Here is a 144,179-nt window from a genome sequence, read left to right on the forward strand (position 1 = left end):
TCTTAATTGTCTATTACTATTCTTAAATATATATACTGTATTACTGTATATATATATATATATATATATATATATATATATATATATATATATATATATATATATATATATATATATATATATATATAGAATTTTCATCTTATGCCTTTGTCAAGATGACGCAGTGGCGAAGTAGGTGGTGCTGTTGCCTCACAGCAAGAAGGTCGCTGGTTCGTGCCTCGGCTGGGTAAGTTGGCGTTTCTGTGTGGAGTTGAATGGAGTGCATGTTCTCGCTGTGTTTGCGTGAGTTTTCTCCAGGTGCTCCGGTTTTCCCCACAGTCCATAGACATGCGGTACAGGTGAATTGGTTAGGCTAAATTGTCCGTAGTGTATGAGTGTGAATGAGTGTGTATGGATGTTTCCCAGGGATGGGTTGCGGCTTGAAAGGCATCTGCTGCATAAAACATATGCTGGATAAGTTGGCGGTTCATTCCGCTGTGGCGACCCCCGGTTAATAAAGGGACTAAGCCTAAAATGAATGAATAAATGAATGTTTTGTCATTTATTCTTCAGTTTTTCCTTTTTATTGTCACTATTGTTGATGTTGTTGACATTATTATTAATATTATTATTTAACAACCTGTATATTGATTATTAATGTATATTTATGCATACTCCTTTATGCTGATCGTCTATCTATGGCATGTTTTTTCTGTGTTCAAATAATGCAAAATAATTTGATGGCAAAAAAATATTAACATTTAAAAAAATGTATTCTAGATTCGCAGACATTGTTTTTGACACATTATTTAAAATACGTGGCTGGGAAATAGCTATTAACTTTTCTCTTTTTTGTGGTGGGACCAGTGAAAATTTTGGCTGGGCCAGTGGAAAAAATCCTTAGCATTGAACCCTGCGGTAACAGCTTATTTTCCTGATGAGTAGCTTGCAGCTTGACAAAAAGTGTTAAACAACTAAATTTGCACTCAAAGGGGCAACACATTGGCTCAGGGGTTAGCCCCTGTCGCCTCACAGCAAGAAGGTCGCTGGTTTGAGTCCCTGCTGGGTCAGTTGGCATTTCTGTGTGGAGTTTGCATGTTCTCTTCATGTTGGCGTGGGTTTCCTTCAGGTGCTCTGGTTTCCCTCACAGTTCAAAGACATGCACTATAGGTGAATTTAATCAACTAAATTGGCTGTAGTGTATGAGTGTGAATGTGTGTGTATGGGTGTTTCCCAGTACTGGGTTGCAGCTAAAAGGGAATCTCCTGTGTAAAGCATATGATAGATAAGTTGGCAGTTCATTCTGCTGTGGCGACCCCTGATGAATAAAGGGACTAAACCCAAGGAAAATTCATTAATGAATACATTTGCACATAAACCTCTAAATTAAATTATAACCATTTATGGTCACAATAGTAACTTTTAGCTCAGAAAAAAATCTGTAAAATAAGAAGAACGACTCTACTATGCACAATAATTTGCCAAACACGCTAAAATTATTATACCAAATAAATAAGAAACATGAAGTGTAATAATCAAATTCCACGAGAAACTCAAACGCAAAAGCACGAACTTCCGCTGCACTACCGAAAGGAGGAGGTGATTGGCTGTTTGGCATTGCGTCATGCGCGCATCCACCGCTGTGGTTGGCTGAAAAGGTTTCATTACAGTTGCATAGCGATCCTCCTGGTGCGGCTTTAGAGACAGCGACAGAAAAAAATGAAGAGTTAGCCGTTCACGAGCAATGTGCAAGCTGCTTTTACAAACAGCTGGGTGACTCCCCGCGGTGTGCTGGAGTTGCTATGAAGGTACAGATATTTGCTGTTATACTTATCTAGCTTTGAACTTGTTTCTGTTTTCCCTTTCTGCAATGCTAGCGTTGATACTCTGCTATCTTTGCTATCAGCTCGATAACTATCAGCTGATTTCCAGTTTAGCATTCCATGCATTGATGACAAATGTATTAGCTTTGACTTTCATTAATTTAGCAGCTGACATCATGTTTGTGTTATGTATCAGTATTCAGTTATTGCATCTGCCCAGTAATGTGTGTGTTTGTTTTTTACTCTTCTCCTGTCATGTTTTCATTTGTTGGGAGGCGAGACCCAGCAACAGGACTGATCGCACACAATGACAATTGGGAGTTGATTATCTAGTTGGTTCCCTATGAAAATAAAATACACACCATGGTTACTCTCTGTTGAGTAAGAGCTCGGGCTGCAGTCAGAAGTCATTTAAAGCACACTAATCCCTTGTTATGGCTTAGCTTTATTCCCATCCTTCTCTAATAAGATTGAGCCCAGTCAATGGAACTATTTCGGGATGGGACATTCTGAATGACCCTGAAAATATGGGATAGTAAAGCTCATAAGCTCAGATTTACTATTGCTATCATGTGCGCGCACTCCCATTGGATGATTTGGGGGGGTGAGTTGGTTTTATATTGGCACATTCAGACATTCATTCATTCATTTTTATTAGGCGTATTCCCTTATTTATCAGGGGTCACCACAGTGAAATGAGCCACCAATTATTCCAGCATTTGTGTTTTACACGACAGACACTCTTGCAACCGCAACCCAGTACTAGGAAACACCCAAACCTTTTAGTTTTTTTTTCGTTTAGTTTAAAACGTAATTAATCCCCTTGGGGCAATTCATTCTGAATCACACACTTAACACAACAAGAATCACACACTTAACACAATAAATAAACACTTGACATCAATTACACTAACAAAAAAAAAAAAAAACTGAGGAAAAAAAATTCAATAGCAGTAATAACTAATAATAATAATAATCCATTAACTAACTACATTTATTACGTTTTGTGCTTCAGGCACTAAAGTAAATTCATAACGATTTGTGGAACATCTTATTGTCCTTAGATGTCGTCCAAGGGGCATCCACTCAAAGCATCTGCTCAAGGGGTGTGTGCTGTCTACTAGTATTTTATGTGGCATCCTCAACACCTGCTGTTCGTAACAGTTTGCAAGACTTTATAGGGGAACTCATACGTTTTTTGAGAACAAATTAACGATGCCTTGAAAATGATTCTTGTATTTTATAGACAGTGAAGAAAACCAGCAAATAAAGGAAAAAGGACAAAATACTTACAATAAATGAATTGTAAAAGGTCTTAAGAATAATTTCTCTACATTAAAAGAGTTGAGTTTCCACAATAAAAAAACAGTCTTTAAGCCTTATTAATAATTGTATGTGTGTTTTGATCAAATTTCAACCTGTTGTCAATAATTGTTCCTAGGTACCTACATTCCTCCACAACCTCGACCTGTGTCATTTATGACCACCCCTTTGAGAGCAGGTGTTTTTTTGCCAAAGTTAATTAGCATTTCCTTGTTTTTTTTTTTTGACACATTCAGGTTCTGACATACATTCTCACATTCACACATGCACTCAAACACTACGGCAAATTTTGTTTCCCAATTCACCTATGGCACATGTCTTTGAACTGTAGGGGAAACCAGAGCACCCGGAGGAAACCCATGCCAACACTGGGAGCACATTCAAACCTCACATAGAAATCCCTACTGGTCAGTACTCGAACCAGTGACCTTCCTGCTGTGAGGTGACAGTGCTAACCACTGAGCCACCGTGCTGCCCACATTCAGACATTCTCCTTGATAATATAATTACAGAAAAGTATTCTGTGCTATTTCTGAATGAAATCAAATTAGCAGCCAGTGACTACCAAATACAACATTGTTCACAGTCCATTATGTTGTTTTGAAGTCATACTTGCATGTGATTTCAGATCGAATATTCAAAGTAGGATAATAAATAATGTAGGGAGTGTGTTACAAGTTGTCACTGTTCAAAAATGAACGGATGTGCAAATATAAACCCAGCTTTACCTCAATAATGGGATGGTCCTCATTGGGTGTGTATCTATATTCACATTTCCTGTTCTGATTTTATTCTAATTCTCATTCTAAACTTTCACATTTTCAATCTTCCCCTAAAAATTGTATTCATTATTATGATTAGCACCACAGATCCAACCTGACGATAATAATCAGCAAAGTTTCACCAGAAAAAAAAAAATTGTAGATTATTACATGTTTATGTATTAATTTGTTTGTGGTTTTAATTGTGTATTTATTATTGTAATGTTTTTGCCAAGATTAGGGCTGCATGTTATTGGAAAAAAATGATGTTGTTTATATATATATATATATATATATATATATATATATATATATATATATCTCATGTTTAAAATTTCACAAGATGACTTAAGTAATCATTTGGAAAGAATTCATCGTTTTATATTGATTGGAATGATTTTGTAGGGAAGTGGATCTGCAAAAAATGTACAACATAAAAGAATCTAATAGAAGAGCAGATGAAAATGATAGATTAAATAATGTAAATGAAATTAACAGTGCTTTATGGTCTAATGCTGGTTATAGAAATTCAGTAATCAAGAAAACAAATTATGAAAATTCCTGAATTTTCTCACAACCCATGCAAATAGCACAGACCACAACAGAAATGTTCCAAGGGGACTCAAAAACACGATGGACCTGGCTATTTGGGTTATGGGTATTTAGGATGACAATATACAAAAGATAAGGGAATCATGTAATCGGGTTGTTAAAATAAACAAAAAAACCCACCTTTCAAAGATCACCTTCACTCAACAATAGTCACTGCACAATAAGCGAATGCCAGGCAGGTCCATCACGTTTTTGGGCCCCCTTGACATAATCAAATGTAAAGTAATACAAATAAATTTATAAGCAACTCAATAGAATTTATTAATTGGTCAAAGTTCAATTTCTTAGACCTGAATGATTTTAAAGTACTCACACAGTCACGGTCCTCAAGAAACATTCGGAAAATTCTTAATTAAAATCCAGACTCAACACATCGTGTATCTGCGATATGACTATTGCGAAAGTTCACATTCCGATTATCAAAACTGAAACCATATATTGTGCAGCCCTACTATTTATTTATCTGTCTATTGTTTAGTGTTATACCAGTACATTTTGAATGACTATAGAGTTTGTCAAATGTTTTGTGTGCAGGCGGGGGCCTCGTCCATGTGGGCATCATGCTGTGGTCTGCTGAATGAGGTGATGGGTACTGGGGCCGTTAGAGGGCAGCAGCCAGGTTTCGGGGCAGGTGCGGGGCCGTTTCGTTTTGCGCCCACTGCCGGATACTCCACATACCCGCCCGCCAACTCCAACAGTACCAGCCTGGTGTGTCAGGCCTGTAGACAAGCGTTCTCTGTCTTCAGGAGGAGGGTATGTAGATCTGCATACATGCTTCTTCTGCCTTTTCATTTTAGTCATGAGTTATTTTAAATACATAAATATTTAAATGTAAAATAGTTATTTTATTTATAGTTATGTAATTATTATATAGTTTAAACGCATTTCTTTCTCATATTGATGTAGTTCTAATTTAAGAAGTTGAGACCTTCGTGATGAACTTGTGCTTGATTAAAATGATGTTATACAGTACTCAGCATAATTGAGTACACCCCATTTTGAAAATTGTATTCATTTCTCAGTGAATTTGGGTCATATTTTAGTGCATTTCAACAAAACAGATTTATTAAACAGATATATTTATCAAAATAATATTTTAGTCACCAATTATATTTAGAAATTGAAACATAATACAATTAAATTTAAGTAAAATATTGCAACAGAAAAATTACAACTTACAAAATTTCAACGTTTTTTTTCAATGAATTTTTCAATGTTTTTGATTTTTTTAAATTTTTAATTATTTGTATTTATTATTTTCCAAAACATATAAATTTGGGTGCACTAATTTTTGGACCGTTATCGTAAGTTATTTTGTTAGATAAGCTCCAGATTTGGCTTCAGTGCTGACTAATCTAATGTATATGCACAAATATAGTATTCTATATCTTCTTATTAAAAATATTAATCTAAAAGATAGATTTGTAAATAGCAATATATAGGTTTTTATACAATCAAAGCCTACATACAATATTAAATCAGTACGGTACATGTCATTTGATTGGATGCGTTTTTTTATATATAAGAATTGTATGTGAGACACTGATGTTTTTAATATATTTAGTTAGATTTAATAAAAATAGTTAGTGAATGTATAGCTTTACTGAAAGGTCATTTGAGTGTATATTTTATATAATTTGATAATTACGCTATGATTTTTGAATGTGGGCTGACAGGAATTTATGGTAAACTAATGTTTAATTTAATTTCCCTTTAAACTTCTATTGGAAGGTATTTAAATATATGTTTGTGGCAATAAAACATTTATCACATATTTGAATAGAATATTATTTTTGATCGATTTTTTTTTTCAGCGAAACTAGAGAATGTTTTTATTCAGCTATTATTTAAGGAAAATGTTTAAAAAGGTGTCTTCTGGAGGAATTTTAGAATATTTATCACTCATCAGGCCGAAACAACTTAAATGACCTTTTATCTGTTATTGTTCTTTGTATAAATATATTTTGTACAATTAATAATTTAAGAAACAATCATGTTTCAAATCTGAAAGTTAAATTAGTTTTATGTGTTTTTGTATGTTAATTTTGAAGATTTGTTTTGAAGTCTTTATTTGAAGACATGAATTTTAGATTTATTTATTTTTTTTACAAAGTGCTGTTTTAAAAGATCTACTTTGTGTGTTAAAAGATTCCCATATATGCTTTTAAGGTTTAACACACACTGCTTGTTCACATTTAATATGATTAAGCAGAAATGCCATTGCATTTTTTAAATTTGTTTGATGCATAAAGGGATCGTTTACCCCAAAAATCATATAATTTACTCACCCTTAAGTGGTTTCAAACATTTATGAGTTTTCTTATTCTGTTGAACACAAAAGAAGATATTTTGAAGAAAGCTGGAAACCCGTAACCAATGTTTTTCCTACTATGGAAGTCAATGGTTACATGTTTTCAGCCTTTTTTGTTCAATAGTATAAGGGAACACACAAAGGTTTGAAACCACTTGAGGGTGAGTAAATGGTAAATGAATTAAAAAATTTTGGGTAAGCTATCTCTTTAAGTACGTCATAATACAGAATCTTTCACTTTCTGTATAGGGATGTTTTGAGATGTCTATTTTTGGTCTCAGCATCCAATTAAATGTACTAAAGTGATGTGAAGTGCAAAGAAATCATCTTAAATGTAAGCGTCTACTTTAATGATTCAAATAACTTTTTTTAAAATACATTTTATTATTAAACATGCATGGAATAATGTTACATAATGCAGTGTTTCTCAACCACTTTCCTGGAGGGCCACCAGCTCTGCACATTTTCCGTGTCGTCTCAACCAAATACACCTGATTCAACTCATCAGCTCATTAGAAGAGACTGAAAAAGCTGTTATGAGTGTGAAGACGAAAGAAAGAAGACATCCAAAACATGCAGTGTTGGTGGTCCTCCGGGAATGTGGTTGAGAAACATTGTCATAATAGATTAGCCTAACAACAGATGAAAAAATGAAATGTGCTACTTATAACCCATATAAAGTATGGAAAGCGTAAGTGATTATACGTATGAAGTATATGTATTCATACAAAATTTTATTTAAAGAAAGGTTATTTTTAACCCTCAGTAATCGTTTAATGGTACAATTGTTTAGTATTTTGAGGCTGTATTGTAAATGTATTGCATAAATAGTATATAAATTCTATATTTTTTTGTTATAATTTATTTTACCATTATTTAACCAGAATATCTCATTGAGATTTAAAATCTCTTTTACAAGAGAGACCTGGCCAAGGTAACAGCCATGCAGTAAAGCAATTTTAATATATATAAACGCCATATAAAAACATTTAATCAGTCTTCTCAAGAAAAGCATGCTTACAAAGTCGCTCTCTTTATAATGCCTTTAAATTCAGCGAAAGGCACGATTTTATTTAGTTTTTAAGTCTTTTTGCAAATCATTCCATGCCCAAGTAGGTGCATAATAAGAAAATGCAGTTTTACCCAGCTCTGTTCAAACTCGAGGTATATAATGTTGCAATATGTATTTGATTAATGATGGTTAGTTCTTTTACCTAAAGCTCAGATTTGATGTTTACTGTATCTTTATTTTTGACACCTTACAGATGTTGATCTACCTTCACCATTGCGAACACTTTGTAACATTTTATTCATCAAGTTTAAGAGTCTCTTTAAAGGGCACCTAGCTTAGCCCTTTTTTCAGATTTAATATAAGTGTTTTGCGTCTCCAGAATGTGTCTGTAAAGTTTCAGTGGTTAAATAAAAAAATCCCAATATTCCTAAATGTATTGATAACGAATGATATGAAACATGATATTGTGATTATTTTATCACAATATCGTGTTTATATCGCATTTTTTGCAATATCGCCCAGCCCTAATCTGAAACTGCCTGTTATAGATTGAGCACGTGTATAATACTTTGTCATGAAATAATTATTGTTCAAATTATCCTTGCTCTTACACTGAACAAGGCATTTTTGCTCAGAAAAAAAAATCATATGGTTAAAAATGAACAGTTCAGATGCAAAAACGATAAATGGTATCTGAAATTTCCTCTCTAAAATTAGCAATTTCTCAGCCTCCTGTTTATGTTCAGTTATTTTACTTTAAAGGCAATGAAAATAGCCTATTCTTTGCCGTAAGAGTAAAATTACTGAATCTACACACAACAGCCTGTGAAAAATGATCATTTTAGATTAAAAACGTCGAGGTTTTTGCATCTAAATTCTTCAAATATAATTAAACCATTTTTTAAACTGAAAACCCCTTTCATTCTTTGACCACTAAAGTAAGCAAACTCGAAATAAGATAAGAAGATATTGAAATCTTCAAATCACATTGTCTCTTCTAATCATGATTCAGCACAAACGCTTTGTCTCTTTTTATTTTCTCTGTAGTACATCTGTTGTGACTGTACGAAGAGTTTCTGTTCGCTCTGCTCGGTACTTCAAGAAAACCTGCGCAGATGCACCACGTGTCACCTACTGAAGGGCACTGCGTTCCAGCGGCCGCAGCTCATGCGTCTGCGTGTTAAAGACCTGCGGCAGTACCTCATGTTACGCAACATTAACACTGATACCTGCAGGTACAGCTGCACAGACCTCTTCTACCTGTGCATAGTGTATTATGAAGATCTTGTTCGTGTTCCTAAGTCATTTTGTTGTTGTCTTAGGGAGAAGGAGGATCTTGTGGACTTGGTGCTTTGTCATCAAGGTGCAGAAAGTGAGGATGATCCTGATACACCCTCTCTGCAGTCCCGCCCTCTGTATAGCCCACCACCTTCAATCGAAGAGCCCACTTCCCCTCTCTCAGCACTCTCTCCAACTCAAGGAGAACCAATCAGTAGGAGCAACAGCTCCGAGTCCACCAATCAGGTAGATCCAGAGGATTAGAAATTATACTGATTGTCTGCATCAGAGTGTGATAGAATGGCTTAATCTTTGTTTTCAGAAGTTTGTGTTTCAGTCCGTCGATACTGAAAAGGAACACTAGCGTTTACAAGCCGAAATGGGCTGTTTAGACATTTTAAAATGCTGCGTTTTCATGGGTAAAATATGCTAGAGTAGTGTGTACAGCAGCTGTAACTAAAACAAAGTAAAAAGAAAACACAGTTTTTCGAATGAATGCTAATTCAGCAAGCTATTTTACAATTTTCTAGTGAATTAAAGGCGTGTTGAACTAAAACTAAAGAATGTAGGGTCTGTTCTGCTGTCACCAAGAAGAATTACAGAAATAAAGCATATTATGAAACAACCGTTTTGAAATAACACTACCTCAATAAGGTATTATGACTAAAGATATGTATTTTTAGCATTTTTCTCATTCTCATAATATTTTTCGATTTTAAATTGACATTAAAGAGCTAATATGAGGCTATTTAAATTAAGCTTACTTCTTGATCATTTCAGTTTCAATGTAACACTGGAAACCCTTTTATTATCGAAGAGGTGTTCTGTATAAAATGGTTCTATATTGTATTTGTTTTTGCCATGAAATAGCCAGGGCTGTTATGGCAAGAAACTCAAAATGTTCTCTCTCTTATGTAAGGCTGATTTTACACTACACAATAGTTTGGTTACAGTAGTCACTGATATTAACTGATTGATTCTTAAATTCTTGTTTCATGGAAGCATGTCAAACTGCATGTTTCTTCCTAGCCAGTCTTTACTTGCCATCTTTAAAGATGAGCAAAATGTCATCAAATAAGTGTAGTTAAAGTTTACTAGAAACAAGACGAGAGTGTTAGGCCTGTCACAATGATCAATATATTAACTTATCATGCAATGCATGGACATGACTTCAATAATTTTTGGCCAGTCAGCATATGTTGTCCATCATGTTTACATAATGTCTTTAATTTAAGCAGATTACACAGCTTCTATCATCTCATCTAATTTCCATTGTCAGTGTCAGTGACAAAGTACATAGAACAGAGAAACATTATTATACTTGTTTTTTTTTCTCCCAAAAAACAACTACCAGTTTCAAAGTAAATTGTTTCAAATCTGCAGTCCACTTCCAGAAAAGTTCATTCATTCATTTTCCTTCGGCTTACTTCCTTTATTCATCAGGGGTCGCCACAGCGTAATTAATCGCCAACTTATCCAGCATATGTTTTACACAGCGGATGCCCTTCCAGCTGCAACCCCGTAGTGGGAAACATATACACACTTATTGACAAACATGCACTACGGCCAATTTAGTTTATTCAATTCACCTGTACCGTGTGTTTTTGGACCGTGGGGGAGACCGGAGCATCTGGAAGAAATCCATACGAACACGGGGAAAACATGCAAATTCCACACGGAAATGCCAACTGACCCAGCCGGGACACAAACCTGAGACCTTCTTGCTGTAAGGCGACAGTGCTAACCACTTAGCCACCGTGTCGCCCCACTTCTAGAAAAGTTATGATTCAAGAATAACATTAAAGTCAAAAGGTCATTTACATGTGTGTTTTTTGTGCCTTGAAGGTATGTAAATGCCAATGTAAATTCTGTTGTAGAATCATTATATGAACAAGCATAGATTGGTCTTAACAATAATATCACATATCGCAATAATTTCTCTGACAATATATCGCACAACAAAAGTGTGTTATCGTGACAGGCCTAGAGAGTGTAAGCAAACAATTGATTTCAAAAGTGGGTGTGAAAGTGGGGAACTATGCTAAAGGAAAGTGCTAAACACTTTGATTGAATTATGAGTATTATTATTTTTTCAGGGTTAAATGTTAAAGTATGTTAGGCCACTCAGTTCAACTGGACTGTAATATTTTAGGGCCTTTAAACAATTTAATGGCTTAAAAGAGTTTGAATTGTTGACTGACTAATAGTTTATTTCTCACATGGATCAAAGAGTCTACTATATTACAGGAAAATGTATATTTTGTGGACACGAGCACTAAACCCAGTTAGTGGTGCCATGTAGCAGCGCTGTGTGGGTCTGTCCCGACATTGAAGTACAAAGTACTGGACTAAGTTATTGACAGTTTTTAAAAGAGTAAATCACTTCAGAAAGTTTCAGCGAAAAATCGATCTTTTCCATTTTAAGGATGAAATGCATAAAAATGCTTGTAATAGTCATTGAAGAGTATACTGGGTTAACTTTGAATATTTTCTTTTGTTATTTTTATCTATGTCTATCTATCTATCCATCCATCTATCCATCCATCTATAATATTTAATAATTATAAAGTTTATAATATTTTCCTTAAGTGCAAAATAACTAGACCACATGACCAAAGTAGCTCAATATTTACATTTTCTCACTTTTTTTTAAGCAGTATTTCATGTCAAACATTGCCTATTCCTCAGCCACAGAAGTGTAGTGTTAATGCAGTGCAGAAAAATCTGTGCTCAAAATGTCTAGCTCTCAAAGACGTGTGACAGAACTGGTTTGCACAGTTTGAGTTTTGAATAGAAGTCCACTTTGTTACATTTATTATGTTCTCGAGAGTATAACTAATGTGAAATAAACAAGTCAGCCAAGTTTCTTTGTGGCAGTCAGTGGCGAATTCTCGCTAAAGCTGGACTCAGGTGCTTAACATAGATGGCTAATTATATTCTTTCTTTGTAAACATTCCTTGCTGATAGGATATTGAGGACTCCACTTCAGTCTCGCTCCTTAACCTTGACCAGACAGAACACACGCCAGAGGTGAGTTACTGTCTTAAAGGGGAGCTATTATGCAAAAATCACTTCTTTTAAAGGGTTTAAACACAGTTGTGTGGCAACAGTCTGTGAATATAACCAGCTTCTATTGGTATATCTATCTATCTATCTATCTATCTATCTATCTATCTATCTATCTATCTGTCTGTCTGTCTGTCTGTCTGTCTGTCTGTCTGTCTGTCTGTCTGTCTGTCTGTCTGTCTGTCTGTCTGTCTGTCTGTCTGTCTGTCTGTCTGTCTACATTTTACTATTTTAATCACACTTAATAAAAACATACAGAAACTCTTTGATTGACGCTTTGTACGTGTCATCAGAGGGTGAAATCCCCGCCCATTAGTGACGATCTCTCCCTAATTAGCATAGGACGTTTTGGAATCTGACACTATGCTGACACGTAGGCCCCGTTTACACAAATACGTTTTAGTTTGAAAACGCAAACGTTTTGTAATGGTTACGCCATCTGTCCACACTACGCCGAAATCGGAGCATTTTGGAAACGCTGAAGAAGCCGTTTTCATTCTAAAATGCTGCTGCTCCGTCTCAGTGTGGATGTGGGAAAACAGACATCTGAAAACGGAGGCTTGGCTGCAGACATTCGCCTATCTGATTGGGGCTTTTCCCTCAATATTAAGTAGCCTACACACAGTTCAGTCTTGCATCCTCTCCTTGTAAGTTCAGGCTTGGCAAGTTTGATATGGAAAACAAACTCCCGAGAACACGTCGGGTAAATCTTTAAAGGGAACAGTGTACTTTATAACCTCATTCACATCACCCTGGCTACGCGGTTTCACCTTTTCTACAATAAAATGAAAACATGATATAAGGAACTGGCTATTTTCATTTTGATATTACCTTAACAGACACCAAAATGTTGAGGTATCGTGTAGCTACATATTTATAGGAGCATCATCTTCAATGTATGCATATTTATAACAAAACAGAGCCTATAAAATAACTGCCTTTCATTTTCATTGAAAATACGAAAGATACCCTCTTTCTTTTGCTGAATATCAGTTTTAATAATCAATAATGGCCATTATAAAAGTATAACGTACAATAAGTTTATACATTATAGGAAATAAAGGCAAGCAATCAGTCAATATGCAGAATCGGTATACACGGTTACATTAAGATATTATCTTTGGACTGGGAGCACAATCTCATTTGAATTTAAAGCGACAGTCACCAAAATGACACAATAAGGATGAAAACCTAAAAGAGGAAGTTTCAAAGAGTTATTTGTGTGGTATTTTGAGCTGAAACTTCACATACACACTCTAGGGACACCAGAGACTGATTTTACATCTTCCCCTTTAACTGTACTTACACTAAAGTTCAGATTTGTTCCTCATGTAAGGGTAAAAGAGCAGCTCGATTAACTTTTTAGCTGCAAATATTGCAACACTGCTGACAATGCCATAAAGATAAATGTATAAATGCATGTCGCCCTAAAAAACTAACTATGTTTTTATTATAGTACAATCGTTTTTTTCCACAATGATTATCTGTTGCATAACTTTTATTTATTTATTTATTTATTTTAACTTTCCATTGAGTGAAAATGCAATTTAAAAGGTAACCGATATATTCTTGATGTAATTAAATCTTATGTCAAGATGCAGGATCCAGGCATTTAGACTATAAAACAATATGAATGACTGAAAACTTCAGCCGATATTGTGATTCTTATTCACTGTCTTCATTTTCCTTAACTGTTGCTGCTACTATTTTGTATATCTGAATATATGAGCATACATAACAGTGCAAAAAGTACAATATCAACAAGGTACATAAAGACAGTAAACCCCCATCTGATTGGTCAAAATTGGATAAGCAACTTTTGCAGGCAACACGCCAATGCTTGAATCTTTTGTTATTATTTTTTATTACATATACTATAAATTTGATTAACTATAATTTTGTGATCTGTTGTGCAGCCCAAAGCAAAACCATAGTTGTTTTGTGGTTAACATTGTTATTGTAGTTAAACCATAGTAACCACAAGTTGACCATGACTTTGCAGCACCAACCATTAGCCAATGTTAGTTTGTTTAAAGGGTGCTGCATACATTTTTAAATCTACCCTTTTTGGGTTTCTAAGCAGCAGAAATCATCATAGTTGGGTAAACTTGAAGCACAGTGAATAGGAGAGTACAACAAACTAATTGTATGCATTCCCATTTGCTCAAATAATAAAAACAAAAACTCAAGACTTGCAGAAAAAGGAAAAAAATAGCTTGAGACCGATGATGAAAATATTCACCTCTTTGTGACAAATGTAATTCATCAGATGTGGATCTATCTCGCAGTTTTATTTTTTGTTTCAAGTTACTGAATTATTGGAATAGAATTTTTGAAGTGCTTTCCGAGGTGTTGCAATTACAACCAGATCCAATGCTTTTAATTCTGGCATTCTCTGAACAAACGCATTTGTTGTCAAATACACAACATAAATTGTATTTATACTGTTTAACTAGTGCCAAGAACCTGCTGCTACTGTTTTGGAAAGAAAGGGAATCCCCTACATGTAAACTGTTGCTTGGAGAAATTACCTCTGTTACCTTTGGAGCATATTAGATACAGTTTGAAAAGAAAACTCGAACAATTTGACAAAATTTGGAATCCTTTTATCGGTTACCTTGAAAAAAAAAAAAACCTTGTGGAATAATGCATCATTTCTGAAATGTTTTAATATGATTTGTCATCATGCTCTGTTGTTCAAACAGGTCATTGTAACACGTTAGCTTGTTATGTGGCTGGGTTTTATTTATTTATTTATTTATTTATTATTATGATTTTCATATTGTTTTTTGCTTTATTTATTTTTTTAAATTTGCTTTGTCTATGTTATATGTGGACAAATAATGTAATCATAGAATCCTTTTCTTTCTCAATCTGTCTTCAATAAAACTTATTTGACAAAAAAATGACTGATTACGGCAGCCAGAACAATGTCACATTTCCCACCCAATGTTCCACCCATGGATACTGCATTAGAAACACCTCTTTTAGGCAGTAATTAGTTTTTTTTTTTTTTTTTTTTTCAATTTGATGCAAAGATTATATTATACAAAGTATGCATTTATAAACATGCATGCGTTTTTTTTTTTTTTTAGTATTACAAATTTTAAGATGCTGATGGCTGTTAAACTTCCATAAAAGTATAAACAAAAAGGAAATAGGACCACTGTGAGACAATAGCAGTTAAGAAAGCATTGCACTCTAGTCACATGCTCAAATATGTCATATTTCATATTAAATCCTATATTATAATATTGTTATTAACTGTGTCGTTTCTATCAGGTTAGTCCTCAGACGCGGCGACGGGCTAGAGCGTCTCTGTCAGACCTGTCCTCGCTGGATGACGTGGAGCAGCTGACCGTCCGGCAGCTGAAGGAGATCCTGGCGAGGAACTTTGTGAGCTTCTCTGGGTGCTGTGAGAAATGGGAGCTGGTGGAACGCGTCAGGAGGCTTTACCGGGAGAACGAGGACAATCGCAAATCTAGTAAGTGCTAAATGCAGAAAACACTGCAGTGATTATACAACAACATGGAGTGTAAAATAATACATTTGTCATAACCGCCAAATGTGAGTATATTGATATAAAAAACTGTCCATAAAAGTTTTATACTTTTATTATTATTATTATTATTATTATTATTATTATTATTATTATAGTAATATATATATATATATATATATATATATATATATATATATATATATATATATATATATATATATATATATATATATATATATATATATAGTTTCTTTTGTATATAAAAACGCTACTTTTTCTTTCAGTGGAAAATGTGAGCAACCCCATCACTGCAGGTAGGAAATTTCTGACTTGAAAAACAAATGAAAATAATGTTTTTATGTTTTTTTTTTAAGGTGTAGGCTTGAGCTGTTTTCTTTAATGATCAGCTTTGGCTTTCACTTTAAATATTGGTTTTAAAGGTACACTGTGTAATTAATTTCTTAGAAATAATTACATTAAATTTAAGTTAGAAAATGTAATTATTTGTATATTAAATTAATAGAGAGTACATAATAAATCCATCTTTCAAACTTTTACCACATTTTTAACCTGAATCATTACGGTTATCATAAGTGTTCATATTTTGGACATGCTGGGACTTATTAATGTTTTTGTTAAAGATGGTTAATTGATTGTAAAGTTACAGCACCGTCAATCGTCGAAATGAGACATACTCTAGTTTGGATGCCAAGAAATCCACATTTAAAAATGCTAAAGTGCCACAAAGTTAGAACTTGCATTGCAAAACTATGATCTATTTTAGTTTAGTATATACAGTTGAAATCAGAATATTAGCCCCCCTTTGAAATTGTCTTTCTTTTTTAAATATTTACCATATGATGTTTATCAGAGCAAGAAAATTTTCACAGTATGTCTGATTATTTTTTGTTTTCTTAATTGTTTTATATCGGCAAAAATAAAGCAGCTTTTAATAATAAATAAATAAATAAAAAAAAAAAAAAAAAATATATATATATATATATATATATATATATATATATATATATATATATATATATATATATATATATATATATATATATATATATATATATATATATATATATCTATATATATATATCTATATATATATCTATATATATCTATATATATATCTATATATATATATATATATCTTAAGGTCAAAATTATTAGCCCCTTTAAGCTATATTTTTTCGTTAGTCTACAGAACGAACCATCATTATACAATAACTTGCCTAATTACCCTAACCTGCCTAGTTAACCTAAATAACCTAGTTAAGCCTTTTAAATGTCACTTTAAGCTGTATAGAACGGGGGCTATCTATATATATATCTATCTATATCTATCCATAAATTTGAATTTGGCCTGCTAAAATTACTTGATTTAAATTTTGTGTTATCTCCACATGCCTCCTCGTTCATTTAACTTTCTTTGTGTATTGTGAATGATCTTGCTCAATCAGCATGAGCAAATAAGCTGTGGTTTCATAGTGTCACTTTTCAATTACCTTTATTTTTATTAATAGTTTATTTCGCATGACTTTTCAGAGCTCGACACGATTTGAGATTCGAAATCGACAGGATTTGCCAAGTTTTTTTTCTGGCCACACCAAACTATTTACAATTTCTGGCAAGGAAATAATTAATGTCTAAAAACAAGCAAAATGTAGATGTATAGATGCAATGTTAATGTCAAGCGTACATTAACATTGAATAATTAATAAAGTCAAGCATACATTAACATTAATTAAACATATAAAACAAATATTTTTAAAAATCAGTTTTGCATCAGTCTTGCTATATTCTTAGTGCAATAAAACATTTACGCTTCAAATCTCTTGATCTTTGGTTTCAAACTGAAAGTGGAAACGTTTGTAATGACATTCGTTTAAAACATTAATGTTTCCGATTACTCTGAACAATAGACATAAGACTCACCACATTCATCTAGATTAGATTCAACGTTATTGTTATTACATCAACGTAAATGTATATGTACAGTGGGTATGTACAATTCAAGATGAATGAATGCAAAGTGAAATGAATATGTACAATTTTAATTGTGCAAATAATTTATACCTCTACTTCAATATGGATAGCTGAATCACGTTTTTTCCTGCAAGACACGTGCAATTTTATTTATGGAATCCAAGGAGAGCAATAGTTACATGGTGTACCTTTACTCTCTTAACTCCTAGCTGAGTCTAATAGCTGTGCTTTGCTCCTCCCACTAAAGTGGTAGCTTATCCCCCTCCAATCTGCAATGGCGGAATCGGAGGTAAGGCTTGCGATTGATTGGTGGAAATGTTCCCTGCTCACGCCCACCAGTGCACTGCAGCTTGTGATGTCATTGCACTTCAACTCCCTCCCTGCATGGCCACTGCCAGAGAGAGCATGTACTCTAATATAAAATAATGATATTGTTTCTACTGCCTTAAATCATTAATAATGCAATATTCAGTTTGTTATTAAAGCTGGGGGCAAAAATTATTGATCTTTTGTAATGTTTTACTCCCATAATCTCATTTCATCCATGCCCTTCATTATTATTCTGTTGTATGACTAGGGTTCATGTACATTTCACAGTAGGGATGTAGTGATGCACCAAAATGTTTTAACTGTAAATAAAAATTGTATTAAATTTTAGTTATTGAACTGTTTCCAACAAAATTGATGCAGTTTTGGTCTCAGTGCAGTGAATCCACACTGCTGATGTGTTTAATAAACAGGCAAGACGTAATTGGCTAAGCGCTAACTAGTTTTGAGCACTTTGAGAAGTTATTGATGCATCAGAAGTCATTTGTTTTGAACTTGTGTGTTTGTGTGTGCGCCAAACTGCACACGTTACGTGATTTCAGGTAAACAAGGCCTTGTTGCATCATATCAATGTTTAGAAAATGCAATTATTTGCCACTAGAGGGCAGTCTTGGTGAATACATTCATTTGTGTCTGTTTTTTTACGCCGTCTCAGAAAGGTTGTATGAAATTCTAGATATTTCAAGGGCACATTTGTATAGTAAAGAAAGAGCTGTAGTTAATAGCATCTTATTAGCCAGATAAAACGACAAAATTTCCTAATTATTTGTTCGTTTAATATTTTAAAAAATGTTTCAAGTGTAATGTGTGTATATAGTCAAGTCAACTCTATTGACAATTTAACTACATGTACAGGACAAACAGAGAATCAAAACTGCGTTACACTCAGACCCTAGGTGCATAACATTATATTAATACAAAAAGTAAATACAATTACACACATAATTTAATCTAAACATCTAAGCAAAATAATGTAAACAATACAATTACACTTAAGATCACATGGCATGGAGCGCAAACCAGAGTTATGCAGATGAAAAACGGTATATAGTGCAAAAAGCTTGTGAATATGATATAGTAAAGCTAAAGTGCACCTAGCGTTCTCCAAAGGGCCAACTGTGGTTTCAGGTTCTGTTGTCAATTCTACAATTTGTGTTTGCTGAATCTTTAGGTCTAGTGAACATTAGTAAACAGCATCCAAAAAGAAAGAGCGAGAGCTAGAGGGAGAAAATGTGTGGATGGCAGTACAGCTGCTATATTTTTTATTTCATATACAAATTTAATTCTGAGGGCTTCAGTTTGAGGTTGTACATGTGTTCAAGGACCACAGTGGACGCATGACGTGGTGAGGGAATCCAGATAGAGAATTCAATAATGGAGAACTAAAATAGCAGAGTAGTTTTTAGATGGCTTATTTCTTATTCACATCAATAATCTGACCTTATTTTGTTCTCCAAACATTTTAATCTTCATTAGTCATCACTCCACTAGCCTGAAATCTCTAATGAAAGCTCACTAATGTTGTTCACACAGATATCCAACCATGCTTGAGAAACATCATGACTAGCTAGGTAGTTTCTTCGCCAGTGTTTCACAGTGTTGCATGTTTGCGAAACACGCCTGGCTGGCTGGCAGTGTTTGCCATTTGAAGAACTTCAATATATATATATATATTGTTGAAGTTTGATTAAGCAGTTGGTTGATTTGTTGACTTTTTTTTTTGTTTTTTGTTAACTATTTTTATTGATTTTTAATATTTCTTTGTATATTCCCATTTGCTCAATATTGTACAAAGTTTGGTGCATCACTAATCATGCCTCATTTCCACTGAGCAGTGCGGTTTGGTACAGTACGACAGTGTCTCTCAACCACGTTCCTGGAGGACCACCACCTCTGCACTTTTCCATGTCTGCTTAACCAAACACACCAGATTCAGATCATCAGCTCATTAGCAGAGACTGAAAGAGCTGTAATGGGTGTGATTGAGAAAGGAGACATCCAAAACATGCAGTGCTGGTGGTCCTCCAGGAACGTGGTTGAGAAACACTGCACTACAGTACATATTTATATCAGTTTCCACTGTAAAAAGCAAAATAGCGAACTGTACCATACCAGTTTTTGGGACCCTCTTGTAAACATACCCAGCAGAACAGTACAGGTCCTAAAGGGTGGAGTGAGAATCGCTGCTGAATGCTATTAATAGTGCAACAAGCTAATTGAACGACAACACAGGAAGTATTTATTTTTAGCTGTAATGGGTGTGACCGACAAAGGAGACATCAAAAACATGCAGTGCTCGTCTTTGCAGGAACATTCAGGAACGTGGTTGAGAAACACTGCAGTACAGTACAATTTGGTATGGGTCATACTGATCCAGGCTTGTGTTTCCACTGCTAAATGTACCTTTACTTGGTAGTCATGGTGTATGGCAAAAGTTGTGATGGTCATAATTCTTGCTCAAAGAATGAAAACCGTATGTGCCATTCACATATGGCATCTTTTACACTCAAGTTCATTATTTTAAATGAAGTGCAGCAAGTGGGAGCAGTTTGAAAGAAGAAGCTGCACGCCTCTTGTGCTTTCCACAAATTTCGACACTGTATTTGAATGATCCGAGGAATATAACTGAATTGCATATTGTCAGAAAAAAGGTCGACAAATTCATAAGATTCTTTTCGTGTGAAAACCTATGATTTTTAAAAGGTGTGCCCCCAAAACCCACCCTAACTCTTTCTCTCATTGAAGGATTGGCAAATTATACTAAAATGAAAGCATGAGATGGTACAAACACAGTGGGGGAAATAAGTATTGAACACATCACCATTTCTCTCTGAAAACATATTTCTGAAAGTGCTGTTGACTTGAATCTTTCACTGGGTGTTAGTAACAACCAAAGAAATTGTGATTTGCAAAGAAAACAAATCTAATTAGTTTACAAATGAAGTAATATGTAATAAAATGACACAGGGAAAACGTATTGAATGCATGAAGAAAGCCCAGAAAGCAGCTGAAAGTTCTCAGTAGTTCTTCAGCAACTCTCAGCCTTTCTCATTGCAAATTAATTGTAGCTGCTTCAGTCCAAGATCTACATTACCAGGATGATGAAGATAAAACCAGAGTGGTCATTTCAGCAAAACAATGATCTAAAACGCAGACAAGGAAACCCTCAAATGCTTTCAGAGGAAGAAATATCAAGCTGTAGAATGGCCTAGCCAATCACCTGACTTAAACCCAATAGAGAATACAAAATAAAGATCAGATTTGATAAACCTACAGAACCTCAAGATTTTTCTTGTCTGTGAAATCTGTGGAAAAAAATCACACCTAAGCAGTCCATGTGACTTCATCGTCCGTATTAGAGGCGTCTTTAAGCAGCCATCACCAAAAAAGCCTTTTATATGAAGTATTAAATATCTTTCAGTAGTTCAGTATTTTCTCCTTGTCATTCCATTGTTATTACAGAAAACACATATTTCAGATTTTTTTATTTAGTTTTATTGTCATGTTTGTATTGTTTGGGTTTTTACCAAAATCTGGTTCAATTTCTTGTCAACGGCTCTTTTTAGAAATATTATTTCCTGGAAAAAACTTTTCGTATTCAATACTTTTTTTCCCAGCTGTAAATATGAATTGGCCATTAAATCGAAAAGTTACTCCATAAATAACAATGGAGGACATCTAGCAGATTCTATTCTATCTGCTTTTTTTGAGCATGGTTAATTGTGTATTGTGTATTAGTACATCAGCTATGTATTTAAAAAATACATACATCCTGTGTTGTCGGTTAATTAGCTTGTTGCACTAATAATAGCATTCAGCAGTGATTCTCACTCCACCCTTTAGGACCCGTACTGTTCTGCTGGGTATGTTTACAAAACCAAAAAGTGGTATGGTACAGTTCGCTATTTTGCTTTTTACAGTGGAAACTTATATAAATATGTACTGTAGTGCAGTGTTTCTCAACCACGTTTCTGGAGGACCACCAGCACTGCATGTTTTGGATGTCTCCTTTCTCAATCACACCCATTACAGCTCTTTCAGTCTCCGCTAATGAGCTGATGATCTGAATCAGGTGTGTTTGATTAAGGAGACATGGAAAATGTGCTGAGCTGGTGGTCCTCCAGGAACGTGGTTGAGAAACACTGCTGTACTGTACCACACTGCACTACTCAGTTGAAACGAGACATTAGATATCCTACTCAAGTGAACCCTATTGGTTGTGATTAGATTGACCAATAACTCTAGATACTGTCCTTAGAGATAGATCGATACGTCATAAAAGCCCATCTCTTAATCTCTCTCCAACCACAGATAGTTGCAGGACCCAGTTATCAAATGATGATAACCTATGTCGAATCTGCATGGACGCGGTCATCGACTGTGTGTTGCTGGAGTGCGGTCACATGGTCACCTGCACCAAATGCGGGAAGCGCATGAGCGAATGCCCAATATGCAGACAATACGTTATCAGGGCCGTGCATGTTTTCAAGTCCTAATACTTCTAGGAGAACACCCCGCTCCCCCCTGTTTCGCATTAAGGACTCAGTGAGGACGCACTCAGCAAGTGCCCCGTCGTGGAGGAAGATTAAAGATCTCTGCTTAATTTTTCATGAAGCTTCAGGATGCCTTCAGCCTGGGATCCGCAATGGCTCTGTCAATAGACGCTTTAGTAAGAACATTTCTCAAGCTCTTCAATGAGGCTCTGTTTTAATATGCAATTGTTCAGCAGCAACACCTCACAACCTCGACCTGATGTCCTGCAGCTTTCTGCTCACCTGTCACGTGCAAGCACTGGGAGAATCTCAATAAAGAACAAAACAATGAGAATTACTCGAGTGTTTCAATCGTCATGCACCATAACTCGGGATCTGAAAGTTCCTGTTGCTCTTTTACTTCACTTTTTGTCAGTGGGCTTTTGTTTCTTGCCTGGATTTTGTAGCATTTTGGATTATTATGATTTTTTCAGAACAAAGTTTGGAGCTCTTACGAGTAACATTGTAGCTCCTGATAACTTCACACTGGGACCATTGAAGGACCAAGTGGAAGAGGGAACGTTTTGTGGTCATTCTCATCTGTATTCTTTTGTTTTGTAATCAAATGACTTCCTTCCTTTGTCCAAAAGTCTTCTGACATTTGCTGGTTTGTTAGTCAGCATATGTATTGGTGTAAATTGTGAGAATAATAAGAGAAGGTGGAACTGTTTTGTATGCAAATACTTACATTTATGATGTGTCATATCTGAAAAGAAAAGCCATGAACTAGTCAAAATAATCTTTTTGTATATCATGTATGTGAAAAATAACCTTCACTTTAAAGGAACACACTTTTTTGGGGGGAAATAAGCACATTTACAGCTTGCTTGGAATTAATTAGTTGACTTTTATCATTTTTGTATCCATTCAGCCAATCTCTGTCTCTGGCCGGAGCACTTTTAGCTTAGCTTAGCATAAGTCATTGAATCATATTAGACCGTTAGCATCTCACTCAAATTTATTTAATATTTTTGCTGTAGCGAGCATAAGGATATTATGCAGCTTCTCAGTGATGGGTTGCAGCTGGAAGGGCATCCGCTGCATAAAACATACGCTGGATAAGTTGGCGGTTCATTCCGCTGTGGTGACCCCAGATTAATAAACGTACTTAGCCGAAAAGAAAATGAATGAATGAATGAATGAATCCAATCAACCAATCTCTGTCTCTGGCCGGAGCACTTTTAGCTTAGCTTAGCATACATCATTGAATTATATTAGACCGTTAGCAACTCACTCAAATTTATATACTATTTTAGCTGTAGCGAGCATAATTATATTATGCAGCTTCTCAGTGATGGGTTGCAGCTGGAAGGGCATCCGCTGCATAAAACATATGCTGGATAAGTTGGCGGTTCATTCCGCTGAGGTGACCCAAGATTAATAAAGGTTCTAAGCCGAAAAGAAAATGAATGAATAAATCCATTCAGCCAATCTCTGTCTCTGGCCGGAGCACTTTTAGCTTAGCTTAGCATAAGTCATTGAATCATATTAGACCGTTAGCATCTCGCTCAAATTTATATACTATTTACCTGTAGCGAGCATAATTATATTATGCAGCTTCTCAGTGATGGGTTGCAGCTGGAAGGGCATCCGCTGCATAACACATATGCTGGATAAGTTGGCGGTTCATTCCGCTGTGGTGACCCCTGACTAATAAAGGAACTAAGCCGAAAAGAAAACGAATGAATATTATGCAGCACTATTAAGTAGTTACCTAGTTTTGAACTTTTTTCAGGCACTGCTTAATATCATTGTGCCTGCTGCAGCCATGTTATGGCATCAAAGTTCATTGATTATTACACTGGAATGAGATAAAGTTGAGAATGAGATCGTTCCCAGCCATATCGACCTAGAAAATAGCAACTTTTAAATTCATGTTGATCTTAGTACACTGTAAAAAATAAATCCGTAAAATTTACTGTTTTTTACCGTATTTTACTGTTAAAAATACGGTACAACCCGTAAAAGTAATTTCTCATTTTTACAGTAAACTACCGTATTTCATTAATTTATGGAGGTAATACGTCTGTATTTTGAATTACCAACATCTACACGTGTTTTGTTACACAGATAGACACGTAACAGCCATATGCAGGTGGTGATGATAATGTTACATAATGAACCAATGCTCATCACAAACAACTTTTCCCACAAGCAGAAAAGTGTATCAGTGTATAGAAGGTGCTCAGTGTCATTCACACAGCTACTAAACACTTGTATAGTAACACACATAAAATTAAAGTCGTGAAATAAACACTGTTTATCAACATTAGATGTAATATAAATCTCTAATGTACAGAACTGATAGGTAAACAACTAAAAAGATCCATAGTAATGTCAACCAAAAGCATAAAAAGGGATGTGCCATACAGGAATTCTGGGAAAGTCGATTAATGGTTATTCGCCATATATATTAAGGAAACATACTGTTAACCAGGTTACGGACTTTTACTGTAGCATTTTTACAGGTTTTTTTTTTCTGTAGCATTTTAGAAATATTTTTTACAGTGCACACGATGTAACTACAGAAGCTTTAAATAGGAAAAGCATCTGAACTCTTATTTGAAATTCGAGATGCTAATGGTCTAATCAGATTTAATGATCTATGCTAAGCTAAGCTAAAAGTGCTCCCGCCAGACCGGAGATCAGCTGAATGAATTCAAAAATGGTAAAACTCATCTATTTAAATGTAGGGGAGTTGTAAAACAAGCCTTTTAATGGGTAATTGTTCACCCAAAAGCGAACGATTTGCAGCATGCTTACACTCGCATCTTAAGTACATCTTAAGCAGAACATTAAAGAAGATTTTAGAATTTGAAACCAAATGGTTGTGATTCAGTGGCTACTGGTACTTTGAGAGTGAAAAAACACATTCAGGCAAAACAAAAGTAATACCTGTGGTTTTTGCTGATGCATTGAGGTCTCATGAAGTGAAATGATCAGTCTGTGCAGGAACTGAACATTGTTTATATGTTAATACCTAGAATCCACAGCCTCAGCGAATTGTCAATTCACAGCAGTCTAAAGCACAAGTGTATTGACCTGTAATTGCAAACTCGCACATGAGCAAGTGTTGTATTGTTCATCAAAATAGCAGCATGGGACCTCAGCGTAGAAACAGAGGGTAATCGTTTTGTTTTGTTTAATTATTTACTCTCAAATGGCTGTTAACCATTGACATTTTAAAATTCAGAAAGGTAAAAATCTTCTTTAATGTTCTGCTGACGGAAAAAAAAAGTCATCTTGTGTGGTCTGAAGGTTTGGAAGATCGTTTCAGTCACTGAATAAAAAATAAATAAAGTTAATAGTAATATTCTGACTTTTTCTTCAAAATTGTTATAAAAAATTAACAATTATGGCTTTTTTCGATTATATTCTGACTACTTATTTATGAGATTTTATATTTATTAATATTTCAGATTAACAATTCAGATTTTTTTTCCTTTTCAGAATTGTGAGTTTTTCTCTTCGCTAAGCGTACTTCGCTTCATACGCTATGAACTCAGAATTGTAAGACGTTAGCTCGCAATTTTAGGAAAAGTCTTCCACCCCATGCCCTGGTAAAAATGGATGTTTGACTCGCAATTCTGAAATTATCAATGAATATTTATGACGATCGCGAGTTTATATCCCACAAATCTTGAGGGATAGTTCACCAAAAATAAAAAGTCAATCACCATTTACTCTCCCTTTACTTTTTCCGAACTTGTTTTAGTTTCTATCATCTGTTAAACACAAAAAGAAGATATTTTGAAGAAAGATGTCGGAAAACAGCAACCGCTGACATCCATGGTATTTTTTGGGTGTGCGACTTTGATTTATTTTTTAAATATCCTATTTTAGCTGCGTCTCAAATAGCACACTGTATGCACTATGCACTTACACACTCAAGTGTCGTCCCAAATGGAACACTAACAGATTTTTACTAAGCGTAAATTCAAACTGTTTGCCAGATGATGTTTGTCGGTTGCCAAATTAGTGAAATAAATGACCAAAGTACTAAATAATACCTGCCACGAGTATAACCACATTCACCATCGGGAGGTGCTATAATCACTCTCATAGGAGAATTTTGCTTTCACAATCCATTCATTCATTCATTTTCCTTTGCCTTAGTCCCTTATTTATCAGGGGTCGCTACAGCGGAATGTACTGCCAACTATGTTATGTACTGTGCAAATGTTTTACGCAGCGAATGCCCTTCCAGCTACAACCCAGTACTAGGAAACACTCTCCCTCTCACACATGCTGTACACTACGGCATATTTTGTTAATCCAATTCACCTATTGACCTTATTCTTCAATGCGGAAGTGCGATCGTTTTGTTTTAGAACTTCCGATTCAGTTGCCAATGGGAGAAATGACTATGAATAATAAATGGCAAAAAACGGTTAAACTACTTACTCTACAAACAAGTGTTTGCATAACAATACAGACGAAGTAAAATAATATAATAAGAAAATATCAGTTTGCAACACCAAGCAGCAAAACGAGCTGTTTTTAACGTTTAAAAATGAATGGAAGTGAATGAGACCGGAAGTTTCGAGCCAAAATGATTCAAATGGCTGCGCCCACTCGGACGCGGAGAATAAGGTGAATAGCGCATGTCTTTGGACTGTGGGGGAAACCGGAAAGCTCCGCCCCTTCTGCTATGTGAGTAAAGCAGTGGCTGTTGAGTGCGTGAAGTGTCCAACATTCTGCATTTTAACGGCTGAATAAGTGCACCATTCAAGTATTTAAAGTGCACTTATTCCTTTTAGAATTTCAGTGTGAATGCACTACTTACACTATTTATACTACAAAACGGCGTAGAATAGTGTATAAGCATGCGATTTGGGACACATCTTTTGTTTTCAAGAGAAAAAGAAGAACTTCATAAATGTTTGGAAAGACTTAAGGTTGAGTAAATGAGCTAACTTTCATTTTTGGGTGAACTATCCCTTTAACTAGTGAACGTCAATACGATCATTTCAAATGTGAGGACAGTTTGAGCCATGTTTAATTATTAAAATTTTTTGGGTTTCAATTTTTACATTGTTATAAAAAGGGATTTTTTTTTGCTTTCATATATTTCTCTGTCCCTTTAATCAAAGTACAGCACAGTGTAAAAGAAAAGCAGTCGTTCAGGTGCCAAAAAAGATGCATTTGAGTCTCTGATGCACTTATTATTATTGTTTTTACATTATTATTAGTTGAAATGATTAGTGGTTAGTCTTTAAAACTGAATTAACACCACTTTGTTTTATTTTCTTGTCGCCATTACTCAGTTGAATGATAAACCTGATTAAAAGTTGCGTCATGGTTTAGCAAAATGCTAAATCACTCATTAGCAAACGCAGCACAGCAATATCAGCACCTCTCTAACACACAATATATGGCATTTTCACGTTAGACTATAAGAATTCATGTAATATTTTGGTGTATATACATTACATGACTGTTTAACCTGACATATCTTTTAATTCCTGTGTATATGCCTGTTCAGATATGTTTATTTTTCTTAAAATAACTTGATATTTGCTTCTAACGAACATAGATTAAATAAAACGGTACGTATGTTCTTAGTTTCCCTTGTGATACTTCAATAAAAGTGCTAAGAATGTTTGGACTGGCTTGTACTGTCGTGTGGTTGTGCTCTGTTCGTTAAACAAGAAACCCAAACGGATGTCTGTCTCACAGTACTTTTCTTTTAATTACATACAAATATAAATAGCCAAATGTACATTAGAGTGTTTTAGATGGCGAACGAGGCCTTAATTTATAGTGGTACAAGTATGGCGGTTTAGTTCAAATGGCAGGCTCCCCCTCTTTCTGAAAGTCACCATCCTGAGACGAAACGTACAATAATAATACACACCATTAAAATCATTTGTCATCATCACAGTTACCATTAACAGTAATAATAATAATCACTTTGGAAGGAATAAAAGCAAGTAATGACATTCATAGACAAATACTGCATGGACGTTTAGCAAAATCTGAAAAAACAAATAATAATAAAAAAACAGAGCTACTGTATTGTGTTGAACAAAACAAAATGACTGCTAGCTGGAGTATACACTCACTGGCCACTTTATTAAGTACAGCGTACTAGTACCGGGTTTAACGCCAAAATTGTTGACGCCAAAATTCTGACCCCACCATCCGAATGTCGCAGCAGAAATCGAGACTTTCTTCCAATCTTCTTTTGTCCAATTTTGGTGAGCCTGTGCGAATTGTAGCCTCAATATCCTCTTCTTGGCTGACAGGAGTGGCACCCGGTGTGGTCTTCTGCTGCTGTAGCCCATCTGTCTCAAGGTTACACATCTTGTGTGTTCAGAGATGCTCTTCTGCATACCTCGATTGTAACGAGTGGTAATTTGAGTTACTGTTGCCTTTCTATCAGCTGGAACCAGTCTGGCCATTCTCCTCTGGCATCAACAAGGCATTTGCGCCCACAGAACTGCCGCTCACTGGATATTTTCTCTATTGCGGACTCTTCTCTGTAAACCCTAGATGGTTGTGCGTGAAAATCTTAGTAGATCATCAGTTTCTGAAATACTCAGACCAGCCCGTCTGGCATCAACAATCATGCCACATTCTAAGTCACTTAAATCTTCCCCATTTTGATGCTCGGTTTGATCTGCAGCAGATCGTCTTGACTATGTCAACATGCGCCGAGTTGCTGCCATGTGATTGGCTGATTAGAAATTTACATTAATGAGTGGTTGGACAGTGACCGGTGAGTGTATATTCAGCATTTTGTTTGGTCTGACACACGTAGAACTGCTCTATGAAATATACTGATAGCTGAAGTCTTGCCTTTTACAACTGTGTAGAACAACAGCTGAAATATGGCACTGTTTTTTTATTGTATATACAAATATTTATATAAATAGACCTCAAAAAATCATTTCACGTCTATACCTGCTCTAAGATTAGAACATAAAGTACTTGAAATTCAAAGCAGTCAAAACCCATGAAAGATCAGATTGGAACGTTCCAATGACGTAAAATGGTCAGAAATATTTTAAAAAATCATAATATTTGAAAAAACAATAATAAAGAACAATACATATACCCAGGACTAAACCAGATATAGCACACAAATTCAAACTGATAAATCTGTTGTGTAAAAAACAAAAACAGAGTTTGGAACAATGTACAATCATGCTCACGGCCTCCTCCTGGATTAAGTGTTTGTGATATCCAGTAAGCATTCAGCTCTTACTTTTTTTTTCTTTTTAAATAATACACCACCTTTTAAATACACCTTTCAGAACGTTCAGTCCATCTTCAGAATACACAATTAAGAAAAGGATCACAATTATGTGCCTTTTAAGTACAGTATGTCTTGAAAAGGAGCTCACAAAACGCTTTGTACACATACAAGTTGCAGTGCTTTTTTTTTTTAATGTGCGAATCCAGTTTCAGTCCTAACACATGAGTGCACCTGATACATGGTATCATTTTAGACTGTTTTTTTCAGTTCCTCCCATACACTAGGGGGTGCTGTGAAGTTTTTGGAGCAGTTTATCCTCTTGCAGTTGGAAGGGTACGATGACCGACATCTCAGCGATGAAACGTTCGCATGCCTGACGGCTCACCTGCTTGCTAAATCGCATGTCAATGCGGCAGATGCTTCCGCAGCGTTTAAAGTAGCTCAGCGACTGATCCGTGACTCTGTTGCACACTAAAAAGAGAAATTAAGAAAGGACACGTCAATAATTTGTAAAAAGAAAGCTATTTCAACTAAGTATTAGTCTTAAGTATACTAATTGTTCCAAATACAGCTGCAATCCAGTAGTGGGAAACACCCATTCACTCTCACATTTACACATACACTACGACCAATTTAGCTCATTCAATTCACCTAATGTCTTTGGACTGTGGGGGAAACCCATGCAAACACAAGGAGAACATCAAAACTCCACACAGAAATGCTAATTAACCCAGCCAGGGCTCGAACCAGCGACATTCTTGCTGTGAGGCGACAGTGCTAACCACTGAGCCACAAACATCTGGATTCAATATAAATTTTTGGACCTTGAGAAACACAGATCTCTTTAATTGATATTAAGGAAACCTTTGAAACTAGAGTTTACCTTTAAAGCCTGCTGTATCATACCTGAAAATGAAATCAAATGTTTGAAAATCCATGTTGTTTGATGCCTATTTGAAGTGTGTGTGCTTATGTGTGTGAGAGGCTACGCTTATGATGACAGATGCATATATACAATATATAGAAGTTTAGCGATCGACAACTCATGCAGCCTAGGTCAAACAGGCTTTGAATGTGTGTTGTAATAACATCACATGATGCAGGTTGCATTCGAATGAGCACATTGTATTTGTAAACACTATCATGTTTTTGAATGTAAAACTATGCAGATGGCGCTTTGTGGTAGGTGTTGATATTGCATTAAATTCAGCGATATTCAGCAGAATCGCGAAATCCTGGAGAGTCTGATTTCAGCAACTTCTGTGGTATAAAGGTTAAGCATTCAAGTTGTATAAATATAACTATATATATAATTATAATATATATATATATATATATATATATATATATATATATATATATATATATATATATATATATATATATATATATATAAATAATAATTCTGACTTCAACTGTGTGTGTGTGTGTGTATATATATATATATATATATATATATATATATATATATATGTGTGTGTGTGTGTGTGTGTGTGTGTGTGTTTTAAATAATAAATCATATAAATAATAATTATAAAAAATATAATAAATGGTATTCTTTACATAAATACTTGATATTGGCCACACAATTTAAGTTTCTTTTCTTATTTTATCTGTTTATCCGTTTATTTTTTCTGTTAGCAGTTTAGTCGTCACCCAAGTAACGTTTAATAGGATTATAGCCTACTTTGTACCTCAATGTCGGGACAGATTCACACACCGCTGCTAGATGGCGCCACTAACTCAGTAGTGCTCTTGTTTCCACAGAATATATTTTTTCCTGTAATTTAGTCGATTGTTTATTCCAATATGATAAATAAAATATAAGTCAGTCAACAATTCGAACTGTAAAAATAATGAGTCCAGTTGAATTGAGTAGCCTAATATACTTTAAGGGTGCTTTCACACCTGTGGATCGATTCTTTAGTTCCGAAACAGGGATTAAAATTGTTACATTGTTGCTCTTTTTTCTTGGTGCGGTTCGTTTTCACACTGCAAAGTTTATAAATGGTCCAAAATAGCTAAAACAAGTAACGTGCGAGTAAACTCTCCTCACATTGGTCAAGTTTCACGGTTAATTTTGCAGGGTCCCGCTCAGCTGTCCTTATTTTAATTTATGATGATGAGCACTAAGACGTAATAAGTGAAAAGCTGTGCTTTAATTTTGAATGGTGACACCCATAGACATTGTCACCAGATATAAATCAGAGCTAAGACTTTCTCATACATAGCAGTGGGCTTATACATTATAGAGAGAAATAACAGATAAACAAAGACTGCTGTTCGGTCAGTTTTCGGATAAACAACTCTCCTTAATAGCTAGTTAACATGCTTTTACTTTTGTATTTGACATGAAACATTTACTGGTAGGAATGACATCCCGCCCTACTCATTATACTCTCTTCATATAGCCGTATGCCTATTACATTTCCATAATACACTGTGATATAGCCTGGTTCGGATTGTATAGCTTTCTCACTTCAATCAATACGCTCCAGAGTTCGTTTCAATCGAGTCGAGACCACCTCATTCAGGCGATCTCAGATTGTTTTGGCGAGGATCCGAGCACAATTCCTGGATTAACATATGCCAAATGAACCTTGCTAACTGGGGAAACACACCAGGTTCCAAAACAAAAGTCTAGATGTGAAAGCACCCTAACAATCCACCCTGAAAAAAAATATCATACATGGCTAAAAAGAGTCTTTTACTTTCACTTTCCATCTGCTTATTCCCTGCTTTTTAATAGTTTTAATTAGTTCTAAAATATATTTTTATACATTTGGGATATCATCTAATCTTAAGAAACTTTCAGGTATTACATTTCAGGTGCTATAGGCTGTAGCACTGAATAAACAAAGACATAAGGACAGATGACTTGCAGAGGATAATAACAAATGTGCGTCCTGCGGCTTTATTTATAATGTACGTAGAGCACACGTGATCGTGACATGCAAATGTGAAAGTGGAAAAAGTGCACGCATTCAAATCTATTTTCAATCGCAAAATCCCCCCATCCCACACCCATTGCCCCCTTAAAAACAAAACTTGGATTTACGCAAATTACAGGCATCTCCCATTAACCTCGAAAAATACGTAAATCTGTATTTATACAGAAGAATCACATCCCTGCAACAGTAAGCAAATCAAGGATAATGGAGATAGTCATGTGGGTGTAATGTTTTCTACGTCAGAGTTTATTCAGCAAATGTGTTTCCATCTCCCATTATTCACATTAACCAAATTTGATCCAAAACCACCTCAAGAAAGAGGATATAAACTTCAAAATCTAAATCTGGTGTTTGTAAACCTCATGTGATACTTCAAGATGTGCAGTAACACGGTGATGGAAACTCAGCTACTGATCCATCTTTACTGAAATAATGGTGATGTTTGGTCAAGGGACTTGCAGACCTCTCTTTGAACAGACCCACAATGTATCGTGCCCACATTCACTTCCTGTTGACAGCTTTAGTGATTAAATTTAGCACGAAATGTTAGTTTCGAAAGGTTGAGTTGTTATTTGGAAACCTAAAGTGTTAATGACATTTTCCTGCTCACTGGCTCTTGATGTTTCTGGTTTCACACGAAAGGGTTTTATGGACAATTATAGAATCAGTTGTCTTTGGTGTAAACAATAGGACACGATTTGGCCACTGGTCTGGTTCTGGTAACATAACTATTTTGGCAAAACGGGATTGTAACTTAAGGTAACAATTAACCTTTTAGGCATTTGTGACAATTACAGAGCAATTACCAGAAAGGTTGACATCAGTAAGGGAGTCTCTAGTTGTGGTTCCTGCAGCAGTCAGCAGGTTTACCGACTGGTCATTGATATGGTTGCAGTAACTCAAGTCCAGACGGGAGAGTAGAGGCATATTTTTAATGATGAGGCGTAGAGAGCTGTCTGTAATGTCCAAACCAGCGAGACGCAGGTCTGTAACATTTCTTAGTTTACTGCGGGTGTCCATCTGACCTGTTAGAGACACCACAAATAGAGAATGAGTATATACATTGCATTACTTTTGTTTTGAGTCAGTGAAAAGGAACTTGTGCATACTGATCTGGAGTGTTGTCTATTACCTGGTCTGTTGTCAGTTGGAGGGGATAGCAGGTCTCTCATCTGGGGATCTTTCAGCCCTTCCACCCACTGCAAGTCAAGAGTACGAAGTAGAGGACAACTGGATGTGCAGAGAGCCGAGACGGCCACCCATGAACAACCCGAGAGGAGGAGAACCCTCAGTCCTGAACCCAAACAGACTGGTGTTTAGGCACCCCTTTATAGATGTGGATGATGAAGATCTACATCATAGGTCTCAAACTCAATTTCTGGAGGGCCGCAGCTCTGCACAGTTTTGCTCCAACCCCAATCAAACACACCTTATCCAACTAGTCAAGGTGTTCAAGACTACTAAAAAACTATTAAGCAGGTTTGAGTTGGAGGTGGTTGGAGCTAAACTGTGCAGAACTAAATTTGAGACCACTGATCTACATGAAAGCATATATAGAAGCTGACCTGGTAAACGGTTAATTAGCCAGCTTAATTGCTTCTTGGAGATGTTGGTCCAGCTCAGGTCCAGAGTGATGGGCTGCCTGCGAATTATCCCACTCAGCATGAGTGGAGTGATGGACTTACAACGCTTCAGATCTATACGAGTCCATAATCTCTTGTCACAGCACCTAAAAATATTAAAATCACATATTAACTAAAAGAGGACCAATAATTCAATTTTATAGCAATATTTATACATAGGCCTACATAATACTACAAGACAAGTAATGTCAGGAGTGTCCAATCCTAGAGGACCATTTTCCTGACATTTTTTAGACATCTAGTAGTCCTAAATAATATTACCTTATATTTATATAGTGCTTTTCTGGACACTCAAATCGCTTTACACATTTTTGGAGGAATCTCCTCATCCACCACCAGTGTGCAGCATCCACCTGGATCACACGACGGCAGCCATATAGCACCAGACCACACACCAGCTGATTGGTGGAGTGAAGATAGAGTGATGAAGCCAATTATGATACGGGGATGTTTAGGAGGCCATGATGGACAGAGGCCAGGGGGCAAGTTTGGCCAGGATGCAGGGGTTAAACCCCTACTCATCTAATCTGAAAGATGGGGCTCACTGAGTAGAGTCCCCATCAATATACTGGGGCATTAGGACTCACACAGACCACAGGTTGAGTGCCCCCTGCTCGCCTCACTAACAACACTTCTGATAACAACCTAGCTTTCCCATGTGGTCTCCTATCCAGGTACTGACCGGGTGCAGCCCTGCTTAGCTTCAATGGGTGACCATGTGAGAGTTGCAGAGAGCTAGCTGCCAGCATAACCTCATAAGACTAACCGCTTTAGGTTTGTTTAATTAAGATTGCACGTAACCTCTGCAGAAAGATGGCCCTTCTAAAGAAGAACTCAACATCCCATCCCTTATTTTATTGTTGATTTAGGATTTCACAAGTCTACTTCACACCACCCTTAAACATTTTGGATCTCTCCTCAACTGACTCATCAATTCCAAGTCCTAGTTCAGAATTACAAACTGATGAGTTCATTTGAAAGAGATGATTTGTTTTATCAGGAACAGTTTGAAAATGTTCTGTTGACCTTGCAACAATAGCCATTTTTCCAATGTTAGGCCAGCGTGAGCCAGGGCTTTCATTGTTGCCTTTCCACTGTAGGGCCAATAGCTCACAGTGCAACACGAAAACCTCACTCTTATCACAGAACCTCCTTGACTTACTTAAGCAATCTCTGCCTTTCATTTCACCCATCTCCAGCAAGCCTGCTTTGGCCCACGGTATTCGTTGGTGTCAAGGAAGCCCTGATGAGGCTCGATCAGGCAACAGAGTTTACAGTGGAAATGCAACTGGCCTAGACATGCAGTGGCATGCTCACTTTAGGCAAGACAGTGGAAATGCGGTTATTGTCACCAAAGTGTAAACTAATTGAGAAGGACTGGAAGGGTTGAGGGTGTCATGCAACAAAGGGCCAGACATAAGAAGCTTTGAAGTATGACCTGATAAATAAGTTTTTCGGTGCTTCTTACCAGCGATTCCACGTCCGGCACACCCGCATACACACACAAAGTTCACGATGGCTCAAGTGGCTGAAGATAGCCAGCCATGCCTCTCTGGGAGCTATGTGATTACGACCATCAGCTAGTGGTAGCCTGTCAGGTGGAGGGCAGATTGGAGGGGGCCGGATCACATGTCGCTCCATCTGAACACACTTGGGAGGGGAACGGGCAGGAAGAGGTCTGACTGTAGGTGAACTGCGGTTCAAGCCAAGTGGGGTGATCTGAGGAGGGTAGAAGTGCCGTAGCTCCCAAGACGTCCCATTCATCTCCCTTGCTCGTAAGTGCGGTCGCTCCCCTCCTGCCTCTCCACCTGCTCCCCTTTCAACTCCTCCTCCACCTCCCCCTGCGTTCACTGCAGTCCCGTTGCGCAAGCCTCTCTTTGGTTCCTCGTTCTCACTGTCCTCAGGTTCACTCTTTAGTGGCTGCTGGTTTTCATTGGCCAGTGAATGTTCTGTGCGACGGATCTCCATGTTGAGCTGCTTGCTGAGTTCTGCACTGAGCTGGCGGTTTGGAGGCTTGCGCCGGTGTCGCCTTGCCCGAGCGCGTGGGGCCTTCTCTTGCGTCTCACTTCCTTCACTGCTCGGTCCTGCCCTTGGAGAGCTGCACCGTGAAGCATCACTCTCAAGCGAGAGAGAAAGGTTCTTTAGTGCAGGGCTGCTGTCCCTTCCTCGTTTCCCATTACAGTCCTCCTCCTCTTCCTCCTCATCATCTTCCTTTTCTTCATCATGGTCTTCCTCTTTCCTCATGTTGTTGAACTCCTTTAGGGATCTGAAAGGGGGATCTCTGTCCTCCGGTCTGTCTTCCTCATGCTCTTCCTCTTTTCTCACCATACTATAGTCTTTTTTTATTGAGCGACGAGGTTGTTCTCGCTTTTCCTGCCTCTCTTCCTCTTCATCAGAGTTGTCTTCCTCCTCTTCTGTTTTCATGTGAGAAAGTTTGGGAATCAAAGGTTCTTCAGGTCTCCATTGTTTCTTCTGCTAGAAAAGTCAGTAAATGTTACTTAATGAAAAGGGTACAGCAGGTTTTTTATGCAAAGATCTGTGATTATACCTTACCTTCTTTTTAGCACTAGCCTCCTCTTCCTCTTCATCATCATCAAATAACTTCCTTTTCTTCCTCAAGAAGTTGGGCACTTCAGATCGTGGTCTTGGCAGGCCACTTGGGGACAACAATGGGGGAAGGCGTGAGGGTAGATCCTCAGTCTTCAGTCTGGGAGTTTCCTCCCTCTCAGTCTTCCTCTTGATGGATGCCGGTCCTGTGGATGTCTGGTCCCCTTCCTCTCTTCCATCACGTCCTGCTTTTTGCTCCCTCAGCAGGGACCCGGGCAAGTTGGATGCGTACTTAAATCCTGGGCCCCGTTTTTGCTTGCAGGCCAAAGAGTGGCAAGAAAATACAAAAAAACTTTATACTTTATGAATGACATTCATTGTTCACAAAGAACGAACTGTGTTCCTATTTAACTGTTAAACATTTCAGAGTTTACACTAAGGGAAATAGCTTGATAGGCAATCGGTTACTGAAATTAATTTGAATAACACAGCTATTTGCATTTTATTTGCATCTAGATTTGTTTTGACAGTTTCCTTATGGCCTTGTCATTCTAAATGACACACACGTCTCTTTTTGTGTGAAACTAAAAACAGGAATTATATATGAGAGGCAGCAAAAGTTACATAAGTAAAAGTGCACAAATATCCCATGCATTCTTGTATACCACATGAATTGGTCTGTTCGATACATACTTTAAAATCTACAGCTGCATTGTCTACAATACTCTGCACCTCTTTTCAAAAGCAAATGCAGATCTTTTTATACAATCAAACTATTGTATTACTGTTCCCCAGATACTCACTTTCCCAGTTTTCCCAGCGTAATTGCATTTTGGACATTCCCAGCAGTTAGGAAGCTCATCATTTACAACGCCAGCTGCATCCTTCACCTGTATTTAGGCAAGAGCTAGAGTTAGAGTAGAAGAGGCGTCTAAAAAACATTCGAAACCAAAACTTGCTCAATAATGTGAATAAATAACAACCCCACACACTAAACAGGAACAAAAGGTGTTAAAAACAGATCCGCCCACCAACATGCACTTGAGCATCTCTTCCTCTTTCTGTGCTCACACCAAATGAAAGATAGTACTATATATACTGCTTTGCATTTACTCTAAAAATAAGTGGTTAAGTCGAGGTTTAGTCAGTCTGACCTTGAGGCAGTTTGGGTGGACAATCTCATTGCAGATGGAGCACTCCATGAGCATGGCGTTAAATTTTTCATCCTCGTCATCAAGAGTGTCTTCTTTACCAGCTTCACCACACACCACACATACTGCTGTGTGTGGTAACACAGGCTGTAAAACAAAATGGCAACACATTCACATTTGAAACCTCAAACATTTTGAAAATGTGTTATTGCAAATGATGACATTAATAATAATTTAACACATTTTAAGGGTTAAAGAAGATATTCATTTAATACATGTAGTCAAACTCTATGGTGGCTTGAGAAAACCCAGTCTGAAAGTTTGAAGTAGTTTTAAAGTTTAAATCATTAGAGTTTTAAACAGATGGCATAGATGAGTACATACAGTTGAAGTCAGAATTATTAGCCCCCCTTTCAATTTGTTTTTCTTTTTTAAATATTTCCTAAATTATTTCCTAAATTATTTTTCGTCTGGAGAAAGTCTTATTTGTTTTATTTCGACTAGAATAAAAGCAGATTTAAATTTTTTAAACACAATTTTAAGGACAAAATTATTAGCCCCTTTGAGCTATATATATTTTTTGTCTACAGAAAAAAAACATCATTATACAGTGACTTGCCTAATTACCCTAACCTGCCTATTTAACCCAATTAACCTAGTTAAGCCTTTAAATGTTACTTTAAGCTGTATAGAAGTGTCTTGAAAAATATCTAGTCAAATATTATTAACTGTCATCATGGCAAAGAGAAAATAAATCAGTTATTAGAAATGAGTTATTAAAACTATTATGTTTAGAAATGTGTTAAAAAAAAACTCTCTGTTAAACGGAAAACGGGGAAAAAATAAACAGGGGAGCTAATAATTCTGACTTCAACTGTATGTTAGCACCTTTCTAGTATGGATTGGCATGTTTCTTGCGAGGTGGTTGCTAGGGTGTTCTGATTCATTGCTAAGGTGTTGCTAGGCAGTTGCTAGGGTGTTCTGAGTGGTTGGAAAGGCATTGCAAGGATGTTCTACTGTAGGTGGTTGCTAAGCTGTTGCTAGGCGGTTGCTAGGGTGTTCAGAGTGGTTGCTAAGGTGTTGCTAGGGTGCTCTAGGTGGTCGCTAAGGCGTTGCTAGGCAGTTGCTAAGGTGTTCTGAGAGGTCGTTGCAAAGGTGTTGCTAGGTGGCTGCTATGGTGTTGCTCGGTGGGTCAGTTTTCGGAAAACCGTAAGTCGGATGAATTTGAAAAGACAAAGCAACCTGAGTTAGACCAGTTTGGAGGTTTGGTGTTAGTTTGGGGGTTGTAGTATGAACAGTCTAGGAGGGGATGCGTATAGAAATTAGTCTCAGAAGAAGATTGAAGAATAATAAGTTTATAGCAGCATGTCAGCTTTCTCAAGTGTTTTATCGTTTCCCGAGTATAATGATATTCAAGTACAGTAACTGAATCATAAAAATAAAAATAATTCAATAAAATAAATCGTAGTTAAGGTCCCAAATGGAAAAAATTCTTATACCTGAAAGCTTTTAAAATCATTCTACAATCACAAGCATCAAAACACATGCAAATGATCAATTATAACACAAACTCAACATTGCATATATCCTGCAAGTGACTATTGCGAATGATCACACTGCGATATCGATGCTGAAATGATTTATTGTGCAGCCCTAGTTCAGACTCAGATCATGTCTACACGTACAGGAAGTCTTTCCCACATTCGTTTAAAAAAATACTGCACTTTCATGTGGACAAATGAACAAACCGCATAGAAAAAACCCAGTGGTATTTAAAACACCTGTGTTTGTGTGGAATTTGTTTATTTTATTAGAGGATAACTTTATTTGTTGTGCACTTTGAGCTTTATAACCAAGTAAATCTTTTACATTTTACAAACAGCTACACACTGTACATTATAACTTAAAAGAAAGATAATATATACAAGGATTTCATTTATTTTGGTCTGAAAAAATGGGCGTCTATGAAGTATTAATATTCTCAACGAAATAGAGGAAATGGCTTGTGATTTGATGTGTCAGCTATGTGAAATGTGGTTCGTGAATCATAATGGTGTCTGTTTGAACTGATTTTCTTACCGCTATGCATTGCCTCATGATGCAAGACTGTTTCATTCGACCGGGGCCTCCAAACTTCTTCATATCCTTGCAGAAGTGACACTCTCCACATTCTGTCCGCACACATGCCTCACACTTCCGGCATCTGGTGCGTCTGCGGCGGGCTCCAGAGGAGGTTCGATTGGATGGCAGCTTGACTGCCGTTGCAGTGGATGAAGAAGTGGTCGCTGATGGAGTTGTGGCTGTTGATGTAGCCATTTTAGGTTTGGGTTTGTTGGGTAGCCGTTGCTGAAAGACAAGAAGAAACAATGAGAATTAGATAATATATTAAGGTATTGTTACCACTTGGAAGACACTATCCCTCTACAGCCAAGATATTCTGTATGAACAAACAGAAATATTCAGTGAATTGGTTCTGAGGCCTCATTTATAGAGCATTGTGTAGAAACCTTCCTAAAAATGATTGTATGCCAGATTGCTGAAAACTAAATATACAAAAAATTTAAATATAATGTATAAAATCTTGCAACTTTTTCAATCAATTTTCAGCTTTATAAATCACAGTCTACTTGAGAATCTGCATACATGTAAAAGTCTTACATACAGCTCTTTACATATCCACTTCCAACCGTATTTAGTCAAATTTTTACCACTACTGTCACTATTTTACTACTGTCCCTCTCAAATTGTGCAGGCAGTGTTTCTTTCCTATCTAGATTACTGTCTAGGGCAGTGTTTCCCAACCCTGTTCCTGAAGGCACACCAACAGTACACATTTTCAATCTCTCCCAATTCAAATACACCTGAATCAAATCATCAGAAGATTAGAAGAGACTTGAAAACCTGAAATGAATGGTTCAGATAAGGGAGACATCCAAAAGATGTACTGTTGGTGTACCTTCAGGAACAGGGTTGGGAAACACTGGTCTAGTGGTATGGTCGAGTGCATCAAGTAAAGACTTTGATAAATTACATTTAGTCCAGAATAGAGCGGCATGACTAATTTTACACAGCAATAGAAGAGTTAATATTATGAAAATGCATAAAACTTTCGGTTGGTTATTGGCGAAGGATAGGGTAATCTGTTGTGTTCCATTAGCAATTTTAATGTGTCTTGACAACTACTGTCAATGCAAGTCAGAATTTTAATACCAAGAATGCATCAAAAGAACATATTTTGCTTCCCGTTTCAAAAACTAATGCAAAGCAATGGACTATAATGTATAGAGGAATTAATACATCAAATGAATTGCCGTCAGACATCACATGCTTTGTAACAAGTAAAATGAGGTTTTAAAAATATGTAATGCCGCAATATTAAGTGGATTGTTGATCTGGATGTTATGTAAGAATTTTGGGTTATGTTTGTTTTGTTAATGTAATTTTGTTTTGTGTTCAATGGACCCCAGGAAGGTAGTAGCTAATGGGGATCCTAAAAAATAAATAAAAAACTGAAATTTAGTCAATGCAAATCACCTCAAGAGCTTCCATACATATTAAAATGAGCCAAAATCAATGGTTCTGTATGGCCAATCAAGTCAAAAACAAAGAAACACTTTCTAAAAGTAGTAAAGTATTTTGTTTTCCTAGTATGATACCTTTCCATTTGTTTTCGCAGCAGTGACATTTACAAAGAAACTGTCATGCTAAAGTTCATAGCTATTAAACGGCATAGGCCGACATTACATTTTTCAAACTGTACAAATTGGAGCAGAAACACATTGGAGACTGATGTGTGAATGGTGTCTTCAAAGGTATAATGGCATTGCGTGTTTGAAAGCAGACTTGCATCTACAGATGAAGTAATTCTTGTAATTTTACTATAGTTTACATAAAAACACACAAAAGAATAACAATACAAGAAAGGGTTCAGATTAAGTCCAAAATACTATAAATAAATGAGAGTAGGCACACCTGCTTTTCAAATCTAAATCTGAGAATTTTGATGAGTCATTTGTTTGATTTATTTGTGTTTTAACTTATTGTGTGTAATTTTGGGGTATTTTAGGGTGGAAAAGAGTTGGTTCTTTTTGAAATTTATTAGTTAGCCAGTAAACACCCAATTTCGTTTTTTAATTTTGTTTAAAAATGTTTTTGTACCTTCTACAAAATTCTGTGTCAGATTATGTGATAATTTTTTGTGTCATAAACAGGACACTTGCACTAAATGTTGCTTCTCAACCAATTATTGTTTGACATTATGTGTGACTTTAACACTATGTGTGATGTTTCTGGAATCAGTTCTGATTTTCCCAGAACAAGGAAGGAAACAAACACTGAACTGGCGTGTTTTGTACTGTTTGCTTGTCATCAGAAAAGTCTTGAAACAAACTTTCCTCCATTGCATATTCAGTCTCTCTTTCATTTTGACTTGTTTGAAAGCCTATAAAACAGCTTTTGCATTCCTATTGGTTAGTGTCACAGATGAGATGGAACCAGTTATAAAGGACCTAAAAACATGCTAGTTTTTGTGTTGAAATGTTGTTAAGTACCCTTAAAGCATCCACTCTGACAGACCAACATCATTTCACAGCAATTTGTAATGTTTTGATTTAGAATTCTTATGAATTCGTAAGATCTCATTCATAAAAGTTAGTATGATTTGCTTATATCCCAATGCTGGTTGTGTTAAGGGGTGGGGTTTGGTGCCATGCCTCTTTTTACAAATTGTGCATTTTCATATGATTGTATTCATATGAATTAGCCACTAAACTGACAAAATGTAAAATAGTTCGGTTTATCTAACTATTTCCTGCCTCAAAAAGAAGGTTCAACTAACTCAAAGTTTAAAGTTGAACTCTGAGTTGACTAGCTTTGAAATGGCGAAACTCTTAGAGCTCTATTTTAATGATCTGGTCTCTAAGTCTAAAGCGCAAAAGCATTAACAGCGTGTCTGCTTTAGCTATTATGTAACAGAAAAATATGCTCTGCGCCCTGACGCATAGTCTAACAGGGTTGTGCTTGTTTTCTTAATGAGTTATGGGTGTGTTTTGAGAATAAACCAATCAGAGTCTCATCTCCCATTCCCTTTAAGAGTCAGTTGCGTTCTGGCATGACACATTTGCTATTTACATGCCGCACTAATTTCCAGCAAACAAATAAATGAACAATAATAATGAAGTTATATCCAAAAACCCGTCCTATTCTTATGCCCCATATAGTGATGCCTACATCTGCAAATCCCGACAGGTGGACAAATTTGAACTTGTTTTAAGTAAAGCAAATATAAATTTGCATGTAATAAATATTACTGCTAATAAAAATAACATTATACAAATGCAAATTGTCATGAATAAACTGAAAAAAGCCCCCCAAGGTGAAGGCACAAATTATATTAATGTAGAAAATAATAATTTTTGTAACATTTTAATCCTTTAATTATTTTCATATGTAAAGATATTTGCGTATTGCTGTGCATCCTGTGTGTATCAAGCACTCTGCGCTGGACTTTAGACCTGCTTGCAGTTGGTCAATGGCACGGTCTATATCAGCAACGCGCCAACCATGAGCCTTAACACACCTCCTTTTTCAGATTAGCACACCCATGAGTCCACAAAGTGGCGCAAATGGATTTACTATTTAAACAACATGACACAAAACAGGACAATTAGGGTTGCATGGGTCTGAAAATAGCAACAAATCACGCCACACATGTCTTGCGCCTTATTGCGCCAGGTGAATGATAGAGCTCTTAGTATCGAATAGGCTGAAAGTATTATTCACAAAAATCCATTAATATTGCAGTGGGTAGCACTGTCGCCTCACAGCAAGAAGGATGCTGGTTCAAGCCTCAGCTGGGTCAGTAGGCATTTCTGTCTGGAGTTTGCATGTTCTCCTTGTGTTTGCATGGGTTTCCTCCGTGTGCTAAGGTTTCCCCCACAAGTCCAAAGACATGTGGTACAGGTGAATTGAATAAGCTTGTCCATAGTGTATGTGTGTGAATGAGTGTGTATGGATGTTTCCCAGTGATGGGTTGCAGCTGGAAGGGCATCCGCTGAGTAAAACATGCCGGATAAGCTGGTAGTTCATTCCGCTGTGGTTACTCCTAATTAATAAAGGGACTAAGCCGAAAAGAAAATGAATGAATGGATGATAAATTATTGAAGTGTTTTTTTCTTAATTTTGCAAATGATCAGCCGACAGGGTTTGAAAAATAAAATTTTTCAAAAAGAAAGTGCAAGTAGCATACATTCTTAGCGATATATCCTAGTTTTAACAGTAAATAAATGTAGCTAAATATATATTCCACAACATGTAAATGTAGCATTTCTTTGCAATAAAGGTAAATAATCAATAGATGCTATGCTATGTATACTTTTTGCTGCATGGCAGATACACACTATTTGCACCTCTATAACGTGTAAATGGTTATTTAGTATAATCATAAATACTTTATCAAACAGTCAATGCATATTCACTTTTAGAATGTCTCATTTGCATTGAAAATACATTCAAATGTGATATGAGTAAGAAAAACAGGTTTGGCAAAAGCTGGATTCAAACCCATTCAATCGTGTAAAGCTACTGTAAATCTGCATTTAGTAACATTACTCAATACTCCAAATCATGTTTTCAATTTGCATTAGGAATATTTTTATTACCATACTGGCAGATAATTTTACTCACTGCCATGGTAACTGACTCTGAGTAAAAGTTACTGCCATTTCAGAAAGGGACTTGACTTTCTCAGGTTTGACATACAGTGCATCTGTGAAGTTTTCATAGCGCTTCACTTTTTCCATTGTTTTTTATGTTCCAGCCTTATTCCAAAATGGATTAAATTAATTTATTTCCTAAAAGTTCTACACACAACACCCCATAATGACAATGTGAAAAAAGACTGTTTGAAATTGTTGCAACTTTATTAAAAATAAAAAACCTGAAAAATCCCATGTACAACGCTTTTTGAATATTATGCCACAAGCTTGGCACATCTGTCTTTGGGAATTTTTGCCCATTCCTCTTCACAAAACCTCTCAAGCTCTGTCAGGATGGATGGGAAGCAACGTTGTACAGCCATTTTCAGATCTCTCCAGAGATGTTCAATAGGATTTAGTTCTGGGCTCTGGTTGGGCCACTCAAGGACATTCACCGAGTTGTTGTGAAGCCACTCCATTGATATTCTGGTGGTGTGCTTTTGGTCATTGTCGTCATACTTGGTTTGTGCTTTGACATGCACTGTCAACCCTGGGACCTTATATACACCTGAGACAGGTGTATGCCTTTTCAAATCATGTCCAATCAACGGAATTTACCACAGGTAAACTCCAATTAAGCAGCTGAAACATCTCAAGAATGATCAGTGGAAACAGAATGTACCTGAGCTCAATTTAGAGCTTCACGGCAAAGGCTGTGAATACTGATGTACATGTGTTTTTTATTTTGAATAAATTTGCAACAATTTCAAAAACATCTTTTTTCACATTGTCATTATGGGGTGTTGTGTGTAGAATTTTGATAAAATAAATGTATTTATTCCATTTTGAAATAAGGGGGTAACATAAAAAAAAGTGGAAAAAGGGAAGCACTATGAATACTTTCCGGATGCACTGTACCTCCCATTCTAAAACAGAAAACCAGAGTTTACCTTATTTCAGGGTTAACATGCTTGGGTTTTCCCTTAACCTCCTTTCTGAAACGTGCCCCAGATTGTGCCTAATATCAAAGTCTGACCCAATCCTATTAGGCTAAAATTGCTTACTTGGCTTAGTCCCTTCATTCATCAGGGGTCGCCACAGCGGAATGAACCCAGAATATGTTTTAGTAGCGGATACCCTTCCAGCTGCAACCCAGTACTGGGAAACACCCATACACACTCATTCACACACATATGGCCAATTTAGTTTATCCAATTCAAAGCGCATGAACACGAGGAGAACATGCAAACTCCACACAGAAATGCCAACTGGCTCAGCCGAGGCTCAACCCAGCAACCTTCTTGCTGTAAGGTGATAGTGCTAACCACAGAGCTACAGTGTTGCCCAAAATTGCTTAATACAACTAATATATAAAATGCATAGCAGCACATAATGTTTTATCCCACTTGCCTGACAGAAACCAAAACGCCACAGACACCAGCTTTACATGATTAACTCGCTGGCAGAAATTAAGCTCTGGTGCTCTTCTGTAATGACTATATTCGGCACATTATACAGCTCTCCATTGATCAAAGTTGTTTCCAACCCCTCTCATTGGCTGTTTACCCACCCACCATCCCTGTATGAATCCGCCGCTTGATTTATTCACTATGCCTCAAAATCATCTGCGCTCACATCCTTTCTTTCACCCTTGAGAGTTGCAATATTTGATAGCTATTGTTCATCATGGCTTCTAACTCAACCGTGCCCGATTCTCATGCAGCACAGCCTCTGGAATATAACCTCATTATGTTGCTCCGTTATTTGGTTCATCTCTAATGTAGCAGCCACAGCAGAAATGGTGGATTACAGCAAATTCGCTCCGATTGCACGAGATCGTGTGCAGCAGCACTGTGGAGGTGTAATAACATCTAAAAATATTGGCTCCAGCATTAAACGGAGCATATCTTTGATTGTATAACACTTACCACATCATGAGCTTTCACGTTTTCTTACACATGTGAATTATATGTCAGTTGCATAGTAACAGGACTTGCATTTAGATTTAGCAAAAAACAGCACAGAACAAAACATAGTTCCATTTGTCTGTCTACTAGCACGAAGGTTAATATCATTAAACTGGAAACAGAAAGCTGCTCCTACATATATACATCTAATGAGGGATGTAATGAAACACTTGGAACTAGGGTTGTCGCGATACTATTAATTCATGCTACGATACTATATCAGCTGAAGTATCACGATACCTAGTAGTATTGCGATACTGTAATTCACAATTAAAATTATAAAGAAAATTGTCAGAAATACTATGTTTTATATGTTATAATAGAATAAATATAGTTTATTCATTGTTTTGTTTATTTTGTAGATAAACAAACCAACAAAAAATACATTAAAATAAAGATACAAATTATACCAAATGAAATTTGTTACAAAAAGAGTACTCTTTAACACAATTAGGCTATATGAAGAGGTCAAAAATTGTTTCGATGTTTCCTGTTGCTATTTTGGGTTTTTCATCTATTGTTTTTTTTTCCCAGTCTAAGCAGGTAACAATTCAAACTACTTCAAAATGTTACGTTGTGAGTCGTTCATTTTAGAAGATTGTCATGGTCGTTGTAGCTATTAAATCATATTGACAGGAACAGAAATGAACCGATTCAGATGTGCGTTTGAAACATCAGAAAACGTGCAACCTTTAAGGACTCCACAGGCTATTAAAATAAGTGAAGTTTATTTATAAACTAATTTCGAGAGGATCACAAGCTTATGACTGCTTGCGGCTGATCCCGCATTCTCCAATTTATGATTCACCAATCAGACGATTCCTAAGCCACTATAAAAATCCTAAGTTCCATATAACAGCCATCTTTGTTTTGAAGAATCCCCCCTTCCACCCCTACTCCTCCTCATTTCTTTTATGGGTGGCACGGCGGCCCAGTGGTTAGCACTGTTGCCTGACAGCAAGAACATCACTGGTTCTAGTCCTTACCAAGCCAGCCGACAGAGGGAGCCCTGGACTCGAGGATCTTATGAGCTCAGGACTCTCTCCTGGGACAGCATGCCAAACAAGCTTTATAATCAATCATCAGCTAAGTGTGAACTCTTGAAAATGGTCAATTGTTGCACAAACGTGAGCGTTTTAGTGACTTCTCCACATGCAACATTATCTATTGTAGATAGACCATTAATGACGATACTACCGTTTACAAACTACAGTGGCACCGCCAGTATTTTGGAGCCATAGTATCACGATACTACCATAGTACAGGTAAACCGTGCAACACTACTTGGAACTAGAAATAATCAGATTCTCCCTAAAAAAAAAAAAGAAGACAAATTCTGTAAAATCTGGCAACCTTTCATGGAGTGTTTTAAAAGCATAAATCCTGCAAGCAATAGTTAAATTAAAGAGCATTAGACTAATTTGGATTAAAACTGAAGATTAGTGTTTTTTTTTATTTTATTTTATTTTGTATTTATATTATTATTTGTTTCCTTTTTGTAATTTGTTTATTTGTCAATTTTTAATATTATTGTATTAGTCTTTTATCACTATACCTCTGTATGGACTGTTTGTATGTTGCATCTTTTATTGTCAATTGTTCTGTGAATGTTTGTTGGACCAAATTTGTAAGTCCTTGTGTTTGAATGTCTAAAAAAGGACAAAATGAGAAATGGTACCAGGTGCTTCATATGTGTAAGAACAATTTCTTTTTTCTTGAACAGCAGTGATGTACAAGCATTATTTATTAACATCACTAATTGTAATCGTAATATATCTTGCATCAGTGCAATCGTTATAATCCTCACCCTCTCTCTCTGAAAGAATATCGATTTTCTCCGTTACACACAAGTGTTGCTATCTTGCCTCACAGCTGAGATAATGAATACATTACAACACACGCACAAAACTGCAGTGCAGTGCTGGAAGCCTGTCCTTCTGCAAAGTAACCATGGCAACACAGCAGTTCCTTGCTGACTGGTGGAGTGAAGGAATACTTCTATTCAACATTTAATTGGCTCGGAAGGGGGAAGTGGTTGACGATTGGGCTTAACGTCAGATGTTTTTTTGTTTCCATTTTGTTTTTCTGAGGGACTAAATTGTAGCACTGTAAAACTGAAATATAGCCAATGGTGCTGCATTGATGAGCTGACAAAGAGAGCAAATATTGTGTTAGATGTACACAGGTATTCCTTGCTTTCATATCACAGTTTCCTTCAAAACAAAACAATTATGCTGCAACCATTTATATTTCATCACAACAGACCGAATCTGGAGGACTGCAGAGCAGCAGAGACTGCTGACTATAAGAATGCTTACTATACAGCACAACAGTGTTTTTGTGCTTTGGAGTGATGCATCACAGCTGTGACCTCTATTCCCGCTGTCCGAGTGTGGAACCCAATACGAGAGCTAGACATTTCAAAAAGAATCCTTTATCACAGCCAGTTTCAATCAGCTGCCCAAAGATTATACACGTGTGAAGAGTTAAGATGTAAACTGCACCACAAACAAAGGACTGTTTGGACTGATGAAGCTTCCTGAACACAGTACAAAGCCAACTCATTCAGTTACTCTCAATATTTGTTGCCACTCAATGGATTATTTAGTCTGTGAGATCAATCAACACATGCATGGACACTTTATTAGGTACACTGACTACCGGGCTAGCATTGGGATTGACCTTATTATGCCTTCAGGAATGACTTAATTATTTGTGGCATAAATCCAGTAAGCCATTTTTTGCTTTGAAATAAGATTATTTTGCTTAACCCGTTGGCAGATTATGTTGCTTGTTTTACGGAAAAACTCACTTAATTTTGATTTTCACTCATTCATTCATTTTCTTTTCAGCACAGTCCCTTTATTAATCAGAGGTTGCCACAGCGGAATGAACCGCCAACTCGTCCGGCATGTGTTTTATGCAGCGGATGCCCTTCCAGCTGCAACGCATCAATGGGAAACACCCATAGACTCTCAGTCACTCTCATACACTATGGACAATTTAGCTTACCCATTTCACCAATAGCGCTTGTCTTTGGACTGTAGGGAGGAAACCTACTCGAACACGGGGAGAACATGCAAACTCCTCACAGAATTGCCAACTGACCCAGCTGAGGCTCGAACCAGCGACCTTCTTGCTGTGAGGTGACACCGCCACCTTAATTTTGATATATTATATCTAAAAACAAGACAATGCTTCTTGATTAAATAATTTGTAGATATTTGGACTAGTAACAAGACAAAAACTCTAGGTAAGAAAAACAGTGTGGTCTATTCTGATATGATTACATCATAAAGTTGTTGCAAATTTGTCTGCTGCAATGATCCATGATGCAAATCTCCCATTCCAGCATTGTGCTTTATGTTGATGATTTCAGCTGTGACTTGGTGTGCTAACTTGCTAGAACTACCCATTACAAGATGGTATGCTGCAGATGAACATGGTCAGCAACAATACTCAGGAAGACTGATACTTAGTTGGTAGTAAGTGTGAACAATTGCCTCATCCACTGATAAGATGACACAATTTTTTTTATCCCGCCAAATTTTTAATACCATTCTGACCCTACCATTTGAATATCTAAACAGAAATCAAGACACATCAAGTCAGGCAACCATCTTCCAGTCTTCTATTGTCCTGTTTTAGTGAGCTTGTGTGAATTATAGCCTAGGTGTCTTGTACTTGGGTGGCAGGAGTGTCACCATTGTGCTCTTCTTCTGTTGCTGTAGCTCACTTGCTTCAAGGTTAGACATTTTGTGTGCTCAGAGATGCTTATTTGCAAACCTTAGTTCTAAAAAGTGGTTATTTGAGAGACTCTTGTCTTTCTATCAGCTGAACCAGTCTGTTCATTCCCCTGTGACAAGCATTAACAAGTTATTAACCCACAAACCGCTATCCATTAGACATTTTCTTTTTTCAGACCATTATCTCTAAATCCTGGCGAGACTTGAGTTTAAGAATCCTAATATATTAGCAAATTATGAAATACCAGCATATCTGGCACCATCAACCATATTCAGAATAAACTTTCCTGCCCATTCTTATGCTCATTTTGAACTTTAGCAGAACATCTCAATCATATCTACATAACTAAAGGTATAGCAGATTTTGGTTTGGTGCAGTTACCACTGCGTTCCACACCTTGTACCTGGTATATTTAGTACCACCTCAGGTAAGGTTCCAAGTTAGCCATTCTATCACCAAAACCTGTCTACCAGCATCGCTGGACTTTGAACACGAGACCCCAAACCCACTATAGCAGCAGCCTGTATTGTGGTTTGCATGACTATAGTTTTTACCACCACAAGAAAAAGACACAAGAAATGGCAGTATTATGCACACTAGACATTTGTCCACATGTTCCTCTCATTGGTAGCCGAGGAGCGGATAGGACAGCCCAGAATGAAAATGTTTTTTAGGAAGTCACGGCAGTAGAGGTGGTGCAACTATAGCGATAACCCCACCCACTTTAAGTGGTACTAAACTGCAGTGAAAATGCAAACTGAGCTCTGCCGAACTGTACCTTAGCAGCTAAAATGCACTGAAAGTCTGTCATGTGATTGGCCAATTGAATGTTTCCAAATACAGGAGGTACCCAATATGACCTTTGTATACCAGAGTCAAACAACAACAACACAAACTGTACTCTACGTAGTCTCATTACTTTCAATGTGTTCTGCAGTCTTCTTGTAATGTTCTACCAATTGATAGTCCATAATCTTTGATCAAACATTGGCTCCTGAAGAAATCATATCATCATAATGTTCTACGTCTAGGATCATTCTGTTAACTCCACCTAATCATTCCTATCAGGAAGCAATTAAACCTAGAGACACTTTCTTCCCAGATGAAATAATTCTCCCTTCTGAAAGTTTCACATGCATCATCTGTTCAAGCCCTAAGTGGAGGTTCCTACTCATGAGTTTAGAAATTACAATCACGGTGTGATGTTCTTTCAAGTGTTTTTAGTCTGAATAAAATGAACAAACTAAACAATATCAAATTCTTTGCGTCACTGTCCAATTCCTGAGAAAGACGAGAAGCCTTTTAGCACTAAAGCAGCCAAATAAATAGCAAAGGATGCAGTTTAGGTGTGTAAATGATATTTTATTTGACTTATCTGCTAAGAAATGAACCAGCTTAATGTGTTTTCTAGCATTATTGTTATTCCTCAATATTAGTAAAAACAAAGCTTGCACTGCCTTATAATAATAACTTATGTGGTTTTGCTATCCTTATTGTCATCCAAACTTTAAGAACAATCATGAATAAAGTAATTCTGAAATGACTTCAATGTATCACAAACAAACAATTTAATCTATCATTGACTCATCATCCCATGTGTGTGGAAGTGTCATTATAATCTGTCTGCATTTGTTTACTCATCAGAATGGGTGACAGTTTGTGTCTAACTCATGGCACTTTATTGTGGCCAAGCCATGGCACGGGTAAAATGATTCAGTTAGTCATAAGGCCTCATAACAACTAGTAATCTAGCAGGAGAATGAAGCTACAGCTTCTGCACAATAGCGATGACTAAGAGGATGACAAAATGTCAAACTTTACGTGTTCTGTGTATAGGAAACAATTATTTGGAGTTCATAGCACTGTGCCGTTGCTGCAAATCAGTCTTTTATAGTAATTCATGCTTGAATACAGTTTTTGTTTGATACGTTTGATACACATACACTCACAGACCACAACTGCTTGTTTGCGCAAATTTCTAATCAGCCAATCACATTGCAGCAACTCAATGCATTTAGGCACATGGTCAAAACAATCTGCTGCAGATCAAACCGAGCATCAGAATGGAGAACAAAGGTGATTTAAGTGACTTTGAATGTGGCATAGTTGTTGGTGCCAGACAGGCTGGTCTGAGTCTTTCAGAAACCGCTGATCTACTGGGATTTTCACGCACAACCATATCTAGGGCGTTTACAGAGAATGGTCAGAAAAAGAGAAAATATCCAGTGAGCGGCAGTTCTGTGGACGCAAATGCATTGTTGATGTCAGAGGTCAGGGGAGAATGGCCAGACTTATTCCAGCTGATAGAAAGGCAACAGTAACTCAAATAACCACTCATTACAACATGCAGAAGAGAATCTCTAAACACACAACACATCCAATCTTGAGGCGGATGGGCTACGGCAGCAGAAGACTACACCGTGTGCCACTCCTGTCAGCTAAGAACAGGAAACTGAGGCTACAATTCACATAGGCTCACCAAAATTGGACAATAGAAGATTGGAAAAACGTTGCCTGCTCTGATAAGTCTCGATTTCTGCTGCATCATTCAAATGGTAGGTTCAGAATTTGGCATCAACAACATGAAAGTATGGATCCATCCTGCCTTGTATCAACAGTTCAGGCAGGTGGTGGTGATGTAATGGTGTGGGGATATTTTCTTGGCACACTTTGGACCCATTAGCACCAATTGAGCTTTGTGTCAACGCAAAAGCCTAACTGAGTATTGTTGCTGACCATGTCCATCCCTTTATGTACCCATCAGATTCGCATCATTGATGTGCAGCTGACAAATCTGCAGAAACTGCATGATGCTATCATGTCAATATGGACCGAAATCTCTGAGGAATATTTCTAGTACCTTGTTGAATCTATGCCATGAAGGATTAAGGCAGTTCTGAAGGCAAAGGGGGTCAAACCTCGTATTAGCTAGCTGTACTTAATAAAGTGGCTGGGAAGTGTACATTGTTTGGTACATTTTTGTAGGCAAAGTTCAGGCATTTCAACAGTAATTTAGAAGAATTTTGCATGTAAAGATGAAAGACTTCCAAGCTGATGGCATGTTTTTTTTTATCCATTAGAAAGCAAACAATTAAAAAATTTATTAATCAAATGTTTAATTGCAGACTATTCCACCAATTAATAGATTGATCAGTAAACTTTTGCATTAAATAAAATGCTATATTATACATATCGAACATAAATGAAAAAAAAAAGTAATCTCTGCAGCTTTGAAAAATGTTAAATAATTCTATTACATTGTATATTGTAACCATTATACTATTACCATTTCTATACAGTTTTTGACAATATAAATATGTTTTTTGGCATAAAATGAGACAGTAGGCAGAGAGACATTCACCGATTAATTAAGCGTGGAAAAAAAGATTTGATCCATCATTCTGTTAAACGACTCCCTTTACCCTCCTAATCTGATGTATACCTTGCATAATTCATTTTCAAATCATTTATAACAAGAATGAAGTGCTGAATCGCAGAGCTAATGCCAACATCTTGGCCAATCTTGCCTAAGTCACTCTTAGAAAATAGATTTTAAACTCAATTAGTTGTTTTAACCTGGTGAAATACAATTAATATTACAACACTATGATGATATGGTTTATTAAACGTGCTGTCATTTTTAAATATTTGTATGTAATTTTTGCTTTTTTATTGGGATGAACGTAATAAGACAGATAAAGTTAGAGAGAGAAAGGGGGGATGGGATCAGGAAAGGTCCAGGGACCAGGACTCAACCCTAGGACGCCTGAAGTGCAACAGGGCTATATGCCGGCGCACTGTAAGGCTTTTGTTGAGTCTTTATTTTATGAAAATGATGCACATATTAACATACTTATCTGCAATCTGCTCTCAGCAATGTAGATGGTGATAAGATGTTCTCTGAAAGTAAACCACTGCTTGTGTATATCTTAAACTTATTTTGACCCTTAAAAAAAAGAAAAGACAATTTGGGTCTTTAAATATTTGATCTTCTCTATTATGGTACAGTTGCGGTTCCGTTTATGAATTCCCATAATCATTCTCTTTGAATTCTGAGGTGCTGAATTGTTACTGTGGTCACACTAGATTTGCGACTTTGTTTAGATGGTGCTATACGAAAAGAGGCAGATAAAACAGGACAATGAGTATGTTTACATGGACAGCAATAATCTGATTTGAATACAATTAAGACAATACTCAGAGTCTACCATGTAAACACAAATTTGATTAATCCGATAAAAGTCATAATCGAACTAAAAAGAAATTGAATTAAGATGTGGAGTATGCCGATTTTAGTCTCATTATGCAGTAAAGACATGTATACACCTTAATTTAACTATTACTGTCATGTAGGACTTTTAACCGCATTTTACGACAGGATAGTCCATACACACACAGCTGTTTAACATTATTCTCTGCACCTACCGAGTGACCGAAGGACTGCAGACACACACAACACAAAATGTGGAGTTTTGTTTTCTCATATTCAGCATGCAGTATCAAATTCCAGTAAAACAACACTCTTCCACCAGTCCTTACTTTACAACTATCCAATACCTCAGTTTGTCACGAGGGCATGCATGAAATGTCACAGTTCTTGAGTTAGAGTTCACCCAAATTTAAATTTGTGAAATATCTTTGTACAAGCTTCTATTTCCAGTGTTAAGAGAGAATGCTTATGAATTAAAGTCAATTAAAAAAAAAAAAAATACCCCACCGGTCAAACTACGCTACTACAGACCAATCGGCACCCTCCCGCTCTCCTTCGGGAAGCCAATACTGAAGTAACTAAAACTGCAATTCATCGACTCGCCTATGGGGGCTGGCTCCAGGAAATCCCGTAGTTTTCTGACTGCAATGGTAAACTGGCCAATTTTACAGCTGATAAAAACATGTTTACAGCCTGGTACCAAAGATGGTTTTGGTGCGTATAGCTAATATTACCCTTCATGACAACTGTGAGGGGGTGAATTTTTTTTATAACTCATCCGTTTCATTTTTATTAAGTCTACATAATAAAGGGCGGGCCCACTTGAGTGACAGCTAGGTCTCCCTGCTTGCTGTCCTGTCACCTCAGCTGATTCCAGCTGATTAGCCACTGATCTCGGCATATTCATCGTATTTTTGTTTTGTTTTATGTGGTTTTACACAGTCAGTTGCCTTTTGGAATTATTTCCTACAATTATCAGATACTATAGCATGCTGTGTGCACTTACTTGTGCTCACAAGCCGTTCAAGTTGCCTCTGTTTCCCAGGTGAGTGAAATTATATTCTTATATACCATATCTAAAAATGGTTTTGTTTTACCTAAGATAATTTATCATTTATAATTTTCTTTAGACCCGTAAAGCACTCCAGAATCTGACAGATTGATTAGCTGTAGGCTATTGAACAGTCATCTGAAGCGTTGTCATACAGTGTTATGCTGGAGTTCATCAATAGCCTTGCATTTACTAACACAGACTATATCTGAAGTGTTTGGAAGTAATTCGCACTTTCCCTTCTGTAGAAAAGCATCATAAGAACAATGTTTAGTTGCTCAATGTATTACAACAGTGTTTTAAACGTCTAAACACTTAACTGATATAGTGTACAACCAAGCACATGTGGTCAGAACACAAACGGTATTGAAGGTAACGCAGGTAATGAAGAATTAAGCGTTTCTCCCAAAGAAAAGCCTGTTTTAGCAAAGCGCTAGCAGGCTTTTATCTCTGCTCACGCTCCACCTCTTTGTCCTTATTTGGTCACCCCAGGAGTGCGATGATGTGTGAACAAAATGTCGACGGTTGGCCACGCCTACTTATTACTTCTTTTGCACTCTTCAGAAACCTATGGGTTACGTCACGGACATTTTATTTTACAATCTCTGCTACAGACACTTACATTCAAATTTTATCACTCACCAAAAATTCTACGGCTTAGTCCCTGATTGTCACAGCGGAATCAACCACCAATTACTCTGGCATATGCTCATCACCATATACTCTGGCAGATGCCCTTCCAGCTGCAACCCAGCACTGGGAAACACTTATACACTCTTTCATTCACACACAAACCTTAATTCACTACAGCCACTTTTAGTTTTTCCAAATCACATAGAATGCTTGCCTTTGAACTGTGGGTAACCAGAGCTACATTCAAGCTATTAGCAATAAAATATTTGTTATTGTTGATGATATTAATGAATAATTTCAGCTGTAATTAATTTGATATTCCTTTCGTTGTGAAAGAATACATGTATTGAAAACAGGCAACATCTTTGCCATTGGAAGTTTGGCCAAATTTTGCCGCACTTTTAGACCAAAAACAAATTTAAACTGTTAGCATAATGTACCTTTTTGACTTTAAGATTACCCAAGAAAGGGGCCAAAAGTAGATTGGCTCTCCTATTGTCCCCCCACCACAAACACACACACTTTGCTTCTCCCCTCCCCCAGTCTTCAGCAGTCATATAGAAACTATTTTAAATATAAGGCAACCTATTAAACGTCACAGCAAAGATTAAGAGACTTTAAATGCATGTATGGTGTTGTTAGTAAGCACATCTGGCTCAGTCGTATGCACTTATGTTTGGGTATGCTAATTTACATACATTGCACACTCTACTAATACATTTCTAAAAAAAAGTCAAGACTTTGTTGGAAAACTGAATTAATTTGGAATGCTGGAATGTTGGAATGCTGAATAAAAATAAAATTCGGGCAGCACAGTGGCGCAGTGGGTAGCACAATCGCCTCACAGCAAGAAGGTCACTAGTTCGAGCCTCGTCTGGGCTATTTGGCATTTCTATGTGGAGTTTGCATGTTCTCCCCATCATCACGTGGGTTTTCTCCAGGTGCTTCGGTTTCCCTCACAGTCCAACGACATGTGCTGTAGGTGAACTGGGTAAGCTAAATTGGCCGTAGTGTATGTGTGTGGGTGTTTCCCAGTGATGGGTTGCAGCTGGAAGGGCATCCGCTGCGTAAAACATATGCTGGATAAGTTGGCGGTTCATTTCGCTGTGGCGACCCCTGATAAATAAAGGAACTAAGCCGACAAGAAAATGAAAGAACAAAATAAAATTCTACACTAAAAATAAAAATACACACTTAAAATCTACCAGTGTTGCCAGTTTTTTTTAATTGATGCATTTCACTGGAGCATTTGATCTATTTTATTAAGTATACTTGTATTTAATTAATTATATTTCACATACATTTTGTATGGTCAAAAAGACCATAAAACAAAACTTTAGTTAGAATTTTTTTTTCTATCTCTCCAAAATTCACAAAAAATTATTCTAAAAATAAATGTTATAAATATATTATACATTTCATAAATATATTATAAATAAATTTAGAATTTTTTTATTATTAATATTTTTTATTATTTATTTATTTTATTTATATCAAATATTATTTATTTATTATATTTAAATTATTTTTTTTAATTAATATTTATTTTAAACCAAGTTGAAAATAAATGTAACATAACCACAATACACCGGTCAAGAACAACATTTCAATATGCTACTAAGCTTGTTGAAACCATCCACAGATGGCTTTTTAAAACAGCTTCCCAGTCTACATCTACTCCACACTTAAAAACAACAAACACAAACTTCTGTTTCCCAGAAAACAAACCGAACACCAGTGCATTATGGGAAGTAAACTTAAGGGCAACACATGTCCAGTCATGCTGCTGCTCCAAGGAACTCCAGTCCTTCTTTAAAACTGTTTTTCCTTCCAAACAACCCAACACGTGTGTTAAAATCAGAGTACATCACAGCCTCAAAGGTCTACAAGCTACAACATTTACCTTCTCCCAACAAAAAACAACCATGATCCACATCCAAACACAAATCTAAACCAATGTGAAATCTGCCTTTCTAAAAAAACACATGAATGACTGATAGAAGAGGCTCAATGGACACAAACAATAAAGCAGAAGCTCACTGGTGATCCAACTCTTCCCTCTCTACGTTTCCTTCCCTTTACAGTCATATTACAAGTCCAACAAAACAAAAGCCAAATACAGCATCAAAGAAAGAGAAGGTAAAAAAGCGGATAGAGGCCAAGAAACACATGGCTCTCTTGAAAAGCATGGTGCTACTAGGAAGGGAACCTGAGAAGGCGGCTAATTGTTTGTGTGAGCTTGTATGTAAAGAGAAAGAGAAATCCTGCTGACCTGTTCGGCTGTGTCCGAATCGTAATCCTCATCGTCAGCGCTCAATGACATGGCCATGGCCGTCTGATCTCATAGCCAAGCAGACAAACACAACACAGACATGGCTACAAGCCCACAATAGCGCTCTTCCTTTCTTTATTCGTCTTCTTCTCGCTCCTGGTTCTCCCTCTCGCTCTCTTTTCCTGTCTGGAACGGGCAGCAGCACAGGCACACAGCAGCCTGCTAAATCTCATGCATATGCACCAGAAACAGAAGACGACGGGGGAGAGGGGGGCCTGGGCTCAGCCAATCACAGACCACCTGGCGTCCAGTTACAGGCTTTCCTACAAAGAGCACACATTTGTCTGGGTGGGAGATGGAGAGGGGGGAAGGGAGGCACTGCTGCACACAAAAGGACTACTGACTTTACTGTGCTAGAGCAAGGTCTCGCTCTGTGGGCGATTCAGAGGGTCTGATGTTGTCTTCCTCTTACAAGTACAGGAAGTTATCGGTTCAGCCGGGGCTTGATTGGTCTGGACTTATGTGTTGCTATGTTGCTTTCTGCATGCAAATCAAACAAGCTGAGATGCCCTTACAGTCAATGGGAATGACCATAATGTACGTCAAATGTAGAACATTTTGAAAGCCCTTTCTGCTTTATGGGAATCTGAGTTTGTGGCAGATTTGAAGTAGTAGGCTTTCTTCAAATCAAATTAATATAACCCCCATTGTGCTGAATAGCAAATTCGGGCATCCTCATTTGAACTATATTGTGCTCAAAGAGATTAGTGTGTTCAAAAATGATCATTTCTGCCATTATTTACTCACCCTTGACTTATTCCAATCTAATTTGAGCTTTTTTTCTTTTGTTGAAGACAAAAGAAGATATTTTGAAGAATGTTGGAAACCTGTAACCATTGACATTCTTAGTAGGGCTGCACAATATATCGTTTCAATATCAATATCGCAATGTGTGTATTCGCAATAGCCACATCAGAATCTCCAATGTGGAGTTTGATTATTATTGTTGATTAGCAATGAAGAATGTAGAGTGTTTACATTTTACATTACATTTGATTATTCAATAATAAAGGCAGGACAAATTAGCGGTATGCATGAGGTGGCGCTTCTCGCAATGGCGGATCGATCATATATCAATGTTGCAATTGTAAGGAGTATATCTTATACATCGTTGATGTATTTTTCCTTCTTCGTTTACAAAAATCATGATATATTGTGGATGGTTTTCTTGTGATATATCGCTGATATCGTGATTATCGTTATGGGGGGCAAAATATCATAATAGTATCGTATCGTATCGTATTACGGACTACTTATGTCTTACTACTTACTACTTATATCTGACTACTTATTTCGCTTTTATCTTTGCTCTATCTTATTTATTTATTTATTCTTGCAATTTCTTTGATTCAATCCACTACAAGATTATTCCAAGAAAAGTTAATAATTTTATTCCAAATAGAGCTCTTCAGCCGAAATTGTATTCATATCGCAATATAAATCGCAGCAAAATAAAATATCGCAATGTCAGATTTTTCCAATATGGTGTAGTTCAAATCCTTAGTACGAAAAGCAAATACTATGAAAGTCAATGGTTACAGGTTTCCAACATTCTTCAATATATCTTCTATTGTGTTCAACAGATGAAGGAAAAAAATCTAAATGGTTTGGAATAAATCAAGGGTGAGTAAATGATGCAATTTTTTATTACTGGGTGAACTCCTTTAAATGAAATATTAAAATATATTGTTTTATTCAGAACAACATAAAATATTAATCTGCAACATGAAAGGTTGTATTTCTTTATAGCAATCTATTATAATGGTTTAGATTCCAAAGGTTTGCTAAACTGAAATGATATCTAAGCAGACTTGATTGTTTAAGAATGTTTTTAGCATGATCCTGTATAGTTTTGTTCTTTAAAACTCATCCAGTAGTTGTCGCAGCAACAGGTTGGCAAACTGAAACCTGCTAGGGAGCAGGCTTATTTCAAATAAACAGGACTGGATTGTGTCATTTTAAGCGGAAGTGAAACTGAACAGTCAGAATTATTAGCCCCCCTTTGAATATTATTGTATTTTTATATATATATTTCCCAAATGATGTTTAACAGAGCAAGGAAATTTTCACAGTATGTCTGATAATATTTTTTCTTCTGGATAAAGTCCTATTTGTTTTATTCCGGCTAGAATAAAAGCAGTTTTTCATTTTTAAAAAAACATTTTAAGGTCAAAATTATTAGCCCCTTTAAACTATATATTTTTTCGATAATCTACAGAACAAACCATTGTTATACAATAACTTGCCCAATTACCCTAACCTGCCTAGTTAATCTAATTAACCTAGTTAAGCCTGTAAATGTCACTTTAAGCTGTATAGAAGTGTCTTGAAAAATATCTAGTCAAATATTATGTACTGTCATCATGGCAAAGATAAAATAATTCAGTTATTAGAAATTAGTTATTAAAATTATTATGTTTAGAAATGTGTTGAAAAAAAATCTTCTCTCCGTTAAACAGAAATTGGGGGGAAAAAATAAACAGGGGAGCTATTAATTCAGGGGGCATAATAATTCTGACTTCAACTGTATGTGCTAAGTGCTATATGTTCTTACAAGAGTACTGCATTAAATTGAGAAACAATTTTGTCAAATATTAAATAAAAATTATATATATATATATATATATATATATATATATATATATATATATATATATATATATATATATATATATATATATATATATATATATATATATATATAAACATAATTAAAAATAAAAGTAAAACTGTAAGGTAGTCTAAATTCTGAAATAAAGGTACAAAAACTTTAATACGGTGGTAACTTTTTTAAGGGGTTCAAAGAGGACATTTTTATACTTTTTAGTGATGCACACTTTAGGGACTAATATATCTTCTTTTGTTTCAGTTCATATTTATTTTGTTTAGGCAAATACTAACTACATTTTAGTTTTGTTTACATTAATGACCCTGACAGAAATGTAAATGACAGAAAATGCTTTCTTTTTTCAATCAAATCTTAGAAAACTTATACTTAATACTAGATTACTAATGTTCTAGTATTTTACTCAATATTTTATTCAATTTGAATTAAAACATGGTATAGTGTTTTTTTTTCATACCGATAAACTTCTGCCGAACCGGTTAATGTGACTTTTTTCAATTTTATACAGTTTCTTTTACAGCATCGATGTTGTAATGTAATCAAAATATAGTCAGTTAAATCAGCATTCATTTAGTTGTTCAAGCATAAAACGAGATGAAGAGCTGTTTACACGCACATGCCATCAGGATCAGCAGGCTAGGGTTGAAACTCCATTGAAAATACTGGAGTAAAATAAATGTTCATATTTTATAGACATGGCATAGGAAAATGTAATTTAATGCAGTACTTCTTGTACAATCTAAGACCTACTTTATAGTGTATATCCATCAGGCAGTGAAGACCGTTGATTTTTAAAGAAAACAGCGCTGTTTTTTTAACGGCATACAGTGCACTGGAAGCGTTTGACCCAGGTTACTGAAAAATTAAAAGTCCTTCTGCATACTTCTGCATATACCCTATTACAATCTTTACTGGCCAAAACAATGCTTCATTATTTTGTGCGTTATTTTATCTGTTCATTAAATATTTGCTTTCTTTTTTAAAAGGTAAAAGTTAACACTTTAATTATAAATTATATACATTTATAAATGGATCAAGTTACAGCTCAAAATAATAACCATACATTTAACCTAAATTGTACCAGCTAGCCCAAGTAATCTTGCAGTGTCACTTTCGACTTTCAAGCCAAGAGTGACATCATGTATTGTTTTGAAAACAGACTTTTACTACAATGTTACAAAAGTTGCAAGTATTCTGTGACTTAAGTCTTCTGATGATACAACTGATTCATGCTAACAACTCATGCTAAGAAGTGAGCTCCATTTTAAACTATTATAACAGTTACTTTCACTGAATTTGTTTCAAATACTATTTTTAAATGGTCCATTTTTATAACTAAGTTACAGTGACACTGATGTAACAATTGGGTCCATCCATGGTTTGGCATGTGGTTGTGATGGTCTTACTACAAATACCACATTAATAGTTATGATGGAAAGTCTGTTGTAAAGTTTAAAAACAAATATAGTTGAACAAAAACCTAAATTATTTAGGCTAACCGGTTGGGCTATAAACAAAAATAAAATTCAGTTAAATAAACAATCAAAGTTGAGGTAGAGATATTACCTTATTAAGTGATTTATCACAAAGGTTCCAAGCGCGAGTTTTGACCCATCTGTTAGAAAAACAAAATAACAATAAATACAAAAATAACTAAATATGACAAGGAATTGAGATTAATTAAGAATCCGGTTGGGCAGATTAACTATTGAGAAATTAAACTTGCAAACAAGAATGGGAGCAGCGCGTACAACATAACTATCAACTGCAGAAGAGCAAAAACAATTCCAGGACATGACAAATCCCGCGTGAAAAAAAGAGAATGTTTTGGACTACAAATCCTACAAACCGTCAGCAGCCCAGTGACCGTTAGCGGTGGATTGTGGGTAGCTTGTCTTGTAGTTTCTGGTGGTTCAACTGTAGCGCAAGGTATATGGGGTTAGTCATTTTGCAATCTGAGTGTGTGTCACATCGGTTTGAAGGGCTCCGGCAAACAAACGAACGATAATTAAGAAACTACCCTCTATTTAAAAAAGTTTCATAACTTTTAAACTAATACAGTTCCGAGGACAATGAGTTTGAACGAGCACTCGCTTCAAGCTCTGTCATGGAGAAAACTTTACTTGAGTCGAGCTAAACTTAAGGCGACCAGCAGAACCTCTGCTCTGCTCTCCGGCTTCGCTATGGTGAGTTGAGAACGTACTTTTGACATGTTGTTTAGAAAGAAAAAACTTACTTTATTTTGGAAGGCTGGCGAGTTTTCGGTGCTATAGCCTTGTAAACCGACGCATGACTTGTCTGTCACTTTGATGTGCAAACGACACCTGTCATGGATATAGAGTAATCACAGGGCTTAAGAGTTACCTTGTGTTAAAGCCTTTCTTTCACAAAGGTATCTGAAACTTTAGTTGCTGCTCTCTGTGGTGGGGATTTTCCCTCAGAGTCGAATAGTTTATTTAGCTAAAATTCAGTAAGACCCGTTGTTCCTTCCGTGGCTCTTTCTTCCTTTTACATTGTAATGCCAGTAGGGGGCGACAAGTATGTCGTGTGTATATTAGCAATAAAGCTACACACTTTCACTTTACAATAGGGTATATGCACACAGCTACTGTTTCTTTGCATACCGATAAACTTCCAGTGAACCAGTTGATGTGACTTTTTAAAATTTATTACTGTTTCTTGTACAGCATCGATGTTGTTATGTAATTAAAATAAAATCAGTTAAATAGACTTCAATATTCATTTAGTTGTTCAAGTATAAACCGAGATAAAACGTTTACACGCACGTGCCATCAGGATCAGCAGGCTAGCACTTGTATTGAAAATACTAGAGTAAAATAAATGTTCATATGTTAAAAACAGGGCGCGTAAAAATGTAATTTAATGCAGTGCTTCTTGTAGAGACTGAGACCAGCTTTAAATTGTATAACCATCAGACAGGGAAGATCGTTGATCTTTAAAGAAAACAGACCTTAAACGTGCCGATTTTGTAACTGCATACAGTTCACCGGAAGCGTTTGGCCCAGGTTACTGAATTATTAAAAGTCCTTATGCATACTTCTGCATATATACTATCAGAAGCTTAATCATTGTTTAAAGTTAACTAGCTCAACTCAAACTGAACAACTAGTTGTTAATGGCATATTCAAATTTATGCATGAATTGTCTCTTTATATACAATAAATCATAAAAAATGAGAATGTATCATAACGTGCGGAGTGAGGAGATTTCTCCCAATGTGTAAAGCGCTTTGGGGTGTAACGGATCACAGTTGATTTGTGATTTGTACGGATCAAAACCCACGGTTCTGAACACACATGACCCACAGATTAATACATTTTTTAATGGTAGATTAATCCAAAATTTGTAACGATCACAGAGAGATCGCCCCTCGCGTCATTCAAGTCACATGTATGAAACCATTTAGGCTTTCCTGTAAAATATAATGATGATGGAAGAAGTTGTGGTAGGTTATTCGGGATGTGGTGGGTTTATTAGGTAATTAAAGGTGTTTTCTGTCACTGCTTCTTTAGCCTGCATTAATGCATTCAGTGTAAACTGCATGATTAATCATTAAAACATCGGGATCTCAACAACCTTGCAAAATAAATTAGATTTAGTCTTTAGTCTTCTGAGTTAGTTATGAAGTTATAAACAGTCAAATTACACAGAAGTGCTGGGATAACAGATTACAGTTTAGATAAAATGATGTTTATGGTAAAGAATAAAATCACCTTCATATGCATTTAACTTGACTCAAAAAGGAAAGTTGTGGGCAGCAATTAACAACCAGACATCATTTTTTTAAATAAAAGTACAGGTTCTAAGTTCTGTCTATTAAAACCAAAAGTTTCTTGCAGCACTGTTTTTGTTAAAAATGGAAAGCAAATTGCATTTGTGTCCTCCACTTTTTGTCTGATCCGAAAAATGGTCTGATCCGTGAATAAAAAACCATAAGGTAATCTGAACCGTGATGCGTTACACCACTAGTGTCCAGAAAAGCGCTATATTAATGTAAGGAATTATTATTATTATTATTATTATTATTATTATTATTATTATTATTATTATTAACGTAATAAACTTAAATAAACTTTTTTTTTATTCTACCGAATACAAAATAAAATATATTAAGGACTGTTGACATTGAACTTAGGGCTGCATTGGAAAAATCTGATATGGCAATATTTTATTTTTCTGCAATAGATATTGAGATATGAATACAGTTTCACAGAATAGTTTGAATAGCACAATTTGATGATTTTCTGGGTAGTCTAACAGTTTTCTGGTACAGAAAATGAATAATTACAATGCAAAAAAATGCTTATTTTCCTTCACTTAGTTCTCTCTCGTTTCTAGTCCAAGTATCAAAATCTTCTTAGATCAAGTAAACATATTGTTTGGTTATCAACTTCGGAAAAAATAAGTCAAAATTAAGGGTTTTTCTTAATGAATTTTTTTTTAATTATCTGCCAGTGTGGAAAGTAAAAAAAGTTTTCACTTTGAAATGTAGATATTTGGACTATAAACATGCAAAAATCTGCCACATGGTGCTGGAAAAGGAGCAGGATAAAACAAGAAGATGCCACACTGATAAAATGAATCGTTGCTCCATATTTCAAATTTGTATACAGAAAGGTCATGTTTTTTTCTTCTATTGGTCTCTCATGCATAAATGTGACATGACATCGCAGGTCACAGAGCTTTGGAATGCAGTGACATGCGAAACTTCTGGTCTGCAGCATTCACATCCATATGAATAAAAGTCTATGGGGCGAAAAGTGGTGTGTAACCACTGCTCGAAAGTGCCATTTATTAAATAATTGTACCAAGTAGCTACATTTATTTAGTTTAAATTGATATCTTGAAAGATATGTGCAAAATATCTCCAGAAACAGTTTACAAGCTCATAGAATCCTACATTTACGCCTATGGAAAGCTCTGTTTTTACTATATATTGTAAAAAAAAAAAACAAGGACGTAGTGTCTGTGATGTAATTCGTAGCTTTCTAAAGAGCGAAACTGAAGATACAAGTGCTTGGAGCCAACTGTCAACATCTTGTCAGTGCATCACTCCTGGGTAACCCAAAATGGGCAAAGAGGCAGAGTGTGGGCAGAGCTAGAGATGGCTGGTTGCATTTTCCTTAGATGGGTTTTTATTTGGGTGAAATGTTTCATTAAATGTGACTCTGACCACATGTGCTTCATTGTATACTATGTACTACTATGTTGTATACTTCATTGTACCAAATCTAAATAAAACATTTGTGCAAATTGAGGAGTGGAGAAGATGTTCAGGTTAGGAGGGATTGAGCTATCTCTCCATAACTGCACTTGAGTCATGAGTTGTGGATTAAATATAGGCTAAATTATGATTTTACCAGACAAATTGGACTGACAGATGTATGAAAACAATTAATATCAACTTTGTTGTTTTACTTTTTTCACTAGAAAAATCACAGATTGATTTGACACAATGCATAATCACTTATACTTAGCAGTCTACATATGTTTGTTGCCTAATTAGAAACATACATAGAAAATGTCACAAATTCAGGTTAAACTAACAAAATATACATTTAAACAAACGCTTTACCTCTTTGATGTGCTAATAACATATCATCTGAAATGTTGAGACCAATCAAACGTAAAGAAAACATCTTAGCATCGTTTTCTATTTGCCGTAGACAGACACTTAATGGAACAATGTTTTCAACTTTTATAAACATGGACTGCGTCCGAATGACAATGTGAAAAAAGAAAAGATTTTTTGAAATTGTTGCAAATTTATTAAAAATAAAAAACCTAAAAAATCACATGTACATAAGTATTCACAGCCTTTGCCGTGAAGCTCCAAATTGAGCTCAGATACATTCTGTTTCCACTGATTATTCATGAGATGTTCCAGCAGCTTAATTGGAGTTTACCTGTGGTAAATTCAGTTGATTGGACATAATTGGAAAAGGCATACACCTGTCTATATAAGGTCCCAGGGTTGACAGTGCATGTCAAAGCACAAACCAAGCATGAAGACAAAGGAATTGTCTGTAGACCTCTGAGACAGGATTGTCTTGAGGCACAAGGCTGGGGAAGATTACAGAAAAAAATCTGCTGCTCTGAAAGTTCCAATGAGCACAGTGGCCTCCATCATCTATAAGTGCAAGATGTTTGGAACCACCAGGACTCTTCCGAGGGCTGGCCGGCCATCTAAGCTGAGTGATCGGGGAAGAAGGTCCATAGTCTAGGAGGTGATCAATAACCTGATGGTCAATCTGTCTGAGCTCCAGCGTTCTTCTGTGGAGAGAGGAGAATATAAGCTGATGGAGCTTGAGAGGTACTGCAAAGAGGAATGAGCAAAAATTCCCAAAGACAGGTGTGCCAAGCTTGTGGCATCCTATTAAAAAAGACTTGAGGCTGTAATTACTGCCAAAGGAACATCAACAAAGTATTTAGCAAAGGCTGTGAATACGTATGTACGTGTGATTTTTGAGGATTTTTATTTTTAATAAATTTGCAAAAATTATTTTTTCACATTGTCATTATGGGGTATTGTGTGTAGAATTTTTGAGCAAATAAATGAATAAGGCTGTAACATTAAAAAATATGGGAAAAGTAAAGCGCTATGAATACTTCCTGGATGCACTGTATGAGATAATCGTCATCGACCAATGGTAGAACTCAAAACAAACCCCAAAATTTTGGATTTTGTTCAAAATGACGTCCTTTCGGTTTGTTCTTCAATTTAATTTGAAGTACCAGGGCCTTTTATAGTGCAGCTATAGATTTTGTGCAAAATCTCGACGTTTCATTTAGCAGGCATAGCCAATGAATAAGTGCATCACAGCAGAGGTTAAATCTTGGTCTAGTGTGTTTTAAAGGCCTTCAGTGAAAAAATACAGCAAGTTCAGGTTTGTTCACCTAAAATACTTGCTTTAAAACTCAGTTTAGTATGTTACAATACATTTATGCCGAAATAATTAAATTACTAGTGTAATTGTTATTATAGTACAACATAGTGAAATTGGCGTCGATCACCAATAATTCGTTTTTTTTTTTTAAAAGCATCTTCAAATTTTGGTAGGAGGTTTTGCATTATTTATTATGACTGAAAATATTTGCAATAGCTGAGTTAATTATAACATTATGACAACTGCTGTAGTCATGGTGAATGTTTGCAAGGGCCCCAATCATTTCTGTCTCAAGTTTCCGTTAACTGGAAGATGTTTTGCATGACATCATGGCAACAGGAAGTGTGCTTCCTTTGACTTTGTTGTGTTAAGTAAACTGATAAAAGTGTTCAATTTAAATGTGAAACAGAATCATGGCTTAAGTATGTCTCTTGTACATTAATTTATTTTCAGCGATGGATGTAAAATTAACTGATAAACTTTAGCATGATGACTTTCATAAATGAGCTATGTATTGTAAACGAAGTAGTATACAAATCAGATTTTATCAAGAGCTTGAAATATGATTGTTGTGTGTGTGTTTTCTTTCTCAATGCACAAAAACTGATTTTGTTTTAGTACAACACAACAAAAAATGTATCAATTATTGAAAGGGAAACTTCCTTGGTTAAATATTGAAATGAAGATGTTATGCAACATGTTCCTGTTGGGACAGATGAGTTTACTTTGAATTTGACTCAGCTTTTAATTTCAACATCAAACGATTTGGAAATCATTGTCTCCTCTCCTTTTAAAATTCAAAAAGTTTATTCATTGGATTGATGTGACCGTTTACCTTCTAAACAGACTTAGAACCCTTATGAGAACCAGAAATTCTATATATAAATTTCATGCTTTTATATTTGATGCTTGAGGTTAAGCTTTCTCAGGAAATGAGCTCAGTGTGAATGGCATGAGGACACTGCATTTCATAAATATCTCTCTTAGGATCAGTGTGAACATGCAACATAATTACACACGCCAGAGTTTTATTATTTAGTTCTACAACCTATCGCTGACTTTCAAACTCATTTTCATAACTGTGGCTACGTGTAACTTGCTGCATGGGCTGTTGCAGGCCTCATTCAGAATGACTTGTGATCAATGCTGTGTTTATAAAAGCATTACCTTAACAGTTTTATATTTTAATCAGAATTGACAAGTGAACATATTGTCCATTATTGACCTTATTCTTCAAAGCGGAGGTGCACTCGTTTTTGCGATTGTTTTAGAACTTCCGATTCAGTTCCTTATGGGAGAAATGACAAGGGATAATAAACGTCAGAAAACGTTCAAACTAATTGCTCGACAAACAAGTGTTTGCATGACTATACAGAAAAAATAGAATAATAATATAAGAAAATATCAGTTTGCAACCTGAAAAATGAACGGAAGTGAATGAGACCGGAAGTCTCAAGCAAAAAGAATCAAATGGCTGCGCCCGCTCGTACGCGGAGAATACGGTGAATAACAACGCCAGTAAAGTTATGTGTATATTGACACTTTCAGAATATTTCTTCTTCTTTTTCAATTCAATTTAAATGATCTAATGCAAAAAAATTCCTGAAACTTGTGATTCTGTTTCATTTCATATAGTCTGACTAAATTTATAAAACCGAGTTTTATTTAATCCTTTTTACTTGGATTAGATCATTTTTATTCATTGCATTTAAATCCAGACAAACACAATGGAAACAACATGTCTGTCCATGTAGCAGGGCTACTAAAGCTATGTACAATTTTTGTTACTTAAAAAGTGTTAACTGGTGGCGGAAATACACGCACACGTATAACAACAAACCTAAAAACACACAACAAACTCCACATTTGAGCTAAAATGAAAATTGCAAATCAAATAATTAAAAGTAACTGTTTCTCAGCGATTAAAAAAAACTGCAATAAAATATTTTTAATCCTTTTTGGATTCCAGAAACAACACTGTCAATGGTTTCCCAGTTTACTTGCATTAAATTCAATTTATTATTTTTTTAATGCTCTTTAATGCGTTTTTTGCTACCTGGTAACAGAAATGAAGATATTTTAAATCATATCTTAGAGATTGCTTTGCCTGCATTGAAAATAAGTTCACAAAAAAACAACAACAAAAAAACAATGATGCTTTAAAACATTCATCAAGAAGTCAAAATGTAAATCCATATGAATGAAGAAGAAAAAAATGCTGTGTCTCCCGAATAAACATGTTTGCTTTATTATGTAAATACATTTATTTTTGTCTTTTATTTGCATAAGCATTGATCAACACCCTGAACAGAAGCTCAGTCATACGAGTTTGGCACATGCTTCTTTGGTTCCTGTAGACCAGGATTCCTGCCTGAAGTGTCCTGGAAAGTTTAGCTTTAACCACAATTAGACACACCTGAACCAGCTAATCAAGCCGTGGTCACACTGCAATTTTCGCCCCTTACTCTTCCATTCATATGTATGCGAATGCGGATGACTGGAAACGCAAGCTTGTGCGACAAGTTTCGCATGTTGCTGCATTTGAAAGTTCAAGATCTGACCTGTGAAATCGCATCACATGGTCACATGAGACCAATAGAAGATCAAAATGTGACCTCTCTATACAGAAATGTAAAATATAGAGCAATCGCTAACTTTTTAAATGTCTAATCATCTTGTTTAATCCCGTCCCTTTTCACAGCGCCGTACAACAGAATTTCGCAAGCACAAACTCTAGTGTGACTGTGGCTTTACTAGTCATACTAGAACAGGTATGGGCAAACTCTGTCCAGGAGGGCCGTGTCCTGAGTTTTGCTCCCAACAGTAATCATACACACCTGAACCTGTTAATCACTAGCTGCGTTTGAATTCACCTACTACTCAGTAGGTACTGCATTTTAATTTTCAACTCGACTGTTAGTAAAGTATGTTCTATAGTATGAATGTGAGCAGTATAGGGTTGTTACGAATCTGGAACTCGGTACCAATCAATACTGAAGTTTTAATAACGTCCATTTCCTGCTAACTTGTTACTGAGCACGTTCTTAAAGAGTCACGAAACACCAACACAGCATTTTTTGAGCTGTTGACAGTCATAAATGTGTCTCATGCTGCTAAAAACACTATTAGGACACATATATTTCACAAAAAAGTGAAAATTGGTTGTTTTTGCGTTACTTCGAGCAAATTCGTTCTTCAAATTTTTGAAGCTGCGTCACGATGATCAGATACTTGCGTGTATTCCAGCGTGGAGAGTGGACCTGCGAGTACATCGTGACGTCTCTTAGCGTGCAGCATTAATTCATGAGAAAGACTTGGTTCAAACCACATACTCTATTGTGTATGCGGTGCAACTTCATTAATATGCATGATAGCTTTGAAGACTTTTTTTTACCTGTTACAGTGTTCAGACGACAGAGAGACGCAACGTTGTGTTGCCAAAACAAGTGGAAGAAGAAGAATTGTTTGAAGAATTGTTCGTCAGGTCGTCAGTGTTGCGTTTTTAAATGTGCTGCATTGTAGGTTTTGTTTTTATTTCCTCACTATGAGAGCACAGCTGGACTCACGTGTGGATTACAGTGCATGCGACACGGTTGTAAGGAACATTTATACCCAAGAGCTTTTCGCATCTGGAAATGATGAAATCTGGATTTGCCGCTGGTCTCCTTTTAATAAAGACGCGGCTCCAGTTGGTGTTGATTGTCTTGTCTCTACACATTTGGTAAATAAGCGATCAGTGGTCTTTGTTTGTTCAGATGGCAAAGTTAGTTTGTATTGTCAGGAGTACTCTTTCGGTTTTTAAATATGATTGAGTTACTAAGTTTACAGTACGTTAATATCCCTACAATATTATGGACTGAAATATCCGCTGTAAATGCTGCTCTCCGAGTGTAAACACCATCGTGTAGAATTTTTGCCGCATTTTGTGACAGGATAGTCTATACGCACATGGCTTTCTGATGCTACCTACCGAGTGCATCTAAGTTACCAAGAAATGCGGAGGCTTTTTTTCTCTTAAACGACGTGCGGTATCAAACATTCCATTAAAACTGCAGACTTCCTCGTACAGCAATTCCTCGTATGCAATATCTGGTTTGTCACGGGGGCATGCATGAAATGTTCCTGAATGAAAGTGAAAGTGCCAAACTGCAGGTAAAGTCGACAAATTAATGATTTGGCAAATAATTTGATTACTAATGTCCATGTAAACACAGTCACTGTCTTCCTCCCCTGCGTCTGTGTGTTTGTTTAGCCTCTGTGAAAATCAGCGCATGCCCAAACGGAAAGTCCCATTTTTATCCAAAACCTTCCCTCTTTCCCTCCCCCAACACTCCCACCGAAACAGGCCTAGACACACCCACTTTCCTGACTTTTTCCAAACTAGAGGTGTGAGAACACCCTGCTGAAACAGGGGGTTTTGTGGCCCTTTAAACAGCGCTAATTAGCTGTTGTGTTCATGTGCTAAACAGAAATGACTGTGATTGGCCGGGAAGGTCATTAGTTCACAGAACTCGCTGCTGTTTACTGAGTGTAACCACACATACAGGACACTGAAGCATTTCAAAGTCATGTCGATCAGCTGGTTTGTCTATAATTGGACATACGAGTGATCTGCTGGTGAATCGCGGCTATAAAACGCTCCAGTGTCTCGGTTTAAGAACGTGCTCAGTAGCACTCAAATGTTAGCGGGCAATGGACGTTTTGAAAATTTCAGTATTGATTGGTATGGAATTCCAGTATCGTGCAACCCTAGAGCAGTAAGAATGGAACTCGGACGTACTTCATCTGCCATTTTGTCATGATCACATGACCTACCAGTGTCGGTTGCATCGCTTCACTACTATTTATGAATTCTCTTGTATAGCATAATGGGATAGCGTAGCATCTGTCAGATGCGCACTTCAGAATCTCACAGAAATTAGTAAGCCACCGGGTACTTCTTGCATACTGTTTTTTTTTTTTTATTCGGTGAATTCCGACATACTACTTGGCTCGCATACTGTTTTTACCTTACAATAAATTATGGAAGTATGCGATTTCAGAAGCAACACCTGTCTTCAAGATCACTAGAAAGCTACAGGCAGATGTGTTTGATTAGGCTTGGAGATAAACTTTGTAGGACACTGACCCTCTCCTGTACTAGAGGCTTCCAGGTAGGTGTGTTGATGAGTTGGAGCTAAACTCTGCAGGACAGTGGTTTGGGCACCCCGGCTGTAGACTATCAAACATACAGCATGACATGCAATAATGAAGCCCACTAATGTGTTTTCAGGTGGCAATGGTGGAGGTCCAGCTGGAGGAAGACCATCATTACCCTCCTGGCTTACTGATCGCTTTTAGCGCCTGCACAACAGTGCTAGTGGCCGTCCACCTCTTTGCCTTGATGATCAGCACATGCATCCTGCCAAACCTGGAGGCTGTGAGCAATGTCCACAACCTTAACTCCATCAAAGAGTCACCACACGAGCGCATGCACCGCCACATCGAGCTAGCCTGGGCCTTCTCTACCGTCATAGGCACACTCCTCTTCCTTGCAGAGGTGGTCCTTCTCTGCTGGGTGAAGTTCCTCCCTCTCAGCAAAACACCTCCGACGACGCATAACAATGTGACTCAAGCTCCAGGAATAAGTGAAGGGGAAGCTGCAGCCATCGCCTCTACCACCATCATGGTGCCCTTTGCCTTGGTGTTTATCGTTTTCGCTGTGCATTTTTACCGCTCGCTGGTCAGCCACAAAACAGAGCGGCAGCACGAGGAGTTGGAGGTTCTGGCCAAAATCACACAGATGCAAAACCAACTGGATCACAGGGGAGACGCCTCTTCAACACATTTTGCTTAGTACACATGCACTTGTTCTCACTTTCTCAAGAGATGGAGGGACTGTTGTCACCGATGAATAGACATTAGATGGTGGGATCAGGGATTCTGCAATATGATGGTATTACAATAGCGTGATGCCTTTTGCTTTTCTCTTTTTGTTTATTTTTTATTATCTGTGTGCGTTAATAGACAAACCTTGATATCGTTTGTGTGACCATGTAATGTGAAACTCCAACATCTGTTCGCTCACAAATGAGAAAGATGGTTTGTAGAAATGGTTTTATTACAAATACAAATAATTTGGATGTAAAATAATAGGAGGTTTTATGTTGGGTGGTTATATGAACTCAGTTCTAGGAAATAGCCACCAAGACTTTTTCCCTGTGAACTAATTTCCCCTGTAACATTTAGATTATGTTAGCCAGGCAGCGTGGTTATGCAATCGAAAGAAAGCGCAAAAAGTGCCACAGACAAAGGCAACTATTAAATCTTGTCAAAACTACCTTTTTAATCGAGTAACACTGTAAAAAACTCTGCTGGTGGTGTTTCAAATGTATTTGGCCAATCAGTGGACACTCATATGACTGTAGTTCCTATTGTGCTGAGTTAAACCCCGCTTTGAAGAAATTAAGTTCCCCCAACTGGCATTCCTAGAACTTGAATCGTATCTGCAGTTTAAACACACCAAATTGCGCTAAAAGTTGTAGGAATTGTAAAAAGGTGCAAACGTCCCTAATGGTAACACTTAAGGTCCCCTATGTTAATGTTGTGGCTTGTTTCCACTGAGTGGTACAGCTCAGTATGGTACACATTTATTTCCGATTGTACCAAAAATAGTCGGCGCCAGTGGTGTAGTGGTTAGTACGTCGACACATGCAGTCCGGTGCTCAAGGCGACCTGAGTTCGATTCCCGCCTCGTAGTCCTATGCCGATCCTTCCCCTCTCTCTGCTCCCCATGCTTTACTGTCAATACTCTCTATTGTCCTATCCAATAAAGGTGAAAACCTTGAAAAAAAAAAGTACCAAAAATAGTAAACCTTTCCGTACTAATTTTGTGGGACCCTTCATAAGGTTCATGAAGTTTGCACTGTGCGCTCGCGGTTTTTACAATTTTTGGTGCATTAATCTAGTTAATAATATTATTCTAAAGGTCATTCTACGCACTCATTAAATAATTACTTTGTATAGCTTTGTTTTACATTTCAGTGCGTGACACAATCCTCTATCTCCACCCTTTTATCCCACAGTCAATCACATTACGTCATTAGTTAGACGACCACTCAGTTATTTAGTACTCTTTGTAAGGTACCTAGCACAACAGTATGACATGCTTACAATGTGTCTACATTTAATATAAAGAACTTGAGTTTGCAAAAGATACAATATGTGAATGGCCCATATTACTTTTTTGAAGGAGAAAGATGTTGAACGCTACTTTCTGGCATACATCATGCTTATCAATTAAGGTTAGGGTTGGCAGTGGAAACGCAAGCCTGATCAGGTTGGCTAGTACTGAAATGAACTGTACTTTACTATACTGTAGCGTACTGCTCTGTGGAAATGAGGCATTCGATTATATATTAGTTACATAAACCAGCACTGAAAACTTTCTAAAGCTTATACAAAAACGTTAGTTCTAGGTCTGCAACTAATAAATATTTTCATCTTCGTTGAATTATTCCTCAGTTAAAATTGGATAAACATGTGAATACTGCTATAATACTGCTGTTATACAAACTTTGTATACAATTAACTTTGTATACTTGCTGTTAGGCCAAATATTTACATCCAAATGCGCAGTAAACCTGTGTTCAGTATTATGATTATAGATTGAGGGGGCATTTAAGAGACATTTTTTAAAATAAAAGTGTATAGTTTTTTGTTTGGTCCTTCATGTACATGACAATATTTCAGATGCCTGAAAATGCAAATTTGTGTGACGTTTTCTAAGTGCAGGTGTTATGTAACGTACCATTATCATCTCCATGTAGACTTCACAAATGTGAAACAGGCGACGTCATGTGCATGTGTGTTACATGTTCAGGCTATAAGTCTATGAGCTGGTACTTGAGAACTGGGAGTGACAACTGTGTTTCTTAAAGCGACATGCAGAAATACAGAGAAAACAAGCAGATCTGTGTGATCAGGGAGTGCATGGACAATCTTGGCTTAATTTAAAATGGCTGATTTTAAGTGCACATAGTAGATAATTATTATTCTTTTAAATAAAGATTTGTACAAATAGTACATCTAGGCTTTTTAAAACTTACTTTTAAACTCACTGTATTTTTGCAGGAATTATTTAGTGATTTATCCTAATTGTACAGGTCTACCATTTAGGTAAGCCTTACGAAGGTATATGCAGTGAGATGTTGCTTTTCTGAGTCCAGTCTTTCTCTTGGCTGAGGCTACAAACAGCTCAAAATGAATATTATAAATATTGAATATTTTCTTTTTCTTTGTTCTGCATGTTTTGATTGTGTGAAGACGCAATGTGGAGTGATTATTCTTTAATGCAGTGTTTCCCAACCCTGTTCCTGGAGGCACACCAACAGTACATCTTTTGGATGTCTCCCTTATCTGACCCATTCATTTCAGGTTTTGGAGTCTCTTCTAATGTTCTGATAAGTTGATTCAGGTGTGCATCTTCAGGAGGAGGTTTAAAATGTGTACTATTGGTGTGCCTTCAGGAACAGGGTTGGGAAACACTGCTTTAATATATTTTTTTTTATCTTGTTTACGATCCTGTATTGTCTTTTAAATGTTTTCGCACAACTGTAAACATTAACCTTGTCCATCCATATTTTGTAAGATATTTGGATGTCTGAAATTATTGTCTGAATTATTTTTATTATATGTTTTTGTGCTCTTTCGTGAGAGAATTTCAGATGTTGCGACAATTATTGATTGCATTTGTAAAGATAAACAAAATAAGTGCATCGTGTTTTATGATACTTTATATACAATTATTTTTTTCCCTGCAAGTGGCCTGCTGTTCTTTTAATTATTCTCAGTGGAGTTTAATTAAGCCTTATTTTCATATTTCCAGGAATTTATTTGGAGATCAATTGTATTGATATGTTTTAATAAATGGCAATCGATAATCCAGTTTCACTTTTTTGTTATGGAAAATGAGCATTCGTGCAAAGTAGTGACTGTTTGTTATTGTGTAACATAAACATATACTGTTTTCTTTTGTTTAACACGCCAGAGGTTGAAAGGACAATGTTTTAAACTGATAACCTCTTTATTTTTATAGGACAAAAAGTATACATACGCAATTTAAATACAAGTTTTCTTGTATATTGTTAGCATCAATTTGCATGTTTCTAATGTTTTAATGCCATGCTTCCATAGCTGACATGTTGCTAACACTTAGCACTTATGGTGTTGTTAGCATGTATTAACATGATTGCTTTGTTTTAACACTATGCTAGGATGTTTGTAACAGTAAACCTACTTGCTGTTCTAATGTTTCTAACATTGCTAATGCTAATATTAGGGTATTTTGTTATTATATTTCTGACATGTTTAGCATTTTGCTGAATGAATTAACGTGTTACTTGAGCAGGTTTTGAAAATATGAACTTTTGTAAATTAACTTGCATATTCAGTTAACATTCTAGCGTGTGCTCATAACAGGGATTTTCAGCAGCATAGATAGATAGATGATAGACAGGCAGGCAGGCAGGCAGGCAGGCACGCACGCACGCACGCACGCACGCACATAGAAACATCCTGAAGCTTAAACTGTAGATCAGCAAAGCCTAGGTTTTCTGAAGTCGGCATATAACAGATGTAATTTTTTATATGCAGCTTTTTTAGGGTTGATTTTCTGAGCGTCTGGCGCCCCCTTGAGGAAGACAACTGACATCTAAAGTGCATATGTGTTTTTTTTTTTTTTTTTTTTTTTGTCTGCATAGATTTATTCCGTCAATTAATACAATTCTTTTAAAATGTAGCCAAACAACACAATGCTGTAATTATCCTATCCTAATTAACATAGACAACAAATAACCGTAAGTAACTTTTTCACACTTGGTTTACTATCATTTAATAATTTTAATTTTTGAAATTATAGAATATAATCTGTATTGTAAATTTTTTTTTTTTTAATGAAATCAATGTGTTTACGTTAGTGTTTTAATAAATAAATAAATAAAATGGCGCTGCAAATTACGGAAGCCCCCGCATCACTGTAATCAAATGACGTTTAAGGTATGATTAAGACTGTATTTTAAGATTTAGGGCTGTAACTAATGGTTATTTAAATAAAACTTGGTTATGATGCTGAATCAGTTCATTTAGTCAGATAGAAATCCAAATATTATGATTAATGATGATTAATTTAAAGAAATAACACAAATAGCGATGCTTTTGCATTTTAAAAGAGTGTTAGGTAAATAAGTTGTAAATCAATTTAAATATTTTTTTCATTTATGACAACCCTAAATACCTTTCTAGATTAAAACGTAAACAAGTGGTAGAGTAATAGAATCATACTTACAATAGTTTATTTTCATAATACCCTATATCGACATGTTTACTAATTAAAGTCCACCAGGCTCATCTTTTGGGGGCAAGGTACTTAAATTAATACAAGAAAATAAAGCTTTTTTGACCCATACAATGTACTTTTGTAAAACAGTCATCCAGGATCTCATTTGTGAAGAGTTTTTGTAAACATTAATTACTGGAGTATGATTATGCTGAAAACTCCAACAGCAAAAATTGATTGTAAATTATATATAACAGTTGATTATAAAACATTATAGTCAGCTTGTAATACATGTTTCTACCAACAGGTAGCAGTGTTGACCAGGCCCACAAAAAGAACGTTCTTTCAAAGCCCTCAGTGCATTGTTTACAGTATTTCAAATATACCAAAATAGAAAAGTTTGAAAATATAGGCCTAGCTCTTAAAACTCAAGAGTTAGCTATAATCTCTGCATTAATAAATATGAAATTTGCTGGAAAAAAATTAACAGCCTTTTCCAAGTGTTGTGCTGCTATTAAATAAATGCAAAGTAGAAAAAACCAATGTTACACAGATGAAGAGATTTTGAAGAATGTTGGAAACTGATAACCAGTGACATCCATTGTACACTGTAAACCTAAATAGTTGACTTTGCAAGGAAACAAGCTTTAACATTTGTCCAAAACCATGACTAACTTCAGTCACACACTCTTAACCCAAATCCTTGACTTTTATTTATTTTTTTTTTTTTTTACTAAATTTGCATGAAAACCCATTGCCTTAAACCAATTAAGTTTTTACACAAGGTGAAACTAAACTGTTACTCTAACTAAACAACTTTGCTTAGTGGAATGTTAATTTTACTAGGACTATAATGTTTTAACTTGTGTAAAAACTTCAGTTGTTTTATGCAACGGGTTTCCACTTAAATTACCAGTAAAGTCACTGTTTGGGTTTACAGTGTAGGAAAATTAACTATGAAAGTCAATGGAGACGGGTAGGGTGAATATGGTGAATAAAAGATGACAGAATTTTATTTTGAGTGAACTATCCCTTTAATTAACTTAATTAATGTATCCAAACTAGTGCTGTGGTTATTAATCTCAATTGTGGCCTCTCATCTTTGCAGAATTGTTGTAAGCTTCATTAGAGGGTTTTCAAAAACAAAAGGTCATGCCACAGCATCTCAATAAGATTCAGTTCAGGACTTTGACTAGGCCACTCCAAAATCTTATTTTTGTTTTTCTTCAGCCATTCAGAATGGCACTTGCTGGTGTGCTTTGGATCATTTTTCTGCTGCAGAACCCAAGTTCACTTCAGCTAGAGGTCACTAACATGGCCAGAAATTCTCCTTCAGGATAATTTGATACACAGCAGAATACATGGTTCCATTTATCACAGCAAGTCTTCCAGGTCGTAAAGCAGCAAAACAGCAACAGACCATCACACTACCACCACCAGCATATTTTATTGTTGGTATGATTTTTTTTTTATGAAACGCGTTGGTACTTTTGTACTCCATACATAATGTTAAACACAACCACATAATACTTTTCCAAAAGTCTTGGGGATCATCAAGTTGTTTTTTATCAAAACTGATGATCTTGAAATGATCCTTTATGTTCTTTTATCTCAGCAGTGGTTTTCGTCTTTGAACTCTGCCATGCAAACAATTTTTGCCTGGTCACTTTCTTATGGTGGAGTCATGAACACTCACCTTAACTGAGGCAAATGAGGCCAGCAGTTCTTTTGATGCTGTTGTGGTTTTGGATGAGTTTTCACTGCCCTATTGGGGCAATTTTGGTCAGCTCCTGGGAAGGTTCTCCATTGTTCCACGTTTTTGCCATTTGTAGATAAAGGCTCTCACTGTGATTCTCTGCAGTCCTAACACTTTAGAAATGGCTTTATAACCCCTCCAGACTGGAAGATCTCAATTATATTTCTTTTTGTATGTCGATTCTTTCGATCTCGACATGATGTCTAGCTTTTGAGGATCTTTAGATCTACTTCATTTTGTCAGGCACGTTCTATTTAAGTAATTTCTCAATTGCGAACAGGTGTGACAGTAATTAGGCCTGGGTGTGGCTAGAGAAATTGTTCAACCAGAGTTATGTTTTAACACTTTTCCACACAGGGCTATGTAGTTTTGGATCTTGTTTTCCTTTAATAAATAGAACCTTCTTTTAAAAACTGCATGATGTGTTTACTTGTTATCATTGACAAAAATATAAATGAGTTTGATGATCTAAAACATACAAAAAAATAAGAAATTAGTAAGGGGCAAACACTTATATTTTCACACCACGGTATATGTATAAATACACACACATACTGTACATAAAATCTAGAAAATATACAAAAGAAATGTGTTTAAATATATTTATTTTCTATATAATTTATATTATTTATAAATATTTATATATAAATATAATTAAGCATTTTATACAATATAGTCATACATTTATGAATATACACAAAAAATATATAGTTATAGTATTTTTAAATTCAAACTTTCATTGTGGATATGATTAATCCCAATTAATTGTTTAACAGCACTACCATAAACCCCTCATTCAGAGCTTGAAATGATGCACAGTTTGATCAGTGATGTCTCTGTTAACTAAAATGTTAGAATACTGCACCACTGCTCAAGTCATTCAGAGAGGGTCATCTCTCTCTCTCTTTCTCTCTCTCTCTCTCTCTCTCTCTCTCTCTCTCTCTCTCTCTCTCTCTCTCTCTCTTTCTGTTCACTTCCCTTCACTCTATCGCTTTGATGGGGTGCCATGTATCTCTCACACTGGAGGTCTTTTCATTGGCAGCACCTGTCAGGAGGAAGTGGGCAATGGTGGTTTGTTGTTACAGGCAGGGAATTCACAGCAATGGCCAGATGAGGCAGAAGTATGTGTGTGAGAAGGGAAAGAGATGTCTACAAGGTGACAAAGAAAAAGAGGCGAGAACTAAAGAGCATTCGGTAACACTTTATTCAAAGGAGGTGTTCATAAGGCTGTCATGACATCTTTATAATCATGACAAGACACGTCATGAGTAAGAAACATATTATGTGTCATTAGCTCAGTTATGTAATTTTAAATACAACCCAAAATTAGAAACAGTTGGGTCAGTATGGAAAAAAGGGATTTCTAAATTTACTTAGACTTATATTCAATTACAGACAATACAACAAACTATATTTAATGTTTTCATGATTTTTATTGTTTTATTTTTCTAAATAAACACATATTCCAATTTTGGTTCTTGCAACACATTTAAAAAAGTTGAGACAGGAGCAATTTAGGGTAAGTAATCAGGTAAATTGGTTAAACAATGATGTGATTTGAAACAGGTGATGTCAACAGGTGATTGTAATGATTTGGTACAAAGGCAGCATCCAAGAAAGGTCTAGTCTAACAAAAAGGTGAGAAATTTTTTTAAATGTTTGAAAATGATGTTCCTCAAAGAAAGATAGGAAGACATTTGGATATTTCACCTTCAACAGTGCATAACATAATTAAAAGATTCAAGGAATCTGGAGGAATTTCAGCGCATTACAAGGGGCCAGCCTAAGTTGAACCACGATCTCCGATCCCTCAGGCGACACTGCATCAAGAATCGTCATCCATCTATAAGCGATATCACCATATGGGCTCAGGACTACTTTGGAAAACTTTTTTCAATTACCACAATACGTGGTTACATCCACAAATGCCATTTAAAACTGTACTGTGCCAGAAGAAAGCCCTATGTTAACAGTGTCCAGAAGTGCCGTCGACTTCTCTGAGGCATCTTGGATGGACCATCACACAGTGGAAATGTGTACTCTAGCCAGATGAATCAGTATTTTTTGGAGAAATAGATGCTGTGTGCTCCAGACCAAAGACGAAAAGGACCATCCAGATGGTTGTCAGCAACAAAAAACAGTGTCTGTCATGGTATAGGGTTGTGCCAGTGCCCTTGGCAAAGGTACAAAAAAAATACATAGAGATTTTGGAGCACAATATGCTGCCTTCTTTTCCAGGGACGCCCCAGCATATTTCAACAAGACAATGCAAAACCACATTCTGCACACGTTACGAAGTCCTGGCTGCAGGGGAAGAGGATACAGGTACTTGATTGGCCTGTCTGCAGTCCCAAACTGTCTCCAATAGAGAATGTGTGGTGCATTTTCAAGTACAAAATGTGACAACGAAGACCTCGTACTGTTGCCCACCTTAAGACTTGAAACACTTCATCACTTGGTGTCTTCAGTCCCTAAACGTCTTTAAAGTGTTGTGAAATGAAATGGCAACATTACAAAGTGGTACATGCTTTACTGTATTAAACTTTTAAAAAATGTGTTGCAAGAACCAAAATTGAAGTATGTGTTTATTTGGGGGGAAACAATAAAAATCACGAGGAACACATTAAATAATGTTTGTTGTATTGTCTGCAATTAAATACAAGTCAGTGTAAATTTAGAAATCACTACTTTCTTTTATTATTTGCATTGTCCGTACTGAATTGAGGTTGTATATAAATAGATGGAATAATGGGCTCGTTGGGTTAGTAATAAGTTAGTAAATAAACAAATATAAAAAATATGTCTTTGCTAATTAACCTAACTTGCCTAGTTAACCTAATTTACCTAAGCCTTTAAATTGCACTTTAAGCTGAATACTAGTGTTTTGAAAAATTATTATATGTACTGTCATCCTGCCATATTCCAAAAAAGTTATTAGAAAATTAATTATTTATTGGCATAAATCACTTCTTGAACTTAATATCTCTGCTTGACCAGACCTCAGTGTATCCACAGCTATTTTGATTTGCTTGTTTATGATTTTTTCAAATGATCGGTAGCAGTCTAATTGCATTTTATATATCACAAACAACCACTGTTAGCTAAAATCTTCAATATTCTGTTAGAGAGAGAGAGAGAGACAGACAGATTGAAAAAAAAAATTTTTTTTTAAATGTTTGAAAATGATGTTCCTCAAAGAAAGATAGGAAGACATTTGGATATTTCACCTTCAACAGTGCATAACATAATTAAAAGATTCAAGGAATCTGGAGGAATTTCAGCGCATAACAAACAAGGGGCCAGCCTAAGTTTAACCATGATCTCCGATCCCTCAGGCGGCACTGCATCAAGAATCGTCATCCATCTATAAGTGATATCACCATATGGGCTCAGGACTACTTTAGAAAACTTTTTTCAGTTACCACAATACGTAGTTACATCCACAAATGCCATTTAAAACTGTACTGTGCCAGAAGAAAGCCCTATGTTAACAGTGTCCAGAAGTGCCGTCGACTTCTCTGAGGCATCTTGGATGGACCATCACACAGTGGAAATGTGTACTCTAACCACATTCTGCACACATTATGAAGTCCTGGCTGCAGGGGAAGAGGATACAGGTACTTGACTGGCCTGTCTGCAGTCCCAAACTGTCTCCAATTGAGAATATGTGGTGCATTTTCAAGTACAAAATGTGACAACGAAGACCTCGTACTGTTGCCCACCTTAAGACTTGAAACACTTCATCACTTTGTGTCTTCAGTCCCTAAATGTCTTTAAAATGTTGTGAAATGAAATGGCAACATTATAAAGTGGTACATGCTTTACTGTATTAAACTTTTTAAAAATGTGTTGCAAGAACCAAAATTGAAGTATGTGTTTATTTGGGGGGGGAAACAATAAAAATCACGAGAAACACATTAAATAATGTTTGTTGTATTGTCTGCAATTAAATACAAGTCAGTGTAAATTTAGAAATCACTACTTTCTTTTTCTATTTGCATTGTCAGTACTGAATTGAGATTTATATATAAATAGATGAAATAATTTGCTCATTGGGTTAGTAATAAGTTAGTAAATAAACAAATATAAAAAATATGTCTTTGCTAATTAACCTAACTTGCCTAGTTAACCTAATTTACCTCTTTAAATTGCACTTTAAGCTGAATACTAGTGTTTTGAAAAATTATTATATGTACTGTCATCCTGCCAAATCCCCAAAAAGTTATTAGAAAATTAATTATTTATTGGCATAAATCACTTCTTGAACTTAATATCTCTGCTTGACCAGACCTCAGTGTATCCACAGCTATTTTGATTTGCTTGTTTATGATTTTTTCAAATGATCGGTAGCAGTCAAATTGCATTTTATATATCACAAACAACCACTGTTAGCTAAAATCTTCAATATTCTGTTAGAGAGAGAGAGAGAGACAGACAGATTGAAAAAAAAATCATCTACATCTTGGATGACCCGAATTAACAGCAAATTTAAATTTTTGGGTGAATGACCTCTTTAAAACACAGAATATTTCCATTGCCCAGTCTTAATGTAAAAACAACAAAAGTCAGTTCTGTGCACCAGTGCGAAAAACTCCTTTTGTAGGTTTAATAAAAGCATTGACCCAATTTGCTGTTTAGCTAGCGAGAGCAGAAAACGAAGAGGAATGCAAAAGCACAGATTTCGTCTGTTTCAGCACCTGTATGAGAGTCTGCAGAGCCGGATCTGGATGCAGAAGCGACTCATCCTTCCTCCTGGAGCTACAAAGAGGCCGTTTAGGTGCCCGTGAGAGGATGGCATTGTGCGGATTGTCCATCCCTGGCTGCCCGTTAGAGAACTAAACGATTTTGCGCTCACTGCCAGTCCAGCTGGGCCATCATACAGACACACTCATATAAACACAGCACATCCTCCCGCCAAAATCACCAATAGATGAAGCCAAAGACAAACTGTGGTTCATGCACCTTTCTGTTTAATCGTTTATTTTGTAAGACTGCATTTTTGTACTTGTGAGTGTATGGTAGCATCATGAAAAAGTGTTACAGTTGTGCTGTGTGTGAAATTCTTGCACAAAAACCTTAAATGGTCAAATCCTGCAGGCAGTTGTCGCATCCTGGGGAAATTGCATGTTTAATCCATTAAATCACACAATGTGAGAGGAGGACCAGTCAGTTCTCAGGGCAATCAGAGACTTGGTCACTTCTGGTCTTATCTCACACACAGACTAGAAAACATAATTTATAGAAGCTGTTTTTTATAGAGAAAAAAAATGCACCACCAACATCCACAAATTAATCATTTAACATCATTACTTCTACCTAATGTATTATTAAGTAATAATAATAACTATATATATAAAAATAAATATGCAGTTGTGTGAAAAAGTGTTTGCCCCTTACAGATTTCCAAAACTACATCCAGTTTTCCAAAAACGAAATCCAAAACTACATAGCCCTGTGCGAAAAAGTGTCAAAACATAACTTAACTCTGGTTGAGCACACCTGAGTTCAATTTCTCTAGCCACACCCAGGCCTGATTACTGCCACACCTGTTCGCAATCAAGAAATCACTCAAATAAGACCTGCCTGACAGGTAAAGTAGACCAAAAGATCCTCAAAACATCATGCTGAGATCCAAAGAAATTTAAAATCAAACATGTGGTGATGGTAGTGTGATGGCCTGTGGCTGTTTTGCTGCTTCAGGACCTAGAAGACTTGCTTTGATAAATGGAAACATGAATTCTGCTGTTCACCAAAATATCCTGATGGAGAATATCCCGCTATCAGTGACTTCAAGCTGAAGTGAACTTGGGTTCTGCAGCAGAACAATGATCCAAAGCACACCAGCAAGTCCCCTTCTGAATGGCTGAAGAAAAAAAAGAAAAGATTTTGGAGTGGCCTAGTTAAAGTCCTGACTTGAATCCTATTGAGATGCTGTGGCATCCCTTTAAAAAAGTGGTTGATGCTCAAAAACTCTCCAATGTGACTGAATTACAACAATTCTGCAAAGATGAGAGAGCCAGAATTCCTCCACAGCGCTGTAACAAACTTATTGCAAGTCATCGAAAACACTTGATTGCAGTTGGTGCTGCTAAGTGTGGCCCAATCAGGTTGTTAGGTTAAGAGGGCAAACAATTTTCATACAGGTCTATGTAGTTTTGGACTTTGTTTTCCCTTAATAATAAAAACCTTAATTTCAAAACTGCATGATCTGTTTACTTGTGTTGTCTTTGACTAATATTTAAATTTGTTTGATGATCTGAAATTAAAATGTGACAACCTTGAAACAAGTTAAGAAATCAGTGAGAGGCAAACACTTTTTCACACCACTGTATACTATATGTGTGGGTACATGTATGCACTGTATATATGTAAATACAGTAAGCATACTCATACATACAGTATATGGGAATGTCTATATATATTTTTTTATTATTTCAGATTTAACAAAGTGATTTTCCACAAATAGTAATTCATTAATTAATACTTAATTATTAATACTCAAATGGACCATCAAAATAGAGTGTTACCCTCCTTTGTATTTCTTATCATTATTTCGTCATCAGGTTTTGCTTTATTAAATATGTAATATGTTGTCAAAAACATTTCTGAAAGTTAAATTAAATTTGCTCATGTCTTTTATATTTGATCACTGCGTATTTTCCATATCTGACAACTTCTCTGCACTCTAAAAAAAAAAAAATCTGTAAAAAATGGGAAAATGTACTGGCAGCTCATTACACTGAATTTTTACTGTAAATTAATAACAGAAAACTTCAGTTAATTGACAGTGTGTCCACATTTAAAAAAACGAAAAAAATAAAAAAAATAAATCTTTGACGGTGAAACTACTGTAAAAAAAACCTGAAACACTTTATATTAATTTAAGGGCTTTTTATATTACAAAACGGTTATTTTCTGTGTTTTTAAGGGAATACCAACAGTAGAAAAGTGGAAATATTCTGTGTTTTAATAGTATATCTACAGTAAAAAAAATGAACAGATTCTGTGTTTTAATGGTATACCTACTGTAAAAAAATGAACTATTTAACTCATTGATAGCTAGTTAAGCAGTTAAAAAAACAGACTGCGAACCTTGTAATATTCATAAAAGATAAAACTCAAAGTCAATAACATTGGATTTTTTTTTCAGAAAATACATAAAACATATTCCTGAAAAATCACCTAATTTCTACAAATTTCAAATGGTCTTATTTTTTCTCAGTGTTGGAAACATGTTTTGAAATTGCTGTACTAAAACCTTCCCTAAAACCTGCAGAAACCCCAAAGTTGCCACTTTGATTAAGTTTAATTAAGTCCTGTTTCTTGATTTTCTTTGTCTTCTTTCATGATTCTTGTGTCTTGTCTGAATAAGAAATTCCACATCATTTCTCTTTGTTAAATGTTCAATAAAGCTGCTGAATAAAAATATACAGATTGTAATATTACAATCATCCTGTCTCAGTTTACGTCACTCCAATCCCACATACATACATTTTTTTTCTTTCTGCGAAACACAAAGGAACTAGCTGAAGTATTATTATTCTCCTTTATGGTTCTATACGTTACCTTTTATTATCCATACATACAGACATACAAACACACACAATGAAACCCTGCTTGGGAAAACTCCACTGAACTTGAATGAACGTCAATGAAAACAAGTTTAGTTGTCTTTTGTGGGTTTTGAATGGAGGGGCCACTTCAGTCTTTGTGCGATCTGAATCGACAGGACAGGTTTGGTCGTCTCTGGGTGTGACCACTCATTCAACAACACACTTTACTTTGTGCAGCAGGATCATCGACATCGGCTGTGCCTATTGCTGCTCTCCTTCATTATTATGGATATCGTTCAAATCAGTCTTTGGTTGCAGGATGTGTCTGAAAAGCACTCAAATAAAAAAAAAATCTGTCTCACCCAGAGAAATATCATGAGGCAGGTTTGACTCCTTAAACTCGCCGTACAAGCTTAGATACAGCATCTGGAGCCAAATATGAATTCCTGAATGAAAGATCAAGGCCACCTGTGTAAAGACAGAATATTTGTGTGTACATTGACTTTTTATGTGCACTTAAAAATAGATTTTTTCCCTCTTGTTACTCAACATACTTAATAAAAATGAGCTGAATCAATACAATTCTTGAGTTTTTTGGAGACCACTTAATTGTTTTACGTTCAATATGTTTTGAAAAAACAATTAAATTAACTTAATCGATTTGTGTTGGGACAACATGAAGTATTTGTGTGGAACCCAGCATTTATTACAGTGTGTCTTCTTTATTTTCTCCAGTAAGAGCAGGTGTGACCATTGAAACCAGTCTCATTCACTTCCATTCATTTTCAACTGCATAAATCAGCTTGATATGCTGATTAATAATTGCAAACTGGTATTTCTTTAATCAATACATTATTGGTGTACATAAAGACATTGTTTTGGCCAGCGGAGAAATTAAAATGGTCGTGCCCAGCTGAGTCTGGTTTCTCTCAAGGTTTTTTTTCTTCACTTTCGCCATTTAGTGAAGTTTTTTCCCTCTCCGCTGTCGCCACTGGCTTACATGGTTCGGGATCTATAGAGCTGCGCATCGTTGGATCTGCTCTTCAGTATTTGGACTCTCTTATACACTACAAACTGAACTACACTGTTCCTATTTACTATGACCCTTTATGTGAAGCTGCTTTGACACAATCTACATTGTATAAGCGCTATACAAATAAAGGTGAATTGAATTGAATTGAAATGTTCAGATGTTTCATTTCAACATGTGTTGAGTTTTCTTTTGTGTAAGACTAGTTTGCTACACACCTCATCCAAAGCCGTTTGTTTTTGTTTTGATATAATTTTTATTACTGCATTTTAAATTATGCGTAGCACTTTCAGTTGTTTTAGCAATTTCCGTTCAAAAGAACGTAAATGAATCACTTTAGATAACAAGGCTGTGCTACAAACAATCCATTATCCATCTAAAACTGAGTGTGAGGAATTGTTTGGCAAGGCAAGGCAAGGCAAGTTTATTTATATAGCACATTTCATACACAGTGGCAATTCAAAGTGCTTTACATAAACATAAATAAAAGAAACAAGTATAAGAGAAATAAAAACAAATAATAAAAATTGGTAAAAAAAAAAAGCATAAAAGCAGATTAAATGTGTTATAAAAGAATGAAAAAGAAGAAAAAAACATAATAGTTCGATCTGTCGAACGTAGCACAGTGCTCATTCAGTAAAGGCACAGCTAAACATATGTGCTTTCAGTCTTGATTCGAATGTGCCTAATGTTGGAGCACATCTGATCATTTCTGGAAGCTGATTCCAGCAGTGAGAGGTGTATTAGCTGAAAGCCGATTCACCCTGCTTTGACTGACTTTAACTTTTATTTAGCTTTTATTTGTATCCATTTTGAAAAGGATGTTACATTTTTGTCTTAATCAGTCTCAGTGTTGGGAAAAGTTACTTTTGAAAGTAGTGCATTACAATATTGAGTTACTCGCTAAATAGTAACTAGTTGCGTTACTTAGTTACTTTTTATGGTAAGTAATGCGTTACATTAGTTTTGCGTTACTTTTTCTGACCTGGTGAGGCTTGACCTCTTTCAGAACCTCTTTCTTCTTCTTCTTCTTCTTTTTTAATTGGGGAGCTCTGCAATTAACAATGCAGTGTATAACCTTAATTTACCTTAAAAAACACACCTAAAAATGTATGTGGGATGACGTTATCTTCGGAGAACTTCCAGAGCTCTACATGCCGTTTATAGATCAATTAAAGTTTAAAGCAATGTGTTTGCTAATTTTCTACTTTTTGTAGTATTAAAAAGTAAAATCACTGTCCATTCAGATACTCCTCTTTTCTTTTTCTTCCATGTGTTCAAAATATTGAGAATATTTCCATCGCAGAAATGTAAGCCATCTTCATTTCTGTCTGTTCCTGCATTCTCTCATTGCATGTGGGATTCAACGTGACTATGTTTATATTAATTCAGCAGTTTATTTTATAAAAGTGAATTAACTAAACTAAAAAGTAACTCAAATATTATTAATCTTTTAAAGTAGTGCGTTACTTTACTCGTTTCTTAGAAAAGTAATATCATTACGTAACTCGCGTTACTTGTAATGCGTTACCCCCAACATTGATCAGTATTACAAGCATACACTGTCAAGTGTTTAGTTGACTTTACTTTAAAAAAAGTGTGCAAACCCATTGCCTAAAATTATTAAGTAAATTAACTATGTGCTTAAGGTAGCACGGTGGCGCAGTGGGTAGCACAATCGCCTCACAGCAAGAAGGTCGCTGGTTCGAGCCCCAGTCAGTTGGCATTTCTGTGTGGAGTTTGAATGTTCTCCCTGCATTCGCGTGGGTTTCCTTTGGGTGCTCTGGTTTCCCCTACAGTCAAAAGACATGCAGTACAGGTGAATTGGGTGAGCTAAATTGTCCTAATTGTATGTGTGGGAATGAGTGTGTATGGATGTTTCCCAGTGATGGGTTGCAGCTGGAAGGGCATCCTCTGTGTAAAACATATGCTGGATAAGTTGGTGGTTCATTCTGCTGTGGCGACCCCTGATTAATAAAGGGACTAAGATGAAAATAAAATAAATGAATGAATGAACAATATGCATAATTCTAAAACAGTTCTAAGTTACAACTGAATTACTTACATTTTTTAAGTTAAATGAACTTTTAAAGCAATGGATTTTTTTTTTAAGTAATCGCTTTTGTGGTCAAAGCTATTTTGAGCTATCCTCCAGATTGTTCCATACTGTACATTACGGTACATTACGGTACTGTACATCCATGCTGTGCTAATAAATAAATGTCCATAATATATTGCAGTGGAAATACTTGTTTCATTTTTGTGGGTTATTCCAGCCTAATCTCATGAGAAAACATAAGTATTTTACGTTTTGTCAGTTTAGTAGCTAATACCTACGAATTCGTACAAGTTCAGTCGAACGAAATTATACAATTTTAAAAAGGAGGCGTGGCACCTAACCCCACCCCTAAACCCAACCGTCATTGGGGGATGAGCAAATCGTACTATATTGTACGAATTAGAACGTACAAATTCATATGAATTAGCCACTAAATCAAAAAGTTACGTCGGCGCCAGTGGTGTAGTGGTTAGTGCGTCGACACATGCACTCCAGTGCTCACGGCGTCCCGAGTTTGATTCCTGCCTCGTGGTCTTATGCCGATCATTCCCCTCTCTCTGCTCCCCATGCTTTCATGTCAATACTCTCTACTGTCCTGTCCAGTAAAGGCGAAAACCCCTAAAAAATAATTATAAAAAAAAAAGTTACGAATTGTCGTGAGATTGTGTTAGTTATTCGCCTGTTGAATGTAATTCTAATAAGATGCCTTTTAATATTCAATCCATGATCTTAGGAGAAAAATGCACCCCATTTTACCCCATTAAAAAAAACAGAACAACAAAAGTTACTGATTAATCATTATGGGGCATATAGAAGTGGATTAGGCTGTGAAGTAACTAATGCATTTTTAAAAAAACAAACAAACATGCAGTGTAGACACAGCCTAAACTCACTTGGTGTAGTGAGATGGAACTGTAATGTAGTTTAAATCTGCTTGGAATTATTTCAGCTGTGGGTCTCTTTAAAAACAACTCCACACTTTACAATGTTCATCAGCCAATCAGTATCAAGCATTCAACAGTAATAATGTCAATGCATTGTTGTAATTCTAAAGACATATTAGTTTTTAGCTCAAATAGTTTTAATGTTGTTTGATATTCTTCAAGTCATACCTGCTCTGGCTGTTAAAAAATACTGGGTTCCACACAATCAATTTGTGTCAGGACAACAGGTTTTACAAGTTAAGTGTATTGAGGGGCGAAATGGTGGCTCAGGGGCTAGCACTGTCGCCTCACAGTAAGAAGGTCGCAGGTTTGAGTCCCGGCTGGGTCAGTTGGCATTTCTATGTGGAGTTTGCACGTTCTCCCCGTGTTCGTGTGGGTTTCCTCCGCGTGCTCCGGTTTCCCCCACAGTCCAAAGACATGAGCTATAGGTTAATTGAATAAACTAAATTGGCCATAGTGGGAATAAGTGTGTATGGGTGTTTCCCAGTGCTGGGTTGCAGCTGGAAGGGCATCCACGGTGTAAACCATATGCTGGATAAGTTGGTGGTTCATTCCACAAGTGTATTGAACATAAAACAATTCAGTTGTGCCTCCAAAAAGCTCTACTTTTGTGTTATTTCAGCTCAATTTAAATAAGTAGTTTTAAGAAGAAAAAAAAAGCAATTGTCATTTTTTTAAATGACATTCTGTGTACTGAATCTCTTGCACAATCATATTCATGGTTTGAATCGATGGCACATGATTTTTTTTCAGCTGTTCAAGTCAAGCTGATTTGAAATAATCTGTTCAAATAAAAATAACAATATATTTTTTGAGGCAAATGGCTCCAAACAGAACCAAATGTTGTTGTTTTTTATAGATTGTAACAAAAGCACAATCATTTAAGTTTTAAATAGAACCATTTTCATATTCTTCCATTAAGTACTGTGCTTTGAATGTGCTGTACATGTCCTTCATGGTCATATATTCATTTAAATTCTAAGAATGAATTGAATAATTTGATATTAAAATGTACAAATGAGATTGTACAAATGAATACAAATTAGCAACTATATCAAAGTTACAAATTATCTTGCAAAACTTACTAGTATCTTGTCAGATTCTAGTGAAGTATTATGTATTGTCAGCATGATAAAGACAAAAGAAACTAGAAATGCTGTTGAAACTATTATGCTTAAAAATGTGTTGAAAAAAATCTCTCCGTTTATCAGCATTTGGGATGTGAGGACCAATCATTTTGACTTTAACTGCATAAAGTATATACTTTTCAGAAGTAATATTTTGTTTATCCATATCTCTTGGATTCTTTAAGTATGTAAAAAGCATGTTAGTCTTATGTAATTAAATGATTCTTGATCATAATATAGGCTTACCTGGCTGTTTATTTTAAATATATAATCTACTGTTGCACTGAATTTAAGTTAATTGGGTGTCACTGACAAATCAAGGCGAAATTAACATATATATTATAATATATCATGTCATTTTTTGGTTAGGGAAAAAAGGAAGAACAAATAAATACAATTTAGAGATGTATCTTTTGCTCACACTTCTAGTGAATATCTCCTCTGTGTTTATCCATAGGATAATGCTTTCTTTTTTTTCCTCCCAGCGTTCATTACTGCTTAAACCGAGGAGGAGGAGAAACCACATTAAACATCAAAAGAGCCCAAAACCGCAGGGGTGAACAAAGAGGGAATGAGAGGAGATGGGAGAAAAGTAGGTAAAAAGTTTCACAGCAGTTTCAAGATTATGACTTTATGAACAGAAAAAACTATGACCGCAAACAAGCGTGTTTCAGAGCGGATAGAAGGTCAGACTTCACCCTCAGACAAGAATGTGTCACAACGGGGAGGCCAAACAGATGATTTCTTTTGACTGAACACAAATAATGAATCTATGATATCAAAAAGATGGGGGGGTGGGGGGGGGGGACCATCTGGCTTAGTTTAGACTTGATCTGATGCCAAACATCATAATGTGATTTATCTGGGAAAACCACAATAGAAAAAGCAGGAATTCCCAGTGTAGACATCACTCTCATCTGTCTTATTGACAATTGCATAACATTCACACGCGAGGAGAATCCAGAAGCTAATGTGAGACACGTTCTCAAAGAGATCTGTGCTCCGTCTGATGCCAAAACTGTTCTGTCATTGTGTTTTTTTCTCTCTCTCATGGGTTTGTGTCATTCAGCAGACCTCTGCTCAAAGATGGCCCCTGTGTTTAGATAGATTAGAGGCTCCATTGTTAAGTCTGGTGTTCAGCGAGGCCTGACATTGTATTATTAACTTACACACTCTTTGTGTCTGTCGTTACGTTTCTGAGTGTGTGCAGGTACATGATGAAAGCTGCTGTTTATCCATAAACACAGAAGAAGACTTGGTTTGACAGCAGGATTAGGCTTGACAATAATATTTTACAGCAGCATTATCAAAACGCATGGATGTAAACATGTAATAAAAACTTACATTAGTAGTGTGTTGGATAAAGAGGAAGAAAGTATGTTAGAAAACTAAGAGAGAAAGAGAATTGAATTTTGAAAAAAAAAAAAACAATATTAACAATTAATTCTATAACTATACATGAACCTATTAAATAGCATTATGAATAAAACACTAAGGCTGTGTCCGAAATCGCATACTTCCATACTATTTCAAGAGTTCACACTTAGCTGATGATTGATTATAAAGCTTGTTTGGCATGCTGTCCTTGAAGAGAGCCCTGAGCTCATGAAATCCTTGAGCCTGGGCCTCCCTCCTGTTTGCAAGGAGAGAGGGGAAATTGAGCTTAGGTAGATGTCGAGAACTCCCCTACTGTATTAGCTAATGAACAGACAGTGATTGCCCTTAAGCGATAACTACTTACTAAGAGCATGTCTATGGTGCCGATTTGGACTAGTCAATTAACTTAAGTTGCGTGTTTTTGGACTGTGGGAGGAAACCAGGGAACCAGGGGGAAACCCCAGGTGAGCACGGGAAAAAACGTGTAAACTCCACACAGAAACGTCAGCTGGCCTGGTAAGGACTAGAACCAGTGATGTTCTTACTGTGAGGCAACAGTGCTAACCACTGGGCCACTGTGCGACCCATCTAAGAAAGGAAGAGGAATAGGGGTGGAAGATGGAGATTCTTCAAAACGAACATGGCTGTGATATGGAACATATGGGTATTTATAGTGGCTTAGGAATCGTCTGATTAATGAATCATAAATTTGATAATGCGGGTCCAGCCACAAGCAATCATAAGCACATGATCCTCTCGAAGTTAGTTTATAAATAAACCTTACATAGTATGGCGAGTAGTATGTCCGAATTTATAGTATTCGAAAATCAGTATGCGAGAAGTACCCGGATGACCTACTACTTCCAGCGAGATTCTGGCTGCATTCGAAATCGCCTACTACTCAGTGGCTACTGCATTTAAATTTAAATGTACTACTCAGCCGTTAAAAGAGTACGTTATATACAATATGAATGTAATCAGTGTGAATGGAACTCAGATGTACTACATCTGCCATTTTGTTGTCATCACGTGACCTACCCTCATAAGTTGTGTCGCTTCACTCCCATTCATGAATTCTCTTGTGGGGCATCATGGGATAGCACAGCGTGCATGGGATGCGCACTTCAGAATCTCTCCGGAAGTCATCCGGGTGCTTCACGCAAACTGAATTCTATGAATTTGGACATACTACTCGGCTCACATACTGATTTTAGCGTACTATATAGTATGGAAGTATGCGGTTTTGGACACAACCTCTGAAGTGCCATTCAGATGGACGCTACACTATCCCATGATGCCCAACAAGAGAATTCATGAATGGGAGTGAAGCGATGCAACTCACACGGGTAAATCTCATGACCATAACAAAATGGTGGATGTATTCGAGTTCGAGTTCCATTCATACTGCTCACACTCATACTGTATATAACGTACTTTTCTAACAGCCAAGTAGTAAGTTTAAACTCAAATGCAGTACCTACCTCAAATGTACAGTAGTAGACAGTTTCGGACGTAGCCTAAATTACCATCAAAAACAGAGCGCAACGCTTCTCGACAACACCAAATCATTTCAAAAGTTCATCCATGGTCTTATATAATTTTAAATCAATCAACATTCTTGATTTTACTAATGGTTAAAGCAACTATCAACATTTTAAATAATAAATAAAATGAGAAGATGCATTTGAAGATGCAGTGTTACAGGCTAGTATCATAAAGAGACATTGTGAGATATTCAGTAACTTCAGTAACACAAAATTGTGCACAATAAAGCTAACTACACTGTAAAAAGTGATTAGCGAATGACACATAAAAAGTTAGTAAACACATTTTTTTCAGTTATTAAGTAAATCAACTGTGCATAATTATAAAAATGAAGTTAAGTCAGCTGAACATATCCAAAGTTCGAAGAACAGAACAGAACTTTTTAAAGTTAAGTCAACATCTCACTTTTAAGGCAACAAGTAAAGTAGCTAATTGTTTTTTACAGTGTCACAAAGTAGCTAAATAATCTAAGTAACAAACTAAATAAATAAAATATTACTAAAAAAGTCACATTACAAACTGTAAAGTGACATTAGCTACATTTTCATCCACCTATTTTTATTTTAAATATGTGCATAAAAAATGGCAACGCCAAGATGCGCATAAATTTTGAAAATGCCATAAAAAGTATGTGCATAACTGAGTAGGATAAACTTTTTATTCGATAAGGAAAGATGCACATAAACTACGATTTACCGAACAAATTCCAGTATGCACATTAAAAAAGTCATGTGATTTTCTTATAAGAGATCATGTGATGATAAAATGTGTGCAAATGGACAAACCAGCAGGCTAAGCACACTGTAAAGCATCTGAAAGGTTGTTTTGGTCATTCTAAAACACTTTAACCATTTCAGTATTAGTGGTATTATATTATTAATGACCTCCAGAATCAAGAGCATTTGTGCTGTGCATCTCACACCTTCAAACGCCACAGTGCGTTCACTGCGTGTCAGGATTGTCCTAACCCTAACCCTAAGTCATTTATTAAATGAAGAAAATATTCACACAGCTTTTTCTACCGCAAAAAATTCTATTTTTACTGTTGATAATTGGCGCCAGTTCATCAGGAAGTAACAATTTTGTTCTCTTTGATTCGTTGTATGGAAAAGCTGCTTTATTCACACATCTTTTACGCGATAATCATGTTTTGCGCACAAAGTTATTTCTCATTTTTGGATGGAAACATAGCTACTATGAGACGTAAAGTCACATGAAATAAGCTACAACTGATAAAAAATTATATTTCATTCAGCACTTTTGTGCACACCCACATCCAAGTCAGAGTTTGGTTTGTTTGTATAACGTCAGTATTATTTTCTGAATTTAGTTCTGCACCAGTGAACCACACCTATGTCTGCTTTAAAAAAAAGTATGTATTATCTAATATAAAGCGTCACTTGTCATGACATAATTTCTACTTCACTGCACATGCACAGCAGTTTTACATTTACGGCTTTCAGTCGGACCAAGTGTTTACGTGTCCTCTTGATCAGATTAGAAAAGGTCTGCACCACCCCTTGCAATCTGACCGTAATTTCATTATAACTCAGTCAGAGCAGTTTTTAGATGAAGGCTTTTCAGTCTCAGCTGTCTGTGCTGCATTTTCTTCTTTCACTGTTGATTTTAGATATCGGAGGTGAATGGCCAGACCGGTTCAGCTGATAGTAACTCAAATAACCACACTAAAACCAAGCTCTCTAGAAGGGCATCTCTGAACACACCACACATTTAACCTTGAAGCAGATGAGCTACAGCAGCAAAAGAAGAGCACACTGGTGAGACTTTGGCCAGATTAATACAGTAAACAGAGGATACAACTCACATAGGCAGAACCAAATTTGACAACAGAACAGGTTGCCTGGTCTGATGAGTCTCAATTCCTTCTGCAATCTTTAGAATTTGGGGTCTGAATTTGGTATAAACAACAGAATATTCAATTCAATTCATGTTTATTTATTTAGCGCTTTTCACAATGTAGTTTGTGTCAAAGCAGCTTAACATAGTTCTAGTAAAGTCCAGATTTCAGAGTTGAAGTTCAGTTTAGTTTTGTTCAGTGTGGTTTAAATTTCACTGCTAAAAGTTCAAACACTGTAGAGCAAATCCACTAAAATGCAGATCTACAAGTCCCGATCCAAGCAAGCCAGTGGTGACATTGGCGAGGAAAAAAAACTTCACCAATTGATGAAGTGAAGGGAATGACCATTATTCTTCTGGCCAAACTTTCTGTGTGGAGCTGCAGTCTAGGGGCCAGGGGCTGGAGAAGCTGGACGTCCATCGTGTACAAGCTGCAGGTGTGAGTACGGCACCGGTGGGAGGTCAGGCTGGCCCATAGGATCAGTGCAGGGTCAGTCTCATGCACTCAATTCCTCCATGAATACCACAGCGTCAGCTCGGGATACTGCCAGGTCCAGGATTATGGATACCTTGAGATCATCTTTTCACAGGTCTTGGATCGCATCAATGGCACTGCATAGTCTCTAGGGACCTCAGAATGAGTAAATATTAGTATAGCGTATAGAATAGTATGGATCCACTCTGCCTCACAATGACAGATCAGGCTACTGGTGCTGGTGTAATAGCGCCGGAAGGTTTTTTGTAAGTACATTTTGGATCCCTTTATACTAACTGTGCCTCATTTGAATGCCTCCACAGACAACCTGAGCATTGTTGTGATCATGTCCACCTATTCATGACATCTTGTGATGAAAACTTCCAGGAGGATAACACAGTTTCCTGGTTTCTTGAACATATGCTCACAATAAGCCTACTAAAAAAGAATTCCAATAGAGCATTTTTGAGATGTGGGGCCATGAGAGATTTGCATCATAAGTGTCAGGCAGACAAATGTGCAGCAACTGTGTGATGCTATCAGTATGGATCAGTATAGACCAAAAATATCTAAGGAATGTTTCCAGCTCCTTGTTGAATCTATAGGCCATGAAGAATTAAGGTATTTCTTTAGGCAAAAGAGGGTTCAGCAATCAACTGGCAAAGCATACCCTTTGAGGACCATGAACAGGCTACTATTAATAATGAGCAATGACCATCACACCCTTCACAGCACGTTCCCAAAACAGAGAAGCATGTTCAGTGCCAGGAGACCGTCTCTGACATGCTCAATGGATAAATTGAAGAGGTCTTTGTCCCGAGTGCCGTCCAGCTCAATATTGCCGATCAGAAGGCGAAGCTTGGATTTGTTCAAGTTCAAGTTGTTGTACCCAATGTTGGGACAAAAGTGGACAAATCCAATGTTAAAACATGTCATTTCAAGAGTTCACACTGATGATTGATTATCGAGCTTGTTTGGCATGCTATCCTGGGAAAGAACCCTGAGCTCATAAGATCCTCAAGCCCATGGGTGAGGTGGAGGATGGCAGGGCATTGGATGGCGTGTCGTGGACAAAAGTGAAGTGCGGGCAGGTGGGGTGGGTTGTCGCGGATGAAAGTGAAGAGGGTTGGGGTGTAGCGGAAGAAAGTGAAAGTGACCAGCGGACAGGGGAGGAAGGTACCGGATCCAGCGTGTACAGGCACAAATTAAACCCTGTTTATTATGAGTTAGGAACCATCCGATTGGTGAATCATGCTTAAGCTAATGTGGGACCAGCAGCGTTCATTCATAAGCACGAGATCCTTTCGAAATTAGTTTAGAAATATACTTCACTTAAATTAAATTGAAAAAAATAGGTTGGATTTGTGCTTATTTGACCATATTTGACCACATTTTGAGTTACATCAACCCAGCAATTTTCAAGTCAAAATTGGTAAATCTAAAAACCCCTGTAAACAACCACCTGAAACACAGCGGGTGCTATGTTTGTGGATGCTCTTTGTTGATTATAGCTCTGCTTTTAAAACCATTTTCCCAGAAATATTAATCATAAAGATGCTGGACCTCTGCCTCTCCTCTAACATCCACTTTTGGAAAAGAGACTACCTCACCAACAGGCCCCAAACTGTCAGACTTGACCCCCATTTTCCTCCGTCCTCAGCCTCAACACCTGCACCCCTTAGGGCATTGTACTGAGCCCCCTTTTATACTTACTTTATCCCTACGACTGTACTCCCTCCCATCCCACTATCACATAAATAAAATGAGCAGATGTCACCATGCTCTGGCGTAATAAATCAGCCTTTCAAGTAGAGGTCCACAGGTTGGTCTCATCTTGCAAGAACAATAATCTCATCCTGATCATCACAAAGACCAGATATCTGATTTTAGACTTCAGGAAGTGCAAAGTGGAGCACCTGCCACTTTCAATGGAAACTGTATGAAAACAGTACAAAATTTCTGTGAACTCACATTTCTGACAACCTCAGCTCAACCACCAAGGCTGCTGTAAAGAAGGCCCAGTAGCGCATGCCCTACCTGAGGCTCCTAGAAAAAAGAGATGTCTGAGCGAGAAGCTACTTTACAAGTTCAAAACTGTTAGTCTTTTTAGTATACTTACTGGCAGCACGGTTGCCAGCAAGCTACCGTAATTTTACAATAGCCTCTTTTTACAATAACTTACAGTAGATGTACTTTACAGCAGTGGTTCCCAATCTTTTTTTTGCCTAAGACCCCCTTTTCCCTCAGAAAATACTGTAAGGCCCCCCTCCACATTTCATGATAATATGGCTCATTTAAGTTTGAAGTAAGGATGACAAAAAAGTTTTTAAGCGAACAGAATGTTCAATCAGTGTGAGTTTTGCTGCTGGCAGTGAGTGATAATTTTGTCAATACCGTGGAGAGATCTTTGTTAGGGCAAGATGCATATCATCGACAAATCGCGCACAAAACTGATCCCTCACGTCTTCTGACAATGTTCAGATGCAACGTTTGACTGTATTAATTGATAATGGTGTGTTGGCCAGTCGTTTTGATAAATCCTCTCCAAATAATTCCTTGACAATCTCTGTTGCGCATGGCAAAATCAAAGTTTCTGCAATTGTATGCCATTTTTTTGCTTTGACGTTTTTTTTAGCAACTGTGTACAAAATTTTTTATATATAAAGTTTCTTGTCAGTACCTGAAACGTCTTTCATCTTATTTTGGGTGTGTTAATTCTCTTACCTTGCATTCAAAAAATGCTCTGGGTATGGTGTTGGGGATGAATCTGCAAATGTCTTATTAATTTGGACGGCCTCATGCATTCGTCAGCAAGAACTTTGCCGCAGATAATGCACTGTGGGCAGGGACTCTTTGCTTCGTGAAAATTGAATTAAACCATATTCAGGTAAATATCTTGGTATTTCCTGCATGTCGTGTTACCGGTATTGCTAGCACTGTGACATGAAATCTGTCCTCACCTGGGTCTAGTATGCTTGGGTCATTACTATTAGCTGCTGAAGGCAGATAAGTTGAGACTCTGGCAGGAAATAAAATGAACAACATGATCGTTCTCCTAATTTTCCACTTCAAATGTTGAAAAATATGAGGCGACCCCCCCACAGTGCTCGTTGAGGCCCCCTTGTGGGCCACGACCCCCCTTTTGGGAACCGCTGCTTTACAGTAATATTCCTTTATTGCAATTTCTATTTATGATAAAAAATACCTTTACCACAAATTAATTTCACTCTATAAAAACATTACAGTACTGTTACTGCATTTTATTTCAGTTACCGCAAATAAATTCTACAGTATTATTACATAACAGTACAAAATCTATGTTTTTAATATTTAACATTAATGCTATTTAAATAAATTCATTCATTAATAAGGACATGCGACCATGTACAACAGTATTTATTATTCATTGTCATTCATTTTAAACATGAACAAAAAATTCCAGTACTCCTGCCTGGCTTCTATTGGGTTACACCACTCAGTGATTGAAACAAATCAGAGGGGAAATAAATATGTGAGAATTGGTCTTGAGATTCTCTCAAATTGTTCATGACACACAGGGTAACAACCAAAACGTCACCTTTGAGATATTGAGCTTCAAAGTTTTTGCATTCCATAGCAAACAATATGTGTGTAACAGTTCTCTTTCATACATTAACATGACAGAGACCCTAAATGTACTGTAAATGTAAATTATCAAAATTTAAATTTTTATAAATTTTAAATTCAAACGTAGATTGACCCCTCTAGTTCTAAAAGTCATTTTCTGCTTGGAATTATAAAGTTCTATCTGACAGATCATTCATTGAAGCTTTAGTTTTCGAAAAATACAATCACAAAAAAATAATAAATTAGTGTCATATCAACAATATGTTGATGCTTGAGAAAGTTAAATTTGTGCTTTAAATTTAATTAATGTTTTAGAATTCATATTTTTTCTTGTTCAAATTAAGCATACGTTTCCCAATGATGGGTTGCAGCTGGAAGGGCATACGCTGTGTAAAACCTATGCAGGAATAGTTGACGGTTCATTCCGCTGTGGCGACCCCTGATTAATAAGCATGCAATGCTGTGCTAAATATTTTATCCAGTACAGCTGTTAATTTTATGTAATTATATGAACTCTTGAATTGTATTTATTGATTTACGTGTCCCATGAATTAAATTAAGTATCTTCCCTTCAAAATTTAAAGACTTTAAAAGAAAACTGACAACAATCAAATGAGTTTAATAAACACTGAAAAATGTTTCACTGTCTATATACACAAATAAAAATATTTCACATTTAATATACTACATTTTTAATAACTGTTACTTTTTCAAGACTGTAAGATTAAACATTTCATCTCAATGTCAAAAAAATGCGTCTAAATCATCCACATTTAACCACATCTTTAAGTTTCAGTTTTATTCTCTAAATTTTGTGTGGTGCAGCATTATTTAGTCGACTCTGATTTTGTGTGATTTTTGTCTTTCAGGTCTTTCCCGCTGTTAACGGAGCAATCCGGCAGAATGACAAAGAAAGCTGATCCCGATCCTACAGAAAGAACCTTATAGAGCCAAGCTCGACTTTGTTTGAGTTCGACTTTGTAGATAAAACCTTTATTGTTTTTTAAATAAAAAGTCTTAAAATGCGAACGACTTACACAAAAACATCACATAATGTAAATAAGTTGTCATTTAATAGGAATGTGTGAATATCTCAATTTAGATGGAACCTTATAATTCTAAGATGACGAAATGAGACACAATTATTCTTCGCCATACCATTCAACTATTAAGAGCATCCTGGTCTACTGTGTAACTGTATAGTATGCCGGATGCTCATCAGCAGACAAAAAGGCAATCCAGAGAGTGATAAACAGCATAAACAATCATTGGCTGTTCTCTGGAAGAGATTGCAAACACAAGATACCTCCTCCAGAGACCTTAAAATCCCGAATCACAGACTACTCCCATCCTGGTCACTCACATTTTGAACTATTGCCCTTAGAGAGACACCAGAGAGACATCTTAAAACAAGGCCCAAGAGACTGAAAAATAGCTTCTTTGCCAAACGCTATGTGTGTTCAGAATCAATCAGGAAATTTTGATTAAACACATGAATTGCATCATAATGGAGCAGCTTTTAAGGTTAATTCAGTTCTATTCAGTTATTCAATTCAATTCAGTTCAATAACTGTAATAAATTAAGTTCTGAGATGTGGGATCTGTCTAATGTATTATGTGGTAGGAAAAAGTCTTTCATAACTTGACGCAACAGGGCTGTCATGGTAGCTCAGTTGTAGGTCACTGGTTTACTGGTTCAAGTCCTGGCTGGGCCAGTTGGCATTTCTGAGAGGAGTTTGCATGTTCTATCCATGTTCGCATGGGTTTGCTCCGGTTTCCCCCACAATCCAAAGACATGTGCTATAAGTGAATTGGATGAACTAAATTGGCTGTAGTGTATGAACGTGTATGAAGCTGAGAATGTATGAGTGCTTCCCAGTACTGGGTTTTGGCTGGAAGGGCATCGTTGCAACTGGAATAGTTGTTGGTTCATTCTACTGTGGCGACCCCTGTTAAATAACCCAGCAGGCACACAATGTCATAAGACGTTAATATTAGGTTAGATTTAAGCTGTGACGTCAGTTATCAAATTTCAATTTCAAATTCAATTTCTAGCCAGCATCTAAGGCCAATGTTATTTTGACGACCAATAACGACATTGAAATTTGGTTGATTTTAGGTTGTGATGGAAAGTGACCAAAATCCAATGTTGAGCCAACATCTTAAACCAACATCATATTGAGGTCAAATACCGACATATATTTGTCAGGAATGGCAACAAAAATCCAACGTCTGATAGATGCCATAGTGGTAACGTCTATTCAATCTCAAGCTATAACATTATTATGGTGGCTTGAGAAAGCCAACATACTGTTACACTACATAAACTTATGTCCCGGAAAATTCAGAAAAGTCCTATTGACTTAACATTGGACCAAACTTTGTAACCTCATAACTTTGCACCAGACTGTCATACAGACTTAAGGATGGGCTCATTTAATTCAGACTACCAATCTGCCAATCACTGATGTCTTTCAACTTACTAGCCACACCCTAGCAATCACTTACGGCACCCTAGCAACTGTCCCATAGACTTGCATTGTAAAAAACTGCCATTGACTTTACATTGGACATACTAACAACATTCCAATTCATGTTAATAATATACTAATTCATGCTAGCAATATACTGATCCATACAAGAAAGATACTAACAATATACTAGCATACTAATCTTACTAGCAACATGCTAATTCATACTATAAACATACTAGCAACATGCTAATTCATATTAAATTCATGCTAACAACATGCTAGTTTATACTAGAAGCATACTAGCAACATGCTAATTCATACTAGAGCCAAGCTGATTTGTTAGCAACTGCCTAGCAACAACTCTGAACACATTAGCAACACCATAGCAACCACCGAGCAACGCCTTAGCAACCACCTAGCAATGTCTTAGCAACCACCTAGCGATGACTTAGCAACCACTCAGAATACCCTAGCAACCTCCAAGCAAAACTTAGCAACTACCTAGCAATGCCATAGCAGCCACCTACCAACTCCTTAGCAACCACCAAGCAACCACTCAGAACACCCTAGCATCACCTTAGCAATGACCTAGCAACATCTTGGCAACCACCTAGCAACTGCCTAACAACTACCCAGAACACCCTAGCAACGCCTTAGCAACCACTTAGCAATGCCTTAGCAACCACTCAGAATGCCCTAGCAACCACATAGCAACATCTTAGCAACCCCATAAAACACTCTAACAACGCCTCAGCAACTACTCAGAACACCCTAGCAACACCTTAGCATGCACCTAGCAAAACCCTAACAACTATCCAAAACACCCTAGCAACTCCTTAGCAACCTCTCAGGACACCCTTGCAACACCTTAGCAATGACCTAGCAACATCTTGGCAACTACCTAGCAACTGCCTAACAACTACCCAGAACACTTTAGCAACCACCTAGCAATGCCTTAGCAACCACTCATAACACCCTAGCAACCAGTCAGCAACATCTTAGCAACCCCATAATACACTCTAGCAATGCCTGAGCAACTACTCAGAACATCCTAGCAACCGCCTAGCAACACCTTAGCAAGTGCCTAGCAACCACTCAGAACACTTTAGCAATTGTCTAGCAACGCCTTAACAATCAGTCAAAACACCCTAGCAACACCTTAGCAATCGCCTAGCAACGACTCAGAAGACCCTAACAACTGCATAGCAACACCTAAGCAACCACTCAGAACACCCTAGCAACCATTCAGAACACCATAGCAACAGCTTAGCAACACCTTAGCAACCACTCAGAACCCCCCATCAACAGCATAGCACAAAACATAGCAATCTGTACTGGAAACATGCTAACCTATATGTAGTTATGACTGTTTCAAACTTCTTAAAAACCACTTCAATGATTTAAACTGTAAAACTACTTCAAACTTTCAGACTAGGCTTCATCAAGCCACCATGAAGTTTGTCTACGACCTTTACTTAGTTAGATGTTGATATTTGGTTGATTTAAGGTTGGACGTTGGTTAGGTTAAACGGCAACCAGATTTTCATTTCTAAACAAGATGCAACATTCCCACAAAGTTGGGGTACAACATCAATCTGACACCATGTTGACGTCCTGTGCCTGCTGGGAAGGGACAAAGCCAAAGAAAAACAGAATAAATGAACTTGACGTAACAAAGATGAAGTGTTTTAATGTCAAACATAACTGACCAAGCTAAATATAACGACCTTGGATTGCATTGCAGTCCTCCTTTTTTCAGGAATGAGAATAGTCAGATAAAGTTCACCCAAGTCTCCTGAGATCGGTCCATTGCAGTACATTTAGACAGTTGTTCGGTGTGAGTAGGAAGGCATGACACACAACGCCCAAGTGACTGCTAATGCCAGTGAGGAAACACACCTGTCGGGCACTGGGGGATGTTAGTGAGCTTGAGGAGTGATGACAGAGGGTATGCATGCCTGCTCTTCATTATGAAGGTTAGCAGCTGGGGCACATGCATATATCATAATCTTACTGTGTGACAAGGTTAATGGTTTATAACTGAATACACACTCCAGCTCTGCAGCAGCTCAGCACCTGCTGCTGCTTTCACAAGCAAGCTATTTCAAACATTTCTCCAGTCACTGTAAAAACCATCAAAATACATGTGTGATGATGATATTTGACATTTTTTTTGGTCTATTTGTCTGTTTTGTAGTCTCTAGTACAGGGGTTCTCAAAGGCCTAATTCAAAAGTCCTAATCTAAATTTTCATTAGTTTTAAAGGTGCAGAAAGAATTTAAGGAACATGTACACACACGAATCAACCATTAAAAACCTTTTCTATTAAAAAATGCTTTAAAACAAGTGCAAAAACTGGAAAAAAAATACAAGTGACACTTAATATAAGTGTCAATGATTTTAATAACAAAAAAGCAACATAACGTAGTTCAAAAGTAACAAGCATGATGCAAAACAGAGAGAAGTCTAATGTGAGAAATTACACTGTTTGTATTTCATCAGCTGACTAATATTTTGTTTCATAAGGCACAATTGACATTTGCTCTTCACAACTATCTCATTCATTCATTCATTTATTCATTTTTTACTGCTTTTCTGGGGCAGAGGCGTGGGGGCAGCAGTCTTAGGAGGGAACCCCAGACTTCCCTCTCCCCAGACACTTCCTTCAGCTCCTCCGGGGGATCCCTAGGTGTTCCCAGGCCATCCGAGAGACAGAGTCCCTCCAGCATGTCCTGGGTCTTCCCCGAGGCCTCCTCCTGGTGGGATATGCCTGGAACACCTCCCTAGGTAGGCATCCAGGAGGCAACCGAAACAGACTTCTCTCAATGTGGAGGAGCAGCAGCTCTACTCCGAGCTCCTCCCGGGTGACAGAGCTCCTGACCCTATCCATAAGGGTGCGCTCTGCCACCCAGCGAAAGAAACTTATTATGGCCGCTTGTATCTGAGATCTTGTCCTTTCAGTCATGACCCCAAGCTCATGACCATAGGTGAGAGTAGAAACGTAGATTTACTGGTAAATCGAGAGCTTTGCCTTTTGGCTCAGCTCCTTCTTTAACACAATGGGCCGGTACATTGACCACATTACTGCTGCCGCTGCACCAATCCGCCTGTAAATCTCATGTTACATCTTTCACTCACTCGTGAACAAAACCCCAAGATACTTGAACTCCTCCACCTGAGGCAAGGACTTTCCTTCAACCTGGAGATGGCAAACCACCATGGCCTTGGACTTGGAGGTGCTGATTCTCATCCCAACGGCATCACACTCGACAGCAAACCACTCCAATGCATGCTGAAGGTCCATGTTCGATGAAGCCAACAGAACAACATCATCTGCGAATAACAGTGATGAAATCCTGTGGTCCCCGAACCGGATCCCCTCCAGTCTAAGGCTGCTCTATGAAATTCTGTCTATGAAAATTATGAACAGAATTGGTGACAAAGGGCAGTCCTGCCGGAGTCCAACATGCACTGGAAACAAATCTGACTTATTGTCGGCAATGTGAACCAGAGCGCCTCTGACCCCATACTCCCAGAGCACCCTCCACAGAATGCCACAAGGGACACGGCCCAATGCTTTCTCCAAGTCCACAAAACTCATGTGGACTGGTTGGGCATACTCCCATGAGCCCTTGAGCACCCTGGTGAGGGTATAGAGCTGGTCCAGTGTACCTCGACCTAGACAAAAATCGCATTGTTACTCCTGGATCCTAGGTTCAACCATCGGCCAGATCCTCCTCTCCAGTACCCTGACATTGACTTGCCCCCTTCTTAAAAATGACTATAGGGGGATCACACAACTATCTCATTAAATCAAAAAGCATTTTGTTTTGAATTGGAACAAAATTAACGCATACATACCTCTCTGTAAAATCATCTCTATAAGCTTTCTTGTTTCAAACAGTCGATGTGGTGAAGAGCATCGCACGATTACAACAAAATGTCATACACAGACAGGATGTCATGACAACAGCATCAAGGAGGGAAACTATACTTTGGTTTCATTTTTGACTATAAAAATTCAGACAAAAGTACAACTTTAGCACATGTTTTAACACAAGTAGTAAATCTAGACTTTTCATCTCTCAGGCACAATTGGTGCTCTTGAAATATGAAAAAGGATTGCATTATCTCCGGATCCAGATCTGGGGCCTCATGTATCAACGCTGCGTACGCACAAAAACTTTGCGTACGCCAGATTTCATGCTCATGTTTGAATTTACTAACGATGAAATGAACATGAGAATCTGCGTTGGTCCACACCAACTTCATGTATGGCGTACGTGTATTTCTCATGTGTGTTTGTTTTTTTTCCATTGGCGACTCCTAAAGGCATTTATGTTAAATTGCACACTACAAAGTATCACAGCAACAAAGTATCCTGGCAGCTGGTTCTTTCCAAAGGGAACTGGCAGACCGATCGTCTTTGAGCTGTGCAATGCCAGCTGTATGGGACAAGATCATTTGCATGTCTAGCAGGTATATAAGGTTTCCATACCATGCAGTTGACCAGCCAAACATTAAAGCGCAATTTGCAGCGACTGGCAGTTTTTCCAATATATAATTGGAGCGATGGACTGCACGCACATTGCTATAAAGGCGCCATCTGAAGACGAATTTGCAAACGTGAATCGGAAACATTTCCATTCAATAAATGTGCAAATAATATGTAATGCTCAAATGCGCTTCACAAATATTGTGGCAGGGTGGCCTTGGTCAACCCATGATTCATTTATTCTCACAAACAGCATAGCTGAGATGACGCTCCAAGGTGGCAGGGTGTGTGATGGGTAGCTTTTTGGTGAGTGATGTATTCAAAGATCTTATTCCAGCTAAGTTTTGTTATTGTATTTTATTTAATTGAACATTATTATTTAACTGCATATGAGGAGACTGCGGTTATCCATTAAAGACGTGGCTATTAACCCCCCCCCCCCCCCCAACAACCCACAAACTGACCAAGATCAAAGATACAATGATGCCCATTCTCGCACTCGGTCAGTTGTAGTTTGGGCGTTTGGGCAGCTGAAATGCCGTTGGCGCTGCTTAGATAAGAGCGGAGGGGTGCTGCTATACCGCCTTAACAAAGTATTCCTCTAATACACCTGTGCCTACCACAGACACGGATACTACTCCAGACAGTAAAGTGTCACCCACAATTGAGGCAACTCTGTTCTCAAAGGGTTTTAGTTCAGCATCCCTTGTTCCCCTCGCTGTTCGGTCCACACTTTGACAGGGTGCTGCTGTTCTCTTATCCTGCACCTTTACATGGGACCATTTCTTTTTTAATTTGTTCACAGTGCGAAGTTCAGACCCCACTGCGTTAATCGCGTCAGCTAAACTCTCCCACTCTATTTTTTTCTTTTGTTATTAATTCCGGCGGACAAACTTGCAAATAACACAGTTTCTTTCTGGTCTACCTCCGATAGAAGCACCTCCAATTCACATTCTGTGAAGTTTTATATATTTTTTGTTGATCCTAAAAAACTCATTTGTTATTCTTAAAGAAAATTATACAAGTGTCCAAAATGAGCCTGCTTGGCTCTGGGATCTGTTTTGGGTGCCTCTTTCATGCCTGTGGAGGTGTTCCAGGCTTGTCCCACTGGGAAGGGCCCTGGTGATAACCCAGGACATGCTGGAGGGACAATGTCTCTTGGCTTGCCTGGAAGCAACTTGGAATCCCCTGAAGGAGCAGAAGGAAGTGTCTGAGGAGAGGGAAGTCTGGGGTTCCCTGCTGAGACTGCTGCCCCCATGACCCGGCTCTGGATAATCAGTGGAAATGGATGAATGGATAGACTCCTAAAGCCAGAGGGAAATAATAGGTGAATATTACTATAACAGAGAGGCTTTAAATCACATTCCAGAACTTTTTCATTTACTGTTCCTCGCTGGTGGAACAATATTCCCAATTCAAAAAACTTGAAAACTTGACAACATATTGAAAAAAGAAACACTCCGTAATCCCTCCGTTCAGCTTATATTTTTCTAACAATGCCAGAAATGTTGTATTACTAACACTTGATGTGAGTATTAATTTGGGATGAATTGCTTGATACCTTCATTGTTTGTAAGTCACTTTGAATAAAAGCATCTGCTAAATATGACCGTGCACCACTAAACCAGTCACAAGGGAACACTTTTCTCACAATTCTGAGATTTACACATCATATAAAAGGAGAGAAAATAAGCTTTGCATTGATATATGGTTTGTTAGGGTAGGACAATGTTCATCTGTGATACAACTTGTTTAAAAATCCGAGGGTTAAAAAAATAAAGTTGTCCATATTAAATTCTTAACAATGCCTGTCATTAATAATAAAAAATAAATAAATCAAGTTTTCATGTATTTACAAAAGATATTTACAAAATGTCTTTATGGAAGAGGATCTTTATTTAATAATTTAATGGTTTTTGGCATCGTACAAAAATGTATAACTTTGATTCATACAGCGTATTTTTGGCTATGGAAAAAACATGCCTGTACAACATGAGGTTGTGTGGTCCAGGATCACAAATGACTAAATGCAAAAAAAATAAATAATGAGGTGAAAGCAAATAACCCTAATTCTAAACCTAAAATGAACGTAAATTGGAAACTTGTCCCTAAAATCTGATTGCTTGTTTAAAATCTTGTTCCAGGATCAACAACAAGTGAGCCCTCTTTCCCCACTGGACCTAATTTAAAAAAATAAAGGTGCAGTTTGGGTGATGAAGGGGTGCCGGAACACTTGTCGATGAGGTGAAGAAAAGTGTGTTGTGATTGGCAGGCTAAAATGAGCTCGGTGATTTTTATTTGAAACTTCTTTTGGAAAGCTTGGTTTGTTGTGCTTGGCACAAACGCTGTGAAACATGAGATTCCCACTAGATCTGATAGAGAGTGAGAACCTCTAACATATAAACATTTAGGTTTAACTAATTGTTTTGTATGCTATGCTGTGTTTTAAACTGCAACACAGATTGTGTCACACATTGAACAGTTTGTCCTAAAAAATGGCATTTCTGTGTTCATATAAATGTAAATAAAGAGATTTTAACATGTCTACGTAAAGGGTTTTAAATAACCTTTTGTAAAATACAAATACAAAAAATGCAAGTGGGTGAAACAATCTCCCATCATCAGTTTCATCACAAGTATCTTTTGCAATTTTTTTTGTGAACTATTAAACTTCTAATTTAATTTATTTTCAATTTATTTTATTTTTGAACTTTAAACTATCTTCAGTGTTGAAATACTGAGCATTTGACCCGCTAACCCACACCCGAAATCCGCCACACACCAATCGTGGCTTAGCAACCATAGCTACGTGTGGGAGGTCTGTCAAGCTTTCGAGTGAGGGAAACAAGCCTAAGTGTTGTGGTGCAAATCTGACACTCGGTATCCTAAAAGTTTGGAAAGGGTGGTGGAATTCTTTTCCCTTTCCAAAACCAAAAACCCAAGGGGAGAAATGCCAGCGTGGATCAAGCTCTGTGAGGGGCGCTAAAAGAGCAGGGTTAAGTTGGTTTTGTTTTCAATATTCCTGACACATTCAGTGATAGACGGCAATAAATCCAAAACCTCTTACCCTAAAAAGATCTAAACTGTTTCCTACAAAAAAAAAAAAACAAAGCAGGTTATGTTTCCCAGCTGTCTTTTTCTTTTTGTTTCACTCGATTTTATGAGCACTCCGTTTAAGCCCTCGCACTAGCTGTAAGAGCGAGCACAATCAAGTCATATTTCCATCAGTTTCAAGCTACGAATATTTGAAATTACATATTACATTACAACAAAACCGAGATGTAATCACAATCTGAGCACTTGCAATCAATATACTTCGCCCGCAGCTGTTTTTCAGTAATTTATAACCCTCATGTCCATGTCAGAGCTACAATTCAGCATTGTTTCCGTCTGTCTTTTGGAGATTTAGTCATTAGTGATGACACAAACATACTGACAAACATACTGACAGTTATAGCTACTGTACATTGTTATGGGTCAATGATGCTAATATCTGGCACAAATCCATCAATTTCCCCTTTCTGACTATTCTTTCTATGAATGAATTATGTAGAAGCACTGTCCATGCGTGTTTCTTCGTCGGTTAGTAACGCTATATTTCATTGAGCAACAATTAATCAGGCTTTTTGGCAAAAAAAGGGAAACCACGTTTTAATTAGTTATTATTAGATTATTTTTAAATTTCACCTCTCATGCTGTGCATGAGCTAAGCTGTTGAATGCTCAGCATGTGAGGCGGCTAGGCTAACCTAGCTTCAATTTTGATTAAATTGTTTTCTAATCTCATATTATATCATGAATATACCCCTGTAATGCATACTACAGTCCTTTTTTTGTCTGGCTTTCTCGGATATCTCAACTGTTCGCCAAAAATGACTAATTATATCCATGGGAATGTCTGACACTGACGCATACAATGTTGATTGATGATTTAAACATTAATAAAATCAAGAGTGTTGACTGATTTTAAATTATATAAAACCATGAATACACTTGTTAAATTATTTGGTGTGCTTTGATGGAAATTTAGGCTGCGTCCAAAACCGCCTACTACTCAGTAGGTACTGCATTTGAATTTAAACGCACTCGGCCGTTAAAAAAGTACGCTCTATACAGTATGAATGTGAGCAGTATGAATGGAACTCGGACGTACTACAACCACCATTTTGTCATGATCACAAGACTTATGATGAATTCTCTTGCTGGGCATCATGGGACAGCGTAGCATCCATCTGATTTGCATTTCAGAGGCTGTGTCTGAAACCGCATACTTCCATACTATAAAGTACGCTAAATTCAGTATGAGAGCCGAGTAGTATGTCCGAATTCATAGAACTTGAAAATCAGTATGCATGAAGTACCCGCATGACCTACTACTTCCAGCGAGATTCTGAAGTGCGCGTTCCATGCATGCCGCGCTATCCCATGATGCCCCGCAAGAGAATTCTGGAATGGGAGTAAAGCAATGCAATTGACGCAGGCAGGTCAGAGCCCAGACCTAAATCCAATTGAACATCGCTGGTGAGATCTGAAAATGACTGTACACCCTCGCTTCCCTGATCTGATAGAGCTTAATGAATTGAATCCATTTTAGAATAGGGCTGTAACAAAAAAAAAAGCTATGAATACTTTCCGGAAGCACTTTATTGTACGTTAGGGACACCTCCAACCTAGAGCTCTGTAATTATGGAAAATTCAATTGTATTCAATAAATTACTAATACTTTTGCATTGAAGAAACCCTCTCCTGACTCTCATTGAACACGCATGGAATTGACTAATTCCATCCAATAATTCCAACACTTCTCTTAATTTCACTTTTGTTAAGCGTGAGTAAAACTAGCTTAGATTTAAACAATAATAAATTATTGTTACGTCCCTCATTTTTAAATCTATGTGTGGACAAAAGTATCAGTCAAATGATTTAATGCAGTGGTAGCTAATAAGGATTTACTTTCTGCTATTGCAATTACAGTAAACAGTCGAAGAAAATAATGAATGTGAAATAGCTGCAATTCGTGTGGCCGAAGTCTACATAGTGCTTTTAGTTGTTTTCTTTTTTTAGATTACTTCATTGGTCTGGTTTATCCCGTTAATGAGATTACCTCATCATATCTCTCTTCCAGACAGTGCGTATATCAGACAGTCTGCCAAAAACAATCTGGCGATATTTTTTTTAGGATCTCAGTATATCACGAGGGGCTTCAGCCAACCCTGGACTTCTTTATTCACTGTTATTCTGTCCATTCGCATGTTTTTCTGCTCGATTTGATCTATAAAGTAACCGGATTACACTGGTCACATCAGCTACAGTATGTTGTTATTGGTTGATGTCACTGTATGTGTGCATGTAGCGTCGTTCTGCCCCTTGTTTAACGGTCATCTTTTCGATAATAAGTTACACATAGCTTCGAACAAATACATGTGCATCATGATTCATTCTTTTATAATCATAGGGGCCTCACAATGTCACTGTCAATTAGTCACCATCATTAGACCCCATGTTGTGTCTATGTATGTGTGTGTGCGTGTTTCAGTCCTGTTAGACTGGTCTTTAAAGGCACACCATCACCACCACACCCGTTACTTTAGTTTCATTCATATTATTTCCATTCAGATATTATAGTTTAGTTTTTTTTTTCTCTCTCTCAGGTTTAAATTCTGCAGGATGCTCATCAATCTTCCAGACTCTCAACAGAGCCTCACTGTTAACGACGTTTTTAAATTGCACAGTATTTAACTGAAATATGAACTGTATTTTATGGTACAGTTATACAGGATGTTACTGTATTATAGTTGCATTGTGAAAATCACAGTATATTTGACAGTAAATATATACTGTAAACACATATAGGGCAAGAAAAAATGGTGCTGTAACTGTAAATACAGTATTCTTGCTGTAATTGATTTACAGTAAGTTACTGGTGAACTGCTGCCAGTAAGTTAGATTCTAGTGAAATTTGTTAACAGTGTTGGTTTCAAGAGGAATTTACTACTTCTATGATTCTTTGCAATTGATTTTATGCATGCAAACATTAAATTGGACAACTAGAAAGGTTTGAGAAAAGAAATTAACTTTAAAATGTCATTAAATCAATCTGTATTTATAAGGAAATTTTTTTAGGAACAACAAATGTCCACCAAAGGGCTGCAGAGTGCTGTTCAATCTTTGCTCTAATAGGTATTTTATTTCTTAATTTTTGTATTATTTCTTTATGTTTATTCCATTCATTTTGTATTTGTATCAATTATTTCCTATTTACTTGATTTAACATATACACACAGTTAAAGGCAAAACTGTAAGCCCTCCTGAAAAATGTTTTGTTCTTCTTTTGTTCAAATATTTCTCAAGTGATGTCTAACAGAGTTGTAGAGTTTGTAAATGTTTAACAGTTTGTTAAACTAAATTTTCACAGCATTTCCTACATAGTTTTTTTTTTTTTTCTGGAAAGAGTCTTATTTTTATTAGTTGTGCTAGAATAAATACATTATGAATAAATTTGGGCTTGACTTGTTTTATGGGGTGGAGGGTTCGACTTTATCAACAAAGGAGAAGATCGATTTTGGGAGTCTTTTTTGAAGCTCAGAACTCTCTCCCAGGAGGGCACGCCAAATACTTATTTATATTTTTTCCTTCTTGAAAGGAGAGTTATTAGAGAAATCATATACATAAATACATTTACAAGCGACTAAATTTACATTTACATTTACAAGTAAATTTTACAGTAACTTACTGGCATTTTTGTGGATGCCGGTAAGACTGTACATTTACAAGCACATTGTAAATTAATTACAATTTACTGTAAAATTTACAGTAACTTATTGGCAATTTTGGTTGCCAGTAAGAGTGAAACATTTAAAAGCACAATGTATATTAATAATTACATCTGTAATAGAAAAGTACAGCATTTTTTTTTCATTTATTTAAGTGTGCTTGTACATTTACTGTCTCATATTTACAGTAATTTTTTACAGTCTACAGAAATGTGATCTGCTCCACACACACATTTAGTTGCAAATTAGTTTACATTTAAATGAAAATGTATTATGATTTCTGTTCATATGAAAACATTCGAATTCGGGACTGCTTTATAATCCACAAAATTAGGATGTAAGTACATTCTTATAATCTAATTTCATAATTATATTGTCTTTAAAATAAGGCTAAAAAGAATTGAGATTTGTTGTTTAAAATATGCTAGAACTAAAATGTGCATGCTATGTATGTTGTTTTAATTGTTTTATTATTTGTGAAATGTGAATGCAAAGATTTAAGATGTATTTTAAAGGGTAATTCTTCAATTTCGTACTAAAATGCCCTTAAATTAATAGTTTACCCAAAACCAAAAAATTCTGCACTAAAAAAATGTTTTTTTTTTTTTTTTTTGCTCGTTCAAACTACTTATTTAAAATGAGTTGAAACAACACAATTCTTGAGATTTCATTGGGACAACTTATTTTTTTATGTTCAATCCACATAGATTAAAAGTGTTAACTTAATCAATTTGTGTTGGGACAACATGAATGAATTGAATAGAACCCTGCATTTTTTACAATGTGTCATCATTTACTCACCTTTCACTTGCTCCAAATCTGTTCAACTTTCTTCTGTTGAACAAAAAAGAAGATATTTTGAAGAATGTTAGAAACCTGTAACCATTGACATCAAATTTAAGAAAAACAAATAGTGAAGTTGATGGTTACAGGTTGTCAGCTTTCTTCATCTTCTTTGGTAAATGTTTGAAACCATTGGGGTGAATAAATATTATTTCAATTTGGGGTGAACTATCCCTTTGTTAAAAACATGGCTTTTTATTCCAGTAATATATGATCTGCAAATACAGTTTCTTTGGAAATATTTTAGGATATTAACATCTGTTTTACAAAAATATTCAAGCACTTTAGAAAGTGTAGATGGATTTAAATGTGAATTGCATTATGTGCACCAATGCATAATCATGTTTAATGACGCTAAGACGGTCTTGTATTCAAGGAGCATATTTAATACAGTAGCAGTAGTTAGTTACAGAAGTTTCAAAAAATATAACATCATTTCATGAATATATATCTTTACACCCCCCAAATTTTGTTCCCTTCCTCCGTTTTTTTCCTTTTCCCCAGAGACATTTGTCACCAGCCATCTGTCTGTCTGCCCACCCAAACACCCCCCTCAAATGCCCTGACTCTCTGTCTGCGCTTTAAACTACTGTATCTAATCAAGCAGCATCACCTTCACACTGTAACACACACACCCACTCATCCATTTACTCACTCACTCATCAAATAACACACACATCCACACCAAGGAGTTTGTTAACAAAAATTATAATTTTTATATCTCCTCTTAACAAGTGCTACAAATACTGAACACATTTCTGAATTAACAAGAAAAAATAGTATGAAAATACTGTACAATTTGCATCTCTACACCAGTGTATACAGGCTTCAATACAATCACACACTCTTACAGCAGCACAAGCAAGTTCATCCTCAGTGCAGCACCACTGTGGTCAGAATATAATTTTTTTCTTTACTTTTTTGACCTTTCTTTTTTGCTTGGATAGTTTTTGTGTGCGATTTTGAGTGTCAAAGCCAAAAAAAATAGATGTCAGCGAACATAAATTCACACTTGCATCCACTCATCGATCAATACAGTAGAGTACACCAAACTATGAGTGTTATTTACAAACAAAGCAACATGTCCATCAGGACGGACCAGCCGTCACCTATCACCCCCAGAGTTTTGCCTTCATGTTTTTGATTCTTCTCAATCACACTTTGGTGGCCAGCGACTGCACCTCTGACTTCTGAGTCTGGGCGCTGAGGGTGGAGGACATGGAGCTCATGTGCCCATGCATGGCCTTCTTCAAATTCAGCAGACACAGGCACTGCGAGCGAAACCGCAGGTCGAAGAAGGCGTAGAGGAACGGATTGAGGCAGCTGTTGACGTACGCCAGGCATGTGGCGTACGGATGAGCCAGAAGCAAAAAGTGGAGGAACCCGCAGGAGTTGGGCGCCAAGTCCAGGTAGGACAGCGCATCCATGCTCTTCAGCACATGGAAAGGCGTCCAGCAGAAAGCGAAGACCACTACTAGTGTGGTGATGATTTTGAGGAGACGCCGCTTCTTCTGGTCTTCCTTGCGCAGGTGGCTGAAGTGGCGGGTGACTGTGCAGCCGATGAAGCAGTAGCAGACGGTCATGGCCAAGAAAGGCAGAAGAAACCCGAGAGCGGACGAGGAAAGGCTCAGTCCTGCAATCCAGAGGGATTCGTGATCCTGATTGAGAGTGACCAAGCTGAAGTCCATGGCACAGGTGGTGCGGTTGCTCCCGGTGTCGTCTACTGTAGTGCGGAACAGGAGCGTGGGAACCGCCAGCAAGCATGAGAGCAACCAGATGGCACCCAGCGATGCCAGCATGGTGGCACGGGATCGGAGCCGACCGCTGGACAGAGAGTGGACGATGGCGAGGTAGCGGTCAAAACTCAGGCAGGTCAGGCAGAAGACGCTGGCGTACATGTTGACCAGCACCACGTAGCTGCTGATCTTGCAGAGGGCCACGCCAAATGGCCAGTGGTAGCCCAGCGCGGTGTACACAGCCCACAGCGGCAGCGTGATGACGAACGTCAGGTCCGCGAGCGCCAGGTTGCCGATATAAACATCTGCCGCGCGCCTTTTGGATTTCGCGCGCCACACGGTGAAGATAACCACGCCGTTCCCGGACAGACCGAGGATAAAAATGAGCATGTACAGCACGGGAATGAGAGAGTAAGACGGCTCCCACTCCGAGTAGTCACACCCAGAGTCATTATAGCCAGTATCGTAGTAGTCGTACGTCTCGGTGTATTCCGGCGTTGGCTCCATTTGGTGAGGGCGCGTTGGCTTTGAGTCCTTGAGCAGTTTATCCCAATCTCTGGTAGCAGTTTTTATAGAGTTCACTGAAAATGTTTGGATTCTTCTGTCTGATACAAGAGTCTGAGGTAAAGTTTCTCTCACTGGAAGCTGAAGCGCGTCTGCGTGTGTGAGAGAAGCGTCCTGTCTTTTTAAACTCCAGACTTCTCACCCCTCCCTCTGGACCCATATATCGGACCCCTTATCTCCACTAAACCTCAGCCCCCATACACACACACACACACACACACACACACACACACACACACACACACACACACACACACACACACACACACACACACACACACACACACACACATACAGTCTCTCTCTCCCACCCACTACGGCTCACCGGCCCCCCCGGGCCACGCAGTCGGCAGGAGCGAGTGTGTGTCAACAAAGTCAGCCTAACTCTTGTTTTTCTTCTTAATGAAAAAGTAATGGCTCGCTCGTCTTTCAAGTTAGATTTAGCTTAAATCGTCTGACAAAAAATGTTTTTGCGTCACGTCTCATTTACTTTTGAAATAAAACAGAGGAAAAAAGTCACAGTCGCAGAGAATGAATGGATGTTAACTTTTCCACACGCGCTAAACATTTGTTCATTCACGTCATGCGGACCTAAACATTCTTGCTGAATAAATAAATAATGCATGTGTTTTTACGTAGCATTTTTCCCGTCCACCCACTAAATGTTAAGTTTTTAACTGCTTCCAATTAATATAATACTTGCAATGGAGGGTTAAACTATTGGTATGACTCGAATAGGCTAAAATACGTCAATATTTAATAACAGGCTTTATTCATATTTAGTCTGTTGTTTACTGCCAAATGCACGTATCATTGTATGGCACTCAACTAAACTCAACACGACAAGCCTAAACAGGTTTCAGACAGGTTCCCAGTGAAACCAGAGCTGTGACCAAATGATCATGTAAAAGAGGCATTGCTCTGTGATTTCCTCTCACTCAAACATTACATGAAGGTGACATTCAGTCACTCCAAACACTCGATTTCCACCACAACACATCACTGCAGCTACTTTAATAAGAGATTTACCTGCAGACACAATCATAATCTTATTTTTTAAATAATAAAAACAAACATTTAAATTATTTATTAATAAAATTGTATAGACAGTACTTCATCAATTTAGCCTATAAAAGGTGCTGGTGTTTATTCAACATTTTTATTATTATTATTATTATTTAAAGCTAATTATTCATTCATTTTCTTTTCGGCTTATTAATCTGGGGTCGCCACAGCGGAATGAACCACCAACTTATCCAGCATATGTTTTATGCAGCGGATGCCCTTCCAGCTGCAACCCTAAGACGAATTAGACACATTTAATTTGAGTTTAAAGGATGAATCGCAAAATCCAATTAATTTAAGGCCTATAATTGTTTGCTACATAATTTAATCGTAATTATTTGCTACTGCATGAAGCCTTTCGAGTGTCTTAGTGATTAAATTACACGTCAGCCAAAGAATTTGTAAAAGTGTGAATTTAATTCTCACTTTCTGGCATTTATTTGCATGATAATAGAAGACGCAAACTCGCAAAATAAACAAAAACAAAAGGAAACGACGCATTTGACATTAACGGGTTTCTTAAGGGCGCGCTGTTCACGCGTTACACCCAATTTGCTGCACCTAAAAAGGGCAGTTAAAGCGAAATAGCCTAAAGTGAATGGACAGCAATTCGCATTTAAAACAAACAGGAAAACTATAGAGCTACACCTAACTTTTCCCCCTACATCTGCATTATCCGTCAAATTTTCGAGAGCTTTCTGTGAAAGTCGGCTATTTATGCATCACTGTTTACACATACAAATCTCGTTTCACACACTGCTGTCTTTAAAATGAACGTGCAATCAAATTGAGGAGGATCAGTGTGTAAATCCATCAGTAAAAAACCTATCAGTGTCATTCTCCACAACTCTGATGAGATCATCTGCAGATCTTCTCATTCACTTATTGAGCTGCACTATCTTTTAATCAATGCCACACAGTTGCAGGAATAAACTGAATTATATAACACTTTGCTAATAGTCTGACATAGAGGACTAATGCAATGACAACAGAGACATGTAAAGTAGAACTGATGAATTTGTTTAAATGTATCAGATTAGATATGACGTGTGAATAATGCCACTTATTACAAAGCATATGTTTGAATAATTGGATGTCACTGAGGATATATATGGTGGCTCAGTGGTTAGCACTGTCACCTCACAGCAAGAAGGTCGCTGGTTCAAGCCCCGGCTGAATCAGTTGGCATTTCTGTGTGGAGTTTGCCTGTTCTCCCCGTGTTTGCTTGGGTTTTCTCTAGGTGCTCCGGTTTCCCCCACAGTCCAATGACATGTGGGATAGATTAATTGAAAAAACTAAATTGGCCATAGTGTGTGTGTGTGAATGTGAGAGTGTATAGGTGTTTCCCAGTACTGGGTTGCAGCTGGAAGGGCATCTGCTGTGTAAAACATATGCTGGATAAGTTGGCGGTTCATTTCACTGTGGAAACCCCTTGATGAATAAAGGGACTGAGCCGAAGGAAATGAAAGAATGAATGAGAATATAATAAAATTGGATATATTTTCGGCGTCAGAGCTTTCTAGATACAGCACACTAATTCTGACATGATCTTTCTTTCTTTCTTTCTTTCTTTCTTTCTTTCTTTCTTTCTTTCTTTCTTTCTTTCTTTCTAGATTTAGACTCTGTATACTGACTATAAACAACTTACTCATAGGGCCATTCAAGATGATTTTTTAATTTTTTTTATTCTTAAAGTACTTTTAATTTTCAGTTTTAATTTTTTTAAGTAATAAATTACAATCTCGAATCACTTTTAAAAAAGTAACTTAATGTGTAAAAGTTACTTTGTAATGAAAGCAATGAGTTGTTTTTTTAGCATGTTTTTGTTTATCTCGGCTGGGCTTACGATTGTATTTTTTTTTTCTTTTAAAACTTACTTTTAGGGATGCATTATATATTGGTGAGCAAATTGATATTGCCTGATTAATGCTTCTTTAATGTTGTTGTTATTGGCCCAATAACAAAAGTAGGTCGATATCTTTAAGCTAATAAGGATGTACACTGTATTGTTTCTGGTGCTTGAACCACTTCACATCACATCACGCCACCCTTTTTTAATACTTTATTGGTATTTTGATTGTGATTAATGTTCAGTGACTTGGTTTTCTTATGTATTGTTGATTGGTTGGTTGATTGATTGATTAATTGATTGTTAGGCTGTAGATTTTATAAATATTTAATAAGAAATATAGTGAAAATAATTTGATTAATAAAGTTCAGAGATCAGTTCAAACTTTTATGAAGTTCTAAAATAAAATTAATTAGTTCTTTTCTGTGTTTGCAAAGTCACCTCACAGCAAGAAGGTTGCTGGTTCAAGTCTTGACTGGGTCAGGAGGCATTTATGTGTGGAGTTTGCATGTGACTGAATAAACTATATTTGCCATAGTGTATGAGTGTGTGAATAAAAGAATGGGTGTTTCTTAGCACTTGGTAGAAATGTGACAATGAAAATGTGACAATGAAAAAAATGATTCAAAGATGATTCCTTGGATTTACTAAATTTAGATCATTTATAAATTTCAACAATTTTTTTGGGCTGAATTTAAACAAATTAAGTTGAACATTACTAAATTTAATTTGTTTGTTTAAATTCAATCCATATAAATAGTTTGCAACCATTTTGCAGAAATATATATTTTTTTTAGTGAAGAGCATAAACCAACTGCTAGAGTAATTGGTGGTTCATTCCGCTGTGGTGATCCCTAATAGATCAGAAACTTAGTCAAAGAATAGTGATTGAGTGAGTTTATGTGTTTGCACTTTGTTTTTTCAATCACGCAGAGCAATATGACAAAAAAAAAAGTATATTTATAAGTATTGGCTAATATAATGCTATCTATCTCAAATTCTAAAGAGTTTCAGGTTATTGGAATCAGTAAAAAGTTTCATGTCGGTGAATCCCTAGTAACTTTTCCCAATACTGTTGGTGATTCAGAAAATGTAAGGCAACAACTACTTTAAGGGTCAGATAATAATAATAATAGTAGGTGGAACGTTGGCTCAGTGGTTACCTCACAGCAAGATGGTCGCTGGTTTAATGGCTGGGCCAGTTGGCATTTCTGTTTGGAGTAATGAACTAAACTAAATTGGCCATGGTGTATGAGTGCATGTGTGAATGCGAGAGTGTATAAGTGTTACCCAGTACTGGGTTGCAGCAGGAAGGGAATCCACTGGGTAAAACATATGCCGGGATAGTTGGCGGTTCATTCCACTGTGGCGACCCCTGGTAATCAGGGAATAAGCCAACGGAAATGAATGAATGAACTTTTGACTTGCATTTTATAAATGATCACTGAATCACCAGAAAGTTCTACTACAGAATGGCAGATGACTCATGAAGGTGAGCAAATTGAAAATGAAATGTATTATTAAGTTATTAGAAAACAAATATTATCTAATACATGTCATAATAAGTATAAATAATGACCCATTAAATGCTGATAACATATAAGTAAATCAGATCCTTTATAGGTCTTTACCCAAAACACCTGTTAAGTGATGCATTTAGTTTCTTAACATTAAAAAGTTCATGTTCGTGATTCATATTTTGCAGGTATTACTCATGTTGTTCTTTATTTTGTTGAAATATTACTTGTAGCCTTAATTTACTGTATCAGTTTAAGGTTTTACATAAGGTCACTGAGTAGCTCCTGCTGTGCAAAGAGGCGACTGAGTTGCTCTCCATGCCCCCGTAATCCTTTGCCCTGCCCCAGTCTGCCCCTCACCCCTTCCTCTGCATGTTGTTTTTGTTGGACCTCAGCGCTTCATATCGGGAGAAACTAAAACACTCCACACACACCCACAGCAGACAGCCTGGCAAAAAACAACAGACAGTTTCCTGCTTAAATCAAGCTGGCAGGCCCTCAAACGAGACTTCGCCCTCTAGTGGATGTCTATATAGAGACACACACACAAACTCGGAGACACACACACTCTGCTATCTGATTGACTGCGGAGAGATGTGGCTGCCTGCTGCTCTAATAGATCCTTTAGATAAATAAATAAATCCACACATTTAAAAAATAAAAGAATGGCTGATAAGAAACAGATGGTCAGATTAGCCAGACAACTTTCAAACACTCACCTCGCAAACACACACCTCTAATTGGCAGATTAGGCAGATGAAATTGAGATCTTCATCAAAAAGCCCTTTGTTGTAGCAAATCAAACTTTTTTTTTTAGTGAAAGCCATGATTTACTCATGGACATTTTATCACGCTGATAGCAGTGCAGTCGTTCAGATAGGGAAGGGAGGGGGTATAAGAGATCAGAGGCTAATTCAGAGCTTGAATTTGATGTAAAAAAGCACATGAGCTAGTTATTTTACTACAGTAAACATTAAAAATGAAATTTTTAAGTATTTTAAAGTATATTTTTCTGCTTTGTGTCCACTATATTGAAACTTTTGGATAAATAATCGTATGCGCTTTAAAAAAATGGAGTTTGTAGATATTTTAAGATATTTCTATCCCTTACAACAAATACAAAATCTCTTATTTTCTTAAAAGCGACAATTATTTGATGAAAAATAAATAGATTATTACAATAGATATATGATTACAATTTAAATAACTATTTTCTATTTGAATTTATTTGAATGGAACTGAAAGAAATTGAACCTTTGTTAGTTTTGCTGTTTACATACTTGATAGACTCAAAAATTTGGCTGCTTGTTTGTAAGATTTCTGCTGCCTTTTCAATCTACTTATTTAAAATAAGATTGAAAATCAGAACTCTTGAGATTTTTTTGGGACCACTTAATTGTTTTGTGTTCAACCCACTTCAATTTGTAACAAAAAAGCTTAACTTAGTCTATTTGTGTTGGGACAACATGAAGGAATTTTGTTGAACCCAGCATATTTTACAGTGTAACTCATTTTTATTAATGTAACCTTTTATCAGTAATAAAATAATTGATTTGATTTAATTTTTTTTTCCGAACAGAAATATCATACATACAAATTCTTTAACAAAAAGTACATTTCAGCATGGTCGAAAATGGAGCAGGATGAAGCACAAGCTTTTTATTTTCCCACCCCATTACTACACACATCATTCGTCTATTACTTAAACTCATTTCATTCTTTTACTTCTCTCTTCTTTTTACATGAGACATATGAGCTTTGCATGATACATATTTTATCCTTTTGGCATCTTTGACATATTGTATGTTTGATTCCATTTCCACATTTACATTTAATAACATAGACCCCCCCAAAAAAATACATAGTACTGCAAACAGGCATTAATTGAAATGTCATCATCTCTTTCTCATTTTATCTTTTTCAATCACCTCTATTCATTATTATATTCCTTTAATAATATATATTCATACAACTTTTTAAAGTGATTAACATCCTGACATTGTTTGAGAATCTGTTCCAGACTGTTCCATAATTTCACCACACATACAGACATACACAAACATTTGAAAGCTGTCCTTGTTTTCAACCTTCTAAGTTTTTGTTTTTCTGTCAGATTATATCCCCCTTGTCTTTTTTCAAAAATATTTTTATAATATTTATTCCTAGCTTTAAACATGAATTGTGCTGTTTTAAATTTAAGATTAATTTTAATTACATTTTATTTAAGAGCTTAAGAAGTTAAAAAAGGCGAATATAATGATGCATATAAGACTGAATGTTCACTGATAGACAAAAAGTCAGTTTATGTTGGTTTTTATTTTTCTATCAGCTGTGAAGTTCTTGTGTGAGTAAGACCACACAAGTAAAAGCAGCTTTGGCTCTGTGAGTGTGTGTGTGTGATCTCATAGCAGCTGTGTTGTTTTTATTTTGCCCTTGTCCAGCTAACGGAATCAGCGCTAAATAACAGGTTATGCCTCATTCACACTAGCAGCGACTTTGTAGCTGCCTGTCGATTTGGGTGGCGACCTGCTGCAAATGGAGGTCTGTGCAGATTTACAGCATGGAGAATACAACCGGCCTCTGAGCGAGCTGAGAAAGAAAGTTGCTCTTCATCTGTTTAACGTTGAAGGATTCTCTACTTTGTTGCTTCGCTCGATATGCCCACCTGGTCGCCAACGGTCGCTGTCTCTCCTGTAGATGAAGGTCGCCGGAAGTCACTCACTCTCCAGTGAAATGAGCGGTCGCTTGTTGATTGGCTGCTGCGAGTCACTCGTATAGTGAATGAGGCTTTATAGTTTTCTCAGTGTTTCACTCACACACTCACATCTTACCTTACCCTTACAGGAAACCTGTGGTAAATTTTGAATTTTTTGGTATGATTTTTAACAGTTTTGAATTACGAGGACACAAGGCATGTCCTCATAAACCACCTCAACATCAATTCAATGAATTCAATTCAAATAATTTCAGTTCAATTCAACTCATCTCAACTCAGCTCAACTCAACTCAACTCAACTCAACTCAACTCAACTCAACTCAACTCAACTCAATTAAACTCAACTCAACTCAATTTAATTCAATTCAACTTAATTCAATTCAGCTCAACTTTACTCAAATTCAATTAAACTCAACTCAATTCAACTCTATTCAATTTAACTTAACTCAATTTAACTCAATTCAATTCAATTCAATACAATACAATACAATACAATACAATACAATACAATGCAATACAATTCAATTCAATTCAATTCAATTCAATTCAATTCAATTCAATTCAATTCAATGAATTCAATTCAAATCATTTCAGTTCAGTTCAATTCAACTCATCTCATCTCATCTCATCTCATCTCATCTCATCTCATCTCATCTCATCTCATCTCATCTCATCTCAACTCAACTCAACTCAATTAAACTCAATTCAACTTAACTCAATTCAATTCATTTCAGCTCAACTCAGCTAAATTCAATTCAATTCAATTCATTCAGCTTCCTTCGGCGTAGTCCCTTTTATTCATCAGGGGTTGCCACAGCAGAATGAACCGACAACTTATCCAGCATTTGTTTTACGTGGCGGATGCCCTTCCAGCTGCAGCCCAGTATTGGGAAACACCTATACACACTCACATTCACACACACTCATACACTACGGCCAATGTAGTTGATTCAATTCACCTATACCGCATGTCTTTGGACTGTGGGGGAAACCGGAGGCTCGAACCAGCGACCCTCTTGCTGTGAGGTGACAGTGCTTCCCACTGTGCCACCGTGTTGCCCTCAATTCAATTAAACTCAACTCAACTCAACTCAATTCAATTCAATTCAACATAAATCAATTCAATTCAATTCAAGTTCACCTGTATAGCGCTTTTGACAATAATTATTGTTTCAGAGCAGCTTTACAAAAGGTGCACATTATTACACACAAACATCTGAATGCACATACACACACTCACACTCATTCACACACAGGTCGAGTGGCCTGGTGGGGCTAAAAGCCAGCAGAGGTGAAGCTACTTGAGGAGTGTGAGCTGTAATTTGGGGCCTGTTTGAAGTATACAGCTGTCAGCCTCCTAACACGTCAGCTCTGATCTCACGGCTTGATTTGCGGAACTTCAAAACCTGTGTGTGTGTGTGTGTGTGTTTATGTGCTTATATGTAGTGCTTCAGGCCATGAAGAAGAACGACAGAGACTTTCAACAGGCTGTCCTCTTGAACTGCAGCGATATTGCCTCACATGTTGTGTATTGGTAGTTTGGATCTCTCTGTTTTAATAGCACCATTCCAAGTGTTCATACGGGAGTGCTAAACACCAAGAAAACCCCTCAGACGATATCACACCCATGTGCCACTCAACACCCCACTGCTGTCCTTTCGTGCACACACACACACACACACACACACACACACACACACACACACACACACACACACACACACACACACACACACACACACACACACACACACACACACAGATCACAATCTTTTTGTTGATTTAAGCCTGTGAGCGAATTCATTGAGATTTAAGAGGCAATCATGAAGGTTTGTTTGCCTTTTAGCTTAGCCGGTTAGCATTCTCTTCTGATTTGAGTCCTGTGACTCTTTGAAATCCTCGAAAACATGTGTCTGTTCACTTCTTCTCTCTCCCTCATGTGTACTCGCTAATCACATCGCGGAGGATGCCGACAAGTTGTCCTGTCAATGAATGTGTTATTTTTTCACCTCTTCTTAAGTGAGATGCCAATTCTGTGGCTCTGGGTTGGTCCAGCCCAGCTCATTATTGAAGACATGCTTGAAATATGGTGCCTGCGGGCAACCGCCTGACTCTTTGACTCTTTACCCTGAGACAGCCCTCACTGATGAGTCTGATAACATGTGTGCTCACCTGGACATAGCCAGGGGAGTTTTAAAATGGGGGTACCATTGCAGAATCTTGCCCTTAAATCTTGTCATAATTAAAGTGTCATGTGGACCTTCTTTAGAGGCTGATTCTTATTGTGATTATTTATATTTATGTAACATTTATTATTATTATTATTATTATTATTATTATTATTATTATTATTGTTATTACACAACCCAAAACACAATTTTGGTTCTTGCAACACATTTCAAAAAAAGTTGTAACAGTAAAGCATTTACCACTTTGTGATGTTGCCATTCCTTTCTACAACACTTAAAAGACATTTAGGGACTGAAGACACCAAGTGACGAGGTGTTTCAGGTGTAGTTTTGTCCCAATCTTCCTGCAAACAAGTCTTAAGGTAGGCAACAGTACGTTTTCACATTTTGCACTTCAAAATGCACCACATTTTGTCGGGTTGGGACTGCAGGCAGACCAGTCAAGTACCTGTATCTGCAGCCAGAAATGTGGCTTTGCATTGTCTTGTTGAAATATGCATGGGCGTCTCTGGACAAGAAGGCAGCATATTGTGCTCCAAAATCTCTATGTACTTTTCAGCATTAATAGTGCCATCACAGAAGTGCAGGTTACCTTTGCCAAAGGCAACGACACAACCCTAACCATAACAGACCCTGGCTTTTGGACTTGTTGCTGGTAACAATCTGGATGATTCTTTTCTTCTTTGATCCAGAGCACATGGAGTAGATTTCTCCCAAAAAATGCCTGAAATACTGATTCATCTGACCACAGTACACATTTCCACTCTGAGAGGGTCCATCCCAGATGCCTCCGAGCCCAGAGAAGTCGACGGCGCTTCTGGACACTGTTAACATAGGGCTTCTTTTTGGCACAGTACTGTTTTAACTGGCATTTGTGGATGTAATTACATATTGTGGTACTTGACAAAAGGTTTGCCAAAGTAGTCCTGAGCCCATGTGGTGACTGCTTATAGATGAATAGTGATTCTTGCTGCAGTGCTGTCTGAGGGATTTCAAATCATGGTTGTACAGATTTATTGAATCTTTTAATTATGTTATGTACTGTTGAAGGTAAAATATCCAAATATCTTCCTATCTTTCTTTGAGGAACGTTTTTTGAACATTTCAATAATTTTCTCATGTATTTGTTGAAAAACTGGCAATCCTTGGCTCTTAAAAGTTTATAACTTTCTAGGATGCTGCTTATATACCAAACCATAATTGCAATTACCTGTTGAATCACCTGTTTCAAATCATTATTTAACCAGTTTACATGATTACTAGCCCTAAATTGCACCTGTCCCCACTTTTTTGGAATGTGTTGCAAGAACCAAAATTGGAAAACCTGTTAATTAAAAAAAAACAATAAACAAACAGCTAACCATCTTACAAAGTCATAGGAAAGTACGAATACCATGCCATATGGAAATGTGATATATAGCTATGTATGAAAATGATAGATAATTATATAAAAGTATAGCTAATATATTTGAACATATATGTAGTTTCAACAAGTTTAAAAAATGTAAATGGCTATTTTTGCAATATTTTGAAATATATGTTGCACATATTAGGTATTTTATATATGTGGAATCCAAATATGAACATGTATGGGCATACTGTATGCAATGTATGTAATTTGCATACATTGCCGTATGTCAGATTTTTATGTGGGATGTTTTGGTGTTCTTTTTCACAACACATCTGATAATTACCAATAAACTGGCATTTGCATTTGGCATTTGGCCTCTTGACCATTTACACTAAGAAGACAAACTTATCAAATGCATTTTTGACACACTGGAAGTGGTAAAAGCAAGAAAAGCTTGTTTACAATTGCATCACTTGTGACTGACATATCTTAAAGTGGCATGACAATTCAGAGTTACGAATTCTGAAATGCAAAGGAATAGCAGGGAAAATTCTGAATTAGTTCATTTATATCTTAAAATTCAGCATTTATGTCTCACAATAATTCTTTTTTTCTCAGAATTACAACTTTAGTATACACAGTTGAATGTTTATAGTATTTCTTGCAATTCTGATATAGTTTCATGCTAGTCTGACTTTAAACAATTGAATTTTGACTTTTGTTTCTCGCTGTTCTGAACTTGCATTTCAGAAATGTCATATTTTCTCAAAACTGCAGAAATGAATTAAAATACTACAATAAAAAAGCAATGTTGCCAATTAATTTAGCAAATTTTATTGAACATTAGGCTGTGCTGTGGATGTTGGTGATGAGGGTGATGTAGATTTGAACTTAGTTTTTAACATTTTTCTTGATTTTATTTTTTTTATCAATTTTTCAAATTGAACCAATTGAAGTTGTCAAATTGAACCACCAATATGATTGCAGTCATCAAAAACGACAATGTTATTCCATGTACAAAATATAAAACAGTTAAATGCTTTATTTTTTCACTTTATACACCCAAAGAGTTCACATCATGAGAATTAGTGCAGTAACCTGCTAAATATATCAGTAGTAGGTCACAGGGACACACATAAGACACAAATGGCTCTATTTCCTGAGAATCGTCCATAAATTTTGTGGCTCATAAATAGCTCATCTTCAATGGACACACATGCTGGTGCACGAACACACACACACACACACATACACACACACACACACACACACACACACACAGAGCAGGCAGATTTCCTTTTAAATGGACACACCTGTGCAAATGTGGAGCACTGGATCAGATAAGACTATTGTTATGAAGGAAGCTATTTAAATGATGACTCCGGTTTCTACTGTATATTGATGTGTACAGTGCAGGGTGGTACTGCTAATCACACCATTATACACAGCAACACTGCATGTGACATGCTAAAAAGCACACGCACACTAATGCAGTTTTTCCATTAAGGAGACATTTGCACTCTGTAATTTCAGGTCAGATTATCAAATTATCAGCTTTATAAAAACATGCTTTATGAAATGGGTGGTCCATTTTATTTTAAACTTTAGTTGATGTGTAATATAGCTATGTAAACAAAAAAAAGTTTAATGCAAAGGGAGACATTAGCTTTTACAGAGTTAGCTTAGCAAAGCATACAGCGAACGATGTTTGAGGACAACAAAACAATACATCTGGGTTAGTGAGATCACAAACGCTTCTGGTTTCCTGCATTCACCACGCGCACACACCCCGCACAGCAAAGGGGTGTGGCCAGAGGCGTTGTAGTGCTGTAATGTAGCAGAGAGAGCTAAAATGTCGTCCAAATATTGCTATTTCCACTAAGATTCTTCTGTTTCTGTAATTGGGCTTCCAAAGGACACGACACGAAGAGAGAAATGCTTACAATTTAATTTTAATTATGTTCCAGAGAATTATAAAAATATATATAGCTAGCATTTGACAAAGAAGAGCTTCCAGAATCGAACCACTATAGATCAGTGCTGGATTTTGCTAAAAACTCCTCGTAAACCACAACCTGTAAGTATTTTTGACAGCATATTATGTTAGCTGATGAATCAGAGTCCCTTAAGGGCAGGTTTTCGGAGCAACTAAGACATATGACAGTCATTTGCATGTTAGCTGAGTAGCTGTATATAATCAAAGAAAGATATATGGAAAAATAACGTGATTTTCTACAAATAAAGCATGAGCACACATTGCTTTGCATCTTATAAACACAACCAAGCCTTAAAAATCCAGACCACCCCTTTAAATGTTTATTTTTTGAGGGGGTCAAATTCTTATATTTAATATGGGCTGGATTTGGGGTTAAATATGGGCCAAGATGGAGTGGAAAGTGGTGAGTGAGTCTAAATGAGTAAATTATTCAATCATTTATGCAATATTATCATCACTTACCCAATTTGTATAAAATGGTTAATTAATTTCAGAAGAAAACTATAGTCTTTATGAATGGTTCATTAAATCATTCATTCATTCATTCATTTTCTTTTCGGCTTATGTGACATATAGCACAAATGCTCGAATAATTTTGATTCTATAGTTTTTACACAGTATATTATTGCGCATATGACTATATGGGGTATGGGGTGGGGTTTGGTGATATACGGTTGAAGTCAGAATTATTAGCACCCTTGAATTATTAGCCCACCTGTTTATTTTTTCCCCCAATTTCTGTTTAACGGAGAGAAGATTTTTTTCAACACATTTCTAAACATAATAGTTTTAATAACTCATTTCTAATAACTGATTTATTTTATCTTTGCATGATGACAGTAAATAATATTTGACTAGATATTTTTCAAGACACTTCTATACAGCTTAAAGTGACATTTAAAGGCTTAACTAAGTTAGTTAGGTTAACTAGGCAGGTTAGGGTAATTAGGTAAGTTATTGTATAACGATGGTTTGTTCTGTAGACTATTGAGAAAATATATAGCTTATAGGGGCCAATCATTTTGACTTTAATATGTTTTTAAAAAACTAATTACTGATTTTATTCTAGCTGAAATAAAAATAAGACTTTCTCCAGAAGAATAAATATTATCAGACACACTGTGAAAATATTCTTGCTCTGTTAAACATTGTTTAGGAAATATTTAAAAAAGAAAAACAAATTCAAAGGGGGGCTAATAATTCTGAATTCAACTGTATATATACACACAACCTGTGCTTAATATCTTAGTGTTGTAAAACTATTAATCACAATTAATTGCATTCAGAAATCAAAGTTTGTATTTACAAAAAATATTTTTTCTTTTTGTATATATTTTGTGCATATAAATATATGGATTAGAAATATAAATACATATTTACTAATTTGTATATTTTTAGTTTTATGTATCTTTTATATATTATGTACAGTATGTGTGTGTTTTTATACATACAGCGCTCTGCATATAAAAGTACACCCGTCACAATTCTATCTTTTAAATTCATATTTTAATAGAAAGCTTTACAATATTATATTTGTGCATATACATTAGAGTACTCAGTACTGAAGCCAAATCTGGAGCTCATCAAACAAAATAATTTATGATAACTTTCCAAAAACTAGTACACCCAAATGTATATGTCATAGAAAAATATTAAATACAAATAAAAAAAAAAAAAGAGGAAAAATCAAGAGAATCCCAAATTTTTTTTTGCAATATTTTGCTTGAATTTTATTGTATTATATTTCAATTGCTAAATATGTTTGGTGACTAAAATATTATTTTAATAAATACATCTGTTTAATGAATCTGTTTTGTTTAAATGCACCAAAATACATTGCCTATATTCATTGAGAAATTGATACAAATATTCATTTTCAAAATAGGGTGTACTCAATTATGCTGAGCACTGTATATACATGAATATACATGGTATAAATTATGTAAATATAAACTGTTATCTTATGTGATTAATCGTTTGACAGTACTAATAAGTATAACTCCATTAAGTCTTCCGAGTTTTGAAAAGCAATCCTCTTGGGTATTTCTTTCTATTGTATAGTTTATATTATTTTTAAGCAATTAAACGATATATCATTCTACATCTTGAACATCTCATTCTTCCTCTGTCTAAATGGGAATGGGGAACAATGTGGGTTTGCAAGGTGTTTCCCTGCTTGCTCTGAGGGTTAAGTGACCTCTGACCCTCCTCTCTCTCTCTCGCCCTTCGTTCACTCAATGGATAAAGCAGCAAGTGGAGCAGGAAGAGCTCAGAGATCTGGTTAATGGAAGATTCTGTGTTGTGTCTTGTGGGGTCTCCTCCGACATGAATTAGATTAGACTTGTGTTTATGGGAGATTTTCCCAATAATGTAAATATATAGTGCTTTGAATTTTAATGGGCCATAGTGCTTTCTTTGGTCTATATTTATATATGCGCTGTAATTAAAACCATAAACGTCTACATTAATCCCACCACACACACACACACACACACACACACACACACACACACACACACACACACACACACACACACACACACACACACGCACACACACGCACACACACGCACACACACACACACACACACACACACACACACACACACACACACACACACACACACATTTATTTTTTCTTTAAAATTTTAATGCTATTTTCTAATAGTTGCCTAACATAACCCTATACCCACCATTACATTGTTCCAAACTTGTTATATGAATTAATTTTTTGTCTGTCACACATAAAATACAAAATTTGTAGTGTAAATGCTAACTAGTTTTAGTTCCCATTGACTTTTATTGTATTTTTTTTTATTATTTATTTATTTTTTCATACCATGGAACTCAACTGGATCTGAAACCTTTTAGTAGAGCCAAATGAAATCCCCCTTTCATCCATATTCAGATTTATTTTCCATCTATCCATCCATTCACCCATTTAGATGTAGTGGTTAAAATATATAAACATTTTATGAAGAGTTTTGAAGAGTAAATTGTAAAAAATTATATTAACAAATACTGACTACATGCAACTTTAATTTAAAATTAGGAATTTAATTTTTTACATAATGATTCAGCATAAATTGAGCATAATTCAGCATAAACTTATAGAGTTTAATTTGATTCAACTTAAATTTTTAAGAAGCAAGATTTCAAGAATCCTATAAAACATGAGGTTATGACAATAGTTGACATGACAAAACATGACATGACAATAGTTTTTTACCCATAAAACTAAAATGTTGTTGCAGTCATAAAACTCATGTCTTCATATAGAGACACAACAGATACACTGTAAAACCTTAACAAGTTGAGACTTCTCAAATGATTTGAGAAAAGTGATTCCCTCAGTTCGTTTGAGTAATAGGAAATCGACAAATCAATTAATTGAGTTGACCAAGTATGGTCTCTTCATTGAATTAACTTAAATGTTTAAGTACAGATAACTTAAAATGGCTAATAGACTAAACATCCAAATTGTTCAGCTTTTATATTCTTTACTTACTTACTTACTTACTCTCAGGGCTGTTTACATCAAAGTTGCTATTTAGCCACACCATGTTGGTGTTTCGTAACATCTAATTTTTAAGGTGGCTCATTAGCCCCCAGAGGAAAACCCATCGCGAACATAGGGAGAACACGCAAGAGAACTTAAAATATTATTTAAATGTTTTTTGCTGACTAATGAGGTTAAACACACCTGCTCAAGTTTCAGAGATTTATAAAGTACTAGAGACCCAGACTTAAGCAAAAGTACAAGTGCTCTATCTAAAAGTGACTTGAGTAGAAGTAGAAGTGCTCTTTAAGCACCATACTTAAGTGGAAGTACTAAAGTATTCAACATTTTTTGTACTTAAGTATTGCAAGTAGTTTATTTAAAAAATTTACTACTCAAATACTGAAAGTACAAGTATTGCGTAATGTAGTTATTAAAGAAAGCAGTCAAAAGACATCATATTGTTTGAAACCCATTGAAACCCATTTTCGGATCGCAAATTACCGGTTGTAAACTTAATTGTAAATTTAAACTAGATCCGCCATTGATTATTGCCAATATGCATTAATCTTATAAAACATATGTGTCAAAACACTGGAAACTAATGTGGAAGTGAAAAATAAGGTATGTCTATTAGCAGTGGGACATGACAGTGTTACTTTTGTCCCCAAAGGAACTCTTGCCATTTGAACCTGATTTACTTTAAACTGAAAAGCTCAAGACATTTCAAACTCAAGGATGTGTTGTTGCACTAAATATCCTATAGATTGATCATTAGTGTGACACAGGAAAAGAGAAACACAACTTGTATTAAGGAAAAAAGAACCACTACAATAATTTAGTTTCTGCACTTAAAAACTGAAATTTGGAGCTAACTGTGGGAGACACTCTTTTATTTAAAGAATACTACAGTTTTAGTTAACTTCAGAAAAGTGCAGTTTTATGGACATGAAAAAATTGCGTTATTTAAGTATATTGCAGTATTACTACAGTACAACTGCAGTACAACTACTGCAATGGTAATGAAGTATTACATACACTATAATGCTGTACTGCTACTGCAAAACAACTGAAGTACTTCTACAATACAACTGCAGTACAACTACTTTTCCTGCTCGGTGGACAATGGTTTCCAAATGAGGTTTTGGTACTTCAGTTGTATTGCTGAAGTACTACCACAATATATTGTATTGCACTTTTCAGACGTATAACTAACTACAGAAATACATCTACAATCATCTACATCTGCAATACATACTGTAATAAAACTAAAGTGCACTTTTTAATACTTATGTACCTAAGTGCAATAAATTATACAATATATCACTATCTTGCCCCTCTCAGTTTATTTAACGTTACTTCAGTTGTACTGCAGATTTTACAGCTGTTGAACTTTATTGTATTGTAGTTGAACTGCGTTTATACCTCATTATACTGCATTTTTGCAGTTGTATTAAAATTTGCCTCAGTAATCCGTGTAGGCTACTACTGTTTTACTGTTCAGTTTACTGCAGTTATTTTTTTATTATTCGTTTTCTCAAATAAACTCTTAAAATTCTAATTAGAAAATTATTTTAATCCAAAAAAACATCCCTGAAAAAAGTACAAAACATTTTTGCAAGATGTTGGAGAACAAACCCCTTGTAACACAAGTGCAGGACAGTTCTTACCACACCGTTGGCATATTAGACTACAGCAGCACAAGTGCAGTAAAGATGAAGTTTACTTGTTTTTACTCCAGTTTACTGCAGTTGAACTTAATTGTATTGTATTTGAACTGTGTTTATACGTCATTGAATTGCAATTTTGCAATTGTATTTTATTGCAGTTATACTTCTATATACTGCTGTTGTACTGCAGTTTTACTTCAGTTATTTTTTGTAAGGGCAGTCCTGAAATCAGCTGATATTTGGCAGCTCCATCAAGAGTTGCACGCTGAATGTGCTGTTGTCAGGGCTTTGAGAAATTTGCTTTGTTACTTTTATGCCACATTACTTTTGTCCCTGCTCTCCCCTACACTGTAAAAAGTAAAGGTGCTTCAAGTACCCTGTTGAGTACTCAAGGAACTTCAAAATGTATTTTAAGTGCCTTAAAGCTCTTTCTCTCAAAAAGGGGTTCCTTGAGAAACCACTGACAGTCTTTTCAGTACTTGCAGGACCCCTTTGCTGTAACTGGGATCCTACAAGCACTTTTAGTCAATACTGGAGTTCTGGAGTCACTGTTTCCTTACACTAAGACCTCGAAGCACTTTGAAAGTTATTGGAGGAACTCAAATTTCAAAAAAGAGTTACTCTAAAATCTATAAACTTTTATAATGGTTCCGGGTGGATCTCTCTTCTAAAAGCTGGCACTTAAAGGAACCAAGAGATTTTTTTCGTCATAATTAAATAGAACAATTGTGGAGACCAGAAAATGAGATGTATGAAATGCCCCTTTTGAAATGGTGCCTAGAGGTTCTTTAGAGGGTTCCGCCGGCGTGGCAATGTGAAGAACCCCAAAAAGTGCCTCCAGGAACCTTTAATTTTTACAGTGTAGCCTTAAAAAATAGTCAAATTCCTCAAGATTCTGTGCTACCCAGTAAATTGTATGACTGGATTTGTTGGAAAGCATTGTATGAAAAATTGTTATGTTAAGTACAGTTAAACTGCTTGAGAACCAAAAGACGAGCCGGTACTGCTGTTTTCACTCTCCACACGCTGCTACGCAACGCATCTCTGAATTAACAGGAAGTGGCTTCTTTAATCATTATTTGTGTAACTAGCGTTTATGTGGAGCCCTTGGGCTGTGGATCAGGAAGAGCTGGAAGTAGGGAGAGAGAGAGAGAGGAGGAAACGGGCGGGAAAACATGGCAAGAAAAAACAAGGAGAGGAGGAAAAACAGAGGCGGAAGATAAAGGTGATGAGAGGCAGGAATGGATAATGAGGAGGATTACAGGAGAATGAAAAACAGAAATACTCAATCACACGCACACACACACGATGTGCATTCACACCACTGCACATTTAAAAAACTAGGGGATGAAGCTTACCACCTATCTGGTTACCTCTTTCCTGGGGGCCTGAGAGGAATTCGAACACATCTGGATCCAAATCCTGTAGAAAACAAAAGCTTTACACAGCTTTGCCTAACACTCACGCACACACACACACTTACAACAGTTTCACCCACGAGAGAGAATGTGTGAGAAAAAGACAGAGCACGGTTCAAGAGTAAACAGAGAAGTAATGCAGATCATTTTTCACGAGCAGCAAAAGAGCCTGTCATCATGTTGGGTTAGAGTTATTGCTTGTTATAATGTTCAGTGTCATAAAACATATATCACCAATATGTCATTCTCAGGAAATGGTGCACTTGTGCCTGAACCACCAAACATTAGACCTCTGATGGACGTGCATATCATGTCTATATTGCATTCGTTGGTTGGTATAATACAGGGGTGTCCAAACTCGGTCCTGGAGGGCCAGTGTCCTGAAGAGTTTAGCTGTAGAACACTAATCAAACACACCGGAAGCAGCTAATCAAGCTCTTACTTGATATACTAGAAACCTCCTGGTGTTCTATTTAAGTGTGTTAAAGCAAGTTGGAACTAAACTCTGCAGGACATCGGCCCTCCTGGACAAAGTTAGGACAACCCTGGTATAATAGATGTCTTTTGGACATCCGTCAATGGTCCAATGTTCAGTTTAATAATAGTAACACTTTAGTTCAAGTACTAATTTTCACTATTAGCTATTAAGATATTGACTTGTTTATTTGTACTTATGAAGTACGATATTATTCTACATCCCTAATCTAATACACAAACCAAATTACTACATTAGTTACTATCAATAAGCAGCAAATTAGGAGTTTATTAAGACAAATGTCATTAAGTTACTGGTTTATTAACACTTAATTGTACCTTCAACTAAATTTTATTTAAATTTTTTTATAATTATTATTTCGGGATTTTTCACATTTATTTGATTGGACAGTTGAGAGAATTGACAGGAAAGCATGGGGAGCAGAGAGAGTGGAAGGATCAGCATAGAACCGCGAGGCGGAATTCAACTCGGGTTGACGCGAGCACCGGAGTGCATGTGTCGACGCACTAACCACTACACCACTGGCACCAACCTTCATCTAAATTGACCAAAACATCTACTTTTAATTTATTGATAATCTTTCAAGAAATATTTAGCCTGTATACAGCAAGCATATACAGTACAGTTGAAGTCAGAATTATTAGCCCCTTGAATTATTAGCTCCCTGTTTTTTTCTCCCAATTTCTGTTTAATGGAGAGAAGATTTTTCTCAACACATTTCTAAACACAATAGTTTTAATAATTCATCTATAATAGCTGATTTATTTTATCTTTGCCCTGATGACAGTAAATAATATTTGACTACATATTTTTCAAGACACTTCTATACAGCTTAAAGTGACATTTAAAGGCTTAACTAGGTTAATTAAGTTAACTAGACAGGTTAGGGTAATTAGGCAAGTTATTGGATAACAATAATTTGTTCTGTAGACTATAAAAAAAAAAAATTAGCTTAAAGGGGCTAATAATTTTGACTTTAAAATAGACTAAACTGTTCTAAACTGCTTTTATTCTAGCCGAAATAAAACAAATAAGACTTAAAAAATAAATAATATAATACATTATCAGACATACTGTGAACATTTCCTTGCTCTGTTAACCATATATAAATATAGTAGGGCTGCACAGTATATTGTTTCAGCATTGATATTGCAATGTGATTATTCGCAATAGTCACATTGCAGAATATGCAATGTTGAGTCTGGATTATAATTGATCACTTCACAAGTGTTTTTTGAGGCCTATGACTGCATGTGGGTTTTAAAAGCTTTCAGGCATAAGACATTGTACTGTCTGTAACTTGAAGTAAAAAAATCTATTTAAATAAAAAAAAAAATCTATTAAAAATCTTTCTAAGTATTGCAGAATATATTGCAATATTACATTTTTCCAATGTTGTTCAGCCTATATATATATATAGTTAAAAATGGCAAACCCATAAAACAATATGACTATTTTTAATAAAAAATAAATAACAAATAATAAATATGAAAAATGGTGACAGTATATTACTAAATGAATTAATACCAGTCATACATACTCAATAATAATTTCAGCAAATGTCACATGTATAATTTGCTTCGCACAACTCACTGACAATGAAATACGTGCAAATGAGGAACAAATCATAAAATGTCAAAACAGTTCAGCAGTTGGGTTAGTGTAATTGGTAAAACATGCAAACCTCGGCTCAAAATATATGTTATACATTGAGTTATAGACTTGTGCATTCATCAGAAATAAACCATGGCCCTTACGCAAACAGAATAACAAGAACATTCCCTTATATTTCTAGCCTAAATTTCTGACTTGCCAGACAAGTTTCCCCTAGAGGGAGAGGTGCTTTGGACTGTTCCCACCGAAAATCTTCTAAATATGTAAGTGTGTGCTATTCATGAGCCCCTGAAGGGCTGTTTCTGTTACGGGCCAGGATTGTTTTTACACTCTGTCAAAACCTCTTCGCCATATGGTTTACAGTGACCCAAATGTGGCTGTTATTGAGCAGGCCCTCTTGAACTAATTGTATGCTTGTGTGCATGTGCTCTGTGGGACCCCCCGAGTAGTGTCCCACTGAGAGAGGCAGAGGTGTCGCTGTTTGAGGGACAGGTGGATTTTAAACGTTGCCAACCCCGTTTCACCACCGAGCTGTGTTTCTATATAGAGACTTTACTGTAGCTGTAAAGCACACTGTGTGTTTTAGACAAATTCCAGCTCTACAAATGGACCAAATGATCTGGACTGGACAGAACGAGCCAATGTATTTTTGTGAGCCTGGGAGAAAAAGAAGCCAAAGTTACGTTTTTATATTATTTTAGACTATATTTAAAGGAATAGATCAATCAAAAATAAAATGCATTCAGTCACATTTTACCCATCATCATTTACTCACCTCGATTTTTTTTTTTTGCGTCATAGATTTTTTGCATTTTATGTTTTTAATGTGAATAATAGTATAATGTCAGCTTTCTTCTTCTTCTTCTAATAATAATAATTTTATAAATAATAATACAAAATGAAATACAAAATGAAATAGCTTTTTTTTCGATAAAAATCAGTACAGTATAACATGTTTACAAATGCATTTGTGAGACTGGAAAAAAAAATGTTAGCTGTGTGATATTGATTTATGTTTTATTAAAAAACAAACATGTTTTTTTATGAATTTATATGATATAATTCAAAAACTTTCATTTTTAGAAACTTTTCTGACAATGCATAAAGAGTTATCTGGTTACTGACCTGGTTGTCTACTATTTTTACATTTATGTTTGAACCTTTTTTGTTCTTATTTTTTAGTATTGAACTCAATTTTCATAAAATTATTTAATCATATTTTTAAAATTAATGATTTTATTTAAATAAGCATTTAATGAATGAATTAAATTTTGTCTTCATTTACTCACTCTCATTTGATTTTGTCGTATTTTAATCTATTGAATTTAAATTGAATTCTATGTTATGGATTAAGGTAAATCACTGACATTTTTGCTAACATTCGGTCCTTCCTTTTCAGTTCAACATTTAATAAAAGCTAAATTTACATTCTTAAATAGGAGAGTTCACAAAATGGCCAGTTTTTGGATTAAAAAACATACACTACCTGACAAAAGTCTTGCAAAAATCTCTGCAATAACTTATTGATAAAGTCATTTGGAATGGCAAAGAAACCAATCTTGCAGGACTCTCAGAGTTCATTAAGATTCTTTGGATTCATCTTCAATGCTTCCTCCTTCATCTTACCCCAGACATGCTCAATAATGTTTAAGTCTGGTGACTGAGCTGGCCAATCCTGGAGCACCTCGACCTTCTTTGCTTTCAGGAACTTTGTTGAGGAGGCTGAAGTATGAGAAAGAACGCTAGAATTTGCCCTCTCTTGTGGTTTGTAATGTAATGACAGCACAAATATCTTGATACCTTAGGTTGTTGATGTTGCCATCCATTCTGCAGCTCTCTCGCATGCTCAATACTGAATGTAGCTCCAAACCATGATTTTTCCATCACCAAACCTGGCTGATTTCTGTGAGAATCGTGGGTCCATGTGGGTTCCAATCAGCGCTGGCATGTCCATAGAGGCGACCTAGGCAGCCGTCTAGGGCGGCAGAGTAGTGAGGCAGCATCCGCAACACCCCCATCCATCGTCCCTCCCTCCCCAGTCTGCGACCCCTTTACCCCACAATCCCCCCATATTTTTTTACTAGTTTAAGTTGTTCTTTTAATGTAACATTTTCAAAATGGTTGATTTTGTTTTACTTGCTGTTTTATAACCTTTTAAAGTTTGTTAACTTTAAAACTATTTGACCCCATTGACTTTCATTGTATGGACAAAAAATAAACAAAGGCATGCAGGTTTGGACTGCCATACATTGAGAGCGACTAAATGAATGTAGTTTTTGGACAGAACAATACATTGAGATGTAACCTCAGATCAGTATACACTCAAAAAATGAATAAATTAAAAAAAAAGAATTTTTATCGTTTATCATTTACTGTTTGTAACCTTTAGATTTTATTTCAATTGTAACTTTTCTAAATGTATATTTTTAGATTCTTAAAATCAGTCTGCTAAAATATGGTATAACTAAATCTAGCTCTAGAAAAAGCCAGATCCATTTAGTTAAATTCTATGAAATTGATTTACTTAATATTTGGGGTCAAAACTGAAGCAGCTCCACACTCCACACAATAGATGAATTTGAGGGTAAGAAGCATTTAAAACACATTGGATTGATTGATATTATTGCATAAATCATGTTCTTATTTGTTTCGTTTATGTTTAACTAACAAATATCAATCACGCAAAGTTTATGAGTACAATTATATTAAAGGTATGTAATCCAAATGGATGGAAAAATCAGAATACATACATTTACATGTTAGGCCTAAATATTTTTTGAGTTATTTTTGACATGTCTGTCCCATGATAAATGAACATGTTTTGTGACCGCTTCATGCCCGTGTTGTCACAGTTCTAATGACCCTTTGTTTTACTCCAGTACAAAGCACAATCATCATCCTGTTGTGGAGTTTGACAGCTTCAGCCCTTATTGTTAGCAGGCGCGTGCGAATATGTGAATTATTGGCAGTCGTCGGGTCTCTCTGCACGTGTGTGTTTGTCCTGGAGCTCCCGACTCTCAGTCGGCAGCCAGTAAAACACAACAAACAATCTGTGAGTCCTTGCAGTCATTGACATCCAGTAGCTGTGTTTGTGTGTTCATGCGCTCGTGCGCTTGTGTGTTTTTCTTTCCAAACATCTTTGTCTTCATGCCAGTCCTTTAATCAGAGCCAATCAAGAATTGACACAAATCTCCTTCCTGCCACTCTGGGCTTTTCCTTTTCAGCTTTTTAATCCCTGTTCCTTTCTTTTCATCAGCTTGTGTTTTTCTTCTCTCTTTATTTAGCTGTTGAACATCATAGCACCCCTAGTGAAAGCAGTACTTATTAAAGTCCATGTGGAAACAAAATTGACGATTTTTATTTTGCTAGCTTCCTTTGTTTTTCTTAAACTAAATAATTAATCCGTACAAGTTGACCCACTGAAATAAATACTGAAATAAATCATAAACAAGAAGACAGACAGCGCTCAGTTATGTGTGATAAACTGAAATATCCCCAGCAGGCACACAACATCATAAGACGTTAATATTAGGTTAGATTTAGGTTGTGACGTCAGGTGACCAAAATTCAATGTCTAGCCAGCATCTAAGGACAACATTAGTAATAACGACGTCAAATTACGTTGATATTTCGTTGATTTTAGTTTGATTTTAGGTTGTGTTGGAAAGTGACCAAAATCCAATGTCTGAAAGATGTCATAGTGGTAACGTCCATACAACGTCAAGGTGTAACATGATTAGACATTGATATTTGGTTGATTTTAGGTTGTACTGAAAGATATCATAGTGGTAACGTCCACACAACGTCAAGGTGTAACATGATTAGACATTATTATTTGGTTGATTTTAGGTTAATTTTAGGTTGGACGTTGGACATTGACTTTGGCCTGATGTTGGGTTATGACGTCAACCTGATTTTAATTTTCGAACAAAATCCAAGTCCCCACGATGTTGGGGTACATTGGGGTACAACGTCCATATGACGTCATATTGATGTAGTAGTCTAGTGTCATTTAAGTATAGTTACGTTGCTGTTTATTTCAACAATATCATATTATCAATGTCATTAGCTGGGCAACTTCTGGTTGATTT

General features: G+C 36.5%; 4 protein-coding genes across 8 annotated transcripts; 2 read left to right on the plus strand and 2 right to left on the minus strand.

Moving 5' to 3' along the window:
- The first annotated feature begins 1,660 nt into the window (after positions 1-1,660).
- rnf34a (ring finger protein 34a) lies at positions 1,661-28,126 on the plus strand. Of its 2 annotated transcripts, XM_056463361.1 has the most exons (9): positions 1,661-1,787; positions 5,033-5,251; positions 8,869-9,056; positions 9,144-9,345; positions 12,067-12,129; positions 15,448-15,649; positions 15,952-15,981; positions 17,907-17,948; positions 22,298-28,126. In XM_056463361.1, the coding sequence occupies exons 1-9, from the start codon at positions 1,782-1,784 to the stop codon at positions 22,480-22,482; spliced, it is 1,137 nt and encodes a 378-aa protein (XP_056319336.1). In that variant the 5' UTR covers positions 1,661-1,781; the 3' UTR covers positions 22,483-28,126. The 2 variants fall into 2 exon arrangements, with proteins under 2 accessions (XP_056319336.1, XP_056319337.1); XM_056463362.1 differs by lacking the exon at positions 17,907-17,948.
- Positions 28,127-28,189: 63 nt separating this feature from the next.
- Positions 28,190-62,932, minus strand: kdm2ba (lysine (K)-specific demethylase 2Ba). 4 transcript variants are annotated; one of them, XM_056463357.1, is made up of 11 exons: positions 62,839-62,932; positions 58,587-58,909; positions 40,091-40,357; positions 38,015-38,158; positions 37,663-37,750; positions 36,867-37,183; positions 35,782-36,788; positions 34,236-34,399; positions 33,803-33,964; positions 33,477-33,695; positions 28,190-30,190 (listed from the first exon to the last, which is right to left on the minus strand). In XM_056463357.1, the coding sequence occupies exons 2-11, from the start codon at positions 58,641-58,643 to the stop codon at positions 30,000-30,002; spliced, it is 2,616 nt and encodes an 871-aa protein (XP_056319332.1). In that variant the 5' UTR covers positions 58,644-58,909; positions 62,839-62,932; the 3' UTR covers positions 28,190-29,999. The 4 variants fall into 4 exon arrangements, with proteins under 4 accessions (XP_056319332.1, XP_056319335.1, XP_056319333.1 ...); XM_056463360.1 differs by lacking the exon at positions 62,839-62,932 and having other exon boundaries at positions 36,867-37,175; positions 37,664-37,750; positions 58,587-59,032; XM_056463358.1 differs by lacking the exon at positions 62,839-62,932 and having other exon boundaries at positions 35,782-36,785; positions 58,587-59,032.
- A 237-nt stretch (positions 62,933-63,169) lies between these two features.
- Positions 63,170-76,590, plus strand: orai1a (ORAI calcium release-activated calcium modulator 1a). The gene is made up of 2 exons (XM_056463364.1): positions 63,170-63,458; positions 73,453-76,590. Exons 1-2 carry the CDS (start codon positions 63,345-63,347, stop codon positions 74,014-74,016), a joined length of 678 nt encoding a protein of 225 aa, XP_056319339.1. The 5' UTR covers positions 63,170-63,344; the 3' UTR covers positions 74,017-76,590.
- A 40,082-nt stretch (positions 76,591-116,672) lies between these two features.
- On the minus strand, positions 116,673-118,850 carry aplnra (apelin receptor a). Its single transcript, XM_056463363.1, has one exon. It carries the CDS (start codon positions 118,649-118,651, stop codon positions 117,563-117,565), a length of 1,089 nt encoding a protein of 362 aa, XP_056319338.1. The 5' UTR covers positions 118,652-118,850; the 3' UTR covers positions 116,673-117,562.
- Positions 118,851-144,179: the final 25,329 nt, after the last annotated feature.

The sequence above is a fragment of the Danio aesculapii genome, chromosome 8, assembly GCF_903798145.1.
Source record: "Danio aesculapii chromosome 8, fDanAes4.1, whole genome shotgun sequence".
In the NCBI taxonomy this organism is placed as follows: Eukaryota; Metazoa; Chordata; class Actinopteri; order Cypriniformes; family Danionidae; genus Danio; species Danio aesculapii.

Coding starts and splice junctions, on each gene's coding strand:
- kdm2ba (XM_056463357.1), bottom strand. CDS start 58,643: ATGGCCATGTCATTGAGCGCTGACGATGAGGATTACGATTCGGACACA. Junction 34,400..35,781: donor TGCCGGACGTGGAATCGCTG/GTAAGAAGCACC, acceptor TAATATTTTTAG/GTGCTGTGACAAGAGATTAT. Junction 33,965..34,235: donor GCTAATTAACCGTTTACCAG/GTCAGCTTCTAT, acceptor GTTTGGGTTCAG/GACTGAGGGTTCTCCTCCTC.
- orai1a (XM_056463364.1), top strand. CDS start 63,345: ATGAGTTTGAACGAGCACTCGCTTCAAGCTCTGTCATGGAGAAAACTT. Junction 63,459..73,452: donor TGCTCTCCGGCTTCGCTATG/GTGAGTTGAGAA, acceptor ATGTGTTTTCAG/GTGGCAATGGTGGAGGTCCA.
- rnf34a (XM_056463361.1), top strand. Junction 15,982..17,906: donor GAGCAACCCCATCACTGCAG/GTAGGAAATTTC, acceptor CTCCCACTAAAG/TGGTAGCTTATCCCCCTCCA. Junction 17,949..22,297: donor CTGCAATGGCGGAATCGGAG/GTAAGGCTTGCG, acceptor CTCCAACCACAG/ATAGTTGCAGGACCCAGTTA.
- aplnra (XM_056463363.1), bottom strand. CDS start 118,651: ATGGAGCCAACGCCGGAATACACCGAGACGTACGACTACTACGATACT.